At 37.7% G+C, this 129,280-nt stretch overlaps 6 protein-coding genes and 4 pseudogenes across 15 annotated transcripts; 5 read left to right on the forward strand and 5 right to left on the reverse strand.

Moving 5' to 3' along the window:
• The first annotated feature begins 22,055 nt into the window (after positions 1–22,055).
• On the forward strand, positions 22,056–22,974 carry LOC148689979 (uncharacterized; annotated as a pseudogene).
• An 8,872-nt stretch (positions 22,975–31,846) lies between these two features.
• LOC148689980 (uncharacterized) lies at positions 31,847–35,169 on the reverse strand (annotated as a pseudogene). The gene has a single exon (XR_015957621.1). The product of XR_015957621.1 is annotated as an uncharacterized LOC148689980 (transcript).
• An 11,138-nt stretch (positions 35,170–46,307) lies between these two features.
• Positions 46,308–52,414, reverse strand: LOC137731591 (ARM REPEAT PROTEIN INTERACTING WITH ABF2). Of its 2 annotated transcripts, none has more exons than XM_068470747.2 (19): positions 51,803–52,414; positions 51,521–51,672; positions 50,651–50,823; positions 50,444–50,564; positions 50,282–50,356; positions 50,072–50,166; positions 49,889–49,964; positions 49,515–49,622; positions 48,999–49,127; positions 48,831–48,899; positions 48,561–48,620; positions 48,325–48,448; positions 48,075–48,214; positions 47,687–47,750; positions 47,464–47,543; positions 47,284–47,348; positions 47,083–47,200; positions 46,869–46,993; positions 46,308–46,688 (listed from the first exon to the last, which is right to left on the reverse strand). In XM_068470747.2, exons 1-19 carry the CDS (start codon positions 52,041–52,043, stop codon positions 46,595–46,597), a joined length of 2,109 nt encoding a protein of 702 aa, XP_068326848.2. In that variant the 5' UTR covers positions 52,044–52,414; the 3' UTR covers positions 46,308–46,594. The 2 variants fall into 2 exon arrangements, with proteins under 2 accessions (XP_068326848.2, XP_068326847.2); XM_068470746.2 differs by having other exon boundaries at positions 51,515–51,672.
• A 2,718-nt stretch (positions 52,415–55,132) lies between these two features.
• Positions 55,133–58,948, forward strand: LOC137732027 (putative leucine-rich repeat receptor-like serine/threonine-protein kinase At2g14440). The gene is made up of 9 exons (XM_068471312.2): positions 55,133–55,398; positions 55,510–56,041; positions 56,420–56,883; positions 57,032–57,167; positions 57,290–57,361; positions 57,445–57,513; positions 57,826–57,897; positions 58,387–58,458; positions 58,537–58,948. The coding sequence occupies exons 1-9, from the start codon at positions 55,320–55,322 to the stop codon at positions 58,574–58,576; spliced, it is 1,536 nt and encodes a 511-aa protein (XP_068327413.2). The 5' UTR covers positions 55,133–55,319; the 3' UTR covers positions 58,577–58,948.
• A 1,010-nt stretch (positions 58,949–59,958) lies between these two features.
• LOC137730574 (uncharacterized) lies at positions 59,959–61,206 on the reverse strand. The gene has a single exon (XM_068469557.2). It carries the CDS (start codon positions 60,969–60,971, stop codon positions 60,246–60,248), a length of 726 nt encoding a protein of 241 aa, XP_068325658.2. The 5' UTR covers positions 60,972–61,206; the 3' UTR covers positions 59,959–60,245.
• A 7,404-nt stretch (positions 61,207–68,610) lies between these two features.
• Positions 68,611–70,711, forward strand: LOC148689981 (uncharacterized; annotated as a pseudogene).
• A 4,738-nt stretch (positions 70,712–75,449) lies between these two features.
• Positions 75,450–76,854, reverse strand: LOC137730475 (putative membrane-associated kinase regulator 1). Its single transcript, XM_068469465.2, has one exon. The coding sequence runs from the start codon at positions 76,712–76,714 to the stop codon at positions 75,536–75,538; it is 1,179 nt and encodes a 392-aa protein (XP_068325566.2). The 5' UTR covers positions 76,715–76,854; the 3' UTR covers positions 75,450–75,535.
• Positions 76,855–90,715: 13,861 nt separating this feature from the next.
• Positions 90,716–91,904, reverse strand: LOC148689982 (uncharacterized; annotated as a pseudogene).
• A 4,580-nt stretch (positions 91,905–96,484) lies between these two features.
• LOC137731317 (cyclin-T1-4) lies at positions 96,485–102,857 on the forward strand. Of its 8 annotated transcripts, none has more exons than XR_015957903.1 (8): positions 96,584–96,831; positions 97,436–98,065; positions 98,263–98,344; positions 98,659–98,793; positions 99,131–99,306; positions 99,407–102,075; positions 102,335–102,480; positions 102,580–102,857. XR_015957903.1 is itself a non-coding variant. In XM_068470417.2 (7 exons), the coding sequence occupies exons 2-7, from the start codon at positions 97,440–97,442 to the stop codon at positions 102,609–102,611; spliced, it is 1,197 nt and encodes a 398-aa protein (XP_068326518.2). In that variant the 5' UTR covers positions 96,485–96,831; positions 97,436–97,439; the 3' UTR covers positions 102,612–102,857. The 8 variants fall into 8 exon arrangements, 3 of the variants coding, with proteins under 3 accessions (XP_068326518.2, XP_068326519.2, XP_068326520.2); XR_015957900.1 differs by having other exon boundaries at positions 99,665–102,075; XR_015957898.1 differs by having other exon boundaries at positions 96,598–96,769; positions 99,665–102,075.
• Positions 102,858–106,903: 4,046 nt separating this feature from the next.
• On the forward strand, positions 106,904–116,643 carry LOC137731859 (long chain acyl-CoA synthetase 6, peroxisomal). Its single transcript, XM_068471102.2, has 23 exons — positions 106,904–107,288; positions 108,979–109,039; positions 109,140–109,217; positions 109,369–109,440; positions 109,550–109,631; positions 109,795–109,900; positions 109,980–110,056; positions 110,724–110,768; positions 110,895–110,981; positions 111,412–111,501; positions 111,789–111,868; positions 111,962–112,055; positions 112,576–112,664; positions 112,758–112,846; positions 113,381–113,510; positions 113,636–113,754; positions 114,499–114,622; positions 114,707–114,793; positions 115,361–115,464; positions 115,553–115,638; positions 115,869–115,955; positions 116,065–116,151; positions 116,241–116,643. The coding sequence occupies exons 1-23, from the start codon at positions 107,093–107,095 to the stop codon at positions 116,328–116,330; spliced, it is 2,160 nt and encodes a 719-aa protein (XP_068327203.2). The 5' UTR covers positions 106,904–107,092; the 3' UTR covers positions 116,331–116,643.
• Positions 116,644–129,280: the final 12,637 nt, after the last annotated feature.

Here is a 129,280-nt window from a genome sequence, read left to right on the forward strand (position 1 = left end):
CTTATTTATTTAATTGTTTTTATTAAATCATTTTTATTATTTAAATTACAAAATCAATCTTTTATAAGCTTTGGTTTATACGGTCTAGTGATATTCTTCTTCACTTGTAAGTGAGAGATCTTAGGTTTGATTCTCGCCAAAGGTAAATTTGAACCACATTATTACTAGCCTATTGTGAGGCTAGCACACTCCTCCCCGTGTAGATAATATCGCTTATTCCAAAAAATAAAAATAAAAAAAATAAAGATTTGATTTTAACATAAATTATTTTAAATAATTTCTGTAGAGAATGATCTTACATGAGCCTTTATACTTGTCTGGACTCGATTTTACACCATCGGCCCAAGTGATCGAGGCCATTGAGTAAGCATGGTTCTTAATCATCGGATAAGAAAGTTAGGATAATTTGCTATTGTTAAGAGATAATATTATGGTTCTTAATCACAATAATTATCTTTTAATAAATTATCTTAATTTTCTTATGCAAAACAAATTGTACAGATTCTTGGACATTTCACGTGGCTTAACATAGATCTGCAAGCCAAAGATAATGGTGAATAGGAAACGTATTAAGGTTAGGTGATGGATGTAGCTTGATATCTAGTCAGTTGCACAGTTCCATATTTGAATTGATTTGCATGCAGAACCACGAGGAATAATGGGATAAAGGAAAATCATGGTCTTAGATAATGATGATGCAAGGAACCTAAGTAGGCTAGCCCTTTTTCTATGATGTTTTGATGATCAGATAAAGCATGGCTACTGATGGGTTTTTATGAGAAGCCTAGGTGGGCTACAAATGTGATGTGATAAGCCTAAATGGACTTTTATTAGGTTTGAAAAGCCTTGGAACAAATCCCACGACTCAGTTTGAAGGATATGCCCTGATTTCTGATGCGGATCAACTTCAGGAATTAGAGTTGCAATTAAACTCTGCAACATTATATGACCGTGCAAAGCAAGTACTTTAGCTTTATAAATACAGATGCAATGGCAACGGAAAAAGGACCTCAAATTCAACACACAACTGCCCTGCGCAAATCTCTCATACATCTTGAGATTTTTTATTTTTTTTTTCCGCCGACACATCTTCAGTTTGGATAAACAGCATTATGAAGGCAACCGGCAAACATCTTCAGTTTGGATAGACAACACTGTTGCCGTAGAACCATTCGACCGCAGAGCACCTTCAGTTTGGATAAACAGCACTGCGTCGAGGCTGATTGGTTATCTATTCAAGTCTCGATCGAGAAGGATTTTTGAATCTTTATTGGCAGAAGTCATCTCATTAGCCTTCTCGGCGAAGTGTTGATAGGAGCATATTCATGCGACTTAAATGGCTTGTTCTCGTGCATTTACGTTATGTTTCTCTAGTTATTTTAGTCCTTTATGCTTCTTTTGTGTGTTTTCAGGTTCTAAGGGCCTAGGGAGCAAGAAAGTGCATTTTGAGGCCATTTGGAGCATTTTTGGGCATGGATTGGATAGCTTATCCATGGAGCCAAAAGGATGGACGAATTTGAAGGCCTTGTATTCACTTTGGACATAAAACAAAGGGCCTAGCCCATTCTCTCTTATTCTCTCCCTTATAGCCATGCAAAGAACCATCCATTCCATCAAAAACAATCCATCAATTCACATGCAAAACCACCATTAACACACATGCACCCAAACAAAGCCAACCTAGCTAACCCTACATGCATTCTTTATTCACTCTTCATCATTGCATTCATTCTCCAAACACTTTCATTAATTAAAACACATTTGCACATCCATTCATTCTTTCCCCAAAGCCGTGCATTCCCAATCCCTTTCCAACATTTCACATGCATTTCCACCTTGGTCATGCTTTCCCATTTCATTAATCATTCACTTTGCATTCATTCAATCAACCCACATGCACTTTAATCATTCAAACATGTAGCCACATAATCATTCACCCTATCCATTCTTTGTCACAAAACAATGTCACATACACTCATCATCACACAACCTAGCTAACCCTACATGCATTATTTATTAACTCTTCATCATGCATCAACATTTTAAATCATCAAAAATCAACCCATTGCCGTGCATAATTCCTCAACCATTTCAGCCACATTCTTCCACTTTGCCTTTCATCATTGCACCACAAATCAATCAACACATGCATTCCCTTCACATTCACCCACATGCACATTTAATCATTCATTTCCCAACTCAATACCGTGGCCTTCAAACTCCCTTTGCATTTCCCTTTTCATTTCAGCTGCACCTTTGTCCTAACACTAGAGCACTAATCATTCACTTTTCATTATATAATTCATGCTCCAACATGCATATGTTCCCCCCCCCCTAGCTGTCTATCCCATGGATTAATCATCCAAGCCATATTCTATCCTTGAACACATGCAATCACATGCATTTCCAACACAAAAACACCTTCAATGCCGTGCCTTTCCCTTAGATTTTCAGCAACTTCTCTTCATCATTCAACCACCACTTGCATATATTCCCCCCCTAGCTGCCATTCACAACATTCACATGCAAACACATGTTTTTCCCAACAACCAAATCAGCCAACACATGCACCAAAACATCCATGCCGTGCATCCCTTCCACTTTCCAGCATTCCCCTTGTGCAATTCCAGCTTTCCTTCCACTTTCCTAGCTGATTTTCACATGCATTGCAGCCACATTCTCACCCATTCTCTCCCTATATAAACCACACACACTTCATTCATTTGGCATTCATTCACTCCCCACTCCATCTCCATTTCTCACACCACAACTAACACAAACACTTCCCCTTAGAATCCAAAACCGTGAGTCCCCCTTCCACTTCTCCTCCATTGCTTCCATTTCCACCACTCCTCTACCATTTCCATAATCCCCCAAACCTCACCTTAGACCTTGTGCTACAATAACGAGGAAGATAAGAGGGCCTAAACGTTCATACAATTCAAGTTTGAGTTGTTGGAATGTTTAGGTGTTTCTTTGATTTCAAAGTTTAAATTCAATTCTCTTTGTTTTGTACGTATGAGGAATGGAAGAGAAGAGTGCCTAAACGTTCATACAATTCAAGTTTGAGTTGTTGGAATGTTTAGGTGTTTCTTTGATTTCAAAGTTATGAGGAACTAAACCCCCTTTAGCTAGGGGGTGATTCGAAACTATGTTTATATTTGCAATATGAATTGATTACTTTTGGTTGGAATTTCATAAGTTGTGGATTCAATTCGTTTAACTGTTTGATTGATAACTTATTTATGTATGTTCATTGAGATTGCAAGCTTAATTTTCATGCATGAATATGACGCTAGAATATAAGTGAGTTTCACCTAATCGTTATGAACTTATATTCACAAGTAGTGGAGGTTGCTTATAAACAATCGCGTTAAACGAATTCTTGGCATAAGTTTCATGCGTATTCCATAGTAACGAATGCCTCGTCAACACTTCTAATTTTCATTGAACTTAATGATCTTTGTTGAATGTCTCTATCATGCGTATTCCATAGTTAGGGACTTTGATTAAGAATAATTTGGTTGTAATGCGTATTCCATTCAATCCAATGAATTTAGGGAAATCTGAAAGTTAATTTAAGCGGACCTAATTAACTTGGAGCATTGAGTTTCACAACTTATCGAAAGACCAACTGAGAATCAATCTTGTATGCAAGTGTAACATGTGTGAAGAAGAACCCCTTGGCTATTCCATCATCCATATTTTCATCACATTTATATTTACGTTTTGCCTTTAATTACAATTTGTGCAATTTAGCTAATTTCGTCAAATCAAACCCCCCCCCCCCCCTTTACTTTCTTGTTCTTTAGTGCTTAGAATCTGTTTAGTTTATGTTTTAAAAGTATTTTTTTTGTTTTTGGTTTGTCTTAGTGTTTTAAACTTTAATTTTGCATTCTTTGAGTCTAGTTTAGTGTTTTAAACTTTATTTTACGTTTTTGAGTCAGTTTCCAAGAGATTTGCAATCCCTCCTAATCCCCGGTCCAGAACGATCCCTACTTATACATATACTACAATTTGACGAAAAGAGGGTTTAATTTGTGTGCGTATATTTGATAGGAGCATATTCATGCGACTTAAATGGCTTGTTCTCGTGCATTTACGTTATGTTTCTCTAGTTATTTTAGTCCTTTATGCTTCTTTTGTGTGTTTTCAGGTTCTAAGGGCCTAGGGAGCAAGAAAGTGCATTTTGAGGCCATTTGGAGCATTTTTGGGCATGGATTGGATAGCTTATCCATGGAGCCAAAAGGATGGACGAATTTGAAGGCCTTGTATTCACTTTGGACATAAAACAAAGGGCCTAGCCCATTCTCTCTTAAAAAAAAAAAATAAAAAATAAAAAAAATGAAAGAATGAATGGATGTGCAAATGTGTTTTAATTAATGAAAGTGTTTGGAGAATGAATGCAATGATGAAGAGTGAATAAAGAATGCATGTAGGGTTAGCTAGGTTGGCTTTGTTTGGGTGCATGTGTGTTAATGGTGGTTTTGCATGTGAATTGATGGATTGTTTTTGATGGAATGGTTCTTTGCATGGCTATAAGGGAGAGAATAAGAGAGAATGGGCTAGGCCCTTTGTTTTATGTCCAAAGTGAATACAAGGCCTTCAAATTCGTCCATCCTTTTGGCTCCATGGATAAGCTATCCAATCCATGCCCAAAAATGCTCCAAATGGCCTCAAAATGCACTTTCTTGCTCCCTAGGCCCTTAGAACCTGAAAACACACAAAAGAAGCATAAAGGACTAAAATAACTAGAGAAACATAACGTAAATGCACGAGAACAAGCCATTTAAGTCGCATGAATATGCTCCTATCAAATATACGCACACAAATTAAACCCTCTTTTCGTCAAATTGTAGTATATGTATAAGTAGGGATCGTTCTGGACCGGGGATTAGGAGGGATTGCAAATCTCTTGGAAACTGACTCAAAAACGTAAAATAAAGTTTAAAACACTAAACTAGACTCAAAGAATGCAAAATTAAAGTTTAAAACACTAAGACAAACCAAAAACAAAAAAAATACTTTTAAAACATAAACTAAACAGATTCTAAGCACTAAAGAACAAGAAAGTAAAGGGGGGGGGGGGTTTGATTTGACGAAATTAGCTAAATTGCACAAATTGTAATTAAAGGCAAAACGTAAATATAAATGTGATGAAAATATGGATGATGGAATAGCCAAGGGGTTCTTCTTCACACATGTTACACTTGCATACAAGATTGATTCTCAGTTGGTCTTTCGATAAGTTGTGAAACTCAATGCTCCAAGTTAATTAGGTCCGCTTAAATTAACTTTCAGATTTCCCTAAATTCATTGGATTGAATGGAATACGCATTACAACCAAATTATTCTTAATCAAAGTCCCTAACTATGGAATACGCATGATAGAGACATTCAACAAAGATCATTAAGTTCAATGAAAATTAGAAGTGTTGACGAGGCATTCGTTACTATGGAATACGCATGAAACTTATGCCAAGAATTCGTTTAACGCGATTGTTTATAAGCAACCTCCACTACTTGTGAATATAAGTTCATAACGATTAGGTGAAACTCACTTATATTCTAGCGTCATATTCATGCATGAAAATTAAGCTTGCAATCTCAATGAACATACATAAATAAGTTATCAATCAAACAGTTAAACGAATTGAATCCACAACTTATGAAATTCCAACCAAAAGTAATCAATTCATATTACAAATATAAACATAGTTTCGAATCACCCCCTAGCTAAAGGGGGTTTAGTTCCTCATAACTTTGAAATCAAAGAAACACCTAAACATTCCAACAACTCAAACTTGAATTGTATGAACGTTTAGGCCCTCTTATCTTCCTCGTTATTGTAGCACAAGGTCTAAGGTGAGGTTTGGGGGATTATGGAAATGGTAGAGGAGTGGTGGAAATGGAAGCAATGGAGGAGAAGTGGAAGGGGGACTCACGGTTTTGGATTCTAAGGGGAAGTGTTTGTGTTAGTTGTGGTGTGAGAAATGGAGATGGAGTGGGGAGTGAATGAATGCCAAATGAATGAAGTGTGTGTGGTTTATATAGGGAGAGAATGGGTGAGAATGTGGCTGCAATGCATGTGAAAATCAGCTAGGAAAGTGGAAGGAAAGCTGGAATTGCACAAGGGGAATGCTGGAAAGTGGAAGGGATGCACGGCATGGATGTTTTGGTGCATGTGTTGGCTGATTTGGTTGTTGGGAAAAACATGTGTTTGCATGTGAATGTTGTGAATGGCAGCTAGGGGGGGGAATATATGCAAGTGGTGGTTGAATGATGAAGAGAAGTTGCTGAAAATCTAAGGGAAAGGCACGACATTGAAGGTGTTTTTGTGTTGGAAATGCATGTGATTGCATGTGTTCAAGGATAGAATATGGCTTGGATGATTAATCCATGGGATAGACAGCTAGGGGGGGGGGAACATATGCATGTTGGAGCATGAATTATATAATGAAAAGTGAATGATTAGTGCTCTAGTGTTAGGACAAAGGTGCAGCTGAAATGAAAAGGGAAATGCAAAGGGAGTTTGAAGGCCACGGTATTGAGTTGGGAAATGAATGATTAAATGTGCATGTGGGTGAATGTGAAGGGAATGCATGTGTTGATTGATTTGTGGTGCAATGATGAAAGGCAAAGTGGAAGAATGTGGCTGAAATGGTTGAGGAATTATGCACGGCAATGGGTTGATTTTTGATGATTTAAAATGTTGATGCATGATGAAGAGTTAATAAATAATGCATGTAGGGTTAGCTAGGTTGTGTGATGATGAGTGTATGTGACATTGTTTTGTGACAAAGAATGGATAGGGTGAATGATTATGTGGCTACATGTTTGAATGATTAAAGTGCATGTGGGTTGATTGAATGAATGCAAAGTGAATGATTAATGAAATGGGAAAGCATGACCAAGGTGGAAATGCATGTGAAATGTTGGAAAGGGATTGGGAATGCACGGCTTTGGGGAAAGAATGAATGGATGTGCAAATGTGTTTTAATTAATGAAAGTGTTTGGAGAATGAATGCAATGATGAAGAGTGAATAAAGAATGCATGTAGGGTTAGCTAGGTTGGCTTTGTTTGGGTGCATGTGTGTTAATGGTGGTTTTGCATGTGAATTGATGGATTGTTTTTGATGGAATGGATGGTTCTTTGCATGGCTATAAGGGAGAGAATAAGAGAGAATGGGCTAGGCCCTTTGTTTTATGTCCAAAGTGAATACAAGGCCTTCAAATTCGTCCATCCTTTTGGCTCCATGGATAAGCTATCCAATCCATGCCCAAAAATGCTCCAAATGGCCTCAAAATGCACTTTCTTGCTCCCTAGGCCCTTAGAACCTGAAAACACACAAAAGAAGCATAAAGGACTAAAATAACTAGAGAAACATAACGTAAATGCACGAGAACAAGCCATTTAAGTCGCATGAATATGCTCCTATCAAATACCCCCACACTTATCTTTTGCTAGTCCTCGAGCAAAACAGAAAGAAAAACAAAACAAAACCAAACGAAACAAAACAAGTAAAACACAACCTAAACCTTCCAACAACCGTCTTAGGGATTTCCAATGCACATGACACGTTAAAAATCATCATTCCCACAGATTTTAGTCATCTTCACACTTAAGTACATTCTTAATCATAGTCACCATATACTAGTTCACAATTAAGCATTTAAAACCATGTTTTGAATGTAGTAACATGCCTTAGAGAATTTGCTCAATTCCTTACAAGATATGCACTCGATTTTCACTCAGATTTTCTAACTACACACCCTAATCTAGTCATATGTGAGAAGATTGATGTAAACATGAAAACGAACACTCACATATATGTATCACAAAGAACGCAATTTCTGGAGTTAATAAGCATGTTTAGATATGATCTCATGAATGGAATACTACTACTTAGATGCGAGAACCAGTGACACCATAAGCTCATACCAAGTTCAAACTCCACAAATTGAAACACATAACACTCAAGATAGAAGTCAAGGGTTGTAACGGGGCTAGGGTATTGGCTAACAATGAAAGGTGAAGGATAAACAAACATTCTTAAAGCAATAGTGAGCAAAGTATTGAATCAGGCACTTAGAATTTCCTTAAGAACGCAGAAGTCAACTTTGAACACCCAAGGGAAAGTCACACAAAACTTAGGGCCATATTCACTTTTTGGACCCTTTCTTCAATCACTCATTCTTTCATTTTTTTATTTTTTTTTTTTTTTTTTTGCAAGCTCTCTTTTTTTTTTTTTTTTTTCTTTCTATCTTTCTTTTCTTTTGAATCTCAAACATACTTAAGAACAAGCATTCCTTCCCCCACACTCATTTTCTTGCATAATGTAACTCAAAAGGAATTCATTTAAGTCATGCTCACTATCATTTAAGAACAAGGGTGTGGATTGTCCTAAACTAGGCTAGGTAAGGGGTGATGTGGGTAACAAAGAAAATAGGCTTAAAAAGGCTCAAAGGGGTTAAAACTTACAACAAATACGAAATATGGGAAGTAAGGCTATTTGGCTATGGTGGTGGTCACTACACAACTTCTTCTTGAATATGTGTTATGCAAATCAATAACATGCTTTGAATGAAATGGGCATGAGTTCTAGCATTTGGAACTATATGATAAAACGCCTTCTAAGTAGTAACCAAGCAAAGAATAATGAGATCATGCAATGACTTTAGAAAACAAGAAATCACAGATTATACTCTCCAAAGAACGTTATAGGCTCAAGTCTCTCAGGGTTGTAGCGTTTGTTTGAGTTCCTTCCTTTAAGCATGTTACATAACTAATTTTTTTCTTTTATGATTGCATGTGAAGTCATACATTATAACTATAACCAAGCATATACCAAGAGTAAATCAAACTTTTCTCCATGTTAATAACTCTTTTTAACAGTCATGCAATTAGAAACCAAATCCTTATCATTGTGTTGGAAGGTGACCTACGACACAAAAACGACTCAAAACACTCTTTTTAGGCTTTTCAAAAACATGTTTTTCAAATTTTTATGTGATTTTCGAATTTTTAAGTCAAAACACACTAAACACGCTTAAAAACACCTTAAAACAGCAAGAAACAACATGTGAAGTAATGGGTGATAAAATCCCACGAATTTGCATTAACAACATTAGTTACCCCCCCCACACTTAAATCAAACATTGTCCTCAATGTTTTAAGCATAGATTCACACAAAGCATAAGTAAATACACAAAAAGCACTTAAACATACTAAACATGGCATAATGTAATTAACAAAGAGAAGAGTTTAGAGACGCAAATCTGGTTATAGAGTGTAAATTCCATCTTCTCCTTGGTAATTGCATTGAGGCTTTGATCTTTGTGATTCCACAGGCTTACTCTTGAACTGGTTTCTGCCCATCGTTGATTTTCCTTTGTGCTACTTTTTGAACTGGGCAGCAGGATGGTTCTTTTGGTCTCCTCCGAAGGTCTGAGCTTACTCCTTTGGTCTGTTTCTTTGTTCAATCTTTCCAATTCGTATTGAAAAGGGTTGGAGGATAACTCAGCCTAAGTTTGTCTCCACATGCTTCAATGTATCATTTTCACTTGCCTTACTCGCTCCCCTTTGCAGAAGTGGTCCCTTCTCTGGAAGTGTATCAACCGTTGAAGATGACTACTCGAGAGCAACGCTAGGTAAGCAATCAGGAATAGATCCCAGGCAGTTGGCTCCAGATCGGAAGACTGACTCCAAGTGCCGGCTGATTGCTTCTTTTACTTTGCCATGCGAGTAAGAACAAGGACAAAGAAAAAGACAGGGAAAGAGCATGATATGAGATACTTTTGCTTTTGACCTTGATGATATGAGATACCTTTGCTTTTGAAGAAGCGGTGAATGAATCAGCACATGTATTTGTTGTGCTGTTTCCTCCTGGGTCATATGTACTCCAAGCATCTGGTATCATCTTTGGGGAAGAAGAAAGAATTGAGTATTTCGAAAGGCTTTGCTGGGAGTGCGCCCTCAGAGGTGAGGGAGAGTTGGGCATTCTCTTCAGGTTTTGCCTTGCCATAAAAGACGAAGGTCGACATATATAGAGAAAATATCAAGTGGTGGTACTGTGTTTTTACCCTTGTCGACAAATGTCTCTTCGATATCTGAACGACGCCTCTTCGATTTCTGAGCAGGCGCCCCTTCGATTTCTGAACGACGCCCCTTTGCTTTCTGAACGACACGTAGTAGTGCGGATGCGGCTCCTTTTGACAAAGCTGCACGCGTTTTCTGAAAAGCAGAGAAAGCGTCGCCGAACTTTGCGCTTGTCGGCTAAAGAGGTGTAGTTGCGATGATGGCCTCCACGTGTTTTCAGCTTTGTCAGATATCTTTTGACAAAGTTGAACGCGTCTTCTGAAAAGCCGAGAAAGCGTCGCCTAAATTACGCCGGAAAATCTGGCTCTTTGAATCGGTGGACGCGTCGCCTTGGCTTTTTATAGAGCTATCAATCACCCCAACACACACACTCTGAAGAATTCCCATTCTTGAAAATCGACTCCGGCCCTTTGAAATTTAACTCCATCCCTTCTCTTTGAACACTTTTGAAAAAATGGCAAACTCATCGAACCTTAGCTTGGAATTGAGCCTTAGCAGTGATACGGGCGCGCCGCGTCAAGGTAACGTATGGCGCCCTTCTTTCTTTTCTTCTAACGGTCCTCTCACAGGTGAAGACTCCGTGATGCAGGATGCCACAACAGCTACAATAGTAGCTAGGAACCTCCTCACTCCAAAAGATAGTAGGCTGCTGTCAGGACGGTCCGATGAGTTGGCCGTTCAAGAGTCCCTCGCACTTAGTGTTCAGTGTGCGAGTTCTGTGTCCAACATGGGCCAACGCCTGCTTGCCCGCTCCCGTCAGGTGGAATCATTGATGGCAGAGGTGGAAAGTCTCAAGCAGGAGATCCAGCAGCTTAAGTACGAGAATAGAAGTTTGCATGTGCTTGCAAATAACTATTCGTCGGGGATGAAGAGGAAGCTTGATGAGCTGCAAGAATCTGAGGGTCGAATTCACAGTGACCGTCAAAGGCTTGCGTCTTATCTCCAGAGGCACCTTTTTCCTGGGTCATCCAGCGCTTGGCCAAGTATTGAGGCCTGGAATGCTCTAGCTCCGATGCCTCCCGCTCCGATGGCTTCCGCTCCGATGCCTCCCGCTTCTATGCCTCCCGCTTCTGCGCCTCGTAGTGGGGCTTCACGGAAACAACCTTTGTGAAGCTCCACCTTTCTCCATGTTTAGTATCTTTCTTTTTTTTTTTTTTTTTTTTTTTTTTTTACATAAATAAAATCAAACGGCATGGAATTTATCTTTGAATGGGCGGTGATACTTGAAATGATCCGGTAATAGTTTAAATTCCAGATTGGGTGCCTGAATCATTAACCACATGTTAGTATAAAAGAAAATTGAAATTCGGGGAGGCGGCTTACCTGCGTGCTCCAAAATGAACTCCAGAATAAACACCCCTTCGAAAGTTATGACTTGTCCCGTGTCATAAAATCCAACTTCCTTGGGAATTGTGGTTTCAAATATGTCCTCTTTGATGCCTTCTACATCTTCTCCAGCCACTACCTTCTCTTGAATCATTCTTCTTGGTGTACAAAGTCCTTTGAAGAATTCAACACCATCTAAAACTTGCTGTGTTGCACCAAGAATTTGAATAGCATTTTGCACCTTTGGGAAGGCTTCCACGATGTCCTTTTTACTCTCTTCTTGGTTGGGAATCAAAAACCTGCTAGGAAAAGGGACATTGGGTGGAATAACATCAGAATAACATGGAATTGGGACGTCCTTACTGGTGGTGGGTGGTTTAGAGGGCTTAGGGGGCTGCGGCAAGGGTTGTTCTACCCTTGCCGTGTGCATGTCTTCTTCCTCCTCCTCAATTAGCAGCTCTTCATCCACTTCTAGGCTATGTTTGGACATTTTTAGGTCAGCTCCAACCTCCATAGCACTTCCCAAAGTGATAGCATTATGGATTTCAAAATCTTCCTTCGAGTTTTCAATAGTTGAGTTGGAAAGTTCACTTTGCTCTTGAATTTGTTTCATGAACTCCATAATCTGCCCAAATTGCTCGTCCAATTTACCCAACTTCTTGTCTTGATTTTGTTCGTCCTGCGTCAAAGAGGTTAGTAATTGAAAATTTTTATCATTATCCATGGACATACTTGAACTTGATTGGAATTGTTGTGGGGGAGGTTGTGGTGGCTGCATAGGTGTTGTATTGAACTCCTCATATGGTTGCCAATATGCTTCTTGTTGAGCCTCCTTGGCTTGATTTTGTGACCCCTGCGCCAAAGAATTTATTTCATTAAGAATTTGAATATAATCTATTGGCGAACTTGAATTTAATTGAGCATATTGCATATGAAGTTGTGGTGGCTGCATAGGTCTTGAATAGAACTCCTCATATGGTTGCCAATATGCTTCACGTTGAACTTGTTGATCTTCCCACCATATAGAGTTTGAATGATCCCTCCAATCTCTTTGTGGACATTGATTGGCTTGAAATCCTTGCCTATATGAAGCACCAAATGTAGGGACACTCTGCATTGTGGTCCTTTCGGCATACGACGACAATTTAGAAGTAAGATTTGCCAATTGAGCTTGAATGCTAGCAAAATCCATATCTTACTTCTCTAGTACCTAAAATCAAAGAAAGAGAACCAAATCAAATATCAAAAGTAACAACAAACAAAGAAAACAACACTAAGTTAGAAACTAAAACGAAAACAACTAAACCAAAAAAAAAGAAAAGAACCAAGGGATTAGCAAAGTTGCTAATCCCCGGCAACGGCGCCAAAATTTGGCATACGACGACAATTTAGAAGTAAGATTTGCCAATTGAGCTTGAATGCTAGCAAACATAAATTAGTTACGAACAACCATAAAACAAAAGGAATTTTATTGAGATAGAAAAAAGATAGAAAACACCTAGAAAACAAACTTCAAAAACCCTCTAGAGTAATGCGTGCGTTCTCCTCCAATGTTGCTGATAGGAGCATATTCATGCGACTTAAATGGCTTGTTCTCGTGCATTTACGTTATGTTTCTCTAGTTATTTTAGTCCTTTATGCTTCTTTTGTGTGTTTTCAGGTTCTAAGGGCCTAGGGAGCAAGAAAGTGCATTTTGAGGCCATTTGGAGCATTTTTGGGCATGGATTGGATAGCTTATCCATGGAGCCAAAAGGATGGACGAATTTGAAGGCCTTGTATTCACTTTGGACATAAAACAAAGGGCCTAGCCCATTCTCTCTTATTCTCTCCCTTATAGCCATGCAAAGAACCATCCATTCCATCAAAAACAATCCATCAATTCACATGCAAAACCACCATTAACACACATGCACCCAAACAAAGCCAACCTAGCTAACCCTACATGCATTCTTTATTCACTCTTCATCATTGCATTCATTCTCCAAACACTTTCATTAATTAAAACACATTTGCACATCCATTCATTCTTTCCCCAAAGCCGTGCATTCCCAATCCCTTTCCAACATTTCACATGCATTTCCACCTTGGTCATGCTTTCCCATTTCATTAATCATTCACTTTGCATTCATTCAATCAACCCACATGCACTTTAATCATTCAAACATGTAGCCACATAATCATTCACCCTATCCATTCTTTGTCACAAAACAATGTCACATACACTCATCATCACACAACCTAGCTAACCCTACATGCATTATTTATTAACTCTTCATCATGCATCAACATTTTAAATCATCAAAAATCAACCCATTGCCGTGCATAATTCCTCAACCATTTCAGCCACATTCTTCCACTTTGCCTTTCATCATTGCACCACAAATCAATCAACACATGCATTCCCTTCACATTCACCCACATGCACATTTAATCATTCATTTCCCAACTCAATACCGTGGCCTTCAAACTCCCTTTGCATTTCCCTTTTCATTTCAGCTGCACCTTTGTCCTAACACTAGAGCACTAATCATTCACTTTTCATTATATAATTCATGCTCCAACATGCATATGTTCCCCCCCCCTAGCTGTCTATCCCATGGATTAATCATCCAAGCCATATTCTATCCTTGAACACATGCAATCACATGCATTTCCAACACAAAAACACCTTCAATGCCGTGCCTTTCCCTTAGATTTTCAGCAACTTCTCTTCATCATTCAACCACCACTTGCATATATTCCCCCCCCTAGCTGCCATTCACAACATTCACATGCAAACACATGTTTTTCCCAACAACCAAATCAGCCAACACATGCACCAAAACATCCATGCCGTGCATCCCTTCCACTTTCCAGCATTCCCCTTGTGCAATTCCAGCTTTCCTTCCACTTTCCTAGCTGATTTTCACATGCATTGCAGCCACATTCTCACCCATTCTCTCCCTATATAAACCACACACACTTCATTCATTTGGCATTCATTCACTCCCCACTCCATCTCCATTTCTCACACCACAACTAACACAAACACTTCCCCTTAGAATCCAAAACCGTGAGTCCCCCTTCCACTTCTCCTCCATTGCTTCCATTTCCACCACTCCTCTACCATTTCCATAATCCCCCAAACCTCACCTTAGACCTTGTGCTACAATAACGAGGAAGATAAGAGGGCCTAAACGTTCATACAATTCAAGTTTGAGTTGTTGGAATGTTTAGGTGTTTCTTTGATTTCAAAGTTTAAATTCAATTCTCTTTGTTTTGTACGTATGAGGAATGGAAGAGAAGAGTGCCTAAACGTTCATACAATTCAAGTTTGAGTTGTTGGAATGTTTAGGTGTTTCTTTGATTTCAAAGTTATGAGGAACTAAACCCCCTTTAGCTAGGGGGTGATTCGAAACTATGTTTATATTTGCAATATGAATTGATTACTTTTGGTTGGAATTTCATAAGTTGTGGATTCAATTCGTTTAACTGTTTGATTGATAACTTATTTATGTATGTTCATTGAGATTGCAAGCTTAATTTTCATGCATGAATATGACGCTAGAATATAAGTGAGTTTCACCTAATCGTTATGAACTTATATTCACAAGTAGTGGAGGTTGCTTATAAACAATCGCGTTAAACGAATTCTTGGCATAAGTTTCATGCGTATTCCATAGTAACGAATGCCTCGTCAACACTTCTAATTTTCATTGAACTTAATGATCTTTGTTGAATGTCTCTATCATGCGTATTCCATAGTTAGGGACTTTGATTAAGAATAATTTGGTTGTAATGCGTATTCCATTCAATCCAATGAATTTAGGGAAATCTGAAAGTTAATTTAAGCGGACCTAATTAACTTGGAGCATTGAGTTTCACAACTTATCGAAAGACCAACTGAGAATCAATCTTGTATGCAAGTGTAACATGTGTGAAGAAGAACCCCTTGGCTATTCCATCATCCATATTTTCATCACATTTATATTTACGTTTTGCCTTTAATTACAATTTGTGCAATTTAGCTAATTTCGTCAAATCAAACCCCCCCCCCTTTACTTTCTTGTTCTTTAGTGCTTAGAATCTGTTTAGTTTATGTTTTAAAAGTATTTTTTTTGTTTTTGGTTTGTCTTAGTGTTTTAAACTTTAATTTTGCATTCTTTGAGTCTAGTTTAGTGTTTTAAACTTTATTTTACGTTTTTGAGTCAGTTTCCAAGAGATTTGCAATCCCTCCTAATCCCCGGTCCAGAACGATCCCTACTTATACATATACTACAATTTGACGAAAAGAGGGTTTAATTTGTGTGCGTATAAATCTCGCATCAAGTGTGCTGTTACAAGTTACTACATTCGGCACATTGAAAGCCGAATTTGATATTGAACTTCGCAGAACTAGCAGCCTTGTCTTCAGGCTAGAGAATCCGAAGGCCGAGACGTGTTCCTTCCTCGGCCGCAGTCACAAGATCAAGAAGTCAGCAACGCGCTCAACGTAACATCAACAAATTTTACTCCTTGGCCGAGCTCGGCCGGCGAGTTGGCACGTCCCGCATCAACCAAATGACGTAGTTAACTCATTAATTACTCGGCCTGCATGCCATGTAGGCTTTGTAATTTTTAGGGTCAACATTTTGGCACGCTTGGTGGAACCCAGTGCTAAAACTACGAAGTTCACATGATATACCAAGATCACAATCAGGATGAGATTCGGTGCCTATTCAAGGAAATTGTCGAGCAACAAAAACTCCTTAGCCGGATCGTCAAAGCAAATAAAGAAAGGGAGAAATCTTTCTCTCAAATGATAAAGGTGAAGGTTCATCACAGCTTACAAGATCAATGGTTAAATGAAGATAAAGCTCGATATTATGAGTGGCTCGATAAGAAAACGCCTATTGAGTTCGAATCAATTCCATTTGAAGAATGGTTGGATCAAAAGGCCGGGGGGCATTTTTTAGCTCTGGCCACAACCAACATTCGGCCTAAAAAAATTGTTAATTTGACATAGAACAAAGGCCACCCATTTTTTCAGTTGAGACTGAAAATATGGTCGGCCAAGAAGAAAAACCTAGGCCACCTGTTGTTTCGGTTGAGACTGAAATTGTGGTAGGCCTAGAAGAAAATGTTCAAGTTTCTAAGCCAAAAATTGACTCAGCAAATGATTCGTCAGAGGAGTGTTCTAATGACGAACATGACTAATACACGAATTCAGACCATAAAACCACATCAATTGATATGGTAATTGGAGACATGGTTTTAGACGTCGAAACTACGCCAATTGATATGGTTGTTGGTGATACAGCCGATAAGGAGAAATCTCGATCAGCTAAGTGGTTCGAGTTGAAAGCCGAAATTGGCGAAGAAATTATGCCTGGGGGGCATAATAATTGTTCAACAAATTCGGCGACCGAAAATGAAAAATATTTCGCCAAGTCAAAAATATTTGGAGAAAATTCTTTATTCGGCCTACGGCGAAATCAATTTGAAAATTTTGTTATTACAAGATCTTGACTTGGAATAAAGCATCGTTGGCCTCTTCCTGACTATAGTTCGGCCACTTTTCTTTTCATTTGTTTAATATATATGATATTTTCTTCAATAAGCTCCTCCTTGGTGACATTTAAGCAATGAAGGCCTGATGCTATGCAGTGTGCAATTTGTTTGAAATTTAAAGCCAACATCATTATGGCCTGATGCCGTGTGTGTGTGTGTGTGTGTGTGTGTGTGTGTGTGTGTGTGTGTGTGTGTGTGTGTGTGTGTGTGTCCTAAATGGTGGTCTGATGTCGTGTGTGTATGTATAGATCCTAAATGGTAGGCCACTTTTTAGTGGTCATCCAGCGCCATGATTTCCACTGTTGCTGCATCCTTTCTTGGGGCAGGTAAGAGAGATTTAATGTGACTAAAATATGGTGATGTTATCGTGACCCATTCGGTGGAATAGTCTCGGCCTAAAAAAAAAAAAAAATTGGCATAGGCCTGCGCTCGACCAACCATTAGGCCGAAGTCGAAGAGACATGCATGGCAGACATCATCATTACAGCCAATAGGCCAAGATTTGAGTTTATGGCTTTGGTACTGTGTGTGTGTGTATATATATATATATGCCAACTGCATGGCTGGCAGATCACATCAGACAATTATGCTACTTTTATAGATATGTGTATATAGGTAGGCCGAGCTCCAGGAACGGTTTTTATTGACCTCGACCTCAATTCTTCTTGGCTTTACTTTACCCTCGACCCGTCGGCCGAGCTCGACCCCAGTTCTTTTCTGCCTTCTGCTCTACATTGCAGCTTTTCTGCCATCGTAAATGGGCTGCTGAAAATAATTGGTACCCATCAAATGTTAATGCATGCATGTGCATGGAAGAGACAAACGGTGAATTAGCAGAAGGAGATCACGAAATTGGCAGAACAGAGGTGACTTTAATGCCGAGGAACAAAATTTGCTTTGGCAATACGATGAAATGTCGTTGGCAACGAACGATTAATTTCCTTAAACATTCGTCTTACGAGCCGAAGTTCAAGAAAACTGGGGGGCAATGTTTTGACTCAATTTTACACCATCGGCCCAAGCGATCGAGGTCATTGAGTAAGCATGGTTCTTAATCGTCGGATAAGAAAGTTAGGATAATTTGCTATTGTTAAGAGATAATATTATGGTTCTTACTCATAATAATTATCTTTTAATAAATTATCTTAATTTTCTTATGCAAAATAAATTGTATAAATTCTTGGACACTTCACATGGCTTAACGTGGATCTGCAAGCTGAAGATAATGGTGAATAGGAAACCTAATAAGGTTAGGTGATGGATGCAGCTTGATATTTAGTCAGTTGCATAGTTCCATATTTGAATTGATTTGCATGCAGACCCATTAGGAATAATGGGATAAGGGAAAATCATGGTCTTAGATAATGATGACGCAAGGAACCTAAGTAGGCTAGCCCTTTTTCTATGATGTTTTGATGATCAGATAAAGCATGGCTACTGATGGGTTTTTATGAGAAGCCTAGGTGGGCTACAAATGTGATGTGATAAGCCTAGATGGACTTTTATTAGGTTTGAAAAGTCTTGGAACAAATCCCACGGCTCAGTTTGAAGGATATGCCCTAGTTTCTGATGCGGATCAACTTCAGGTATTAGAGTTGCAATTAAACTCTGCAACATTATATGACATTGCAAAGCAAGTACTTTAGCCTTATAAATACAGATGCAATGGCAATGGAAAAGGGACCTCCAATTCAACACACAACTGCCCTGCGCAAACCTCTCAAACATCTTGAGATTTTTTATTTTCTTTTTCCACCGACACATCTTCAGTTTGAATAAACAACACTGTGAAGGCAACCAGTGAACATCTTGAGTTTGGATAAACAACACTGTTGCCGTAAAACCATTCAACCGCGGAGCACCTTCAGTTTAGACAAACAGCACTGCGTCGAGGCTGATTGGTTATCTATCTAAGTCTCGGTCGAGAAGGATTTTTGAATCTTAATTGGTAAAGGTCATCTCATTAGCCTTCTCAGCGAAGTAAGGTGTTACAAGTTACTACATTCAGCACATTGAAAGCCGAATTTGATATTGAACTTCATAGAACTAGCAGCCTTATCTTCAGGCTCGAGATGTGTTCCTTCCTCGGTCGCAGTTGCAAGATCAAGAAGTCAGCAACACGCTCAACGCAACATCAACAAATTTACTCCTCGGCCGACGAGTTGGCACGCCCCGCATCAACCGAAAAACGTAGTTAGCTCATTAATTACTCGGCATGTGCGCCACGTAGGCTTTGTAATTTTTAGAGTCAACAATACTACAACTACCTTATTTTTTTACAAATATTTTTAAGTGTTTTTATCGATACTTTTAATGCAGTAAAAATGGCAAATAATGTTCCAATTCTCCCGATTCAAAGAAAATTCTCAAAGCCATCCATCTTCCACTATCATCCCTAAGCAAATCCCCTCCTGTGGCAATACCCACAATTCCCCTTACACTACCATCTATATTAAGTTTGACTCAACCCGAATTTAATCAGTTTCATGCAATGAAGTCTTGCGTTTTTGTGGGCTTCATGAATTCCACTTTGAGCTTTCTTCTCCAACTGGCTTTGATTTCAGGGTAAGTATTTTCTCTAGAATTTTGTTTGGGATTATCTCTTTTTCTCTTTGTTCTCCTCAATCTCTATGACCTCTGATTGAATCTGTTTTGTTAATCATCATCGAAAGATGACCTATGAGCTTTCTCGACCAAAGAATCATTGGTTTAGGGTTGTAGGGTTATTGATTTTTTTCCGTGCTCTTTCTTCTTCCTTGACCTTGCCGTCGTCGGCTATCTCTTTCAAGCCATCAGCCGCTACATGATCTTCAAACCCAGGAACGTCTCCTTCCCAACTTAATTTTATTTCCGAGTTTGAAAAAAGAAAAAGAAAAATCCAAGTCCCAAGATTATAATTAACAATAAAATACGTACATGCAACTTTCCCTTTTGTTTTATATATTCGTCTCCGGCGCTGGATGTCGTTTGATAAGGTGGATTCTCCCTTCTTTTTTATTTGTCCCACTTAACTCATTGTTTTCTTTCCTTCCTTCTTCTTCTTTTTTTTTTTTTTTTTTGGTGAGATTTGGCTTCCATTTTTTTTTTTAAATTACTAGATGCTAATGCATTTACTCGGTGTCAAAAAAATATATGGAGATTAGTGTGAGATCCACACTACATCGAATTTTAACAATCCAAACCATCTTTATGGATGCAAATTTCCGTCGTCTTCTCCTTTGACAAAAATGAACCTGCAAAATAATAACACCTAAGACTTAGGCTAAAAACCTCACGCACCCACGATGAATGAGGGGCTTTGACCAAAGAATCTCCGATGTTAATGTTAGAATTATGAGAAAAATGTGTTTAGGAGTTTGCGGGTAGCCAATGGCTTAGCTTTTTAGTTTGAGAATAAGAGTATTTATAAGGGAGTGGCCGACCCTATTTGGAGAATAGGGACCAACCATATATAGTGGAATTATGAGTATAATTGCAAGATGTTATGTGAAATAATATCTTACAATTAACTTGGCAATTAATCCTAAATTGAATAGGAAAATTGAGAGTTACATTTTGAGTGAGGATTTGATGAGGAGTGATGAGAGGGATTTGAATAAATACCATTTTGATCACCTTTGACTCTTCCTTGATTGAGTCGTTATTGTTTGTTGCATGCGCGTGAGAATCCCGATGTGCCTCAAGGGTAATTTTTCCCTTTTAACCCAAAAATACATGCGTCACCTCCATAATTTTCTTAATTTTTTTTTGCTCCATAAATGCCCCCACACCTGTTGGGCTGCTCATAGGAAAGGGCAGCAGGTGTAAATATTTTCCCTTGCTTTAGGAAACATAAGATTATTTCCTGTTATGATGTAGATTCCCACATTAATTGGAAATTAGATCCTTCTAGGAACGGAAAATAAATCACTTCCAAAGTCTATTTAAGTCTACCTTAGGTAGATGATTAAATCAACTTTAGAAATAAATTTATTGTTCCCCCTCCCCTTGCAATCATCTACACTTGCCTGTGCAAATGACCGTCTTTCATTCTTTTCTTCGTCTTCACACCGCACCAAGGTAAGAAAAAAATAATTTTTCCTTGTCTTCGTAATTTTTGGGAGCCTCGAGGCTTGAAATTTGGCTCGATAAGGGTCAAGGATGTGTCAAAAAAATGGTTTAGAAGGGCCACATCATTGTTGCCGTGGGTGGCTTGGTGTGGCAGCGGCTCAACATGGGCTGAGATTTGGGTGCTGCGGTGTGGGCCACATGGGCGAGCTGGGGCTCGACTCAGGTCAGGACTTATGTTAGGCTTGGGCTCGTGTGGGAAAGGTGAGAGAGAGGGAGGCATGGGGACGCCAGCCCCCTCCTTTTGGATTGGGCCGATAGAATAGCAACCTGGCATGTTGGGCCTCCTTATGCACTGGGCCGCTTGGCGTGTTAGGTCGAGAGGGAGAAATGGGAGCCAGTGCGTGCCGGGCTCCTTTAGCTGCTGTCCTTGGTCGTAGGGCCCGATGGTTTTTTTTTTTTTTTTTTTTTTTGCGCATCCGTCTAATGATTCTTCCATATTTCTTTGAGTATGTCTTCTTCAAGCTACAAGAGTGACGATGGTGTGCCGCCGTTGTATCACCAAGGCGGGTCTTTAAGTAAAGTGGGCTACATCATTGCTGCTCACTTCAAAATTAGCTCTAATGACTCATTCATAGATTTCCTTTAGGCATATAGGTATGCCATTCCATTGGGGGTGCGTATGAAACGTGTCAAGCAAGGTAGCAGCCGTGACCCATGTAGTGAGGCTCGAAAGGCCATCAACTTTCACCCCTACTACTTTGTGTTGGGATTTACTCTTCCCATGTCACGTTTCTTCCAAGAAGTGTTTTGTTACATGAAGTGTGCCCTCATTCAATGTTCACCTTTGGATAGGCTTGCTACTATGAAGAGCGATAAGGTGGACTCTGTTGCTAAAGTAGCGCTAAGGCTCATTCCCCTTGCTGCTGAGACTGATTCGCCTATTGAGAAAGAGAAGACTGCTCGCGTATGCAGTTGTGACAAATCCACCAAGCCTATTTTTGGGGAAGCTGCTGAGATTTGTGCGCTCTTGAAACCATATCTACTTAAAGACATGGACTCATGTGCCAAGCTTGTCAATGGCTTTAGAGGGGTTGTTTGCCCAAGTTCTTTTGCGAAGCATATGATCGAATATAGAAGAACTGCTCCACTTGCTATAATGCAGAAAACAGCGATTCTGGTAGCTGAGTCTATGCTCCTTGATCAAGAGGATACCAAGGCTGCCAAGGAAGTGGCAAAAACTGTGGCAGCTAAAGTTTATTCCTCTGCCGAGAAGATCAAGAGGTTGGAGTCTGAGCTTTTCACTTTTAAGGGGTCTAATATCTCTGCCCCCACTTCTCTGCAGGTTGAGGCCGTTTGCCAAAAGATTGTTGACTTAGAGATTAGGCTTGATACGATCCAAGTTAAGTATGAAAATGCAGATAATGAGATTGGATTTTACATACCTCAGATTTAAGATCGTGAGTGTACCGTTTTTGAGCTTCATTCCACTGCTTACGCAAAGGATGAAGAGTTGATTGTTGCTTATAATCAAGTGATCCACTTCAAGAAGATTGTCGATAGGCTTGAACCCCAAGCGTTAGAACTCCAAGGTGCACTGAAGATCAACGAAAGTCTGAAGAATGAAGTGGTTAAGTTACAGTGGCATCCGTGTTGGTCTACTCGAGGAGGATAAGCAGCTGAAGGGTGAGAAAGCTGGGCTCGAGGCTTTGCTTGTTTAGAGTAAAGACAATTTCTACAAGCTAGGTTATGTAGATCATCTCTTTGGTAGACCGTCTGACTTTAAGTTTGCTAGGAAAGACTTCAAGACCTTCTATATTTGTCCAGAAGACTTGCTTGCCTTTACTTTTGAGGCCTCTATTGGTGAAGTTATCGAAGAAGTTGGTGCCCAGGCTGAGGCAACTGGGGGTGAAGTGTTGGATGATAGTGGTGTTGAAAGCGTCACGGCTGCTGAAGGTGTAGTGACCGAGTAGTCGTGGGATGTCCAAGATGCTGAAGAGTGGTCTTCTAGGTAGCCTTTACGATTTTCTTTGTTTTCCTTGTTATTTTTTGCTTTGGTTGAACTCCTTCGGCCTTTGCTACTTGTTTATCAATTTGGCTAGAAAATTTAATAAACTTGCTTCCTTCGTTTTTCTTCATCTTCGTTTATTTTGTTTATGCCCAACCTTTGACCTTTAGACCAGCGGCAAACATGCTGCTTTTCTATAAATAGACAGGCCCACATAACCTATGCAGTAGTAGGTGTTGGTGTATAACTTTTGCAAAGTTGTTAGCCATAGGTCATGAAAACTTATAGACAGGCCCACATAGAACTTTTGAGTTGTGTGGCCTGCATCACAACATACTAAAGTTTTTTAGGTCATGAAATTCGCTAACCTTTCGTATCAAAAGTACATGGTTGTATGGAATTTTATAAGCAAAAGTCCGAGAGAACTCCTTGCTTTTTATGTAACCAATTTTCGTGGGTTGCGTAGCAAGTATACAACACTTTAGGAATTAGTGTAGATCTAAATGATCCCAACGTGCTTGGCAGAGGTGAAGCTTATCGACTGTGTAGCATGTCAGCAATGGATAAAGCTTCGTATATGCACGTTGACTTATTTAACCTTTCACAAAAACATGAGGTTATATAAATTTAGCACGGCTTACTGCTCAAAGGGCAAGTCGTAGGCAGTGTTCTGGAAATCGTAGGCTACATTAATGCATTCGTTAGCAGGTTTAGGGTTCCAGAGCAGCCGTCCATAAGGCGTATTGCGTAATGTGCCTCCTCCATCTTTAAGGCCTGATTCCCCACGGATTAGGCCAAGAGACCCAAAATCCTTCAGTTAGCTAAGCCTTGAAAAATACCATTATGGCAATTTCTAGGAATCCCAGCATAAGCCATCATGCACCTAGTTACACCAGGGCAGCCTGACTCATCCATGTCTGGATATTCAAAGTGTATAGTTTATTCTCTCACATTATAAAGCAAACCTATATAGGTGTCAGGGAACTAGTTTACCCCAGGGGTGAAATTCCTGCGATAAGTCCCTAAGAAGGGCGCGGTCTTCTATTAAAGTGCATAAGTGATAAGTTGTTGTAAGCATGCAGCCGAGCTAAGTTGTAAATTACTTCTAAATTCCTCATTGAAAAATAAGTGAAACGAACGAAAACTTAGCTATAAGGTAAGAACTGCATAACAACTGGATAGTCTTCGGCTTGCAAGGTAATGCCCATCGAGCTACTTGAGTCTTCAGGCTTTTATGTAGCGAGAGGCCACGCATGGTACTTTCTCTTATAGGCGTTCCACTGTTTTTTGATCTCTTTGTGGTTCATGGTGGCAAGGGTGTAACTACCATTACCGCCTACTCTACTAATCTTGTACGGACCTTCCCAGATGAGATCCATCTTGTTGGAACCTTCTTTGGGGGCAATGATGAAGGCTTTTCTTAGAACTCGATCTTAGGGCTGGAACTGCCGGATCTTGGCCCTTTTGTTGTAGCTGGAGATGAGCTGTTATTGGTAGGCTGCAATGCAGGTGATGACCTTCTCACGTTTCTCCTCTGCCAAATCTAAGTTTGTGGCCATCTCATTTTTGTTCTGCTCGATGCTTGGCAGTAGAGTGCTGACAATTAGCACAATGACATTGGGAAGAATGATTACTTCTGAACCAAATGCCAAAGAGAAAGAAGTTTCACCGATTGTTCATCGTTTGGTTGTGCAATACGCCCATAGACATCTGGGAAGTCCATTTGGCCATTTTCCCTTCTTGTCGAAGAGGGATTTCTTGAGGCAATCGTGAATCGTCTTGTTGGATGCTTTGGCCTACGCATCGCCTTGAGGATACCTTAGCATGGACATATGTTGTTTGATACCATATATTTGGAAGAACTTCACCAAATCTTTGCCTACAAATTGCGGGCCATTTTCTATGAAGATAGATTGAAGATGCCAAATCGGCAAATGATGTTCCTCTATATAAAGCGCTTTATGTCCGTCTGAGTTGTGGTTGTCATGGGCGCCGCTTCCAACCATTTAGTGAAGTGGTCAATTGCCACGATCATCATGTCTCTGGCCCTAGTAACGGGCGACATTGGCCCTACCAAGTCGATTGCCCACTACATGAACGGCCAAGGACTCGTTTACAGGTGTAGTTCGCTGGCAGGCAATGCTAGTACCGGCTTGTAAAGTTGGTAACGGTCGTACTTTTGTACTAACTTCTTAGCGTCTTAATGCATAGTAGGCCAGTAGTAGCTTGAGTTAAGAGCTTTTTATGCTAAGGATTGGTCACTGAAGATTGAACTTAGAACATTTAGGTCGTTGGAAGGCGCTAGGCAGCGGAGATGTGGTCCATTATAGGATCTTCGAACGAGAATGTCGTTCCACATATAGTAACGTGCTACCTTTGTTTGGAGCTTTCTAGACTCCAATCTTTCTATGAGGAGTGTGCCATTGACCAGGTAGTCTATAATGGAATCTTGCCAATTTGGAGTTGTACTAACCTGTGACACCTCGACTGCTAACTCCACCTCTATGCTCGGCTTGTCTAGATATTCCACCAGAATAGAGTGTTTGAATTAATGGTCGAGAGCGGAGACTAGGCTGGCTAGCACGTCCGTGTAGGCGTTGTCTGCCCACGGAACTTGAGTAAAGGTGTAAGTCTGCAATGCCTCAAGTTGCTTTCATACCTTCTTTAGTTATTGCGCCATCTTCGGATGTTTTACCGTGTATTCCCCAATAGTCTAGCTGGTGATTAGCTAGGAATCAGAATGAATTGCAAACTTTCCGCTGCTAAGTCTTTTGCTATTCAAAGGCTTACTAGTAAGGCTTCGTACTCTGCTTCGTTGTTGGATGCTTTGAAGCCTAGAATAATTGCCTGCTCGAGCATCGAATCATCTAAGGTGACAAGGACCACGCCTGCACCTGAGCCTTTGTAGTTGGAAGCGTCGTCGACATGCAAATGCCAGAAGTATCCATCTGGTGAAGCAGGCGTGGCTAGGGGCGTGCTCGGTTACCTCCGAGGCGTCGTTGGGTAGCTTTGTTGTGTCGACTAGGCTAGGCATGAATTCTGCTATGAAGTCTACCAAGGCTTGGGCCTTTATCGCTGTGCAGCGTCGGAAAACTAAGTCATATTAGCCAAGTTCCAATGCTCATTTCATTACTCATTAAAAAACATATGGACCATGTAGGATTGATCGTAGAGGATACTGAATCATGATGATGACTGTATTAGCTTGACAATTTGGTCTGAGATTCCGAGCCACAACAACTAGCACCAAAATTAATTTCTTGATCTTCAGATATCTGGTTTCCGCATCGAGAAGAGCTTTAGAATTGTAGAATAGCAGTAGTTAGGCCCCTACCTCTTCTCGTATGAGGGTAGAGCTTACTAGGGGTGGGCACAGGCCCGGCCCAGCCCAAATTCGTAAGAACAGGACTCGACCCGTTTTAAAATGCAACGAACAGGGATGGGCCGGGTATATGAATTTTGAGATTTGGAACCGAACTTAACCCGGCCTATTTAAATCGGGCCAATTCAGGTTGAGTCCACAGGTCCAAATTACTTTTCTTTTTTTTTCCTTTTTTAAGAACAGGTTAGTTGGATTATGTATAAATAAAAAAAATAAAAAAATAAAAAATCTGTATCATCTACTTTGTAAATATTTGCCAAGTACAGACTATTGCATCAAAAAAGAAATTACAGGCTAAATTAGCAACTATATAAATCATTTGAACATATAGAATAGCAGCCTTCTCCCAGTTCTCATCCAGTTCTAAACAATGAGAAAGGCTCTACTGTCAGTACAAGATGTTCGCAGCCTTCTCCCAGTTCTCATAAGGGTGAAATACATCTTTCTCTACCAATAGTTACAAATAAAAGCTTATAAAGAGGAGTTTACATTCAAATCCAATTTGCATGAAATGATCATAGTTAAAACTTAAAATGGGATTTTGAATACCTCTTCCTGATCATATTTGGTGTCAACTTGTTGGGCTTGCATACGTGATAGTCTACAGATTGCAAACATATATTGCATCTCAACGTCAAATTGGGGATTTTGAATCGATTAAATTTCAGAACTTAAATCAAGTGGACTTGCATATTATCAAAGATTGTTGGTCCACAACGAAACTAAATGCAACTGCGTAACTTATTTGACTGGAATTACAAAATTCTCCACCAAATTTTCTCATCAACCAACAGTTATCTATTTACATTACTTGGATTTACAGAAATGTTCCACCAATCAACCAAACATAATCTAATTAAAAATACCAAAATATGAAATAGAAGATTCAAATATATACAAATCTGAAACTATCACAGGACACACATATAAATTCAAATTCAATTTAATTCAACAGAAGATTCAAATTCAATTCACCAAAAGATTTGAAATTGGAACATAACAGAGGTCAAGATTCAAGAACCCAAATAAATCCCTAAATCTAGTGCACCATCAATCTCTCATTCAAGCACAACAATTTTGGTTATGTTAATCAAAGCATCAGCATGTGCAGCTTTCATTTTGTAATCCTATGAAGGAAAATTTATGAACCCTCCAATTCATATAAGTTAAATTTATAGATTGGGTTTGGGGTTTTCTTGAAATCCCATAAGATTACCGAGTGCAGAGACTCAAAGATTGCAGAGTCAAAAAGGGCATATATCTAGAAAACCTTAAATCCTTAAATCTAAAAAATTAATCAGAGAGAATCAGAGATTGCAGAATGCAGAGACTCCAGAGAGTTAAGATTTAAGAAATTATACTACATTAATTTGGGAGGACATAAGATTTCGATTTCGATTTGCAGGATGATGGTGGTGTTCTAGATGGCGATGATGGGGTAGTCGTGATTGCAAGATGATGGTGGTGTTCTAGATGACGATGATGGAGTAGTCGCGATTGGGAGGAGAATGTGGTAATGTGGTTGGTGATTGTGGTCGTACTCGCAAGTCGCGAGAGAGAGAAAGAGACAGAGATGGAGAATTGGTGATAGCTACTGTCGAGGAGAAGAAGAAGACCGATTTTTCCGTCTGAGATGAGACTGGGTGAGGAAAAATATGCAATCAAATGGTGGAGAGTGAAGGTGTGAATAATCCCACGCTAGAAATGGTTTGGGCCGAGGGCCCGTTCCTCTTAATATTTGGATCTGCCCCGCCCCATTTCTTCTTCAAAATATTTAGACCCGCCCGAACCTGTCCCAAACCGCGAGGACCCACCCCAACCCGCATGTCCAGGGCTCGTTTGCCCACCCCTAGAGCTCAAAGCTACTTCTCAGACTGCCAAGTAGATGTTCAAGCTTAGACGCGAGTCAATTCTAGTAGTCTTCTCTAGCTGTTGGGGATCAATAATGATGTGCTCGGCATTCTCTTTAGGTTTCCATCCTGTCTCGTCTGTTGGCGTTGATTTGAACACCATCTTCTTGATCTGGTTGTTGTAGTTTTTATTTGGTAGCTTTGTCATCCTTTTAGACCTCAGTAGCCTATACGGGGATAAAGGTCTCTGGGTTGTGGAATCAGATTTTTTGATACTTGACGGAGGTTACGGCGCCCAACTTTATCAGCCAAGGTCACCCTAGAATCCCATTGTAGGGAGACAAATCGCTTACTATCGTGAACATCTACTTTGAGACAACTGGCGGTGTTCTCACGTCAAGTGTAATGTTGTCGATGGCAGTCGAGGTCTGTCCGTTGAATCCGATGAGTACCTCTGCTTGGCGTATGATTGTGCTTTCCAGGCCCATCTTATGAATTACTGAGAGCTAAAGTAGGTTGATTGCACTTCCGTTATCAACCATAACTCTGTCGACTATAGCATGGGCTAGTTGGATAGATAGCACTAGTGCGTCGTCATGTGGGAAGTCGACGTCTTCAACATCCTACTTGGTGAACCAACGATGGGTTCTGCCCGATAAGTCAACGATAGGTCCAGGTTTGGTGTTGACTGCCTGGACCTGTGAGACTAGTAGAGCCTACTAGATCTTCCTCTTCTTTGAGTTGTTGGTAGCACCTAAATGTTCGGATTCGGCAAAGATGTCATTGATCCGAATCATCTTGGTTGGCAGCTCTTCATCGACGTCTGCACTCCTTCTAGGCTGCGCAACTGGCTTGTCTAAGTATATGTCGACCTTGCTCTCTTTCACCAGCTTCTCTAGGTAGTTTCTCCAAGTGTAGCAATCGTCAGTTGTGTGACTAGGACCTTGATGGAATGCACAGTTGTAATACCCTGAAAAAAAAAAAATATATATATATATATGATTATGTGGAATTTTTTTTTTTTAAGAAAGTGGAATTACTAAAATGTCCTTCATTGACTAAACGTAATAATACGAGGATGTATTTTAACCTCATATATTTTATCATATTTCTTGGCATACTTGGATAGAGCTCGATCTCACGAATGTGTAGGCGCAAACCGTTTATGAAATGGAGTTATAACAAATGAGATACGAACTAGCAAAGTTAGGGGTGAAATGGTCATTTGACCATAATTTGGATTTCTCCAGAAATTGTGAGGTGCCATGTGTATGGAAGTGGCCGGGAGAGAAATGGGCACTGCCCAATGAGAAAATGGGGGATGAAGGAAAGAAGAGAACAAGGAAATGAGGGGGAAAGAACCATGTCACCCTCAACCCATATGAACAAAACTCCGACGTCGATTCTGGCATTTTCCAGATGAGTTAGGCGGCGCCACCACTACCAATCCACTCCTCGTCGTCCCAACTTCCATTTCCACCTAATTTGGATTGCTGTGATCGAGGTTTAGCGACGAACACTCGTCGTCTTCTCCAGCGAGTTTGAAGACACCCACGGCGGCGATCCGCCCTATTCTAAAGCTACCTGGTATGATCTTTTCAAGAAAATTAAGCTAAAAGTAAATGCAATCAGGAACTCAAAGATAAAAGTGCTGTCATATTTCTCATAGCTATCAAAGAGGCGCAACCTTACAGATATATAGTGGAATGAAATGGAAACCCTATTGATTTGGTGCTCTGCACCCTACTGTAACTATTGGGAAAAGGTTTACAATATGCCAGCTATATAATAGATATATCATATAAGGGTCTAAATGTAATTGTACGCATCAAATCCACCCCGCTGAGAACAGGCCTGCTCTCAGGACTGAAACTGAGGAAAACGAGCAATGATGTCGTCAGCATTTTCCCAAGTTGCATCTTCTTCAGGAAGTCCTTGCCACTAAATCAGCCAACGAATCATAGCTTTGTTCTTGACTTTAAACATTCCTCTTTGCAAAACTTTTGCAAGTGTCCATTGCATTGTTCCAGTAGTGCAATCCAGAGGTGGGAGGGTGGGTGAGAAAGGGATAGAATCACTTATTCTTTTCTTGAGCAGTGACACATGAAACACATTATGAATTCTGGAATTGTGATGAAGCTGCAAATGATATGCCACTTTTCAACTCTTGCTAAAATCTTGTAAGGGCCATAATACCTTGGAGATAACTTGTGATTTTGGTGAGAAGCTTGACAGTAAGTCTGTAGCTTTAGAAATACCAAATCACCTACTTCAAATTCACGCTGTCTCCTGTGTTTGTCAACTTTCTGTTTCATTCTATTTTGAGCCAAGAGCATATTGTGGCGAAGACGAGATAGCAAGTCATCACGTGATTGTAAAGCAATGTCTACCTGATTAACTGCAGGGGAGCCAGGGATATAAGTTTGAACTGTGGGGGGTTGTTTTCCGCAAAGTGCTTCAAATGGAGTCATCTGAATACTGGAATGGAAAGACGTATTGTACCACCATTCTGCCCAAAGTAAATATGTGGTCTAAGATGATGGTTTGTCACCCACAAAGCATCTCAAATAATGTTCAAGCGTCCTATTCAATACTTCCGTTTGCCCATCAGATTGAGGATGGTAAGCAAAGCTTCGACAAAATGATGAACCTTGTGATTTGAAGAATGCATTCCAAAATTGATTGAGAAATGTGGGATCACGGTCACTTGCTATGGATCTCGGCATTCCATGGAGACGAAATATGTTTTGGATGAAGAGATTAACCACACTGACTACTGTGTAGGGATGTGAGAGTGCTATGAAGTGCCCGTACTTAGTAAGTCTATCCACCACAACGAGAATCGCATTTTTGTGTTGTGATGTAGGCAAACGTTCAATAAAATCCAAAGATATGTCTTGCCAAGCATCAGTGGGGATTGGTAAAGGCTACAAGAGAACTGGTGGTCTAATAGCTTCATAATTTTGCCTTTGAAACGTATCCCATGCTGCCACAAATGCCTTGATATCCTTTCTCATTCCTGGCCACATAAAATTTTGACACAATCATTTTTAAGTTGCCAAATATCCTGAGTGCCCTGCAGTGACAGAAGAATGAAATTCTTGGAGCAACGTGTGGTGCCACTGCGAAGTTTGAGGAAAAAAAAGTCGATGCTTATAATACATCGTGCCATTTTGAATGGAGTAATTTTTTGGGTGCGGTTGGTTGTTCTGAATGTTGCTGAAAATAACTAAAGCTTCATGATCATTTGTGCAAGCCTTTTGTATCTCTTCAATACCCTCAAAAATTGGTTGTGACAATCCCATCAACATGTGAATTTCCTCTTTCCTTGAAAGTGCATCAAGAACAATCTTTTGAGCATATGCCTTGTATTCAACCACATAGTTATAGCCAAGTAACTTAGAGAGCCACTTTTGTTGATTTGGTGTAGTTATTCGTTGATCCAAAAAATGTCGAATTGTCTGGTGATCGGTAACAATTTTGAATTGTTGTCCTAACAAATAAGGTCTCTATTTCTGGACCGCTTACACAATCGCGAGAATCTCCTTGTCATATACCGACATATTCAAGTTGGATCCGGACAGTGGTTTGCTCAAAAATGCAACGGGATATTTGTCCTGTGAGAGGACTGCTCCAATTCCAATGCCCGAAGCGTCACATTCCATCGTAAACTGCTTGTTAAAATCTGGTAAAGCTAGCACTGGAGTGGAACAAAGGGCAAGCTTAAGCTGTTCAAACACTACTTCAGAGGCTGGAGTCCATTTGAAGTTGTCAAGTTTCAACATATCAGTAAGTGGGCGAGCAATTTTACCAAAATCTCACACGAACTTGCGATAATATCCAGCCAAACCTAAAAAACCTCTCAGGCCCTTCACATTCTGGGGTTTACTCCAATTACGAATAGTTTGTATTTTTTTGTGGATCAACTGCAACTCTACTTGTAGAGATGATGTGACCCAAATATTCCACACTACTCTGCCCAAGGGAACACTTCAACATTTTCAGTTTCAATGAATGAGTGCGCAGCAAAGAGAAAACCTAAGAAATATGTCGAAGATGATCTGACATATTGGCACTATAAATTAGGATATCGTCAAAGAAAACCAGAACAGATGTGCGCAACAGAGGACGAAATATATCATTCTTCAGTGACTGAAAAGTTGATGGGGCGTTGGTAAGCCCAAACGGCATCACGAGAAACTCGTAATGCCTTTCATGAGTACGAAAGGCAGTCTTCAAAATGTCCTCCGCATTCATTCTGATTTGGTGGTAACCAGATCGTAAATCCAGTTTTGAGAAGATAGTTGAACCGTGCAACTCATCCAACAATTCATCTATTACCGGAATTGGATATCTATCATTCACGGTTGCAGCATTCAATGCTCGAAAATCAATGCAAAGACGCCAAAAGCCATCTTTCTTCTCAACCAAAAAATTGGGGAAGAGTACGGACTATTGCTAGCTTGAATTATACCTGCATCCTCTGAAAGTGCAGATACTTGTATGGGCGCACATTTATCAGGGAAGTGGCAGGGATCAAGGGAATCCAATGGTCGAACGTCCATTCTGGAGGGAGGTGTGTTGGCGCTTCAAACAAGTCTTTGAACTGATCAATGAGTTCTCTAATCTCAGGTGAGACTGAAAGTGTAGGTGGCTCAACATCTGGGACTAATACCAACTGAGCAATGACCCCCATTTTCTCTTGGTTGAGGAATTTCATCATCACAGATGACTTAACTACAGAGGCATCAAAGGAAGTTTGTCCCTGTAGACGATAATGTACTCCATCAACATTAAAATCCATGGTCTTATTCAGGAAATGCCAACCTATCATGCCAAGAGATTCTAGCCACTCTGCTCCTGGAACCAAGTCACAGCCCGACACTGCTAACAACAGAAAATCTCTTTTTAAAGTATAGCCTTGCACTTCCACCATTACAGCATGTGCCAGGCCCTCAGTTGTAAGAGTTGCATCATTGGCGACAATAATGCTCTTGTTAATGGCAGAATTGAATCTCAGTCCCGCTTTCTTTGCAACAACCGGATTTAAAACATTATGAGTTGCCCCACAATCAATGAACACTTGAATGACCTGATTCCCAATCTTACCCTCAAGTTTCATCATTCGTGGTCACATGGATCCGGTGAGGGCATACATCGAAACTAGTTCTTCCGTATTTGTTAAATCACAAGTATCATCATCGTCTTTTAATTCTTCTTGTGCGACTTCAATTTCACCACTATCCGGAGTAGCCACAATCAACAGTATTTGGGATTGAGACCTTGCACACTTATGATCAGGAACATAAGTTTCTGGATTAAAAAAAAAAAACACTCATTCTTTCTCCTTTTTTTCTTGGTATTCTGCTTGAGTAAGTTTCATGGTGGGGAGATGTGAATTCTGTGAAAAATTGTTGGGTTTGTAAGAGGAACTTGTGAAGCTTGTGGAAGGGCTAAATTTACAGTTCTGGAAGTTCTGGGGATAAGATGAAGCTGGCTTAATGGAACGATTAAAGGTTCGAATATTTTGGGTCTTTACATTGTAAATTTGAGCTAATTTCATGGCCCCAGATAGTGAATGGGGAAATTAAGCCAACACATCATGTTTCAGTTCCTCCTTCAGCCCACCAATGAACACACCCTTAAGTTGGTCATATGTCCAATCAGGTACCTGGCAAGGCAAGCGAGTAAACTCTGTCATATAATCTTCGAGAGACCTATTTTGTTGAATGTGAGATAACCAAGCCGTGAAACTCGCATGATTGCCTAAGCCAAATCGCTTAATCAATTCCTCTCCAAATTTTCCCCAATTGTTGCTTTGGAACCGTGATTCAAAAGAGCTCATCCACAAGGCGGCGTCTCCGGTTAGGTGCATTGCTACCACTACCACCTTCATATGCCCTGGAACCTCATGATAGGTCAACTATCTCCCAGCTATGGCAAGCCAACTCAACGGATCATCACCAGAAAATTTAGGCAAATCCAACTTCATAGGTTTCATCCCACTGTGCAATCCTTGGGGTGTTGGTTCTAATTGGAACATATGGTTACCATATGGGCTAGCATGGGAGTGAAGTTGGTAGTTTGGTAATGTTGATGATGGTATTTCAGCTGTAGGGTATGGAGGAAGGGTGGCGTTTAAATATGGTGAGGGGTAGGGTATGGAATTTGGAATCGACGTGTGATTAGGGCTATATCTAGTGGTCGACGGAGATGCTCTGCAGGTCAGAGTCGGTCCCGCTGTTGTTAAGTGGGGGTACAACGGCAATTGACGGGAAGAATGTGAAAAAGTTGTGGCGTAACCCAAGATGGGATTTGTAGAAATAGGGCTCGGTGGTGGGATAACTGTCACTCCCAACACTGTGAACGAAGGTGGCAAAGAAATTGATCCAAAAATCGGGACCGATGATGTTCTCTCAGTCGACGGCGGCCTCGTTTCAACTCGAATCTGGCGAATCTCCTCCAACATCGTTCGTCAGATGTTAAATTGTTGGTTTTGCAAAGTCGCCTGAAACTGGGCTTGCTGATTTGTCAACATCATGATAGATCGTTGCAACTCCACCATGCCGGTCTGAAACTCATCCCGGTGTGTGGACAGCGTCGCTACTGTCTCTTGCATCGCATAAAGTTAGGTGGTGAGATGTTCTGTTTGGGTGTCCATGGCTACCACCCGCAAAACTCGATTTCATCGGTGGAGCTTGGTTTTTTCTTGCCATAAACCTGGCTCTGATACCAAATTGGTATGATCTTTTCAAGAAAATTAAGCTAGAAGTAAATGCAATGAGGAAATCAAAGATAAAAGTGCTATCATGTTTCTCATAGCTATCAAAGAGGCGCAACCTTACAGATATATGGTAGTATGAAATGGAAGCCCTAATGATTTGGTGCTCTGCACCCTATTGTAACTATTGGGAAAAGGTTTACAATATGCCAGCTAGATAATAGATATATCATATAAATGTCTAAATGTAATTGTGCGCATAACTACCACCATCGACCACCACCATGGGTCGACTCCTCATGAACCCAAGAACATGTTCCAAGCCTTGGTTGGGGCGGTGGAGCATCGAAGGTGATGGATCGAAGCCACCAAATTTCTAGGGTTTACCGAGGCAAATTGGAGTTTTCCCCGACCAAATTGGACTTGGCCACATGTATAAAGTTTGTTCTACACTTCGAGATCTTCATTTCAATAATTTTTGAGAATTTTTAGAAATAGTTGAAATTTTCCTGTAAGTCGGGGCAGCCAACTGCCATCCACGGCGGTGCGTGCAACGGCGCATGGCCAGAGGGCCGTCAATGCTATTTTTATGCTAAATTAGTGTCTTCAATTTAGTTGTGATATCCGGATGACGTAGGTGGATTGTTTGAACCTAAATTCACCACGATACGTTACTAGGTCATTATATGAACAGACGATCCGACCGTTGGATTGTCACCAAACTTTGAGACCTTATTGTACGTAATATTTGAGGACCTTAGGAACTTATGGATCAAGAATCGGACATGCGGATCTTCCCGAATTGGATTTGCAAGTTTATAAAATAAAACATTGACTGCCATTTGATTTCGTAATTGGCGGAGATCCGACCGTTGGATCGGAATGAAATTTTAGTATGTTGTTCTAGAATCATAAGGTGAACTACAAATGACTTGATCCTTTCATTTAGGGTACGTAGGCAGTCTAACCAGGATGTTAGATGCAGCCATAAATTAAACAAAATGATTTTTTTTTTTTGTATGGTTAGTTAGAATTATAATTAACATTATTTTATTATGGCCTACCTGTGTGTTTGGCTTCCAAATTAGAAATTATAACAATTAACCATTATTTTATTGTGGCCTACCCGTGTGTTTGGCTTCCGAATTAGAAATTTTGGGTCGTTACAACAGTACTTGGTGTGGTCCAACTTGGAGGTACCTCCCTTTGATTACTTCGGCAGCTTGAACCTTTGTTCACTCTTGATGTCGCGGAGGATTTGGTAGATCAAGATCGAGAACTTAAAGTATTTCTTGGGTATCAGGCCTCCTTTAATCGGGGATCAGTCCCTCGGTTTGGCCTCCTACCTGCTTTTGTTGTTGTATTGCTTCCCGTCTTCTTTCTTTTGAGCTACTGCCGATTCTTTTCGAGGTTACTCGAGTGCCTTATCTACTCGTTGAGCCTCGTCCCAAAGTGCATGTTTCTCTACTAGAGTGAAAGAGTCTGCCAAAGTTAAATCTTCTTTCATGATTAATTATCCGAACAACAGGTTGTCAGCTAGAAGTCCATTTTGGAAGGTTGCATTAGTTATCGAGTCGTTGTATCTGACTATCTTTGTTTTCTCTGCTTTGAATCTCTTCACATAGTCGCAAAGCGACTCCTTTGGGTTCTTTTTGACAGTGAACAAATGGTAGGATTTCTTTTTTATCGAGCGATAGGATGAATATTCTTTGGTGAAAACCAAAGAAAGTTCGTCGAAACTCCGGATGGATTGTAGCTGTAGGGTGTGGAACCAATCTTATGCCTCTCCTTGTAGAGTGGTGGCGAATATCTTTCACATAAGAGTATCATTGTTCTAATAGAGGTTCATTGCATTTCAGTAGTGCTTTAGGTGTCTATCCAGGTCTTCATCCCCTTTAAAGGATGTGAAATGCGGCATACTGGACTTGGTGGAGGCTCTGCCTGCTCGATCTCATCTGTGAAGGGTGACCTACTTAGTTTGGTCATGTCCCATTATAATGCATTGTTAATAACCTCGTTACGTTGGAAATCGCACAATTGTTCAGTCAGAAGCCTCTCTCTTCTTCCTAATTTTTCCTTTGTTGGGGTAGCGGAGCTCTCAGCTGCCCTCAGTTGTGTCCTGTTGGTCTACGCTACTTTTTTATGTGCTCGGCTCGTTTATGCCACAGCTGCGATGCACATGGTATGTTCTTAATAAGTGAGCGAGTTCCTCATAGGCTGTCGATTGAACTTAAGCCGGATTGAGTGACTGTTTCTCTCAATCTGTCATGCTACCTACTCTAATGTGAGGTGAAGGATGTTCATTGCAGACCTAGTCGCGAATGAACACTTCGCCTGGAAGGTTGCTCATGTTTATTATCAGAGTATGACCCTAACGGTAAATGTATGATTATTCGTAGGCTTAACCGATAGTGCACACTCCTACGCATGCTAAGTATGCGCTATCTCAGGGGCCCAATCAGGAGTATACATTATCCAAACGCTCAGTTTGTGACTGGTCGAATGATTGCTTACCAAGACGTTGTTAGAAAGGTTCGTCGTCTGCCCTTGTCCTATTCGGGACACCTCCTTTAGGCCATGCTGGATCTTGGTACACTGCAAAAGCTGATTCACCAAGGTCGTCTATTGCGCGAGGGCGCTTGTCAACTTTATGACTTGTCAAGACGAGTGTTGTTTACCATTTGGGGTGGAAGAGCTTGGACGATATAGTCTCATTGAGTGGTGGAAGTGTAATGGACTCCAGGCACGAGATTTGAGTTGGGATATATCAAATCTACGGAGAAATAGGATGAAAATATCCCTGGTTCAATCATCGATCTAGAAATCTGAAGCCATGACGGTTGAATTGGTCTTGGGCCGATTGGGATTACTTAGAGGGCCACGAGAATAGGATGGACCTCGAATTGGACCGCAGGAACGAGTCAGATCGCCAGAGTAAGTCGGGAGGCTGGCATAGATTACTCTGGTTGCAGTGCACGTATGCGCTGGGCCTAGGCTCGGCTTAGGAGCTTACTGGGCTCACGATGGACTTGGGCCATCGAGTGCTAGGCTTCTTCTCCTACCGCAACTGCTTAGGCTTGCACTGTAAAATGGCGTGAGGCTGGGCTTATGACTGCCTCGCTGCTCCCTGCTTACAGTGGGCTGGCAGCCACGGAGTTGGCACACTCCCTACTGCCATGGTGGTCCCCATGGCTGCCATGGTAGTGGTGCTCCTTGGTGTCAAAGTTGCTCCTTTTGCCATCGTATTGAGCCTCGTGGATCGTCGTGGTGGGGTTACATCTTGTCCTCCATCATTTGATTCGAATCTTTCAACGTACAAAGTTTCGTTCGTCGTGGTTTCTGAATTTCCCGTCATTGTATTTTATTTTCCTCACCTCTATTCAAAGAATTAAAAAATTATAGGAATAAGAAAGTACGAAAATTTTACAAATGAATGAGAAACGAGAAACTTTGAATGCGAGAGTCTTCTTTGAGCATGTTAATCAAACTCTCAATAAAAGCACCACTTTGTGGATGCAAAATTCTGCCATCTCCTCATTTGATGAAAATGCACCTGCAAAATAATAACACTCAAGATTAAGGCCAAAAGCCTCACGCGCCCACGATGAATGGGAGAGGCTTTGGCGGAAGTATCTCCAATGCCAAAGTTAGAATTCTAAGAAGAATGTGTTTAGGAGTTTATGGGTAAGCAATGGCTTAACTTTTTAGTGGGAGAATAGGGTTATTTATAAGGGAGTGGCCCACCCTATTTGGAGAATAAGGATTGGCCATATATGGTGGAATTATGAGTATATTGCAAGATATTATGTGAAATAATATCTAAGATTAAGGTCATTTTGATGAGGAGTGATGAGAGGGATTTGAATAAATACCATTTTGATCACATTTGACTCTTCCTTGATTGAGCCGTTATTTTCCGTTGCATGAGCGTGGGAATCCTGGTGTGCCTCGAGGGTAAGTTTGTCCTTTTTACCCAAAAGTACACATGTCACCTCCATAATTTTCTTGATTATTTTTTGCTCCACAATCTATTTTTCAAGTTGTACCTCGTAGATCATCCTTACAAAATATTAGCTAAATTGGAAATATTTAAGACATCTAATTGGGTTCAAAAAAATTAACGAATATTTTGTTATATAACAAATAATGAAATTTTATCTTGATAATTAAATGGGCAAATGGTTTCGGATTGAATTGAATTTTTGTAAGGATGATCTATGAATCGAGACTTACAAAATAGATGGTTCGGATCCTTGAAGTTCGACATTAATTGGGCCCCACACATAATTCCCATATATATATATATTAGTTATATGTTTTGAAGGAATGAGGATATTTTGTGATTGTAAAATTTGGAACATTTGGTGGGTTATGACCAAATCTGAAATTATTAAATTTTCCCTTTTTGCAATCCGAATAGTTGATTAAGGAAAAGGTCAAATACCTCCATGTAATAAAATTTACTTAGGGTGAAGTACCGATTTAGTTTTTGAACTATCACATCAATGAAAATTAGTTCTCTGAATTATTATTTTGGTGAAATAAGTTCCTAAATTCATTAAAAATTGTTAATTTCATCCCTACTATTATATTCAAAGCTATTTTATCAAATTTTTCGTCAACTTAAGTCACTTGACACACTTTAAAGTGCAATACCATCATTTTCTTGCCTATAAGCCTTAACATTTCATAAAGGTTGTGAATCTAACGTCTCATTTTCCCTCCAAAGTTAACTTACTCTATTTCTTATGAAAAAATACCAATTTACCCTCCAAATTTTACTTCATACACAAAATCTGAAGAGCCAGAGAATGAGAGTCGAGAAGGGGAAAAGGGGGAAATTTCTAGGGTTAGGGTTAGGGTTAGGGTTCACCCTGTTACAATTATTCCACTTGATTAATCGTGTGTGTTCTGCAAATTCTAGCTAGAGTGTAATCATTTGGATAAGGGAGGTGAGAAAAATTGCAAACAGGGCAATTGACCAAAGGAAGTTAGAGTGCAATTCCAATCAAGCTATTAAAGTTACTTGCTTAAATGAATCTGTGTCTCGAGGTGGTAACTATAATCATTATGATAAGGAAGGTGTGCAAGATGAGTGTATACTCAATGAGAAGATCAAGAGGTTGGGGATGTATCCAAGGTGGGTAATTGGAGTGGTGATGCAAGACGGCATAAGCTGCTACATTATCGAGAACCGCCTAATCGGAGCGTGCAAGGTATGGTTTATTTATCATTGGTTATTATTGGGCAGGGATAATCATAACACCTCCAGGAAGCTTTACAGTCACTTTGATTTGATGGAGGGTTTAATGTATAAGCTTAATTACATTTGTTTAAATCCTATCTTTTGGTTTGGAGTGTTTTAGCGCTTAATTAATTTGTTGTTTTGGTTCTCAGTTAGTTCAGTTTTTGAGTTTTTGATTGTCATTTGCGCCATCTAGGCTAGTCTTAAGACTTTTAGGGTGTTAATTATTGCTAAGGGCTATTGTGTGTCTTTTAAGCTTCTAGGTTTGCCCGTTTCATCTTACTAGAATTGTGTCAAAAGCTTGACACTTAGTATTTATAGGTATGGGTTGGTGAGGCTTAGTGTTTCATCCTAAAGCTTGTATACCTTAACCATGACTGTCATCTCTCAACTTGAGGCCTCCTCTTCGAGATATGCTAGGATTCCCACCAGCCCTATAATTCCTGATTAGGGGAACAAGTTTGTTGAGCCACTTCCTGGTTAGCCCCATGTTGTGGTTGAGGGTGCCCGTGGCACCTTCACCATAGAGAATGGTGTTACTAGAGTGTCGACTAGTCTCTACTCAAACCTAAATGTTGAATACATGAAGAGTAGGGTCCTTGTGGGTAAGTTAGTGGGAAAACAATTGGATGCTAGGATTATTAAATAGAAGTTGGGGTTAACTTGGGGTTCTAGAGTTAAGAATCCATTCTACTTGGACCACTTTAGGCATAGGTGGTATGCCATTGAGTTTACTGTATCATCCCACATCGACCAACGGAGAGGGGGTAATGTGCCTTATATGTACATGCCACCTTCATATAGCACGAGGCCTTTTGGGAACTCACTAGCTTCGGGTTCCATCGGAACTCTGAATTTAAGCGAGTTTGGGCTAGAGCAATCCTAAGATGGGTGACCTATTGGGAAGTTGCTTGTGAGTTTCCAGAAACAAAACTGTGAGGGCGTGGCCGGGGCCCAAAACGGACAATATCGTCCTATGGTGGAGTCGAGTCTGGGATATGACAGAATGGTATCAGAGCCACTCTGTCGTTTGGTGCGAGTGTGCCGACGAAGACGTCGGGCCCCTAAGGGGGGTGGATTGTAACATCCCACATCGACCAACGGAGAGAGGGTGATGTGCCTTATATGTACATGCTTACCTTCATATAGCACGAGGCCTTTTGAGACCTCACTGGCTTCAAATTCCATCGGAACTCCAAAGTTAAGCGAGTTCACACCAGTGCAATCCCAGGATGGGTGACCCACTAGGAAGTTCTCTTGTGAGTTCCCAGAAACAAAACCGTGAGGGAGTGGCTGGGGCCCAAAGCGGACAACATCGTGCTATGAAGGAGTCGAGCCCAAGATGTGGTGCAGCCCAGGTCAGGATATGACATTTACTGATGAAGAATAAATAGAGTTTACTCTAAATAACAAGCCTTGGTATGTGAGGGATCAGATTTTCCATATGGAGAGGTGAAATGTTCATTTCAGGGACACGGATTTCATTTCTAATATGAAGATGTGGATTAGGATTTCTAGAGTCCCAGTTAAATATCGAGATGCGGAGATCTTGGAGGTTATCACATAACTTGTGGGGAATTTTATCCATGCTGATAAAACCAATATCTTGGGTCTCAATGGATTGTTTGTTAGGGTCCTTCTAGAAGTTAACTTGAGGCTGCTCTTAAAGAGAATCCTAATGGTGAATGATGATGAAGATTGCCTTTTGTTGCTCAGCTACGAGAAACTTTTTGAGATTTGCTTTTATTGTGGGAGGAAAATGAGTGACAAGCACTCGTGCCCTACTGATTTTGACAACAACGAGTGTCTTCTTGTGGACAGAATTTTCGAGGATAAACCATTGGTGTACCCTGCAACTTTTCTAGTAAGTGATGAAACTAAGAGTGAGCTTCATGAAGGGCTAATGTTTTTATTTCCCCAACCTACTCTTGTTGATGAGGTTAGCCCTGGTGAGGGAGAAACTAAAATGAGGGATGAGATGGTCCAGGAGCAAATGGAGGATGAGGATGGTTGGAACATTGTGCCAGTTAAAATGAGTAAGAGTGCTAGCAGAGGTAGAAGTTCTGAATGTATGGATGGCAAAAGCTATGAAAATGTGGTTTGTGGTAATAGAACACGGGTGTCTAAGGCTGACCTTGTTTCTAGGTAGGGTCATCATTTAAAGGAGGGTCAGGTTCTGGAACTGCTGGAGGCAAGTGTGTGATGTCTGAGAAGTCTACGGACAGCAAGCTTAAGGGAAAGGGAGTGAAGGAATTTATTGATCTAGAAACCGATGAGTATTTATGGAAATAGAGGATGAAGAGTTTGAGCAGGTGCAAGCTGGGGGTAATAGAAAGAGAGTTAGGAGTGAAGGTAAGAGTGGTAAGGGTCTGAATTATAACTTAGAAGATGACGACTGATGAAGTTGCTACTGTGGAACTGTAGGGGTTGGAGCATGCCTGATTTTGCCTCGTAGTTCAATTTCCCTTGTTGTTTATGTTATCTAGATTTTTTTTTTTTTTTTGCATTGTTGAACCTAGATCTAGCCTTGATAGAAAGCTTGAAGCTTTATTGCCTAAAAGGTTCTCTACTATTGTTTTTGCTAGTGGAGATGGTAAGGCTGGAGGCTTCTGCCTCTGTTGGAATGATCGGAATATCATTCTGAATGTGAATGTTATGAATTCTTATTTTATCCATTGTGATATCTTAGATAAGCAAACAAATACTAACTTCATGTGCACCTTTGTTTATGCATATCCACAAAAACACCTACAGCCCCACCTTTGGAAAGATTTTCTTGATCTAACACCTGATATCCCTAGATTTAGACCTTGGCTTCTAGTTGGGGATTTCAACAATATAACTAATCTTGCTGAGAAAATTGGTGGCAATAAGACTATTAGTAATTACATGATTGAGTTCAATAGGTTCCTTAGTGAAGGAAATTTAATCTCAATCCCTGCTTCAGGTGTGCTTTTCACATGGTGTAATGGGCACAAAGATAACACAGTTATTTATGAAAGATTAGACAGGGCTATTGCTAATTCCGATTGGATTAACTTGTACCCCAAGGCATCTCTGCACAAGTATCCCATATTTGGTTCAGATCATAGCCCCATTTTACTGGATACCAATAGTATGTACAATACTAATGGTGCAGGTAGTACTAATTTTAAATTTGAGGCTATGTGGTTAACGCATCCTGATTTCATAAATGTGGTGAGTAGAGTTTGGAGTGAAGGTATGCTTGGAAACTCCTATGATAAGGTTAGGGGCTACTTAGGTAGATTCAAATTTCTTGTCCATAAATGAAACAAATGATACCTTTGGCAACCCTTTTGATAAGAAAAAGGCTATCATGAGTGAGTTAAATAAAATACAACAAGATAACATGAGCTTACCGGTGTCTAACTATTTGTTAAATAAGGAGTGTGATATCAAGAGGCAACTTTATCATGTCCTTGGAGATGAGGAGATTTTCTGGGCGTAAAAAGCTAGAGTTAATTGGCTCCAACTTGGAGATAAAAACACTAGATATTTCCAAACTGTAACCAATATTTGAAAGAAAAAGAATGAGATTTCCAGTATTTGTGACCACCTTGGTAATTGGTGGGAGAAAGGTGATGGCTTGGAAAATGCTTTCGTTAAAGATTTTAAACAACGGTTCACTGCTTCTCTCACCCCTTCTAACTCATATATCAATGATTTTTTGAATATTATTGATCCTTGTTTAAATGAGATTCACAATGCCTCCTTAAACCAACCTATTCTTGACGATGATGTCCTGAGAGCGGTTAAAAGTATCCGTGCCCTTGAGAGCCCAAGACCTGATGGTATACATGCAATTTTCTATCAAAACTGTTGGGATCTGGTTGGCCATTTGATTACGAATATGGTTAAAGATTTCTTTAGCACAGGGTCCAGTTTAAGGTTGATAAACCATACGCATATTGCCCTAATTCCTAAGGTGGTGTCCAATTTTAGGTAAATTAGCTTATGTAATGTTACTTATAAAATTATCACTAAAATTATGGTTAATTGGATTAAACCTTTGCTAACTTATTGCATTCGGAAGAGTGCTCACTTCAACAACGCTTGCTTGGCAAAGTTAGGGTGGAAAGTCCTGACTGAGGAGCAAAATTGGTGGGTCCAAATAGTTAAGAATAAGTATATGAAGAAGGAAGATTTTCTAAGTAATAAAATTAGACAGAGGGAGGTTATTATGATGGGTTTGAGGTGGGTGGTGGGAAATGGAGAGAATATTTTTTTCTGGACCCATAATTGGGTTTTTCCTTTCCCACTTACTAATCTCTTATCTAGCAACCAGATTATCCATGTTGATCTTGATATGAAAGTAAGAAAGGTTATTGTTAATGGGCAATAGGATAAGACAATTACTATATCGTATGGTTCATGTTGAAGTGGCTAACTAGATTTGTAGTACTCCCCTTCCTTCTAGCCCTCAAGGCAATTAGTGTTGTTGGGGTCCTAATGCAAATGGTAAATTCTCTGTCAAATCAGCGACTTGGATACAAAATTCTACTACCAATAATGTGCATTCTAGCAAGATTATGAAAAAAAATAAATGTGGAACCATATCGTACCTCACGAAGTTAAAATTTTTAGTTGGCTTTTTATTGTGGGAAAACTACATACTAGAGACTAGTTGGCGAGATTTATAAATAGTATGGCTACTTCATGCCCTATGTGTAATGTAGAAACTGAAAGTATTAGACATTTTTTCATTGATTGCAGTTTTGCTAAGCAAGTGTGGAATAGTCCTGCTTTTCCTAATTCTGTTAAAATGAATCAAAGTCTTAATTTCAATGATTGGTTAAACTCCTTGGACACCAGAAATAGTGAAGGATTGTGTGAGCTGAGTATGGTACTCATAGTGTGTTGGTAGATTTGGAAAGAGAGAAACCAAGTTGTTTTCCAAAATAAGAATCCGAATTATACTTGAATTGCCTGCTCTGCTTTTAGTTTGGGCAGGGAGTATTGGGCAGCTAATAGTCAGGGAAGCAATGGGCTATCTAATGACAGAGTGGTCAAGGTTGGCACTATTCGGTGGTCTCCTCCGGAGGTTGGTTTTGTCAAACTCAATTTCGATGGTTCGGTGGTTAACCAGCAGGCTGCTTCGAGATTTGTAATTAGAAATGAGATGGGATCTCCTTTCATCGATGGGGCTCGAAGGGTTGGTCAAACTACCATTAATGTGGCGGAATGCTTGGCTCTCAATGATGGTCTCTGGTTGGCAAAAGCGAAGGGTCTTAAGCACATCATTGTTGAAGGGGACTCGAAGCTGGTTATTGAGGCTATTCGTGGTTCTTATCATGCCCCCTGGCGTTTGAAGACCATTCTTGCAGACATTCGTCGGCTGTCAAACTCCTTTGAGGTTATTTGCTGGAAGCATGTTTTTAGGAAAGCCAATTTTTAGCATATGCGATCACTAGTGTAGGTTTTTCTGTTGATGACTTTCATGTTTGCAATGGTACCATCCCCTTGGCTGCTCACCCAGCTTATCTATTTGATTGTACTCAAACGGGTTGCCCAAGGGGCTTCTCTCTTTAATGCATTTCCTTTTCTATCGAAAAAAAAAAAGGTTTTATTTCGTACACTATTTCATTATGGAAAACTACCAAACTACCCTCAAATGTGTCACAAGCAAGTAACATCACTTAAATTGACGAAAATTTGAATATAATAGCTTCAAATATAATATTAGAGGTGTAATTAGCAGATTTTGATAATTTAATGACTGATTTTTCTAAAGAAAAAGAATGGTTTAAGGACTTATTTTTTACTGAGGTAATAATTCAAAGACTAAATTGACAATTCACCTTACTTACTAATACCCCCTACATCATCAAAGGAACATCAATTGTGTATGTTTTCCTTCTTATGGTGATACATGTTGCAATGTACTGATATTTGTTTTCTCACATTATGTTGTAATTTAGAGCAAGTTCATCGAACTCTTCAGGTTAAACCCACAAGAATCTAGGAACTTCGCCCCAGAGACCAATGACCGTTATATGAACACTTGGACACCTATATGTTAGTTATTGAAAATATAGTTGTAAATGGACCTCCACATGTAAACAGTGCTGCATATTGTAGGTACTCAAAAATTTCTGCTTGTTTTATACAGTTTTAAAACCAGTTGCACCGCACGGGCACCGGTGCTGGTCTCTTACTAAATACGATTTCACTAAAAAAGAGCAAAGCCAAGACAATGGGCGAAGGTAATGACGGGGCATCGTTTTTACAAGTAATTGAATCAGAACGGATCGTAAGCAAACTACAATCAAAGAATTAGAAAATTCTCATGGCTCGACAACAGCAAGAGCATCTACTAGCGGTTTCTGTACATCGGGGTGTTAGGACTCAAGAATTTAAGGCAGCAATTTATAGCCGCAAGCTATGTGGGTTAGGCTTAGTAAGCGCTTTGGTAAAGTAAGTGCAGATCTCGGGTAATATAAGCATGATCAGATGAGAGTTCCTGCAGTGTTGCAGCATCGAGACAAGTTCAGTAGATGAAAACAAAAAACGAAACTTCGGACAAAATAAGCAAATGAGGAGGTACCCTTGCTAAGCAAAAGAAGACTAAATCTAGGGACTCATTTGGCCTATACATAAATAATCTTCTGAATCAGAACGAAAGGTTGGAGGGAGCACGTACCCTGGTCTGGCACTCAATTTATCGAACTGCTCCAAAATAAACAAAATGCATGTGTGCCTCAATGACATCGCATGGAAGGCTTCTGAAAGTTCATACATGTTTGAAACGTTGTCCAACGATATGTCCTGTTCAAAAAAGAGTAGAATAGTAATTAGGTGGCTGCCTTTTTCAACTCAGAGCGGGACATGAGCAGAGAGAGAGAGAATCAGGTCACCTGTGCTATTGTATACTCACAAAGCCGCTTGAGTCCCTCCAAAAGATACTGATCAGCAGCTCTGAGGAGATCTTGAGCAATATCAATAGTAATGTCGACTGATCCAGTGTATATAAATCTGTGCAAAGTTGGAAGTCTCTGAGTTATCAAAGCTCACAAGACGACTTTTGTGAAAGAGGAAAAATACAATCTTCAATTTACCTCATCATCAACTCGAAAACCTCCCATCTAATATTTGGTATCTCAATGTCCCTCGCATCCTTCTCCTGTCATAGGTTAAATGGAAATTATAAAGATATTGCACGCTATTGAACATGAAGACATACTTTTTACCATGTTCCGTGCACTTCAGTATTTATTTGTAAGAAAATAGATACCCACCCGGTAACCACCATCAAACATTGCACGGAAGGCATCTGAAGAAGCTAGCAGGCAAATTCTGTGAGCATAGAACCGTCTACCTGCAATTGGTCAGCAAACAATCAAACATTTAAAGAGGTCCCTTATGTTAACAATACAATGACCAATGGTAATTGAATATTCTGTAATGTCAACTAATCTAGCATAAGTAGGACGAGCTTAAATAAAGATAAAAGATTTAAACCTTCAACTAAGAAAATAACATCGGACAGCGTAGGATTGTTTACATACTGCTCCCCCAGATAGACCTGCATGAAGATTTATCCACCATCACAAGCAATTTATACCAAAAAAAATACTTTATTGCCTAAGATGACAGTAATTTTAAATGCAAGAAAGCAGCCATACAATAGGCATATCGGATTCGATTTCTTTCCAGAAAAACTGTACCGAATTACAATGAGTGGTGTGGCTGTAACTTTCACTTATGTTTTAGAGGTTCAAAATGGCCAACAATAATTTGAATAAGTTGGAAAACAAAACATATATAATGCTTCCACATTGACTTTATATTATGTCCACAAACACAAGAATTCACCACAAGCAACCAACTGTTTGAAAAACACCCCAACCTGTGGTGTTGGAGATGGGGGAGCTGCATCCACAGGAGAAAGAGTCATGGCTTTGTTGGCTAGCTTATACAAAGCTGTAGCACCATCAAGTTGCTGTTTATGGGCACTGGAACCAAGAAGCCCAAGAAGTAACTCCAAACCTGCTTAATAATATCAATATCAACAAGCACAAAACCAGCAGAAATATAATACAAGTTCATATGCAAAAGAAACCATGAACAACATGATATAAACACGGGAAGTGACATGCCATTGTTGTCGATGAATATTGTTCTTAGATCATCTGGCGAACAAAGATGAGCAAAAGCCAAAGCAACTCGTCTTTGGACAGCCCTCTCTGCTACACGCATCAAATATAACAAATGGGACAAAACCTACATTGAAACAATAAGAAGTTACAATCTCATATATTTAATAAATTAAACATACCAAATGCTAGAAATTACAAAATAAAATTAAAATTAGATATAGGCATGACACGCTCACTCGTCCATGAATCTTCTCCTCTAATCTTTTCAATGTTTTGGTCACACAATCCTTTGTTGCCTGATAATACGACTCGTCAATTCTTGGAGGTTACAATTTATAATATGTAGCAAAGAGCGAAGGAAAATGGAAGAACTGAAAACATCCATTATAGTTAGTACTAAGATACTTAAGGAATGATTTAAGAATTATAACATTTAGAAACATGCAGTATTTAGAGGAACTACAAATATAAATAAAATCTTTAGAGAGAGAGTGAGAGAAAGATACTTGAAAAATAAATTCTCCCTCTTGCAGCTTCTGAACACCTCCAACCCTGATATAATCGGAAACATTATCCTAGAGGAGAAAACGAACCAACAAAATAACATCAATTAAAATGGTGTTAAATGTCTACCTCGACATAATTTTCATGAAAATTTATTAATTATACCATACCTCATTATCTGCAAGGCCATAAAGAGTAAATGCGGCATTATGTTGTAGAGAACCATTTTTCGAATCAAGAAGCTTCAGCAATGGCACTAAACCACCATTGTGAGCAATACCAGCTTGGTTGTTTGTGTCCTGAATTAGCAAATACTTGAATCATTATTACAAAAGAGCATCTCGCATAGCACCAAAAGACAAAGAAAAAGCATTACTTGAATAGTAAATCAAAATTAATTCATTGGATCACTATGAGGAAACCTGAGAACTAGTGATGATATTAGTGACTAGAAGAAACTCAAGTTTAAATCTAAAACTTCTGCTCAACAGTGAAAACATATGACCCATAAATTCATCTTCATTTCTAGCGGAACATGAAATAAGTCCATCTATGGTTAAGTATATTCTCAGCGCAAAATCAAAATCCATCCTTGAAAGGTAGAATACATCCACTGGGATGAAGACTATATGGCCAAAGAATTGTAATTTACACAAAAGAAACAACATATGTGAAGAAATAATAACCTGTGCCAGTCTACCCAATGCAAAAGCTGACATCTCCTTTAGTTGTACGTCAGGGGACTGAAGCATCTCAATCAGAGGCCGAACAGCACCCCTCTGTACAATGTGAACCTACAAAAATCCTGACTATTTCAGTGGAAGGGCAAGGTCAATGTAAGGAGTAAGGACCCAAAAGCAAAGAAACAACAGGGAAAGAACAAAGATCTATCTACAAGGATAAAGCAAAGCCTGCAAGTCATAGGATCATTATTCGACCAGAGAGAAGATTAATGATGTTTTCATTCCTAACATCTTTGTGGTGCCAAACGCAAAACAGGGGTGAGAATTTGACTCAAATCATGGAAAAGAATTGAATGAAAGAAATATATCTAACCCACCTTGCAATCTGAATCAGTTGCAGCAAATTGTCCAAGTAATAAAGCTGCTTCTCTTTGGCTCTCAGAGCAGCAGGAACTGTAACCCAATACAAGACTTGAGAAACTTCTTCACGTTACGAAATAATGGACACTAAACAATAATAGTATAGTTTCATCACGTGACATGGCACTACTGGGACACACCTAAGCAGTCCAATAACAGGTTGTAAAGCTCCCGCAAGAAGAACTTCTTTCTTTATGATTGGAGACGAATGTACCAGATTTCCAATAACACCAACCTGCATCACATTATAAATGGTCTGATGTTGCAAAAACATGAAGTGCGAAAACCTAATTCTGAACAATATAAGTCCCATTGTGCATAGTATAAATTCAAGTAAAATAAGATCCTACTGCTTCGTAATGTATTGCAGCATCCTCAGACCGAAGCATTAGAATGAGAGTAGGAAGCGCATTGCACTCAACAATCTGCAAAGCCATAAATTGACACCATCAGGTTCTTGTTCAAACCAACCTTTTATCATAAGTAACTTTAAAAAAAAAAAGACCTATCACCTGATTCTTATTCTCGTCATTTTTAAATGCCAGGGTTCGTAATGCTCCAGCAGCTGCTCTTTGCACCTTGGTATCAGCAAATTCAAGCAACTCAACTAGAGGTGGAATTCCACCTTCTATTCTGTATATGCATTCCTGATGATCATTAGAATCATGTTGCTACTGTCATTTTTATTGAGAAAGAAGGTACTTGAGACATAAGCAAACCTGACACGGGTTTTAATGTTGCTATTCTCATGAGCAAGGTTGGTGATGGCATCAGCAGCTCTACGAATGACGCTATACAAAGCTCGAGATACAGGACCATCCTTGTGCCTCTTTAACAAATCCACAAGATGAGCTAATGCGCCAGTGTCAACAATGAGTTGTTGGTGCTCCGGCTGTTGACACATATGACAGCAAGAATGAACAAGTTTAGCAATTATACGTAGAGTAAGCGTGACGGTGAATTAGATCCTATCCAAGAGTGTCCCACATAAATATCCATGCAACATAAAGAAGGTCAAGAGTAATACTGGATACACCAAGAATCAAAAGCAACCCAGACATATCGGCAACCATACCACACCAACTTACTATAGCAAACCGGCAACTACAATACCATCAAACAACCCGACGAAAAATAATCACACTACACCTCCTTACATGTATACCACAGCCAAAAAAAATACTTTTGCCTCACTATTGTGAAATTTTAGCTTCATAGTTCATACTAATTGTCGGTGCATTCTAATATCAATTAAATTAATAATAGGCCTAATTGTCTGTGTGCTTCTGGGAAGAGAATATATTATTTTCGTATATTTTCGAATTATAATTTCCCCAACTCTAACTGTAATTTTATAAAAATTTTGAATTTTAGCAACTTCAGTTAGTATCCAAAATTCCAAATCCAACTAACATAAATTCCAATTCTTGAACCTCTGTGAGTAAATTACAAGCTCAATTGTACCATCACTGAAAAAATTAAAACGAGAAATCTATTCATACAGAAAAGGAAATTTCCAAGTCCACAGAAAATTTTGACCAAAAGTGGACTGAAAATTTGAAAAACAGTAAGAGTAAAGTGACCTTAACTGCGAGAAGGCCCAGGGCAAAGGCACTTCCCTTCTCAACCTCGTGTTCAAACGGCTTCGAACTCCGGTCGCCGTCGCTTAACGGCGGCGCTTGAAGATGCTTCACCAGAGCCGGAACCGCGCCGCCTTCGACGATCACACTCACTACCTCCTCTGCTCACACACAAACGCATAAAATCGTTAAATCCGAGCTATTCAAGAACCTCGAAAGCTTCACAACCGATAAGAAATGAGGGGAAAAAGCGAGATCGGAGGGTGATTTGGGGATTTCGTTTCAACCAACCGTTCTTGCCGAGCTCGGCGAGGACGTGCGTGGCGCGCTTGGCAGAAGCTCGATCGGCTTCGCTCCAAGAGAAGGTGGAGTTGAGGACCTTCACCTGCTCGCTGACCTCGCTCAGCAGCGCCTTTCTGGCTTCGCCGGACTTCACCGAGATCTCCCGCTCGCCGCCGGTTTCCTCCTCTAGCTTCCGCTTCTGCCCCTTCCTCTCTGGACGTCTCTGGTCCTGGCGCCTCTGCAACTCCATCAACGACGACGGAAGCGACGAAGAAGAGAAACTGATCCGAATTGGAAAAACAAACTTCGGACTTGAAGAGGTTCGACTGAGAGACAGGGACAAGTGAGAGAGAGATCGATCCAAGGGTATTTTCGGAAATTAGAATTTTAAAAAAAAAAAGTGAAAGTTTTTTCTTTTTTGTTTTGTTGCTTTCTCCTTTCTTTTCCTTTCCGGTGGATGTGTTGGGTCAAAATCCGCCACACGATTTCCGGTATATCTACCTATCCATTTATTTATTTATTTATTTTTTCACTAAATTATTTTTTTGAGAATAACTAAATTATTAATATATGGATTAACGTGCGCTCCCGCTCGGAGAAGGCACAGAGTGGGACGGCGATATCAGCTAACGTGCGGACGGTGCGTTCTGGATAGGCCTGCTAGAATCCAGAGGACCCCGCCAACTGCCATGCTAGTTCCGTCGTGCTTGCAGGTAGTTGCCGTGTGAGACTTTCGTTCAAGTTGTTGGGTCGGGTCGACCGGGATGGGTCGGGTGTGTGAATAAATGAACCCGGGAAGTTAGCCAACTGAAAGTGATGTCTTGGGAGAAAGCACAAGACCGCGTGAATTTGGCACCCACCCAAACCAACCAAAACTACAAGGAACGGTTTCATTAAACAAACACCACTGTCTTAACGTCTCTAGCTACTGGTACAAAGTTATTTACTAAATCAAAATGAAGAGTTTAAAGTTATTGTTATGTAACATTTTAAGCCGTTAATACAAATTCAAATCTTGAACTACGATGACAGTAAACTCATTCTCTAATTATCGTTAAGAGAATGTGATTTTTCACACACGAGGGGTTGATTATGATTGTTTCAAACATTCAAGTGGGATCACATGCCTAACATTTCATGAATTGATTGGAGAGTTTTGCATGTGAGTCAAAAATTGAGGTCCACCCAATTTTTATATTTGGAGAAAAATAATAGCTGCAGAATCGAGCCTAGAGAAATGGAGAGAATCCAATGGTGATTACACAACAAAATATAGGGCGTGGGTGGACCAGCACAATCAAGTTTTGGGCCCATTTTCAGAAGTGTCACTCTTTTCTTTGGACTTACTCTATCACTAGACCCATTTGTCGTCCCGATACCATTTTTTCAGCTTTTAAAAGTAAGGTTATTTGCCATTCAGGATCTGATGATATTTTTCTTCATTTGAAAGTAAGAGATCGTAAGTTCAAATTTCGTAGATGACGAATTTGTTACCAAATTAGGCTGCTCATTATGTGGCTTTACCGAACCCCCTCTCCCCTTAGTGTAAAAATATTGATGGACTAAAAAAAAAATGAGGTTATTTGACCCCAAAAAAAAAAGTTCCTTGTAATTGAGATGTTTGTCTAATAGTATTGTTCTTTCCTCGTAATTGAGATGTTTTAGATTTGAATTTCGTTAAAAGCGAATTTGAATCTCATTATTGTTAATCCATTATAAGATTTAGTCTGATCTCCTACTTCTTTAGTGCAAATAACTTCATTTGCTCAAGAAAAAAAAATGGAAATTCTTTATGCACCCTATTTTTTATTTTAAGCACTCCATTTTTTTTTTCTTTCTAGTTATTGATGAAACTGATCAAAAGAAAATTAAAATATTGAATTAACTAGGGAGTAATTGTGAAAGTGAGTATGTGAAAAATCATTGTTGTTTTAAATTAATCATGTTTCCGAACAAAATAGGGGTGTGTTATCTACACACCCCTTTTTACTTCTCACACATCTCTTGTTCATTTCTGTCCGTTGATCTTCTTTAATTCATCCGATCTGACGGCCGAAAACCAAAAAGACGTGGGATAAGTAAAAAATGATGTGTGGGTATCACACCCCACAAAATATATTCTAGATCAATTGGTTAGGATGTAATTTTTTTTTTTTTTTAAATGTGTTGGTGTTTTTGACATAAAATATCACACATGGAGGTCCAAGAGAATGGGGCTCAACCATGTATTCGACTTAGGATTTAAGTTCTGAACAAAACTAATGCAACTTGTGCAATTAGTGACGAGCTAAGATTGCAAGGGTACAAAACATGGTATTAGAGCCAGGTTTGGCTTGGGACACATGACAAATCATCATGGAGCACATGTAATCAATTGCCTAATAGACGGAGGATGGATGAATTATGATTTGATTCAAGGTCGAGATTGTTAAGAATGGTGGATCAAATACAATTGTGGAGTCACCGATATTCATTTTCAATTAAAAGTGAGAGGTCTTAGGTTTGAATTTTATGGATGGCGAATTCAATACAAAATTTGGTTGCCAAATATATTGCTTAGCTGAACTCTCCCCTCTTAGTGCAAAAATATATCGATGTACTCAAACATACAATTGTGCAAAATCGAAGGATTGATTGCTCATAAAAGAATATTAATCTAAGAGCTGTTGGTCTAGCCGTCAAGTCCTTGGTTTGCTCTTAAATTGTCTGAGGTTCGACTTTCTTCCACGGTACCCACCTAGCAAATGCTATAGTTTCTCACTCCCCAAATGTTGTGGGGTCAAGTGAGTAGTCGAGTCTAAAACTTGGATACACTAGTCAAAAAGAAAAAGAAAGAAAATATTAAGCGTACGGCATTTTGAGATAAAATATCACTTACGTCACACTTGAAGTTACATAAAGTTCGAGCCCTACCATTTTTTCCTTGGATCTAGTGGTTAAGAAAACATATACAACTTTATTTTGGTATAATGATGAATAACTATAGACAAAGCCAGTATTTGTTCGAATTGATATAAAGTATAGAGCAGAAAACAGTCCCTTGAACTTTCATAAACTTAATTTTGCTTAAGCCGATTTAAAATATTTATTAATCTTCTTCTGGTGGTTTGGTTTGGTTTGGTTTGGAGCTTCTGTTTGTCTTCGCTTCTACAGTTAGCTGTTGGGCTGTCGTTTGAGTTGGTCTAGTCCTGCTGGCTTCACTTGTTTACAGTTTATCCGTTTACTTTTTCTGGTGGGCCGGGTCTTCATTTCGTCTAAGTGGTACCCCCACACACCCACCTACCCCACCAAATCATAATTACATTAGTTAATTTAGCAATTAAACTACCGACTCTTGACCAAGCCCTTGTTTTCCCGCGTTTACCCAACCGAAATACCTTTCCTCTTCCCCAACTCCACCTTCGCGGCTCCTTCTCTCTCTCTCTCTCTCTCTCTCTGCCTATTCCTTCCTTGTTTATCTCACTCACCCAACCAAAGCCCTTCCATTCTCTCTCTACACCTCCTCTCTCTCTCCTCACCCTCCACCATGTTTATCTCCCTCCTCCATCTCCTCCTCCCCCTCCTCCTCCTCTCCCTCATCCCCCTCTCTCTCTCCCTCCCCAAAGGTATGCCCTTTAATATGGAAATGTCAAGTCCTTTATTGTAAAATTCATTTTCCGTCTTCCAATTGACTTTGGGTTGAATGCTCACATTCTAATTTGAAAATTTTGAACCAGGTACTCTTATTAACTGCGGCGCCGCCGTCAAATCCGAAATCGACGGCCGCGAATGGCTCCCGGACACCAGCTTCGTATCCGCTGGGACCCCGAGGAACTTAACGACCCCGGTCCTCGTCCCCATCCTCTCCACCGCCCGATCGTTCCCGAACAATCCCCACCGCAAGTTCTGCTACACCGTCCAGGTCTACCGCAAAGCTAAGTACATGGTCCGGACCACGTACTACTACTACGGCAACGGCTCGCCGCCGGTGTTCGACCAGATTGTTGACGGCACTTTCTGGGCCGTCGTTAACACCACCGAAGACTACGCCAAGGGCTTGTCGTCTTACTACGAGGGGGTCTTTCTCGCTCAGGGCAAGACCATGAGCGTCTGTCTCGGGTCGAACAATTACACCAAATCCGACCCGTTTATCTCCGCCCTGGAGTTTGTGATACTCGAAGACTCGCTCTACAACTCCACGGACTTCAAGTCGTACGGCCTCAGTTTGGTCTCCCGAAACAGCTTTGGGTACACCGGATCCATCATTCGGTATGCGCCTCTCTCTTTTGCTGTAGCTTGTAAAAATCTGTAAATTCAGTGACTTTTGAAGTCAAAGTTTGAGTGAGTTTAGAATCTAAAATTTGGGTTATCATCAGATACACAGATGACCAATTCGATCGATTTTGGGTGCCATTTGGAGGGCACATCCCATCTATGTTTTTGCATCACCGTATTGATTGCCGTTAGATGAGTTTAAATTTTAATTTTTGTGTAGTTTATAGATTAATTTGCATTCTTTTAATGACAATCAATGTGATGGTGAGCAAAAATGCACTGTTATCATTTGTTTAAGTTCTATATTTGTGTATTCAGTGACTTTGAAGTTAAATTTGTGAGATTTTAGTATCTGAAATTGGGTATTTTCAGATACCCAGATGACCAATTCGATCGATTTTGGGCGCCATTTGAAGAACACAATCCAATGATTCCGATCAATGTGAGCAACTCAAATGCGTCTGTTTCTGGCATGTGGAATATGCCCCCTTTGAAAGTTTTTGAAAGCGAATTGACGACAGGAAAAACTGAGGCCATGGAGTTGAATTGGCCTCCTCGGTCAGTTCCTGAATCGAATTACTACATAGCTTTGTACTTTGCCTCAGGGCAGTCCACAGGGTCAAGAGTGTTGAACATTAGCATCAATGGTATTCCGTATTACAAGGATTTGGATGTGAAGCCAGAAGGGCTTGTTGTTTATGCGGCAAGGTGGCCTCTTTCTGGTTCTACTAGGATTACTTTGACCCCATCTGCCGGATCAAGCAGTGGTGCTTTGATTAATGCAGGCGAGGTGTTTGATGTGTTGCCCCTTGGAGGAACAACTCTTACTCGAGATGGTATGCTTATCCTTGATGGTTTTGGGTGATATTTTAGTTTTGAACTAACTGATGTTAGAAATTTGTAAACAGGCTTATTCAAATTGCAACATTAGATTGTTCCTAGGCTTGATGTAATATTTCATGGAGTTCCCTTTTCATATCGCAGTTATTGCTTTGCAAAGAGTAAAGCAAAGTCTTCTGAACCCTCCACCTGACTGGAATGGTGATCCTTGTTTTCCCCATCAGTACTCGTGGACAGGCATTACATGCTCTCCAGGCCCTCGAGTTCGTGTGGTCACTTTGTGAGTTGAAACCTGTCATAATCATTTTTCATGCTCGATTTTTGTATTGCTTATAGTGTGCTTCCCTTTCTTTTTCCATCTCAACATGGCCAAAACTTACTTCTATTTCCTCATGCTTACAGAAATCTGACAAATATGGGCCTTTCAGGATCGCTATCACCTAGCATTGCCAACATGACCGCATTGTCTAATATGTAGGTTCCTGAGAATTTAACCGTATTTAGTTTGTTCACAAGTATTGTTGAATGCCTGATTGACGATTTAGTACTTCTGACAGCTTGCTTGGGAAGAATAACTTTACAGGGCATATTCCCGATCTAAGTTCGTTGAAGTTACTGGAGAAACTGTAAGTTGTGACAATTTACTTCCCACCGTTTGCCCTTGCCTCTTCATCATTTTATTTTTGAACTTGCAATGAAACGCATTATGGCATATGGAAACATTGGCCACCATAAATGGTATTCTGGAAGTCAGTGGCCTGAAAGTTGAAACTATACTGCTTGTGGTGTGATTAAGTGATTAATAATCTATTTTAGCGGTTTTGTGCTACTTTGTCATTGCATTGGTTGTCTCATCTGATTCCTGAATATTCTGAGTCTCCTTATTTTTGCCTGAAATGGCTTTCTCTGATCCAATTTTTCTTTTTCCCTCATTTAAGGCACTTGGAAAACAATCATTTCAGTGGAAATATCCCCTCATCGCTCGGGAGCATTGATAGGTTGCATGAACTGTAAGTGATGTCAAACAGTCAAAGTCGCTTCTTCTTTCTTGGTATTAATTTGAGTTTTTTAATTGCATTTTCTAAAATGTCTATTTGTATTGAAAAATGGATGAGAAGAATTTGGTTTCGTTATGTTATTATTGGTTCAAGCTCAAATATATGTATATTTTATACTGTTTAATTGTAGAATTGTCAGCGCTGTAATTTATTGGAGGCAAAAGTTAACTGTGACTGATTTGAAAACTTTATGGTGTAAAGTCAACTTGTGGTATAACCCCACAAGTATATAAGAATCTGGAATGGCTGCAACAAAAATTTGCATGTTCGGCGTGCTGTATATTACAGACGAATACATTAGGGCAAACTGTTAGATGACAGCACAGCTGGGCAAACTGCTTTTTTTTTTTTTTTTTACTTTCTTTCATCTTGCACATGCGGTGATTCTGTGGTGATACTTGATGTTTCTGATTTCCTAACTTGCTTCCATGTCTCTTTCAGTTTCTTACAAAACAATAATTTGACTGGTGAAGTTCCAGATAGCCTTATTCGAAAATCGGGACTGGACCTAAGGTAGTTGAATTCCATTAGTCTTACCACTCAAACCTTAAGAATTGCACCTTAAGCTGGTTGTTTTAATTTGCATTTCAGGACGTTTGGAAATTCTTTTTCAGCACAGCCACCTTCTTGAACAGCTAGTATTGTGCATTCAAAGGTAAATATCTTTTCCAAGAAACTTGATCCCAACATTCAACATTAAGAGCTCTACAAAATTTGGACTGCAAATTTTCACTTTGCCTGCTCTTTGGTCCTGCAGTCGAAAGTTCTTGCGCTTATCTTTAGTTTTGATGGGGTTTGAGACCTTCATTGAAATTTTACCCTACATTTTTATACCCGATTGTTCATATACGGTCACGTTGATCCGTAGTTGATGCTCTTAAGTTGTCCATGTTGATTTTTCTTATTCTTTAATACACATTTTTTTTTCCTTTCAAATGTACACCATTGTATTGTTTGTAAAAGTTATATTGTTGTGAAGTGATTGATGTTGACCCTTTATTTACTTCCGTTAGGTGTATGGTTCCCTATTAAATTCACAGATGTACTTTAGGCCAATTCGCAGAGTGCCAGTCTCCTTGCACCTAAGTTTGAATCTCCATCCCTGTAAATTAGAGTCGGGAATTCGACTCCCTGTTACATTCAAACCATGCATCAAAGAGAACCCTACGAATGTGGTCCTCTTCCCTTTCTTCATATGCTAAAAATAATTCAAACATTCAATGGTGGTTAAGGCCAAAAATCAGATTCCAAAAGCTGCAATGGCTCACATGTTGGACCCACCGAGTCACAGATGTGCATCTGCATTTTGCATGATTTTCTCACTTTCCTCCTCGCTTATTTGGGAGAGCAGGTTGGCGGATCACTGTATGTACTTTTTGGACAATACAAGCCTAAAGTCATTAGTACTGCACTTTAATAGTATTTCTCTTCGTTTGTAAATGAGAAGTTTTAGGTTTGATTTTCATCAAATGCGAGATTTGAATCACATTATTACTTGCCTTGTAAGGTTTAACTCACTCCCCCATCCCTTAACGTAGATAATATCGTTTATTCAAAAAAAAAAAAATTCCAAAAGAAAGAAAAAAAGACAAAATTATCAAACAAATTTCTGTTAATTTTGTGACAAAAAAATACTACAAAAGTTAGCATTTACATTATGATTCTTCAAATTCACCATTGGGTGTATTCAATTGGGATTTTAAGGGATTTTAATTCCTTTAATGAATTTAGGGGTATTCAATCAGGATTTTAAGTGTTTCTCTGAAATTAAAGGTGTATTCAATTAAAATTGAAGATAGTTTATTAAAATGCTTAGAAATCCGGGTGTATTCAATTAGGATTTTAAAGAAGTTTATAACATTCCAGATGTATTCAATTAGAAATTGATTTTAAAGAATTTGAGAAAGTTGAGGAATTAGAGGGAATTTGAGAGATTTCGTAGTGTATTTTAAGCATCCACAAAATATTTCAAGGGAATTGAATCAAAATTTTATATGGAATCTTACAAATCAATTAAACTCCACAAAAATCCATAGATTTATAAATCCATTAAGGTCTCGAATTCTCAATTGAATACACCATTCTAAACATGAGATAGAATTTTCAAATGAAAGAAAAAAAAAATATGGAGAAATTTGAGAAAACAATGAAAATCTTGATTTTCCAATATGCACGGGGATCCTTGGATGTTGGATCTTTGGCCGCACTCTTACGCCGGAGCATAGTAGGGTTTTCGTCTTACGGCGGAGCATGGTAGAGTTTGTATGAGACAATTAATCTTGCAGATCGGACCAACTTCTCTACCTCTCTAGTACTCTTCCTTTCCTGAGAGGAAACAAAGGTGGCAAGGCACTGCTCTTCACCTGTTTGCAAATTGGCACATTTACCATCGGCCTTATTCTTATGCTTGCGGATCTTGTTCGTTCCAACCCTTTCTTTATCCTCTTCATATACTTCTCTTTGTTCCCTTCCTTCTCTTGATCAGTCGTTGTAGCTATATCCGCCAACGAGTTCGAGGAAGAAGAGGAAGACGAGGACGAGGAAGATGGGGACAATGTCGAAGCGCGTTGCTTCTTCAGTCTCAGTAGCTCCTTCCACAAAATCGTGCACTTAGGCGGCCTCGGAGATGGATCGTCGTCCACAAACCGACTCCCCCGGCTCTCCTCCTTGTTCACCCCCTCCTCATTCTCGTCTCCCTCGACGTCCTTGGTGTTGAGGTTGAGCTTCGTGAGCCGTTCGGCGTGCTGCTTTTGCCAAAAGGGAAGGAGCTTCCCTTCGAAAAATAGCTCATCTGCAGACAACATGGCATGGCTACTCACATTGCTCGAGAGAAACTCAAAATCCGGGTTACGCACCTTTTGGTGATCACCACCCTCCATTTTTTTGTCTTGTACTTCGCCGCGCGAATTCGGGGTGATGGAGGTGAAGTTGTTCTCGTCGAGGAACTCAGCGGAGAACGAAATCCGCGGACTCGAAGGCGTGCCGACGGATCTAGGGGTTGCCTGAACAATTTCTAGGGATCCCATTTTTGTGGTAGTGAAAGAGTGGTTTTGAGCAAATGCATGAGGGTATGTGGTATATATAAAGGGAAGGAAGAGATGGTTTATTGATGTTAATTTTTGAGTCAAGTGTTAATCTGTGTGTTATGTGATTGCTAATTGGGCAGTAATTATCGTTTGGATTATAAAAGTTAGGTGGTCTGGTGGAGGCGAAACAAGAGAGCTCAGGTGGTGTTTAGAATATAGAAGCAGGCACATGGACAACTTCACCTTATTGGGAACTCAATAAAGACAACAAATTTATATATTACCATAGCTTCTCATGCAATTCTAACTAGTGTTTTCTTTCTTGTTCTTCCAAAACCCCAAATTTGATTAGAAAAAGTGCAAAGTAACTTCCTGGAAAAGGATTTAACCTGTGCTCTTTTGAAGAATGGAAACTTTTTCTTTTGTTTGAACCCTTAGTGCTCATATGATTTATTCAATTCAACCACTAGAGAAAAAGAGGGAGTGCTAGAGGAGAAAAAGTGAGCGTAAAAATCATTTTCCTATAAATTATACAAAAGGAGAAGACATTTTCTTTTGGTAGACAGTTTGACATATTATACTATTAGATTTGTTGATTTGAACAATGCATCACGTTACATATAATTTAGATTCATGTATCATAATGAGAGAAATTAGAAAAATTTTGTTACTTAAATAGAATATGAGAAGTGATTATCATACATCTTTTTTTTATTTCTAATCATCGAATTGAATAAACCAAACTGAATCAACTGATTAAAAAGAAGTGTATAAAAGATTAAAAAAGGTATTACGTGTTTATCATTTTCGAATAAAAGATAATCTTAAAGCTTTTCATGCTTTGTCTTTTTATTGTTTTGTAGGTATTAGATTAGGGTAAATCCTATCAACCTTGCAAGATACATGTGATTATGTTGGAGAGGGGGATCTTTTGCTTTTTCAAATTTAAAACAGCACATAGGAGCAGGAAACTTTAAATTAGGATTATCTCATGGATTAGTGGTAATTAATCTAAATGAGTTTGGATTAGTCAAAGAGAGATTTGACTCCCCTGCTTACAGGGGCAGTATAAGTTATAACATGTTAGTTAGGGGTCCCAAGCATGTGGCCACATGTGCCATTCTGAATCATAGATACATTTTTATGACCAAACTACCCTTCTATAGGGTTTGCCTCTTTCTGGTATTTCATGTGAATTCCCCTCTCTTGGGTTGGTTTTCTTGTCATTTTGAAAGGTTTTTGAAGTGGTAGATATCATGCCAACAGCTTAAAAAGCTTCCATTAAGATTTGGGGAGTTATAATTATAATTAAATCAGGACAGCTAATGAATATTTTTAGGGTAAATCACTAAATCTAATTATTATTAAGTATTGGGGTTGTTGTGTGGTCCTTCAGTGTCCTGTATTATATGTCTTTGTTGTAAGACTGAGGGAGACAATAATGTCTCAAAGTGTTTACTCATCTAATAAACAACATTAACCACCATGTGATACCCAAATTATTTCTTGGTTTTAACAGTCATCAATTAATGCCAGCATTTGCATCACAAGTCATAAGACTCGTTCGAAAGTGTTTTTATAATTCCTAAAAATGCTTTTGGATAAGAAAAATTTTGGGTTTCAAAAGTAGAAGCACTTCAAGTGTTTTTTTTAGGATTTACTCGTATTTTTACTAAGAATTGGTTTCAAATAAATTTTTCATCAAAAAACTATTAGTCAGTTTAAAAGCAATTCCAAATGATAGTTGGTGAAACCAAAGAGAATTAGGTGTATAGATTAAAATTAATATTAAAAAATGTATGATTATGTTAAGAAAATATAGCACAACCATTACAATTTTTTGGAAAAAAAAATCTGTCGAATAAACTTATTTGAGAGATTCCTCGATTATAAATATGTGATATGTTGATTGTCACTACACATAAGTTTGACCTTACTCAAGACTTTCCTTGTAACTAGGTGGTTAATATGGTAAAGGTCTGTTTGAGACTGCTTTTGGAGAGGTTAATAACACTTCCTAACTTATAAGTGTTTTTGGTTGATACAGAAGTGTTTTTTGAGAAGTATCTGCCAAGTATTAGAAACACTTCCTAAATGCTTTTCCTTAAAATACTTTGGAATTCTAATAAAAAGTTACCAGTTTTTCAACCATGTTTCCTACTTAAGTAGTTTCAGACGATTGATAAATTGTAAATAACTTCTGATGTTATGTACCTCATACATAATGTTCACGTGCTAGGTGATTGAGACATGAGTCTATAACTTTCTACATCTAAACATAAGGCTTGTGTCTAGCTAGACCATATGATTAACATAATTTTTTAACGGTTCCAACATTGTTCGTATATATATCATTTTGTGCAATCGAAGGCTAGTACGTACTTGTTACTATTTATGTATAGTGTTGTGACAGACAATAGTAAAGGATTAAGACACAAGAACATAGTACCCTTCCTATTTGTCACAAACGTGACTCGTTGGATTGTGTAAGTTTGTAACGTTGGAGAAAGGGAACCACAAATTTTGATATGTTTTAGACGTACTTACTTTTGCAAGAAGGATTAAATGCACCCAAAAGATAAAAGAGGTTATTCGTTGGAGGTCATGAAATATTTTCAATCCTAGTTATGGCATCCTTTTTAAATCTTGCACGCTCTCTTTCGTTTTAATTTATTCAATTGGACGATTAGAAAAGAAAAATAGTGTATAAGATAAAAAAAAGTGCGTATAAATCACCGCTCGAAATAAAAACTCGGAGGCAAAGCAATGTGGGTGGCTAACTGTTGTGGGGGACCATTAAATATTAGCATACAGATGATAGACCACTGTATTAATTAAAGATTAAGAGGAGGTTTACTCTGGTTTCATGCAAATCCCAGCTGTTAAATACTCCATCATGGAGCTCTAGTTAGAGAGAGAGAGAGAGATTTAAGTTCTTGGACTATGTGTTTGTTTAATTACTTTCAGTTGGATACTTAACACTGTAATTTGAAAGACTCAGGCCACACAGTATAATATATAGGTTAGGTGGATTGAAAAGTTTTTCTGAGTGTAAAGATACTTTTAGTGGTTCATGAACAGAGTATTGTTATAATTCTAACAACAACAAAAACTCCGTGACAAATGTAAAGAATGCTCCACAACTGAAGTTTATTGTCACTTACTTAAAAACTGCTTATAATTAGAAGTGAATCCTATAAAAGCGCTCTCTAACCCAGTCTATTTGTTAACGTTATAATAGAAATATTTAAGAGCGGAGAAAATTTAAGCAAAAACGGATGGATGGATTTGAATGTGGTTGCGGTTAGCAAGGCCCAAAAACCTCACTAGAGTATCTCCCATGCAGTATAGCATGAGCATTTTCATCGGGCCGTGATCATAGGATTACTTAAAGGAGGAGTGTTAATTAATCTCTGCCTCCGACAAAAAAAATTAAAAAAAAAAAAAATCTCTGCATGCAGTCTTTCAAGTTTCAACTAGATCTTCTGCTATGAATCATTTTGGAAGCTGCACTCTGACACCTTCAAATAATTCCACGGATTTGTATCCTCTCCGGATCCCCTTCTTGGGGATCCCGGTGATCAAGGTATAAAGACCATTCATCAAAGATCGTGCGACCACAATTATATGCTTTTTATATTTTTAAAAGTAAAGTAATCTTGTTTTGCGTAAAAAACATTTAATTATGGTCGCACGATCTTTGATGAACGGTCCTTGTGTCTTGATCATTGGGATCCCCAAGAAGGGGATCCGGAGAGGATCCAAATCCTAATTCCACTACTTGAGGGAGCCACTTCTTTTGTTCTTTAGATGGAGATAATCGAACACTGGACATAATCCAATCCACATCCACATTTACCAATGAGGAAAGATTGGCTCTTTAAATTAAGGAAGGAGTTCTTCCTCAAGACTCTTTGTAATCAATTTATAAAATTTTGTATTTATAACTAGAATCGTTCATATTATAAATCATTCTGTAAGATTATCTCTACAAAAAAAAAAAAAAAATTAAAATAAGGTTGTTTAGTCATTCAATTACAACAAATAGATAACGGTTCATAAAGCTTTTACGATATCCGACTATTTGTTTTTATATAGTTCGATAACTAAACGATCTCTTATTTTATTGATTTTCTGCAGAGATGGATCATTACAGAATGATTTATAATATGAACGAATCTGATCACAAACACAAAGCTTGTGAATCGGTAACATCTTGAGGAGGAACTCCTTCTCATCCATTGAGGAGTCAAGTTAATTCTTGTTTTGCCACCTAAGCTATCTCCACTCTCATTTTTAGTAACTTCTGAGTATGGTTTTACCAATTGTAAGGGGCTTCTAGTTCAAGTAATTAAGAGCATTTATTTTCGGTTTTTTGGACTTGAAATTCAATATTTGATTCCCCTCCCCCAACTATTGATTGTTATAAGGAAAACAAAATAGGCTTATTAGTCGAAATGCTTCCTGAACCTGCTATTGAGTCTCAGTTTACCTCTTGAAACTGGTTTTGTCTCACTTTACCCCTTGAAACTAACATTTTCAACTCTTTTGTCTCACTTTACCCACTTCCGTAATGAATTGTTAAATTTAAGCATATTTTAGACATTTTAGTTTTTACACATTTATTTACCTCTAGCCTAATTTTTGACAACTCTAATTCAAACGCATAAATTTTGAGCATTTTTAAAAATAAATTATTCAATCAATAGAAAATTTCCGAGCAACAAAATCATTGTATCAATCAGAATAACGGTTACATTTGTTCGTAGAGTCATTTCACTTGCAAAACATCTATGTATTGGCTCGAAACTTCGCAATTGAAAAATATTCATTACAATAAAATCAGTATACCATTAAGCTATCCAAAATATTTCCCAAACCAAAAAAAATCATTTAAAGTAAATGTGCACAGTTTGAACAAGCTCATGCCTAGTGGAATCAGTGCTCAAATTTTTTTTGTTTCAAAGTGTGCACATTTGCTTAAATGATTTTTTTTGGTTGCAAGTGCAATTACTCTACAAACAAATATAACTCTTATTTTGGTTGATACAATGATTTGTTGCTCGAAATTTTTCTATTGATTGAATAATTTATTTTTAAAATGCCCAAAATATATGTGTTTGAATTAGAGTTGTCAAAAATAAAATTGAGACTTGTTTAGTGTGAAATAAATGTGTAAAAACTAAATTGTCTAAAATACCCTTATGACACATCCCAACCCGGAATGTCAACTAGGACTCCGAATTGAGCTGTGCTGGCCGACACCAAGAAGGTGACGAAGCCATAAAGTGTAGTGATGTGGAAAATATGAGTAAATTTAAACCTAAAAGTGTCTAAATACAAGAGTGCGCCGTGAGCAGGAATGAACCCAATTCACATGTGATGATAGAGCATAAGTACAGTACAGTAAAATAGGGTGAGAATTATATCATCGATGATAATCACCTACACCAAGATTTGCCAATAATCCTCGTCGGTACAAAAACTCTGTTACTAACACCTAGAGGGGCAAAAAACAAGGGTGAGTGGGCCTAAAAATAAAGTTTTAATAAAAATCTTTTGAAAGTGTTATAACCCCTCGCCGTAATACCCGTATAGTTTCCAGAAAATAATATTACTACATAGGTATAAAAACCAATGCCCAAGAGCAGCGAAAACTAAAGTATGCCATGTCATAATATCTCAACATTAATAAATGTAAACCAGGTGTGAAACCAATATAAAATAGTATGACAGTCGGAGTCACCTAACGTGACCTGTACGACTAGACCTGTAGTTCATCAATCTAGGCTAGCACATGAGTTGGAGTCACCTAGTGTGACCTGTACAATAGGTTGGGTATAAATATGTACGCTCAAGTGCTACGGTCACATGAAAGATGTGCGATAAATCGCGGGTCACCTACGAGTCGGAACCACCTATTGTGGTCTGTACGACAGGTTGGCACAAGACTTGGATTCAAGGTAAGCGTGCGATGCGAGAGGTGAATAATCACGTGAAGGCTGGCCCTAGCCCCAGGCGGGAACATTAATACCCATGCAATACAACCCATTCAATCACATAATACTTACCTGAACCTTACTTGAGTCTTCGCAGCATCACACAATACAATTCACAAGTGTAACAATGCAATATTTAAATGTAGCTTATTTATGACATGGCAAGCAAAGCATGGTTCCATATAAAAAAATGTTTCTGGAAACCGTAAAGTTTATATATATATATAGGAAAAAGACCTACTCACCTAAGGTCCGCGTTACAACTCCCTAGTACGAATATTGAGGCGTCATGAACGATCAGTGCCTAGAACAATTATCAAATCACATCTCAGAATCCTTATTGATAGGACACGTACCTTACATAAAACACATCCCAAAGGACGTTCTAAAATGATTTGAAACCCATTGACCAAAAGTTAACCGTCGGTCAAAGATCGACGGTAGGGTCCACAACCCTATGTAACTGCATCCGGAAGATTCGCATCACATATTTCCAATCCGTAACTTCCAAAGATCCACATTATGCTTCTAAAACATCATACTAAAGTTTCATTACGATCCAACGGTTGGATATCCGCCAATTGCAAATTCAAGTGGCGGTTAACGTTTTATTTTATGAACTAACAAATCCAATTCGGGAAGATTTGTACGTCGGATTCCAAATCTGTAAGTTTCTAATATCCTCAAATATTACATACTATAATGTATTAAAGTTTGGTGACGATCCAACGGTCGGATCGTCAATTCATATAAGGATCAAGTAGCGGTCTCTATCAAAACTATGTTCAAACGATGAGATTTCATCAATTGGACTTCACCTATGGAATTGGGTTACCAAACTTAGCTTATGAAGGTCAGGAGGTGCCTCGCCCCACACGCCGCCGCACACAACGGTCCGCCGCCCCGACTTGTCGGAAAAATCAACTATTTCTAAAATTCTCAAATTTTATAGGAATGAAGATCTCAACAAGTAAAGCAAGTTTCATACATGTGGCCAAGTTCAATTTGGCCGGGAAAAGCTTCAAATCGTCAAGAACCCGCCGAAACCCTAGAATTATGTGTTCTTCAATTCGATCAATCTACCACACCACCACCCATAAAACTGTTTGGGCTTTGTTCCTGACCTCCAGATAAGTGTTTTGGTGGTGGTGACTGAAGGTAAGTGTTTCAGAAATGGGTGGATCGCCACCTAGTACCCACCAAGCCGTGCGTCGGCCTTCACGAAATTGGAACCAAAACTCTCTGTTTTTAGGCTGAGATGGTGGATAGGACTCTACTGAGTAATTTTTAGGTGATTGAGGGTGGTGATTCAACGAGAAAAATAGCATGATTTGCCCGAAATCAAACCGGGTCACAAACTGGTTGGTCGTGGGTGTGCACAGGTTGACGGGAAAGAGACCCCTCTTTCTCCTTTCCCGATTTGTTGCTTCTCTCTCATCTGATTGGTCTTTACCCTTTAGGTATGGTTTGGGGTTGAGGTGATTTTAAAAAAAGCTGGTATGAAAAAAAGCTGGGAAAGTTTTTGGTGTTTGGTAAACACCCCAAATCAATTTTTTTTTCAAAGTTTCAGATGAAAAAAAGCTAAAAAGTGGAAGTTGCAAAAGGCAGCTTCAAAAAATGGCTTATTGTGGAAGCTGCCAATGTTGCCCTCCTTTCTCCTTTCTCATTTCTCCCAACTCGGCAGCTCCACGCTGAGCCACCACATCGTCTCGCTAATTTCCTCTACCTACGGCCTCTTCACTTCCTCTATTTTCCCGAGTCCCTTGTCCTAGCCGAAGTCTTTCGAGTTCGAACCCAAGTCGCTATTGTCCGACCCGAGACCGCTGCTTTCCGACCCGGAAGTCATTAACTCATGGGAGCTTATAGACGGGCTTAATGCCGACAGTTTCAGATTATCGTCCTTTCGCCGCCCAAACCCTTCGTTTTCTTAGAAAACTCCAACCCGAATCGCGCAATTCTTAAATCTCCGTACGAAAGCGTCTTCCGGGTGAACAACAAGAAGGATCCACTTTACCGGTTCGAGAAAATATGCCCGCCGGGCGATGAAAACAGAGTCGTTGTCTAGGCAGAGATAAAAGACCTCTGGGTGATGATTGTCAAGCGTGACGTGTCAATGGATTGCGAGTTCAGAGAAGAGTTGAGCGACTTGATGAAGGGGAAAGGGAAGGAGGCGGCGGTGCCGCCATGGGTGTTTGTGAAAAGGATATATATAGGCGACTTTGAGGAGGTGCTGAAGATTTTGGAGGAGGGTTTGCTGGGTGAGATTCTTGTTAGGTGTCCAAAGAGAAAAGCTGGGTCTGTGTGTGAAGGGTGTGGGAAGGCAAGGAACACTATCATATTGCTTTTTCTTTTTTTTTTCTTTTTTTCCAAATGCACTTTTACAAAAAAAAGTTTACCAAACACTATACTGCTTTATTTCACAGCTGCTTATTCTCAACAACACAGCAGAAGCAGCTTTTTTTCAAAGCACATCAATACCAAACTAGCCCTTAATCTGATTGGTCAATCTTCCCGCAAGGTGGGAGTTCAATTTATTTAACTGAACTTTAAATAACTAATTTCAAACGTCCGTAACTATATCATTATAATCCGAACTCGCAAACGGTTTTCGCCTATGCGTTCATAGTGATGAGTACTACGAGGATACACTAAAAGAATAAGTCATACGCCTCTCTAACCGATGGTCAACGAAAGTCAAAATCTTTACCTCAAGGGCATTTTCGCAAAATCACTAATTAAAATTTTATAAAGCTTAGAATTAGGGACGGGTTGTCACACTTAAATTTAATAGTCCATTAACGGAAGTTGGTAAAACGAGACAAAAGAGTTGAAAATATCAGTTTCAGGGGGCAAAGTGAGACAAAACCAGTTCCAGGGGGTAAAGTGACAGTTTCAGAGGGTATTTCGACTAATAAGCCAAAAAAATATGGTATTGATTCACTTATATTATAACATATTATTAACGGATGTTATAGCCTAAAGTATAAACTCGTCACTAGCATATAATATAATTTGAGAAAATTAGTAACACAATGTTGGCATGCCATGTGATGCTATGTGCGGTGTTAACCGTTAATTGTCAATTAATACAAAGTTTTGTTGTGACTATCAATCCTATATCAAGGGAAATGATGGACCTTGCATATATGCTAATAATAAAAGTGTAGATGTAACAAGAGAGTATGAATATCGCTTCCCTTACTAATCTAGATTGCCTCACTCATCTCTTTCTTGTAATTAAGTATTTTACAAATGCAGTCGCACGCAAGATAGGGATATGGTTAACTCAAATGGTGGTGATATATATATATATATATATATATATATATATATATGATCTATTAATTTGTGCATGTCGATTGCAATGTGATTATGTGGTAAACTAATTTAGGCGGTTGTTTAATTTTTATTGTTGTTTTTCTTTTCTACTGGTGAATTAGATCGATTGGTGAATGACAATATTTTTCTTAAATCATAAAGTACAGGAGAACGATATTGATATATCGATCTAACTGCATGTGCATGTGCATGCAGCAAGCAACCCCCACAGAACTAGTTATCGTCGTCCTTGGGGGGCTGGTAGCACAACCACTCAAATGCGAGAGCAATGCTGAGGAGCATAATCATGCCAAATTAAGCTGTCCCTCGTGCTTAGCTTTACTGTTCAAGACTACTAGAGTTGTTCTGACATGGCGTTTTCCAATTAGTTCAAGTATCCTATCATTGCATGTAACAAAGTGAAACAACTAGGATACATAAACTATTTATCCTTTTAAACACAAATCCTGTTTGCATGGCATTCTCGTCCTCTACCGTAACTAGGATATATAAACTATTTGTCCTTCCAAACATAAACCCTATTGCAATCAAAATAGGTGCATATCAGTATTTTTTTCGCCTTCATAAAGCTCACCATTTTTACTCGATTTTTTTTAACACTCGTCAAATATAAACTCTATATAGTCGAGTGAAATGGTGTGAGTGGCCTTGAAAAAGGAATTGTTTTTGTCTGTACCATTATTTGACGGAAAGGTGAATGGAAGCGAACATATTTGCCAAATTGTAAGATAAATTGAACTCTGGGTTGTTAATGGTGAAGTTGTTTAGTTTGGATTAAGTACTGGTTTGGTACTAAGGTGTTTTTATAAAAAATGGATATAAAAAAAAGCTGAGCTAAAAAAGGTGTTTGGTAAACACTTAAAAACAACTTATTTAAATTGGAAAACTTCATATGTCATTTGTTGAAAATTTCCTTTCAAAGTTAATGTAAACCACATGTAATTACCCCTCTCTCTATATACATACATATACTTTAGGGTCTCTTAAAATATGGTTCTCCGCTTGCCCTGCCAATGAGGCAATCGCACTTTAAGTTCACTGTGCAGTATGCACTGTAAACTCTCTCATGTTACAACGTGTGATTAATTTAAAATACCGATACAATGACTTCCCGTAGAAAAACTTCTGCAATGGTTGATAGATACTATTCAAACTTTACATATATGGCCTCAACCCCCAAATACTGTACTAGTAGTAGTACGTGGTGTGAAAGGGGTGGCTATTGTTCATTGAGGGGGCCATTGTATTATTTGCTTAAGGTCCGCATGAAACAAGTTAGATTCAGAAGAGTGTCATCGATCTGGCAAATGACAATCTACCAGGTCCGAATTAATGTGATTTTGTCCACCTCCATAATTTTGTTTCTGAAATATTTGCCATAATAATCTATAAACTTGATTTAACTGTAAATGTGTGACATATACAAGCATAGTAATGACTTAAAATGTTGTTCTTGTTCCATATTCGTTTTGAAGAACCTCACCACACAACGAATTAATAAAAAAAACAAACAAATTTTTTTTTCTTGTGCTGTTATCGTTTGGTATGCAGACGAGACGGGACGGGACGGAACGGAATGAGACGGGACGGGACGGGACAGGACGGAACGGAATGGAGCGGGAGCAAAGATGCCCTCGGATGGAAACAAGGAGGAAGAAGAAGGAGACAGAGAGGTTATAATTTTGTGTTCCACGGATGTGGAACGAGTCGTTCCAGGGGGGTGAGGTGGAACGAAAATTCACCCAAAACTCGTCCCGTGGAACAACTCGTTCCATCCGTTTTAGGCGCACCAAACGTGGGACGGAACGCCTTGTCCCACTCTGTTCCGTCCCGTCCCACGTACCAAACGGTACCATAACGAGTTAAGATTTTGATAGGTTCAAATCTTTCATCCTACAGCCAAACAAATTCGTGGAATATCAAAAACGCCGGAAAACAACCACAACTTAATGGAAATGGTAACCTTACTCATCCAATTCCAACCAACATCTAGGGGTCTACTCTGTTATCTGAATTTTTTGTACTTAGGGAACTTAGATTTGAAAAAATGTCCATAAAATTGGAGGCTTGGCAGCTGCTTCCCGTATTAAAATATCCACCGTCTTTATCCAATCACGACCTCTGAAGCTTTACGCAAAACTCCCATTTAATTTAATTTTCTAATTTTTCTTTTAATTGTTTTAAAGCCAGAACTTGAAAAATATTTTATGTGTACCCAAACACAAAGTATTACGTAACGTAATATAATATAAGTAAGCGACATAATTGATATGTCTTATTTTAGAATATGCTTTCTATGTTACTGTAGTTATATTATGACATATATTGTATCGACTTATATAAACTTGATTCTTTTCAAAGGATTTTTAGCTAAAAATGGTTCATAAGATTTAAAATCGATAGAATTGGTCCCTGAGTTTGTTCACCATTAATCATTTTGGTCATTCCGTGAAAAATTTCCGTTAAAATAAGAATAAAAAAAACAAAAGGTTTAAACTCTGTTTACTATCTTGAAATTTTGTGGTTTTCAACATTTCTTTCGTCCCAAAGTCATACCTAAAGTGTAAATTTTGGGACAGTCTTATACATCCGTTAGTCAAACTGTTAAATCTCCCGTTAACTGTGACATGGCGTCCATGTGGACAGTGACTGGGTGCCACATGTCATCCACGTGGAAATTAAAAATAAATTATTTTATAAAATAAAATAAAATTTTTATATAATAAAAAAAAATTTAAAAATAGGAAAAAAAAAAGAAAAAAAAAACCTTCATCTTCCCCAAATCCCACCCGTGCCCACCCTCCCATCACCCACTCGTCTTCTACCTCCCCCAACCCCCTCCCTTCCTTCTTCCCTTTGCAACCCGCACCCTCTCCCCCAAAACCTCCCCCAACCTCACTCCAACCACCAAAACCAGTCTCCCCCAACCTTCCTTCTTCCCTCTGCAACACGCACCTTCTCCCCCAACCCGCACCCTCCTTTCCTTCTTCCCTCAGATCCAAGCTCACTCCCAAAACGATAACACACGACCAAAACGACAACCCACGGCTAAAAGATTTGTCCGGTGCTCCTCTCCACTACTGATTTTCGACTTTCCCGACACATCTCCCCCCTCTGATCTCTCTGTACCAGACCTACTCCATCTTCTTCACCTCCCCTCCCTTCTCCTAATCCCCAAAAAAAATTCAATTTTCAGAAAAATTGAGCAAACCTAGCATAAAAAACCCATAACCCAAAATATTTTTGACCCATTTGACTTCAACTTCGATTTCTTGCCGTTGCGGCTGAACTCCAAACCAAATGGTGACGGCAAATTTTGACGATGTGGGGGTGCTCGGAGAGGTGGCGGCGTCATTATACTGGGCGTGCGACCTGTTTGGTCGAAAACTTGAAGAATTTGGTGCGTTTTAATTTGAGGATAAGCTGGGATTGAATCTGCGTGTTGGATTCAAAATTTGGTCGTTTTTTGGGTGTTTGATGGTTTCGAAAATCCAAAAGCCAAAAAGCATAGTAGAGCACTACATGCAAGGATAAAAACGACCACGGGTTGGGGGGTCGGGTTCTGACGATAGGTGGAGAAGTATGGGTCGGTGGAAGTTCCAAAAGCACATTGAAGAAGCTAGTGCGAAGAAGCAGCGGCGTTGTGGGTCGAGGTCGATTTTTGGCAGGAGTAGTGAGCGGAGTAGGACCCGGAGGTGTTGCTCTATTGGGGCTTTAGCGGGGAGGTAGGTGCAGGGAAGCGGTTTCTAGCAAGAATAGTGAGCGGAGTAAGACTTGAAGGTGCTGCTCTGTTAGGGCTTCGGTGGTGTTGCTCTGTTGGGGCTTCAGTGGGGAAATAGGTGCAAGGAAGAGAATGAGGGAGGGAGAAGAAGGGAGGGGGTCGGGGAAGGAAGGGGTCGGGAAGGGAGGGTGGCGGGGAGGGTGCATGAAGTCTTTAGTTGCAAATTGGACATTTTGGGGGGTTTGATTAAGGCTAGCTAAGTGCGAATGAGGGTGGGATTTGGGGAAGACGAAGAGGTGGGTGATGGGAGGGTGGGCACGGGTGGGATTTGGGAAAGATGAAGGTTTTTTTTATTTATTAGATAAATTTTTTATTTTATTTTATAAAATAATTTATTTTTAATTTTCACATGGATGACACGTGGCACCCAGTCATTGTCTACATGTGTGCCATCTCACAGTTAACGGGAGACTTAACAATTTGACGAACGGATGTATGAGACTGTCCCAAAATTTACGCTTTAGATATGATTCTGGGACGAAAAAACTTAATGTACTAAATGTTGAAAACCACGAAACATAAGGGTAGTAAACAGTCTTTTGCCCAAAACAAAAATACCTCAATTTTTGTCTAAACATTTATTAAATTGAAAATATTTTGTCGTTTTATTCCTTATTTAACAAAGACTTCTCATGGAAGAGTCAAAATAATTAACGGGGAATAAATTCAAAATACCTATTATGAAAGAGTTAAAATGATTAACGGAAAATAAATTCAAAGTATATATTAATTGATGGTGAACAAATTTAAAATTAAAATATAAAATATTATTTTGAGTAAAAAGTCAATGTCCATAGAAGTCAGAAACAGTCGTACACATTTCCAGAAAAAAGCTGATGCATAAAAGTTTATGACAACTGAAATAATCATCCCAAACAAACACGGAAAAAGCAAAAGCCAAAAGCATAACTTCATTCCGGAGAAAAAAAAAAAAAAAAAGCATAACTTCATGCTATAATAATTTACGTTTAAGTACAGTTTTAGTTTTTTGCGGTCAAATAATCGAAAAACCAAAAGCTAACAAACCAAACACAGCCCTAGAAAAACAAGATTCAAGTTCCAAGGGGCTAACATAACCAATTTTGATCGATTCCTTAATATTTGAGACCAAATCCAAATGAGTGTTTCCAAAGTACCACCCATCACATGCATCATCTGAAAGCAACTTGCATGTAAAAATTTACCATTATATGGCGTTTTGATTAAATAATGTAATGATACATGAAGATTAAATTATATATGTTATTATATTATTAAATCAGAACGTTACGGTATATAAATTTGTTCCTGTAAGTTTTTCTGAAACCGTCATGTATGCAGCTAGTTAGATAACCTAACTCTCTCTTGGTAACAAACACAGAGATAAAAATACTTATAATTAACTTGGGATCTAATTAGTCATACAAATTAATTAATTATTTTACATTTAATAATTAATTTGGATCTCAAATCTCATGACTGACCATGGTTGTTGTGCTCTTGCCATGAACCAAGGAGTTCTTGCAATGAGCAATTGCGCCTTGAATTGCACTCTGAAGCTCCTCCATCGACGATCTGTCCCCGTACGATGACGTGCTACTACTAGGGCCACCACCACCCGAGCCCGTTAGACCCCCAGTGCGGGAAAGAATCCCCGAGTGGCTCGGGGATCCCCGCATTGAAGAAGGGCAGCTAGAAACGCACCCTCTCTTTCTAGGGTACCTCAGGTTACCGGAGAAGGAATGGGAAAATAGTCCATGATTATTAGAGCCATAATCTTTATTAATATTCCTTGCCGCCGTCGCCGTGCATTTGTCGGGTGTTTTCGTTGATGTGGTCGTGACCCCCACTCCTCCTCCTCCTCCCCCCATTTTTTGTTGTTGTTTTTGGGAGAGTTTTTCATACAAGGGCTTCACCTTCTTCAAGTACTTACTAATAACCTCCTTGGCAGTAGTGCTCATGCGTTTAGGTTTCACTGCATTGTTAGATCCGAGCCCCGCCGCGGCGGCGTTGTTGTGAGGATCTAGAGTGTTGTCCTTCTGCACTTTCGGTTCCTTCTTGAACACGGAGGAGAATCTCGATAACGAGAAGTACTTCTTCTTCGAAACGCCGTCGTTGGAGTGGACGCTCACGTACTTATTGTTGTTGTTATAGTTGAAGGCGCGCTTGAACAACGACTCTTCGTTGTTTTCCTCCGTGACGGAGCTGGGGCGGCGGGAGGAGTCACATGATTGGTCGGCCAAGAGCACGAGGTCGCTGGCAAAAGAGGAGGTAGAATCTCGTGACTCGTTGGAGGAGCTGCCGGTGGAGTCACGCGACGTGGTGGTGTCGGAGGAGGAAGAGTAGGACGCGGAGGAGGGGAGGAGGAGGGTCCGGACCATGGAGAGGCGAGGGGAGAGGTGGAGAGGGAGGATCTGTCCTTTGTAGAAGAGCTCGTCGGCGGGGCAGACGGCGTTGGAGGATTTGCGAGGGGAGAGAGAGATGGTGAACTCGAAGTCGGAGGAGGAGGAGGAGGAGGAATGGAAGGAGTGGGTGGGTGAGGGCGGTAGGGTTTGAGATTTTTGGTGGAGGTGACGGCGGTGAGGGTGAGGATTGGGTTTGGTCATATTATTGGTCGGATCTTTTGCCGTGCTCAACGTCTCCATTTTTGGTGTGTTGAGCAAATGAAGTTACATGTAATGATTTTTGTGAGTTTGATGAGGGTTTTTGTGGTCCGTCAATTTTTGGAGAGGTGGTGGGTCGTGTTTTGTACGTTAAAATTTGCGTGGATCTGGGTTTTTGAAGCTCACATGGGATGATGGGTCTCCAAGTTTGAATTCTTATTTTTCTCTTCATCTCTTTATGCTTATGAGTAACACAAGTAACATGTTTTTTTTTTTCACCCCATAATTGAATCATATTTTATAGATTGCATGATAAAACGATTGATGATTGAATTTTTTATTTAAATAATTAAATAAAGAATTTAACCATCAACAACTACATCATAAGATTACAAATACGAGTTAAAAACATAATCTCCCCACTATTTTCCTAATAAGAAGTAACAACTTGATTAAAGCGTCCCACTTACATCAATAAAAACCAAATATATATATATATATATATATATATATATATATATATATTTATTAATTTAAGAAAAATAATAAGATGATACAACGGTGTCATGAATGAATGAGGATCCTCTACGTATCGTCTTTGTCTCAAAGATTCTTCAATTATATTTGTTCATTGTAAATTATGTAGTCAATTTTTATCTCGTACTATTTATATTCAATTTAAAATAAAATAATTTCTAATCGTACAATATACAATGAATTAATATGATTGAATGATTTCTGAAATTCTCACAAAAAAAATCGATAGAAGATCTCATCGTCCTAAATAAACCGAAAAAATTACTGCCCTCTCTTTTGGCTGACTGCTGTGTATGACGATAGCAGTGGCCAGTGGGTACTGATTAGATTGTAGAGATTCACGTGTCTGAAGCGTGAAAGGTGGGGTTTACTTCATGTATTTATGTAAGGTATCTTGGAGCTAATTGGTGCATTAATCGAAGAAGCTAGGGTGCTGAAATAAGGCGAGCACGACCCACTTAAATAAGGCACGATATGTTTTAAGTTTATTTAAATGAGAAATAGTACAGTCATTTAGTATTACGATCTAGTAATATTATTTTTTTACCTGTAAATAAGACGTCTTAGTTTCGTCTTAGTTTCGAATATCGTAGATGACAAATTCGATACTAAATTAGGTTGTTCATTATGTGACTTAACGAAACTTTTTTTTTCCCTTAATGTAAAATATATCGTTGTACTAAAAAAAAAACTCGATACGACGTGCCAGGATTTGTAAAATGTGGACAGACCTAGCCTAAGGTATAGACGTAATGGACTAACCAGTTCACGGCCCATTGGCCCGTCATTGGTCGAGCACAGCCCGCGGCCCTAACTCATTATGGAAAATCTCATTTATTCATTATGTTTTCAATTACAAACATACATTTTAAAATTAGTAAAACTTAATATTAGTTATATTTAGCTTAGTAACATGTCCAGATAATTTTTTTTGTAATTTTAAAATAATTAAAAATTAAGTTTTTCTGAAGTCGGGCTGTTTAATGACTCAAACAACACGATATAGGTCCTAAAAGGCCAGGATCCGAGGGCTAGGCAGGGCTAAATATTTTATTAATTGAGTAGGCCCAAGTACAAATTTTTTATTAAATGAGCCTACTCAAACGCGACCTAAGTCCACGTGAGACGACCTTAAATGGGTCGAACCGCGTTTGCACTTCTAGCCCGTATTAGTGAGAGCATTGCCACTATATGCTGGACATATGGCTTGTATGATCACCAGAATCACTACAATAATACAGTTAATGTGGTTATGTGTGTGCGTGTGTGATTTTAAAAGGATTAAAAATGCCAAGTAGGTCGTGTTTGATCCAACAGGATCTTCTCCGGATCTTTTTGGTAAAGATTCTGGGGATCTGTAAATCATGTTCGTTCATCGTATATCGTGCGGACAGTTTTTGTCATGTACTACTTGTATTTAATTTTATATGAAAATATTTAAAATAATTTTTTACTGCACGATGTACGATAAACGGACACAGTTCACGAATTCCTGGGATCCTCACAAAGAGGATCCAGATTCGTGTTTGATAATAACGGGTTTAAAATGATCAATGCGTTTTCAAATAACCAAAAGGGTTTATAGCAGCTTTTGACGTGAAAAATTGAAAGTGATTTGATCACAAATGCACTTTGGGAAATTTTATTTGAATCCATGCAATCTCTTTATACAACCAGCTTACTCTTTACACCCATATTATTTTTAACTAAACTATCAATATATTCTTTAAACCCAAATTTACCACCTAAATTACCCTCATCACAAACCCAATTTGATAAGTAAATCTATCTTTACACCTATTTTCAAAAGGTAAAACATCTAAATCAAAGCATATGTTTTCTTCAGGCCTAAGCAATCTTGTAATTCTTCAGGCCCTTTATAAGCAAAACGTTATTGAGGGATTGAAAGAATTGTTCAAGGAATGGGATCCATTTGCTTTAGTTTTGATATGAGGTAGGCAAATGTTGCTATATGTGAAGGAAAATTTGTGAAAAACAAGTTCATTTGAGCAACATCAACAACATGCAATTAACAATTAAAAGGCGGAATCATGTTTATATGCACTCAAAAACAAAACTTAACCCATGAACTTCAAAGCCTAGTAGATAGGTGAACCAAGACTCAACTCAAAACAAAGTGAGTTGAGAAATCAATACCTTTGTAGATTCCTCTTTGCATAAGCAAAGGCTAATCACCCAAAGAGAGGGCCTTCATTCCTTGCATCTTAGATCCATGGATTTGGATGGATGAAAAGGTTTCTCCAAGTTCCCAAAATTGAGAACCTCTAAGTCTCCACACCAAGGCAAGATTGAAGAAGAAATGAGTGATCTAGAGGAAGTAAGATTGCTAGATGTTCCCCTCTAGATTGGCCGGCCATTTTGGAGAGAAAAGAGAGTTTGTTCTCATCTTTTCTCCTTAGAAAAACCCTAAGGATGAAATGGCTATAAAGATGTCTTTATACCACCTCACAATGGAGTGGCAAACTTGCAATTAAGCCAAGTTTACTACCCTCCTCTAAATGGCCGAATTTAAGGGGATTTATTGGGCTATTTGGGCCTTTGTGAATCATTATTCATTAAGTTGTCATACAACTTAAGTCAATGGACTTGACGTTCGAAGCCCATTGGGCCTTAAGGTCCAAAACTATCCCGAGGTCTTTAACGAACTTATTCGTTTGATTAATTAACATATTAATTAATCCTTGCCATAAATAATTAAACCATTTAATTATTCTTACTCATCTCCGTTGAATCTTCAATCTTTACCTTACACGGTGTACGATCCATTAGGTTCCTTTTAGCGAGGCAGTGGGCGATTCAAACTCTTTCAAATCGATTGTGAATTGGAACTTACTTTCAATTCTCCCGTTAGTGATAATACACTTTTAGGGCTTCCACAAACCATGGTTGACGCCTAGCAGCATGTCATGGTTACCCAAGCTAATCAGAAGAGGTGGAGAACCTATTCAGTTTTAGGATTACAAATGCAATACGGTCTTTCTCTAATACAATACTCTTGACCACATTGTTTGGTTTGATAGTTTATTCATGTCTACTATCCAATGTGAGTCTTGTGCTTATATGGTTACCTTGAATGTGATTTGGAACGCATTCCAACATCTCATTCATACTCTGGCCAGAGATTCTAAATCATATCATAGAGTATTCTCCCTCAAACAGTTTGAAGGTTAGAGATCCCTTGTTGCGCATTCACTTGCCTCCATGGCTAAGTGGCTTAACCCCAACGATGCCGTGGACACCCTCCTGATGGAGTGACTTTGACATAATCAAAGATTAAGGACCTAACCACAAGACAACTGTGATGCCTCAGGTCAAAAGACTAATTTGCATTATCCCAACCATGAGTTCTCATGTGACATGAATATGAGAACTCTTCGTTGATCGTGTTCAGTGAACTCATTCTCTATTGAGCACCTACGTACTTGTCTTGATGTCACACACACCAATGACTCGAGACTAGTCACTCTCCCTGAGAGAAGACATAGCACGTACTGATCTTAACGGACTGTCAATGCCCAATTGACAATCCTATGATCAGGAACGTTTAGGATGTGTCAACGAAAGAATGGTCTCATGAATCTAACTTCTTTAGATTGCATTCTTCCAATCACATATTCCTTGGACTTATCGTTTAAGCATATAACATTTATATGAGACGGCTCAAACAATAATCTTTGCCCTTTACATTTAAACTACATTAGTTTGAAATGTCCATAAAGTATCATCATATGATTGGTTTTAGGGCACATTTCCAACAATCTCCCACTTGCACTAGAGCCAATCAGCTTAGTCATCAGTGATGATACCTCTTCTGTAATTCATTTCATAAATGGCTGAGTAGTAGGCCTAAACAATGGATATCTATATGTTATTCATAGAAGCAACCTTGAGAATAACGACGTCACCATTATACATGATTCTCAATCATGTGGTTCAGTCTCTCATTTGAGTTCGGACCTTGATGAGACCTTGATTCCCTGGCTTGAGCTATCGCCCCATTAGTGTCATACACTTTCTGGTTGGAACCGAATGGAGAGTTCATAAATGAACTTTCCCATCCAAACAACAATGTTGTAAGCTTCTATATGGCAATATATTTTGCATACATGATGGAACACATTAAAGTCATTACTTTTAACGTTTCCACCCAAATATCTCTTTAGTCATAATAAAGAGATATCTCATTATCACTTCATTCATAATGAAGAGATATTCTATGATGGATTAGATTCATAATCTAATACATTTACGCTTCCATTACGTTACTCTAATTCTTCCTCATTCTTGAGGAATCCATCCTTAGTATTTCTTAAATACCTAAGGATTCACTTGACAGTTGCCATGGTTTTGATCCTGGGCTTGCACTGATATCATCTTGTACCGTTCTAGGTACAACTTATATCAATGTTTTCATACAATATGAGATACATAAATCACCTTTCTGCGTATGCATAAAGGATTCTATTTACGCATTATTTCTTTGGGAGTCAAAGGGTACATTCCCTTTGAGAAGAACAACTTCCTAGTCTCACTAGAATTGTCATTCTAATTGAAGTTTATCATCATATGAGAAACTTCCTAGCATCTCTTGTCTATTTTAGGGATTGATATAATCCAATTATATCTTGAAATCTATCATTATAGATTTCCATCCCATGTATATAGACTATGTCTCCCATATACATTCTATTATAGAATGTTTAAAGTCATAACTTTAACGATGAAGAATTCCTTTCATTTTCAAAATTAATATATATCATGTATATATATTCAAATTTAGGAATATGATTAACTCCCACTAATCTTTTGTAAACCTAGTAAACAAAAGATTCATTTACATCTTTATGAGAAATCAAACGATTTGATCCTTTTTCTCATAAGATGCTTATAGCTCCCACTAACTTGCTGAGATTCATGATGGATGGATCTCTACAACTTATATGTCTTGAGACGATTTATAAATCCTTCTCGACTACCTTGGAGCTTGTGGTGTAGGAACTAGGTTGTTATATTTGTTGATCATATCAAACAAATATTGCTTATTAGCACATAACCCCAAATCTTAACATGTTTAAGATTTGTCTTTCTTTCCAACTACATCTTATGGAGTTATGAAAATTTTGGAAGATCTTCTAATTGACAATCATATTGTTTTAGAAGTATATATATCCTATATATGGGTAATAGATAACATCCAACGAACTAAATTTTATTCAAGTTCGTTCTTCTCCTAATGGAGAAATTCATTATCTTATGATGCCATTTTCCTTGATATCTTTCAAGGAAACTCATCTAAAGTGTTATCTTTCCTTGGATCAAATCCAAGGAGGTAAATACTTTAGACGTCTTACTCATCAACTTACATTTCTTGAATTCTTTGAAATCTTTTACAAAGTATTCGGACTTGTGTTTATTCAAAATAAACTATAGTCCAACCGAGAGTGATCTTCGGTGAATGTCATACAACATGAGTAATATTATGTTGTGGACAAGTGCCACTAACATCTAAGTGAATTATCCTTAACAACTTTGTGATTCTTTCTTCTTTCCAAAAGAATAAAGATTCGAACATTTCGCCTCTATACAATATAACAAGAAGGTATTGGATCCGGATCTAACGATCCAAAGCATCCATCTATGACCAACTCGTAACTTATGTTTTAGAGGTATCACAACTCAGTTGGGATTAGTCACTACCTTGCAACCTTTTGGGTTTTAAGCATCATCGTATTCTAAACAGTTAAACTACCACATCATCTCTACTATAGAGACAATTAATTTCCTTAAAATTGGAACATAAAGACAATCTTTGGTTTTTCCAATTTCTTTGGTAGTTCATATGAGGAAGTAAGTACAATAAGCTCTCGCAGAGATCTATATTCGATTCACGTTTGGAATGTGAAGTACTTTCTCTTCTCTCATTAATCTTCTACTTCTTATTAGCACATTTTACAACAATTGTAAAACATAGTTACTAATACAGAATCATGCATTCAAGTAGAAGATACAACTGTTATGAACTTTTCAAGAACATTTTACAACACCTTCGAAAGGTGTGTTCTTGACACTTGCAAGACATTTCTTGCAAATACCCCTTCCAATGTCCATCCTTTCATAAAGAAAGTTTGTTCCCTTGGAGTTATTTTGCCTTCTTCATTTGACTTCCCTTTTGACTACAATAGTCATGGTCCCTAAACTCCCACTATCTCTCTTGAAACTTATTTCAAATGTGTTATACACATCAAACGATTTGGAGAGCGTGCAGTTATTGTTCACTATATAGTTTACAATAAACTTAGTGAACCATTAGGATAGGGACACAAAGGTGAAGTCCTTGCCTAGTTTCTGTCTCGTTAAGTGTTTTAACACTTCAACACACAATGATTCAAAATCATCATAAGTCCATATAAATGGACTATTTTTGTCAACCAACCATTATGTTTCAAACATAATAACAAACTTTCAAGAGTTGTTCAAGGCAACTCTCATTTCTTCATACAACAATTTGTAAGTGAAGAATCATGGCACATAAAGTGTCCATGCCCTTGTGCTTACTTCTCAAGTTCCTTGTTCGTGTAACAAAGAGACAAGCACTAGAGTTTGCATTGTCCTCTTCATGGTAGACTTATCTAACATGTTCTTCCTTTGATACATTATCAATAGGAAGATTGTGAGGATGAGACTACTTAGGCACTTTTACAATCCATTCAAGACAATCTATGGGATTGTGGTACCAAGTTCGGAAACTAAAGCGTTCGGTTTTTCTTTGTCAAGTTTTGGATAGCGTTTGCAAATATATTGGTAAACAAATACATAACGAATATAAATTGATTGATTTTAAGCTATTTGATCCGGGTCTTTAAATCAAAATAGCACCACCCACTATTTTTGGCAAATTCCATATCCCTCATCAGAATTCGAGAGTTTTGTTGAACTCTTAGCGGGGTATGGGAGACTCACCATTACCAAGCCCACCTCAGAATTATATCATGTTGGTTAGCAAAAATAATGATGAGAGAATAACACTTTAGTCATTTACAACTCTTGTAATTACCCATCTAGTTTGGCCTCTAGAGAATGAATGCCTCAGAATTATATCATGTTGGCACCATTGCACTTAGTTAAGTTATTCCCACCATGCTTAGTTTATGTAGAGGTTCAAGCACAACCTCAGAATTATATCATGTTGGTCATACTCGTTGTCTACACTCACCTCATCATATGTTTATGGACTCGTCCTGGATGTAAGCACATACTTTGTACTTCCCCATTATAGGGTGAAGCCGGTGTACAAGTCACAAACGATTGGAGCCCACCACGGTGGAAGGCCACGAAGAGATATTCAAAGCATCTCTCGCTTATCAACTTAATATTGATTTGGTTGAGGGTTTTTAGGTCTCATCACATATAAACATACATTTTAATCCAATTAAAACATTTTGGTCCTATTACAACTATTGGTCCATATGATTGATTTAGTAGTATATAATACTCCCACTATGCTTTTAAAACGGTTTTTAAAGCAAGACTATATGGTACTACTAACATAAGATTTGCATTCATTGATGGACTATATAGTTGCCTTAGGGCCTTAGGATGACTATGAACCTTTGATTCGATTCAACACGAGCCTAGTGTTGAATCTCGGTCTAGGGATGGTGATTGATTTTAGTTACGCGTTTAATCACATTAAGGCGTGTTGTCTTATTGGGCGTTGGACCCAACTACTCCAATTTCATGCATATCGAATAAAACAAGAAAGGAGTACTTCAAAGTAAATAAGAGCTTATGCTCTTTTACAACAATTGATCAAATCAAATTACTTTAAAGTAAAGAAGAGCTTATGCTCTTTTACAACAATTGATCATATCAAATTACTTTAAAGTAAAGAAGAGCTTATGCTCTTTTACAACAATTGATCATATCAAATTACAACCAAAATTTAATCTACACATTCCCATGGTTCAAACAAATTTGAAACGGCCTTTCACATAGCTCAATTATCGTAGGCTTAGGTTCATAATCACCCTTTCTTTAATTAATTAACGCTTTAACTAATTAAACTTGAATGCAACATTTTCATTTGGTTTTTGTATCCATAGAATTGATTTAAATGGAGCTAAATGAAATGAAAATCCAATTCTCATTTAAAGAGACAAAACAATTTTGTTCTCTACCTAATTTGGGCCAAAATGTTATGACCTCAACTTTTGGGCCATTTTGCAAAACTTAAACTTTTGGGGTCACTTTGAAAAAACACAAAAGTCCACTACTTCATGTAATTACAACTAGAAACCAAAAATTTCCACAAAAGCTAAAACTTCATTAAAGGAGCAAAACAATTTGTCCTTTTAGTGATTTTGGACCTTTACGTAAAAACGTAAACTTTTGGGTCAAACTACAAATACACAAAAGTATCAAAACTTTATGTAATTGCATAAAAGCCCCACAAGGACCCTAATTGAGTAGGGTGGCCAGCCATTGAAGCAAAGTAATAAAAAAAATTTCAAAGTTTTTGTAAGTGGGGTGGGTGAAATGGAATAAATCATTCCACACCTACCCACTAAAATTTCTTTAATTTTTCAAAACAAATATCTAAGATATTTAAACATAAGAAATATTTCAAAACAAAAACTTTATGAAATAAATCAAAACTTTGAATCAAAACACCAAACCTTTTGTTCTTGGCAAGAACATATCAAGAACAATGAAGAACATCCATGAAAACCCATAAGAGCTCCATGAACATTCTTCACCAAAAAACATACCAAAATCACTCAAACTTTAGGGAAATAACATACAACCATACTAGGGTACATAGGGGTTCCAAAAGTCACTTTAAAACACTTTTAACAAGTCAAACAAGAACCCAAAAATCCACCCTTTGGATTTGGCGAATTTCCCCAAAAACATGGCACCAAATTTTAGCTCCAAAATTCATGCTCATATGAACTACATCTACAACATTTGAGATGGCAAATTTTCTAACAAAATTTACATTCAAAGAAGCAAGAATAAAGCTTGTAACAATTACAACATTCAAATCACAAACTATGAACTACAAAACCCAAAAGGATTCACCAACTACTAGACCTAGGCTCTGATACCACTTGAAGGAAAATTTGTGAAAAACAAGTTCATTTGAGCAACATCAACAACATGCAATTAACAATTAAAAGGCGGAATCATGTTTATATGCACTCAAAAACAAAACTTAACCCATGAACTTCAAAGCCTAGTAGATAGGTGAACCAAGACTCAACTCAAAACAAAGTGAGTTGAGAAATCAATACCTTTGTAGATTCCTCTTTGCATAAGCAAAGGCTAATCACCCAAAGAGAGGGCCTTCATTCCTTGCATCTTAGATCCATGGATTTGGATGGATGAAAAGGTTTCTCCAAGTTCCCAAAATTGAGAACCTCTAAGTCTCCACACCAAGGCAAGATTGAAGAAGAAATGAGTGATCTAGAGGAAGTAAGATTGCTAGATGTTCCCCTCTAGATTGGCCGGCCATTTTGGAGAGAAAAGAGAGTTTGTTCTCATCTTTTCTCCTTAGAAAAACCCTAAGGATGAAATGGCTATAAAGATGTCTTTATACCACCTCACAATGGAGTGGCAAACTTGCAATTAAGCCAAGTTTACTACCCTCCTCTAAATGGCCGAATTTAAGGGGATTTATTGGGCTATTTGGGCCTTTGTGAATCATTATTCATTAAGTTGTCATACAACTTAAGTCAATGGACTTGACGTTCGAAGCCCATTGGGCCTTAAGGTCCAAAACTATCCCGAGGTCTTTAACGAACTTATTCGTTTGATTAATTAACATATTAATTAATCCTTGCCATAAATAATTAAACCATTTAATTATTCTTACTCATCTCCGTTGAATCTTCAATCTTTACCTTACACGGTGTACGATCCATTAGGTTCCTTTTAGCGAGGCAGTGGGCGATTCAAACTCTTTCAAATCGATTGTGAATTGGAACTTACTTTCAATTCTCCCGTTAGTGATAATACACTTTTAGGGCTTCCACAAACCATGGTTGACGCCTAGCAGCATGTCATGGTTACCCAAGCTAATCAGAAGAGGTGGAGAACCTATTCAGTTTTAGGATTACAAATGCAATACGGTCTTTCTCTAATACAATACTCTTGACCACATTGTTTGGTTTGATAGTTTATTCATGTCTACTATCCAATGTGAGTCTTGTGCTTATATGGTTACCTTGAATGTGATTTGGAACGCATTCCAACATCTCATTCATACTCTGGCCAGAGATTCTAAATCATATCATAGAGTATTCTCCCTCAAACAGTTTGAAGGTTAGAGATCCCTTGTTGTGCATTCACTTGCCTCCATGGCTAAGTGGCTTAACCCCAACGATGCCGTGGACACCCTCCTGATGGAGTGACTTTGACATAATCAAAGATTAAGGACCTAACCACAAGACAACTGTGATGCCTCAGGTCAAAAGACTAATTTGCATTATCCCAACCATGAGTTCTCATGTGACATGAATATGAGAACTCTTCGTTGATCGTGTTCAGTGAACTCATTCTCTATTGAGCACCTACGTACTTGTCTTGATGTCACACACACCAATGACTCGAGACTAGTCACTCTCCCTGAGAGAAGACATAGCACGTACTGATCTTAACGGACTGTCAATGCCCAATTGACAATCCTATGATCAGGAACGTTTAGGATGTGTCAACGAAAGAATGGTCTCATGAATCTAACTTCTTTAGATTGCATTCTTCCAATCACATATTCCTTGGACTTATCGTTTAAGCATATAACATTTATATGAGACGGCTCAAACAATAATCTTTGCCCTTTACATTTAAACTACATTAGTTTGAAATGTCCATAAAGTATCATCATATGATTGGTTTTAGGGCACATTTCCAACAATATGTGGGTAACTCAGTCAGGGCATGTATGAAGAACCAGAATTGGTCTTTGCAAGTGCCTGTAAGAAGACTAAAGGGTCTTTCATGAAGGCTCGGGAAATGCTTATGGCTCACGCCTTGAACACCCATAAGGTGGATTTGGCTGTTTAGCGAATTGTGAGCTGCTATTTCGGAAAGCAAGAATGAGGAATTGCATCCATCCCCAGATACCAAAATTGCATTTCTCAAGTATTTTGAGGATGATAAAGATGTTGATGATGCTGAGAAATTTTGTGAGATTCTGAAGCGTCTAGGTTGTCTCAATTGCAGTGAGTATTATTTGCTGCTTAAGACTTACATAGCTGCAAGAAAATCAGATCCTGAGATGCACCAAGGATGGGACATCAGGTGAATTTTTTCTTTGAGTTCATAAAATAATTAAAATAAAATAAAAACTCATAAATCAATTCATACTTTAGTTGGAAGATCAAAAACTTTAAAATCACTATCTATTTATCAAAAAGAGCTTATTTTCTCTATAAGAGCATATTAGGATTTTAGCCAGAATAGGACACAAGAGAAAGATTGCATAATAGTAAGGTTTGATTATTGAATGTGGGTTTATTGATACATTTTAGTTTTCTTGTTAATTTTATCTTATACTTTATGATAATTGTGCAATAGGATAAAAAAGACACTTCACATTTAAAATTTCAGTTGAGTGTAGAAAGAGGTTATATGAGTTCAAATAAAATTTCTCATGCACTTTTCAGGAAGCTTCTTCAAATGATTTAAAAAAAAAAAAAATTTGAATGAGTACTGCGACATCATATATACTAAAACTGAGTTTCCCCCGGCACTGTTTATCATCAGTGTCCGAACAGATTTGCCCTTGGTTTTTCTGAGAGTGTTCTTTTGGCTTTTCTACAGTAGAAAGTCTGTTTCGCCCTTTTTGGCCACACGTCTTTCATCTCTAGTCTCTCTATTTCGTCCGTTTCTTCTTTTCCGCTTTACTTTTGCTTCACCTCTGTTTTTGCCATCTTGCTTTCGCTCTTTGTCTTTCTCGAATTCTCTCTTGATCTCAAATCTTCAGTCCTTATTTCACAAAATATTGATCGAAGAGATCCTGATATTTGTTTTTGGGAGTTTTTTTAGCGAAGTTGTGTTTCTTTGTGAAGTTAGCTATAAAGCTAGGGTTCTGGGAGTTTTTCTGAGAAACATAAAATTCGTTTATAGGGTTCTTAAATTTACAATTGGCAAGCCAAAACCTCATAGTGTTTGTTTATTATGCCGTTTGGGGTTTTGCCGTTGTCGTTTGATTACTACCCAATTTGTGGGTCTGTGTGGGAGCGGCCTGTCTTCAAATCGTGGTGAAACAAATTTTATCGAACTTAGGTAGATTTTATAATAGTTGTATTTGAGTTTTTATTTTCGATTTTTGTTACTTTAGACCAAACCCTAACCGTTTGGTTTTGGGATCAGTTGGATTTTTTGTTATCTCAGTTCATAAATCTCTAATTTGGCGAGGCTTGGAACATTGCTGATAATTTTTTGGGTGTGTTATCTTTGCTTCTGTTTATCCCAATTTTAATATGTAATTTTTTTGGGTGTGTTATCTTTGCTTATGTTGATCCCAATTTTAATATGTATTTGGAATTATTGGATTAAAAGGGGTTTGTGATTTGTGAAAACAGATGAGTCAAATGACTTCAATTTTGTAAAGTTTTCTGGTTTTGGTTTCTATCGAAAACAGGAAAACTAACACTATGTTTGGATGGAGAATTTATAAATTTTCATAGAATTGTAAATGACGGGAATTACAATTCCCAGTAATTGAAATCCTCTTAATTGAAATTTCATTGTTTGGATGTTGGATACGTGGAAATTGCAAAATGAAGGGAATTACAAATTTCATTGTTTGGATATTCCTTAGAATTTGTATTCCATAGAAGAATACAAATTTGAAAAAAGAAAAATGTTAAACTGGTAACAAAGTCATCAATGATAAAGGTCATCAAACCCCTAAGATTGGGGCTGCCAAACCCGCACTAAAGGGAAAACTGTCTAACTTTTCTAGCAATTAAGAACTCATCAAAGGTTTGCAATAATATTTCATTGGAAAAAATGTCTGCAATAATATGATAAGAGTTAATTAGCAGGGAATACATTAGCCTTAGCCACGAAAATATTTCTATTCTACAACCATCCGCTGCATTGCTACATGCTATATTTACAAATGCTATTCAAAGACATACTACTCTTCTAAGTAAATACTTATCCTGGCACCCTAGACAAGCTTTAGAACATAAAATTCTTCAGACATTACTGTTATATGCAGAATAGAAGAAAACCTTGACACTGTGGTGCACTGACTAGACATCACAACATTTTTATTTTCCTCAAGAGTTACCATTATACAAACTTCCACACACACACACACACACACACACACAAAGTATTCTATTAAAAATAGAAGTTCAACTTTCTACCTTGAGATATATTGTAATCAAGTGACCAGGAAGTAGGACTTCATGATTTGGTAAGGAATCTAAAGACGCACAAGGTGTGAGAAATGATCCAAACATCAAACAGCTATGGATGAGAGTTGATTGAAGTAGGAAAACCCCTGTAAAGCACACTTGCAATTGTTAACCAACATTCGTGACATGCAGGACTTTTATTCTTGCAATTGTCAACCAACATTCGTGACATGCATGACTTATATTCTAACTAATGTTTTACTGAAAAACACTAAAATGAGAAACATAATGAAAACAATCTTATGCGTCTCGTGAAGTAAGCAATAATACCATATTATTTTCTTCTCAATTAGGAGTGTTTTCAACATGAGAAATTGCTTGTCATTTTTTATCAACAAAGCACATGCTTTGATTTGTTCTTCTTCGCTAAGATCTGGTATTGCATTTACTTCATCATATACCTCTGTTGGATCAAGTTTCTTTGTGTATGTAGAAATATAGTCTTGAAAGGATGAAGCCATCTTGGCAAGTGAATCTGCAATCACACCTTTAGGGGTGGTTGATTTTCTTTTTGTATGAGGCACATCAACAAAACTTGCTGCCTTTCTCTTGCTTTGAGTCTTTTGACCATTGACTGAACTAGGTGAAATCTCGTTAATAATTTCAATATCTTCTAAACCGTGTGCATCACCAACCAAATCTATATGATCAGGTTCATTATGTGGATGAGTCATAATCTTAACGGCTTCTACACCTGTTTTAGCACCCTCACCCGTGGCTTTATCTTTGCCACATAAATCCACTATATCATCCCAGTTTGGAATGACCTTCCAACGAAAACTTTTAGCACCAGCATGTGACTACCAATCAAAACATAAAAGATCAAAAAGCAAAACATAAGTATAAGAACAATTAAAATAATTTCACACACAAAAGAAAAATAATGAATTTGTTACCTTCACGTACTCTTGCTAGGCTGGGTCTTCATCTACACTAATCATCTTTTTGGTTGCATCCCAATTAAATCCACTTTGACTTAGTATATCGCTCACTATTGCATAAAACTTTTTGCAAGACTTCACACGATTTCGAATATTATCAGCAGTTATATGAATATCAAATTGAGCAGATAATATGGCTGCAGCAAAATTATAAGCAGTTGTCTTCCAACCACCATCTCCTTTGTTTCCCAATCTTCATTCTTCGCGAAGAATGTCAGCCAACGCACGTTCCATATCTACATTCCATCTAAAATAATTATTTTCCTCACCTTCATTTTCAATTTATTGGTTCTCTTTCTTTCTCCTTGGTTTTTGTTTGCATACTGGTTTTCTATCGGATCCTTCCATTGCTCCTAACATAAAAAATATATTATTGAGACATTAAGTCACTCATAGACACATTCATAGTAACAATCCGAGTATCAACTCATATTTATACATTCATAATTATATGGAACTAAGCTACAAAAACTTGTGTATAGTTGGTTGAAATAGACATACACTAAATGATAACATAATGGACATAGTTGCACGCACATTATCTTTTAAAAAAAATAGCATTATAAATCAAACAAACATGTTCAAGAAACACATAAAGCCATAGTATTCATATGAAATCCAAATTCACTAGATACACCTATAAGGGCGGAGTAGTATATCGAACCTTTTTCACTAGATACATGTTCAAGAAACACATAAAGCCATACAATATACATCACTAAATACACCTATAAGGGCGGAGTAGTATATCGAACCTTCACTTGCAGAGAGGGAAAATTATGTGTTTCTGATAGGGTACTAAGAATTGGGATTTACATATAAAATGTAGAAACATATCTCAGTATTTTCTGAATAACAGAGAATTATCCTGCGTTCTTATAAGTCACATAAAGCAAGCTAAATCTACACCCGAAAATCAACTCTTTCTAATAACTTGCAGTTCAGATTTCACAAAGAAATAGAATTGGCAATTTGGCAAGACTCCACACGCAACTTAACCAGAAACATAAAAATTTCATTTTTTTTCTTGACGAACATGAGTTAAAAACACAGATTCTAAAAAAGCCATTAGGCAGAAGAACAAACAGAAGAATTCGAACCTTTTTTACTAGAACATGTTCAAGAAACACATAAAGGCATACAATATACATCACTAGATACACCTATAAGGGTGGAGTAGTATATCGAACCTTTTTCAGTAGAACATGTTCAGGAAACACATAAAGCCGTAGTATTCATAATTATATGGAACTAAGCCATAGTATTCATAATTATATGGAACTAAGCTATAAAAACTTGAGTATAGTTGGTTGAAATAGACATACACTAAATCATAACATAATGGACATAGCTGCACGCACATTATCTTTTTAAAAAATAGCATTATAAATCAAACAAAGCATGTTCAAGAAACACATAAAGCCATAGTATTCATATGAAATCCAAATGCACTATGACAATACAAACTAAAAGCAACTATTTTTCCATTAGGAATTATTGGCAGCTCTTTGAGCTTGATGATCGTGGAATATCTACAATGCCAATGTATCACGAAATGCTGTCAATTCAATTGTAGCTTGAATAGATGTAATCCCATCAGAGTTATTTTCATTTTCCTCTCTTGTTGAACGATTTAACAACTCTGAGTTGATAGATGCTAAAAATTATAAATCTTGAGCTTCTAAAACTGGATCAGTAGCTTGCTCGGTTTTAATAAAATTATGTAAGACACAACACGCATTTATAATCCTAACTTGTGTTTTAATGTCGAAAAATGATGGTGCGCGTAATATGCTCCATCTATTTTTTAACAATCCAAATGCCCTCTCAATAACATTCCTTGCCGTTGAATGACGCAAATTATGTAGTTCTTTGTAGTTCTCAAGTTGACGGTTTCCAACCCATCTTTCAAGTGATATCTAGTTCCACGGTAAGGTGCTAAAAACCCCTGGTCCATTAGTATAGCCAACGTCCACAAGATAATACTTATCTACAATAAAAAATTTAGAGAACAAATTTAGATATATTTTAAAGTTTTTTCTTTCTAATATAGAGCCAATTGGTATCATACATTACCATTTGGAACATGAAACCGGTTACTCCTATGTAAAGCATCACGCAAAACACGAGCATAAGATGCAGAGCCTTCCCATCCAAGTAACACATAAAAATATCTTAAATCTGGACCACAAACTCCTAACATATTAGTGGATATATCACCCTTTCCATCTCGATATCTTGGTCTTTCCTCAACCGTTATTGTTACTGGTATGAGAGTTCCATCAAGTGCTCCAAGACAATTCTAAATAAAAATGTCATTCAAATGAAGAAAAAAAAAAGATAAGTCTAAAAAGCTAATGAAGATATCAAACGAAGACATATTTTTTTGGTATAGTTGTTGATTGATTACCTCAAACCACTACCACTTCTCTCTTTCAGAATTGCCAATAACACATGGCTGATATTTCACTTATTCTTGACTTATTTTCATCATTGCATGCAACATATTGTGAAATTGCCAACTAATTGTTTCCTTGGAACGATAATAATGAAAACCGATGACTCTAAACTTTAAGTTGTGTGTCACATCCCGCCCTAGACCCCCACCACATCCCGGGCTCGACTCCACCATAGCACGATATTGTTTGCTTTGGGCCCCGACCACGACTTCACGGTTTTCTCACGGTTTTGTTTCTGGGAACTCACACGAGAACTTCCCAGTGGGTCACCCATCCTGGGATTGATTTCGCGCGAACTCGCTTAACTTCGGAGTTCCTACGAAACCCAAAGCCAGTGAGCTCCCAAAAGGCCTCGTGCTAAGTAGAGATGGGAATATACATATAAGGCTTACATGATCCACTCTCCTAGGCGATGTAGGATGTTACAATCCACCCCCCTTAGGGGCCCGACGTCCTCGTCGGTACACCACGGACAAGGTTAGACTTTGATACCAAATTGTCACATCTCGGCCCTGACCCCTACCACTTCTCGGCCCCGACTCCACCGTAACACGATATTGTCCGCTTTGGGCCCTAACCATGCCTTTACGGTTTTGTTTCTGGGAACTCACACGAAACTTTCCAGTGGGTCACCCATCCTAGGATTGCTCTCGCGCGAACTCGCTTAACTTTAGAGTTCCTACGTAACCCGAAGCCAGTGAGCTCCCGAAAGGCCTCGTGCTAGGTAGAGATAGGAATATACATGTAAGGCTTACATGATCCACTCCCCTGGGTGATGTGGGATATTACATTATGGGCAAGTATATTAAAAAAAATTGCAACAGATTCTTCAATGGACACATTTCTCGTGCGAACTAATCCACCAATCCTTTGTAAAGTTTCACATAACTGCTTAAATGCACTCTTGCTCACTCGTAATTGTTCAATACACGTTGAATCCTTTCCATCGAACAATTGGCCAAGGAAAGATTGCCTTTCTTGATCCCAATCATTTGAATTCGAGAAGAACACTCGTACTATACCAATGCATGACCATGACAATAATATATATAATTGTACTAACAATAATTTTCCTTTTTTCCCTATTTTCCTCTTCATTTATAGCATGCTTTCGCTTTAACCTCATTAGCATGTCTACAATATGAGTATTTTCCATATTTGTTTGAATGTATGAACAAAGATATATTGTGATATACAACAAATATTTATGAGATATGAGTATTTTCCATTGAAGTGAAGTAAACAATTCAGGGGAAGAACCACCTCCCCCCCCCCCCCCCCCCCACAAAAAAAAAAAAAAACAAAAAAAACCACCACCACCATCACCAAAAACCTTCCACCTTTCCCAGGTAAGGTTAATTACAGACCAAATAGACAATTCAATCAAAGAAAAAAAAACATAATAAGCACACCAAACATAAAACTATCAACAAAATTCACAATTCTATAATGAGTGCCATATTCAGTCTGCATAATTTGAAGAGTGAGGAATATTTCGATAATGTTCAATCTTGATCCTTGATTTGCTTAACGATTCCTTATGCATATAGTTAGATATCTTGTATTATGAGGTACCTTTTGCATTAAAACGTAGTGGGAGAAAACAGAAATGAAAAAGGACAAGTATATATCTAGACGATAGATATATGAATATGTTTGATTAGAGAAGCAAAATGCTGGCCTATGGAATGTTTATGCTTGGGGATCAATACTAATGCATTTTCTGTGTGAAAATGCATGTAACAGGAAAGACTACTCGAAATGATGGAATGAAACCAGAAATACATAATGCTTACAGTAAGATCGCACCCAAAAACTAAAAATAATTCAAGAAAGAAGAGAGCAGAGACGCTGACCTAGAACAAAGGAAGAAGAAGATTGCACGAGCGAAAATCCCTTCAAAGATTGGAGAGTTAACAGAGTGAAGATCATGCAGCCCTTTTATTGTGAAATTTGGCGGTATACATCCCAGTTTAGCGCCCTAATCCTGAAATTTGGCACGCACAAAATCTCCCCGCAAATGAATTTGGGATTCTCATTGTTGTTAGAATTGTGAAATATTACCTCTTTAGGAGGAAATTAAACTCAGAAATCTTCAACCCCAATTTCCACCTTTTTTCCTCGTAGAAATTGCCGTTTCTCGTGCTGCAAGGTTCCCAAACGAGGGAAAATTGCTTTCCCATCCTGAATTCCCTAATTTAAGTGAAATTCTATTTTATTTTACCATATCTAAACGGAGTGTTATTTGTTATTTTTTTCATTAAAAATAAAGTTTTTTTGGACTTTTCGTTAGTTTTCCTTAAAATTAAATATGATCACTTAGTACTAGATCTAGTAATATTTCTCTTCACTTGTAAGAGATATGTCTTAAGTTCGATTCTCGCAAAAGACAAATTTGAACTACATTATTGCTAACCTATTAGTATAGATAATATTGTTTGTAATTTAAAAAAAAAAAAAATTAAATCTAGAGAGAGATTTTTACTCCAAAGAAGTACAAGATTCCAAGGTGCGTTAAACGGCGGATTGGATTGTTTGTTTCTGGCCTTGCATTACATCGCCAAATTACAAAATATAAAAAGTTCCTCGCTTTCGGTTTGGGGTTAAACTTGGCATGCTCCTTACGCTTTCTTCCTCCCAAACCCTAATCACTTCGCGTACGATCGCATCCAACCGTGTGATCAGATCGCCATCGCTGCCGATCAGGTCATCGCTCTTATATTTCACGATTGCGATTGTTCTCGACGTCGTCGTTTTGTAGTTGTAAGGTTTTCATCGTTTCAATCTGCCAATTTCTGTGCATTCGGACATCCATAGACTATAGTTGGTTAATTATTCGGTTTGAGGTTCAAATTACTTTACTTTCTGCTTTGATCTGCTTTCATTTATCGTTTTTTTAATTGAATTTGTTTAATTTTAAGGGCAGAGCCATAGGAGGATCTGAAATTTATAGGTTATTCAATTTTGTATTTATTTCACGTATCTATGGTTACATGCATGTTGAGAGATAATTTGGAAGTAGGTGAATCGTAAATTCTGTTTGCTGGGTGTCAGGGATTTAATTGAGGTTTCAAAATTGGAAATTGGTTGAATTTAGAAGCAGGTTGGTTCTTGTGATAATTTAGAGGTTCTTATGTTTTTGAGTTGTTGATTATATGAATTTAGATAGGCTTCGATCGAGTAGAACCATCAAAAATGCATTACGATAACATACTTTTTCTTGTGATTTTGTTAAAGCAATGTTTAACCAGTGTATATTTTTCGTAATCTTCCATGCGTTGTTTGGTTTTTGTTAAATTTAGTTTTGCAGTTTCTCAGGACTTTTCTCTGTTGGTTTGTTCACTTTTTTATTTGTTGTTTTTAACTTGGCAGGAGTATGTCTTTTGCACGTAACTATCGCTCACATGTGGGCACCACTGGTGAAGAGTATTGGCCCACCTTTGGTAGAAATGACTTCAAAAACTTCCACAACTTCAACCACCGGAACAACAACAACTGGAACAGGAGCAGGACCAGTAGCTTTGCTAAGAATTATAACAATTTCCCCAATTTCCAGAATTACGTGGGTGGTTATAAGGAGTACGCTGATAATTCTAATTATTTCAATCCTGACAGTGCACCATCGTTTAAGAGGAGAAAATTTTCAGATTCTACTTGGGGTGATGGTGGGAGACATTATCTGCCACCCAACACATATGAGTTTGTCTCGTCTACCTGCAATAATTATCTTCCTTATGCAAGATCACCCAACACATATGAGTTTGTCTCGTCTGCCTGCAATAATTATCTTCCTTATGCAAGATCCAACGGTGATGCCTCTGCATCTACTACTGGTAAACGTGACCGCTCAAAATTAGATGAGGATGAACTGCCCTTTATGTCAAGGGATGAGATAGAGAGATGCTCCCCGTCTAGAAAAGATGGTATAGATTCAGTGCGTGAAGCGCACTTGCGCTACTCATATTGTTCTTACCTTCAGAATCTTGGATTGCGGCTTGACTTGTAAGCTTCTTTCTTTTCTAGGTGTATCTTTGTTATGTTTTCATTTTACATTCGTTTCCTTGCATTGTTGAACTGGTTTTGTCCAGAACTAGTTGTTATGGTATTTTTAACACTTTGCTAGTTGACTTTCAGTTTCAATGTTTTCTTCTCTTTTTTAAGAATTATGTAATTTACGAACTGAATCATGTCTCTTCCAGGCCCCAGACTACTATCGCTACAGCAATGGTTCTCTGCCATCGGTTTTTCGCCCGGCGATCACACGCTTGCCATGATAGATTTGTGAGTATTGAACTTATTTTTAAATTCATAGCATCTTTTGATGTTATTAAGGTTTCTTTTATGTTAGATACCATAAATTTAATTTCTCATATGATCAGTATTTTAGCATTTAAGATAATCAATCATTTGTTTTGTTCAAAGTCTTTTCCCTTTTATTTTTATGTTTTCTTAATATAACTCATTAACGTATGTTTCTTTTCTCCATAACGTGCTGTTTTTAAATTTCCTACAGCTTTATGTATTATGTGTGTTGTTGGTTTACTCTGTCACTCAATCTGGTAATAATATTTATGACTATTTCGTTTCTTTTCCAGTTGATTGCTACTGCCACTCTTTTCCTAGCTGCAAAGTCCGAGGAGACACCACGCCCTTTGAATACTGTGTTGAGAATGTCTTCTGAGATTTTCCATAAGCAGGATATCAGTTTCTTGTCCTATATGCTCCCCATTGTGAGTGTCTTTACTGTTCTTCTGACCCTCTATGATATGATCTGTTCTCTTCAAAACATTCAGAATTAATACAATCTTCATACACTTTAACTGTCAATATAAACATTATTACATAATCAAATGCCATAACGTTTTTCTTTTCGTTTACGTGAAAAAAACCATTGCATAGCCTTTTTTTTTTTTAATTTTTAAATTCAGATGACTTTTCCTGCGTCCGATATTTTTTTTCTATTTCATGCTATTCAGTACGTCATGTAGAGCATGAAACAAACCTTTTAAGATTTTTCCTTTCACTGGACACTTTCTAGCATTCTGACATATGTTGGTTGTTAAACAGGACTGGTTTGAGCAGTATCGGGAACGGGTGACTGAGGCTGAGCAAATGATACTGACCACTCTAAATTTTGAACTTGGTGTGCAGCATCCATATGCACCACTTACGTCTATTCTTAACAAATTAGGTCTCTCACAAACTGTTCTGGTGAATCTGTCCTTAAGCTTGGTCAGTGAAGGGTAAGCTCATCAATCTGAGATTTCAGCATTTTGCCTACATTTCACTGAATCTTTGTACTTGATCATTATCGACATGTTTGTCTTGCTTTTTTCTACTCAGTTTACCTTGCATGCCTTCCTGAAAATTGTGTTATTAGTAAGATTCACTGTGGCTGTTAAAGGGGGGGTATCATCAGAATTTCAGATTTTGTTGATGTTTGGGTGTGGCTATGGCTGCGGCAGAGGATAAACACTGGTTTTCTTCCTGTTCTCCAAAACTCTGATGCTTGATGCCTGTCTTTGTAATTTTCTTGTTTACAGTATCTACCCTAGTTAGTATTTTGAAATATTAATTCTTTTGGCATGCATATAATTGCAGGATCTACACAAGATTAGAGTTGATCGCCTGTATGATATTCTTAGCTGGCGGATTGATTTGCTGTTCATGGAACTTTTGTTTTACTTCTGAAGTTGAACTGCCGATATTTTGTGGATGAATTTACCATAATAGTCCTCCATCTTGGTCATTGGCTGTTGAATATAGCCAATTAGCCTCATTAGCCATTTTCACATCTTCAACTTACTGGTGGAGTTTATTAAGAAAGTGTCCTGTCCTGCTTGCAAAAATACAGTTTGTAAGACAGGCCTTTTGTGTGCTTGGTTTTGGAGGAAAACCATTGACTAGGCTAGGATTTTCATATTGTGATTGGTAGTCCTTCCTGTCCCCATTGCCGTTTTATGAATCCTCCAATGACTTTTTCTAGTGCCTGCTAACAACGAGGGGTTGACCAGATATCTAGGGGTTGCTTTAGGTTTAAAAGTATGATATATCAGTTTTGAGTATCAGGGCTTGCAGTCTGATTTCAGTTTTGACCAAACTCTTTCTGATGGAAGTTTAAACCCTGGCCCAAAATGTTGCAAATTGTCGTAGAACTGTGGTCACTGACGCTTGAGTCTCAGGAGCTTGTGTAGGTATTTGCCTGACATAGATGTCTTGAAAGTTTTCGGTGTTGTATCTGTTTTTCCATTACAGAATGGAATGGGAGACATTAGCATTTTGTATAGTACCTGCCATTCATCCACCCCGTCTCCCTAAAGAAAAAAAGGAGAGAGATTTAATGCAACACGTCTGAAATGAAAATGACGGAAATTGGCACTGACAGTCCTCATTAATTGGCATTGAGATGCAACTTATTTTCCAAGATGGGGGAATAGGAGCTCAGGAAATATAACAAAATTTTGAAAGTCATTTGAATGCTCTATCATTTTACATGATTTTCGTATCATAATCTTTTTGGTTTAACATCTATTTCTCAGGTAATGATTTGTCTGGATCTAGAACCTGCCCAGATATTTATCTGGGTCAAAACCTTGACTCAGAACTATTTGCTTCCATATACTTGGTATCAGATAATGTCAATTTTCTAGTCCCAACTCCCGTGTAAGTGTTTTTACAGTTTTTAATAAATTTGAGGCCACTTCACAGTTAGTGTGTGCTATTTTTGCTTTAAAAATGTATTTTATCTTCTTTGAGTTTTCTCAATTTTAAACTTTATTTGAACATTTGTTCAAGCGATGGATTTTGCTAGTTATTTGTTCTGAAAAAACAGAAGGAAAAAAAGGTTTTCTTGAATATTCTTTGTCAAAATTTGTTATTTTTGTGAAATATGTTTTATATATTGTAACCGTATCTTCATTTATTTGTAATGATCAGTTTGATCTTAATGCCACTATTGTTGTTATTTGTGATGAATAATTTATTATTTTTATTACTGGCACTATGGACTCCTAGTCCTTCTGTTAGACGACTTTGCTTTACACAGAAGTACACAGCGGAATATTGCCTCACCAGCTAAATAAATAAATAAATCATACATGAGTGAAGGAGATATTGGCATAGACTTTTTATATCCTTCTTGGTTACATCCAGGGATGTTTTTGGTGTGGGGGAAAGGCTACCCAAATCATGGTACAAGTGTTGTAATATTATGTTGCTAACTACAACCCGGAAATCTTTTGAAAAGAGTAAAGGAGTCCTAATAATTTAAGATACATGTACTTATGTTTTGAACGCTAGTGCTTTTCTGTTCTCCGTCTCATTATTTATTTATTCTGAAACCTTGCTGTTGATATAACTTCTGGCTAGGTGATTAAAAAGGTAAAATCACAGTGAGACTAGACTCCGGAGGAAACATGTTTTTCTCTATAAAGTACCCCAGAAGAATTGATGGCATCCATCCCTGTAGTTGCTTGAAAATTCCTACCATTGTTAGATTCCCGGGTTGTTGTAGGGGGCATTCGCCATTTTTTGTATTCCAAGGTCTCACCGAAGTTTTGCTTCAGTAGTTGTTGATATGAGAAAAAGTATACGTATTATAACTCAGATGTGCATATGTATACTATCTGGAACAGACTATAGATGGCCATTCAGCTTCATATCATGCCTGCAACATGGGTGTGGTCGATGATTCTCGTCGGGAACTTAGTAGTTGGGTTATTGTGCATGCTCAATGAGCATCAATGCATGTGTTGGCAAATCTGTCCAGATCCAGCCATTGATCAGAAGATTGTGGATTTTCTTTCAGAAGTTTAATTGTTTGCAATGTCCTGCTTTTGCTTTCTAAAATGAATCATGTATTCGAGTAAAATAGCCGTGCAGCAGATTGGGGACTGGGAATTTTGGTGTCTCTAGATGGGGTGTATCATATTTGCTATAGTTTTGGTACTCTTATCAGCCATCCTGCAGAGATTGTGGAAAATATTCTACCTGACTTGCTGCTTTTGTAGTTGGTAAGAAATTGACTTGTTATTTCATGCCTGATTTGATGTCGTTTTGCTACCAATTTTTTTATGCTATATGTTGCTGACGTACGTTCTATCAATGTGATGTGAAAAATATGCTACTTTGCACTGAGAATTGCCTGGTCTTTCTACTGTTGCCCCAGATGGTTTGGTTTGATGATGTGCCTTTCTGCCTCTCCTATCCCATGGTGGTGGTTCGGTCTCATACTTTCAGAAACTGATTTTGTTTTTTCATTTTATTTTTCAGGCTTCGGAGTTCTCTGTGGCTCCAGTTCAAACCGCATCATATTGCGGCAGGAGCTACCTACCTTGCCGCAAAGTTTCTAAATTTGGATCTTGATTCTTATAAAAATATATGGCAGGAATTCCAAGCTACACCAGATATTCTTCAAGGTATGCATACATGCTTTTTTGTTATCACTGCTGAGGCCTAGCGAGCTGCATTTTCAATTGCGTATATCTAGTTTTAATTTGTGTTAATGGTTGATGCAGCCGTTGCTCAGCAGTTGATGGAACTCTTCTAGATGGATGGAGCATGTTGTTACGCTAGTTTCTGTGTATAAAATTCGGATCGGGGAAAACATACTCGACTTTTGCAGAGGTATGGTGTGAGGAGACGAGGAGAAACGCCAAGATATGATATCGTTTCTCGCGACTGCTTTCCTCTTGAACCTCTTGAAGGCTTAAAAAGTGTAGTTTTTAAATGTTTTGTAACTTTTCGGAGTGGTAACGTACATATTAATGACAAAATCACTACAACGTTTTTCTGATATCTTGTGCTCTATGTTCTTATTTTATCTTTGTCGATTGTCGAAGGAGGTTTTAGACAACATAATGATATAGCGGTTTGGGGCTCCAAATCCATCGGCCTCGGGTGAACGGAGAGATGCTCTCTTGTCACAAATTCAGTACGTGACAAACGTTTATTGTGAGAGGCTGCTGGACACGAGAATATTTCCAAGCATGACAGGAGTTACCTACCGACTACATGTTGCGAAAACATGAATGTTGGTAGGTTAGGGGATGGTAGAATGTTGCTTTCAAGCACTCTCCATATTCAAGAGTTGGAGATTACCTACCCTTCTTTTCATTTATTATGCTCCAGCGTTTGACATGTACCGAATGAATAAAACGCAAAATATGCAACGAAGAGTTTGGCTGCCAAAAATTTCAACGCACACCAAACACTGATGCATACCATATCATTTTGTATCGGTCTCTCTTTTAAAATACATGCTACAAAAGAATTCATATAGTATAGTTGAAGCATACTAAAATTCAGAAGGAATCCAACTTTAAATTTTAACGCTATCATGAAGCCATCCGGCAACGTAGAAGGCATAAAAAATCAGAACGGCCGACGGCCGGCACAAAATAAAAATACATTTCAAAATTCATATTTTTTTAACACAAAATTCAACATCTTATTTAGACTTGGCATTCATGTCGTGTTTTTTGTGTTCGTGTCGTTTTCATGACATACTCGATATCTTAACAGATCGTGTCATGTAACACCCGTTAAAGTCAACAGGTAATATGACCCGATTCGAAATTGACCCGTTAATATTATCAGGTAATATGACCCGACGGGTTACCTGTTGTGACAGCCCATCTCGAAATTTTTGTATCGATGGCATGGGAATGACGTTTTTGCCCTTACTCGTTAATGATTGCGTTTGTGTGTGAATGGGCTACGTTTTGGATCAATTGGGTTTCTTCCCACATATTTGGACCCAATGAGAGATTGGGTTTGGCTTTGGTGATTGGTAAAGCATACACACACACACACACACACACACGTGCACCATTTTATTCCTTTTCTGGTTCTGTCTCTCTCATTCTTCTCGACACTTCTTCCATTTTCACCATATTTGTATGGACAACATCACACCTCACAATTTTGGCACGGATCGAGGTTCCAAATACCCTCTTCGTGTTCCTTGTGACCTAACCAACACACTCATACCCTTGGTTTGGTTGGGAACCCTCGAAAACCCTTTGAATCCGTGGACTTCATTGATGGTACTGTTCACATGCTCGTGATCATGGAAGTTTTATCGAGTTTTATGATCACAGGGAGTCTTAAAACTTTCTCACCAAGCTCGGAGAGCAAGTTTGAAGGATTTCGGACGTCGGGATAGCAAGTTCTAAAGTTGGCTGGATTTTATGAGATTTCTCCGGCGAGATTCCGGCATTTTTGGTGCTTCAAAGTGGTATAAACTTCTTTCCCTTGTCCTAAGCTTCATTTTAACATAAATTTTGTGAAGTCTGGTTGAGAAATGAGTGAGAAAAGTGAGTTTGAAGATTTTCCAGAATTCGACGCCGGATTCTGGTGACTTGAGGTAGGAGACGACGGAATATTCCGTCAAAGTTGACGGAATATTCCTAATGGAGACTATAGGTGTCAGGTTAAAGTTAACGGAATATTCTAGTTTTGACGGAATATTCCCTAACGGCGTTAGGGCCGTCTGTGCGCCAGGCACGTGCCTGCGCGTGAGGCTTCAGAAATTTTTTCTAAAAATATGGGGGTGTTCGTGGGATTGAGTAGGCCATGTTGGTATATTCAAACACTTCATTTTGGCAATGTATGAGAAGTTATTACCTAGTTTTGGTTATGTGCATTAAATTGACGTTTATATAGTTGTTTCGCATATAGGTGAGACCTATCTTGAGGACGAGCACAGTCACTCGAGGCTCGGGGGCTACGACCCTTCCACATACCAGTGAGTGGGCTATTAGTTTTCAGTAAATATCTATATACTTGATTTTTCCCAGAAATTCATTTTAAATGAAAGTATGTTTTGAAGTACCATGCCAAGTATTCATATGTTTTATACATGCATTAATAGTTGCATATATTTATGGTTGACGTTGTGGACGCTCAGGTAAGTAATAGGTGAGTTATCGAATGTTTATGTAAATTGAGGATTATGTGAGATGTTTAGAGAGCTCATTAACCTGCATCCCGATGTTAGTGCTCCGCCAGAGTTGAAGGCCTAGCCTTCACATGATCGTTCACCTCTCGCACCACACACGCTTAACTTGGATCCAAGGCAGGTGCCAGCCTGTTGTACAGACCACTTTAGGTGATTCCGACTTGTAGGTGACTTGCGATACTTCACACAACCTTCACGTGATTGTAGCACTAAAGCGTATTTATTCACACCCAGCTTGTCGTACAGACCACTTTAGGTGGTTCCGACTCGTGTGCAGGCATATTGTTGATGAGATAGATGTATAGTTGCCGAGATGTGGATTTGAGCTCTAGATTCAGCCGTACAGGTCACATTAGGTGACTCCGACTGATATATCATTTGCATTGATTTATATCACCTGGATTACATATTTCATATTGAGATATTTGGCATGGCATATTCATGATTAAAGCTTGTTGAGCATGGTTTTGAGATACGAATATATTCTATTTTCTGGGAAATTATACAAGTTTTACAGGGAGGGGTTACTAGCTTTGATAATTGAAATGGTTTTGAAAAGCTTTGTTTTTGCCCACTCACACTTTCTGTTTTGCGCTCCTCCAGGTTTTAGGTAGAAGTGCTTTGGTGGCTCACGAGGATCTTGACAGTGGTTCTGACAGAACAACACAAATGTAGGATCACCTTTGGGTGTTGTTTAATTAGTACTTGTCCAGTCGGATTGCACTTAGGCTATTTATGCTCTGATTGTGTATTTCACACTTAATCTCGCATTAGCATGTTATCCTAGCTAGTACTGCTAGTAGTTTGGTTTTCATTCACTCGTATTTCTTATATCTTTATTGTTTCCGCATTGTGCACATGGTTACGTCACCCTCACGTGACGGCCAGCATACCTTGATTTCGGTCGGGGTGTGTCACCTGTTAAGGAAAATATATTTTAAATCAATAAATATTGAAAATGAAAAATATAATTTGACCCAAAAAAATTGAAAAACATAATACTAAATTTGTATATGTATATGACATTATCACATGAATATTACTTCAAAAGACAAAAACAACATTTGTCTTTTAAGTATTACATACCCCAAAATAAGAGTCTAATGCGCAAACATTGGTATATTACTAAACAAATGTTAAAGGATATGCAAAATGAAAGGAGTTGCGTTTCAAGGTTGAGGAAACCTTGCATGTTTTTTACGGTAAAACCCTTCAATTTTCATCAATCACAAAAAGAAATGATATTGGTTTATTTTGAATTCTCTTAAAAAGACTATTCATGAGGGTTTGTATGGTTCTAAAAATTCAAACGAAGATGTACCCATCCTCAAAGCGTACACGATGTGATCACGAGTGCTTGCATAATTTTTTTCACATTTTTTGCACTTGTAAGTTAATTATTATATTTTTAATGTGTTTGGTATTTTTAAATTACTTGATATTTTTATTTTAATGTGTTTTATAATTTTTTTAATCTCACTCCTTGCCTATAGTATACTATAAAAATAAATAAAACTTAAATTTTTAAATTTTATATAGAATAATAATAAGATAATACATATTTTAATACACAATATATGCATATACTATATGGTTATTATATTTTATAGTATGTTTTTTTAAGTAGTTTAAAAAAAATTAAAATCATCAAAATCATATTTTTCTTAACATGTTGAAACAGGTTATTCGTATGTCATTCTCGTGTAAATTTGTTAAGGACCCAATATTAATGGGTTATTATTGTGTGATCTGATAACGATCCGATTAGTTATCGGATCGATCCTAAACCTGTTATTTTTATATCGTTTTCGTGTCGTGTAAGAAATTGTTAGGTTTAATATTATTACTACATATTTATTATTAATCATTTTCTTTGCATTATTTCTAATTTCGTCCGTACTCATGTCATTGTCACACACCTTGATCTCTTCCTGATCGCTATCGTTGGGAGCCGCGCCCTTGTTGTTTCGAATCCCGGGGTAATATTCTCGAGAAACAAACAGAAAGTTAAGTGCTCACGAAAAGCTGACCTCACTGGATAAAAACACAAGAAGCGGCTAAAAGATTTAATGGCTCACGACGCCAATCCAGTTTCTTCTGCTGTGATCTGCTCATTGGAAGCTAAGACGAACGTCCCAACGCTACTTCGGATGGATTCAGCGGCAGCTCAGCGTCGCCTTAAAACAATCAACCGCCACCTCGCCACCGGCGTCGACTCCGAGTCCCCTCTCCGGCCCAATCCCACCGTCGGCGAGTTCTTTTCCGGTGCGCCGTCCCTCTGTGCTTATTATTTTTCCAGCTCAATTTTGGTTTTGAATTTTGATCGCGTAGGTGCCATTAATGCCCCCAGATTTTGTGGTGTCTTGATTTTGGGGGACTTTTGAGCTTCCAAGAGCTCGATACAGATTACATATTTCGGGCATTGAGAATCAGAAAAGAGTTTTCATACCTCTGGTTTTAGATTGTTTGATCATACGTTTCGACTTCAGTTGAGGATCATACAGTTTTGAATTGTTTTTTCAGTAAAGGGTGATTCTTTGTATCATTTCAGCAGTTCCAATTCATTGATTTAGAAACCCGTTAGACAGTTAATGTTGCGTCTCGATTTATAAGAGATTTGGATTTGAATTCTTTTTTGTTAATGGGTTTCTTTGTTTTTAAAAGTACTAGTTTTTGTGCTCTTAAGGTTTTATATTTCTTTTCCTTTTTGTCGAAATTTGCATGTGAAATTGATCATTTTGAAACGGGGTGCAATTCAAATGCTCAAGAATATTTCCCCACTTATACACAAATTATGTGTTTTTATAACATATTATGCAAACAAAACTTGAACTGAATAGCCAAAATCTAATCCCTCTTTCAAATCAGAAATGTCAAATGCAAGTGTGCTGCTGGATTGCAATTCATGTTTTTTGTTCGCGAATCACTTTTGGACTTTGTTGAAAGTTACTTTTGTTTTTCTTTTGTCCTTTTCAGTTAGACATTAATAGTTGTTCGCGGAATTTGTTACTGATGAAACTTTGAAGGCTACTTTTGTTTTTCTTTTGTCCATTTCAGTTAGACATTAATACTTGTTCAGATGTCGTCATGTTTTGTTTTTGTGGGGATTTTGGTCCATGGGATCCAAGAGACCATTTTGAGTGGACTTTTGATTCGAGGGAGGTATGGCAGTGCTTTATGGGAAATATGGAAAGACCGTTGGGTTTAGGGTTTAGAAAAATATACTTGGGAGTTCATCATTTTGTCCTTCCATTGGTCTGAATTCTGTGAAACTTCACCTTCTATCTCCCACATCCAAGCACATATAAGCATTTGACAATGATATTTGTTCCCTCTCTGATGGGAAAAATGGACTGATCTAGCTGATGAAGAGCACTGAAGATTTGGATACAAACTTATATAAAAACTTGGATCAGTAAAATGAAGAGGACTACCATGACAAAGAAGATGGACTATATGAAAAATCGGAGTTTGACTTAGTACTTACAGGGCAAATCCTTTCTACAATTGGTAGCATTGTTTTCTCTTCGATTGATTAAATATTGTCTGTTTTTTGTTTGCCTTATGTTTTGTTTTGTATCTGTCGCTTTTTTTTTTCCTGGTTGTCTTGTTTAGTTCTTTTGCATTATGTGTTTCATAATGAAAAACTTTGGCCGTTTACATTATGTATGGGATATGTCACTGCATGAATCCTGCTTTGTGGGATATTGTGAAAGTGATAATGGATAAGTTTGTTGCTCAAAAGATAAATTTCTGAGGGGTATTGAGGGCTTTCAAGTGGGATAGGAAATGAAAATTAGATTCTTTAAGGTTTGGTTTCTTTGTTTTGTGGTGGACTATAGAATAAGTGGGAACAAGTTGGTAAAGGTGGTTAGCAATTTGTTCTGGAAACGTGTCTAGGATGTTTAACTTATTGGCTCTAATACATATATTAATATCATTAAATTCTTAACAGAGCATGGGTACAGTGTGGTGCTTCCAGAGAAATTAGACACAGGAAAGTGGAATGTATACAGGTGGGTATATTCCCTTTTTTCGTTTGTGCTGCCCCAACAAGATCCTTGGCTATTCATGTCATGTGAGAACAATATTTTTGTTTTGTTGTTGTGGTGACAGATCTGCACGCTCCCCAATGAAGCTTGTTAGTAGATTCCCTGATCATCCTGAAATTGGTACACTGCATGATAATTTTGTGTGAGTCAGCTACTTTTTGCCAAATTACACAAGTACATTTAAGCTCAATAATTTCCTACAATTATCTGCCCTACATTTATATGTCTAACCACTGTTGTTTAGTTCCCTTGGAATTTGCTAACTGACTTCATCTAACTTTTGTCAATATTAGGCATTCAGTTGAAACTTTCCGAGATTACAAATACTTGGGCACACGAATTCGTGTTGATGGAACAGTTGGAGAGTGAGTGCCTTTTATATAATTAACATCTCAGTTCCTGTGAATTACAATTGTTTGGGCTCATGCATCCAGTGAATCCTCACCCATTTTCATTTGTTTTTCTGCCTTCAAGTTACAAGTGGATGACATACGGAGAAGCAGGTACTGCTCGGTCAGGAATAGGTTCTGGCCTAATTTATCATGGAATACCAAAGGTGTAATTTCATTAATAATTCCATGGTTCCAATATACTTCCGTTTATTGGTCATTGAACTTTATCTCTGTAATTAGTTCCTTGAAACCTGAAACTACTGAGTGGATTTCCCTGATGTTACTTGACATCAAATCCTCTTTAAACTTTTATGTCTTTAACTACAGGGATCTTCAATTGGATTGTATTTTATTAACAGACCTGAGTGGCTCATTGTTGATCATGCCTGCTCTGCGTATTCGTACATATCAGTTCCTTTGTATGACACTCTAGGTTTGTGCTACTTTTCTTGTATTTTTCCAATCTTGGTCTATGGTTCAGATGTTACAATTGAATATGATATTCTTTGCAGGTCCAGATGCTGTCAAGTATATTGTAAATCATGCTGTTATACAAGTTATCTTTTGTGTGCCTCAAACATTGAATAGTGTGAGTTTAAGTTATTATCACCCTCTATAACTTCACAATATTTTCATGAGTTGTAAAAACTTTATCTTGTAACCTTCTTTCTTCCTCAGTTTTATATATTTAGGTATTAAATGACAACTAAATGTTTGTTTTTATATTTTTGGAAGTGCTCATATGATAACATATACATCTTTGTGTAAATGCCATCACAAAATGTTTTGAGCAAGTGTTTATCAGGTTGAATTGCTGTATGGAATATAGACCAGATGCTAATTTAGATGTCATCTTAAATATCCAAAAAAGAAAAAGAATAGATAACAAGAGCAGGAAAAGCTCAACAAAAGGCGAAAATCCTTAACAGTCACACTATAAACCTAGCTTGGAAACTGTTTCTTCTGAACTATGTGGTGTCGACTTCTTTCACCTTGGCATTTAACTCATGTTTGGCCAAAATTACTGTCAAAGTATGGTTTGGTGTGTCATTTCTCACTGTTTCAATTTTATCTTAAGGTGTATTTTTCCTTGCAGTGTATATAATCTATATAACTTGTAGACTGAAATTGTTCATGTTGTTAGTAATAAATCATAAATGAGTGCATAATTATAGGAAAATTGAGGATTAGATTCCATATTGTTATATTACATGGCTCTGAATTTCTCAATTGATTCTCGTCATTTGGAACTGCAGTTGTTGAGCTTCTTGGCGGATATTCCAACTGTACGCCTGATTGTGGTATGAGAATACAACTCATAGTATTAAATTAATCTTTGTATTAGTGAAAGTTGAATGTGATGTTGACTTTGCACAGTTTATATATCTTTTAAAATAATGTCTTCATTTGCCCTCGATATTATTCAGGTTGTTGGGGGGATGGATGATCAAATGCCATCTCTTCCATCATCGGCTGGAGTGAAGGTTGTAACATACTCAAAATTGCTGTCTCAGGTAATTCCTTTATTCCCTATGAATCCACCAAATCATTGAAACGTCTGTGGATATCTGTCAAAGATCTTCTCATGGATGCATAAATGATATACATCCAAGCATTAGATGCATTTTTCTGTGTAAACATTAGCATAAAGAATGCGTTGAGCAGTGCTAAAATCAACTCACAGACATAAACCCGTAGCATAAACACTCCTGAAATAGCCATTTCGTCATAGCTGCATATTGGATATTTTCTGCGTCCTAAACCACACATTGTCTTCTTCTTACATATTTTAATGCAGTCTGTTCACACACTTAATGAACATTAAATGTTTTTTATCTGCTCATGTTGCCACTTGGATATTATGACTCTTATCATAGTTAAACTCCTTAGTATCTGATGATATAACTTTGAGTGATGTGCTTCTTATCCATTGTATTATTTCAGGGCTCTAGTAGTCTTCAGCCTTTTTGCCCACCAAAACCAGAGGATGTTGCAACAATATGCTACACAAGTGGTACAACAGGCACCCCAAAGGTACGATTTAAAGAACTATTAACTTTTAGCTTTTTTCGATCACAAATGTATATTACAACTTGTAGCTTTCTGATGAAGTTAGTGTGTTCCGCAAGAAATGGTTTAGCTTCTATATTTTCATATATTGTTCTGAGTTCTCCTTTTATAACTGTTGGATATTGTGGAAGAAACAAGAATTCTAGGGCTGCCTCCTCCTCAAATATGACTATGTTAAATACTTTCCATATCTTATTTATACCCCATGTATTGTAAGAATTGCACTATAACCAACAATAACATTTGGCCAGGGAGCTGTATTGACTCATGGAAACTTGATTGCAAATGTTGCTGGGACCACGATTGCTATCAAATTCTACCCATCCGACGTGTGAGTATCTGTAGTTTTGTGTGCTTCTTAGAAAACAGTAGTGTATTTTTAATCAGAATTTTTATTTCATACACATTACCTTGTACTTTCCAGCTACATATCATATCTTCCTTTGGCACACATTTATGAGCGGGTTAACCAGGTCATGACAGCACACTTTGGAGTTGCTGTTGGATTCTACCAAGGGGTATGAAACTTGTTTAAACATTTCCCTTTTTAACAGTTTCCCATCATATCTTGAATCTGTGGTATTGTCTCCCCACTGAAACAAAAACCTGTCCATTTGTTATAGAGGTTTACTTCTTCGTAAAGGCTTTTTCTATATCTGTTTTCTTGAAATGCAATAAAAACTGTGCCAGAATCAATCTGCCGTTAAAAATTAGTCTGCATTTTACTGAAGGGTAGATGCATGTTGCCGTATTAAATTTTTCTCAATTATACTGGATTCAAGCATGTAAGACTTTACTAGAAGTGATGAATTTCCTAAAGGAATCTGATGCAATTGTAATATTGATTTATAAACATCAACATCGATCTAAACCTTTTGGAACCTATTGACAAACTGCTGACCAACACGTTGTAATATGTGCTATATGTTAGAGTCGTTAGGCTAGCTGGTTTATTTATAATTTTGTATTTTTTATTTTGGTTTAATTACGTATCTTTAGAGACAAGCCTTACAGCGTTCATTTAACTGTCCTATGCAGGATAATTTAAAATTAATGGATGATATGGCAGCTCTAAGACCTACCATCTTCAGCAGTGTTCCTAGGCTGTATAACAGAATATATGCGGGGTAAAAAAAAATTTCAATTGCTTATGTGATTGTTCACCAATAAGAAACTAATACAGTTAAACAGACATTAACTCGGCTATTCTAGTTTTTCAGTATTACAAATGCGGTCCAGACATCTGGTGTACTGAGGGAGAGGCTATTTAATGCTGCTTACAATGCCAAGAAGCAGGCACTATTAAGTGGTAAAGCATATTGCCACTAAATTCTTTTTGCACTATAACATGAGAATCTACGTCTCACACAATTGTTTATGCTTAAACTTTTAAACTTCTTTTTGCGGACGTAACAAAATGTATGATCTTATGGAAATGGTTTAAGGTGTAAAATCTAGGTGCCAACGTTCAAGTAGAAAATATATCATGTTTAACTTTGAAATAATAGAAAACTACAATTGTGGAAATATAGAAACAAAACTACAAGTGAATCGGGTGATATTCTTTTCTTAAAGTAGAAATGTAGCAGCTTTAAGGAACTAGTTGTGGAAAATTAGAAACAAAACTACAAGTCAATCAGGTGATATTCTATAAATGTAGAAATATAGCAGCTTGAAAATGAGATTGACAAAAAATGTTTTCTTGACCCTGCCTCGTGGTTTCCTTGAACATTCTGTTAGCCACAGCTGACAAGGGATGAGTCTAAACTGTTTTGATGCTAATTATTTCCTTGTATTGTGTACTTTTCACTATTTCTTATTGTATCACGATGTCATATTATAGGAAAAAATCCACCCCCCATGTGGGATAGATTGGTATTCAATAAGATAAAGGCTAAGCTAGGAGGACGAGTTCGTTTTATGACGTCAGGTGCTTCACCTTTGTCACCTGATGTAATGCAATTTTTGAAGATGTAAGTCTTTTACATTTCTAGGCATATTGAATGCCAAAAGGAGTCACATGTGGTTGGTTTTTATTTCATAGTTTTTATTCTTTTGCATCTACCGGGCTTATAAACTAATGATGATTTATTCCCAGATGCTTTGGTGGTGAAGTGGCCCAAGGGTATGGAATGACTGAGACTTCTTGTATTATTAGTGTTATGGATGGGGATGACAACATATGTGGGCATGTTGGCTCTCCTAATCCAGCTTGTGGTGAGTTATTGTCCATTGACTCTGAATTTAACGCAGCTAATTAATGGCATCATTTAGGTTCTTTTCGAATAATGCGGACCAAAAATTTGAGCTTTTTATTCTTTGACACTTCTACTGTCCCGAGAGTCGGACTTAAGTTAGCTGGCACAAATGTGATTGTGGAAACTTGTGCTATTCAAGTGTCAATTTCTTCTCCTCAATGATTGTTAAGCACTCGCATGACCTCATACTTCTCGATAGCATATATCTTCACAGATGGAGGGATTATGCCCGAACCAGTTCAATGATTGCATTTGTCACGCAAACGAGATTCACCTGGTCATCATTATCTGACTATTATGATGCCTTAGAATCATATAATTTTCGTCACAGTTATTCAGATGTGATAAGCTGGTTGTGCAGAACTATTGGAATGACTGGTTCCATTATATGTTCGCATGTAGGGCTGTTGACAAAACAAACTAGTGCAGTCCAACCTAAGTTGGCTTAGTCAGGTTATTGTAACATTAATCTGGCAAAGCGGACCTGATCTGACCTTTTAATAATGCATTAATAATCATATTTCCCCTAATGGTATGTTGAACATGTAGTTTCAATTGCTTGCATTCCTATCCACATGTTTGATTCAATATGAATGCATGCAATAAATGAGCTATACATCTGAAGATGGTGCTTGAATTCATGGTGAAATTTGTGTCAGATTAATAATGCCTTAAAAATTTATTTTCATATTTTTGATTCCAGAAATAAAGCTTGTTGATGTTCCAGAAATGAACTATACATCTAATGATCAACCGTATCCTCGTGGTGAAATCTGTGTGAGGGGTCCTATTATATTCCAAGGATATCACAAAGATGAAGTGCAGACGTATTCAACTTACCTGTTAATCACTTGTTTTAAATGTTGTTCATTCAGTCAGATATTAAATTAGTCTGATATTGTACCGGATAGGAGGGAAGTGGTCGACGAAGATGGATGGCTTCATACTGGAGACATTGGGTTGTGGTTACCTGGAGGTCGTCTGAAAATTATTGATAGGTGAGATCATGCCATCCTAAATGATAGCTTCTAATATATTTACACCGATTTTGCTCAAATCAGGACAGTATCATGCTTTATATTTTGAAACTGTGATGCGCATATGGTAACCTTGTCAAATTCAAATTGGTAATAGTGTGAAGTTATAAATATATATATATATATATATATATATATATATATATATATGCGCTAGGGCTCATAAGATTTCCCAGGCAATTGCTGACAATCATATAAAGCAAAAGACGCACGGCATACTTTGCACAATTAGAATCGGACATGCCCTAGCATGGGTTTATAATGCATGGTCCCCCAATGATATTCACTGAGCATTTGCAATTAAAATGCCTACAGGTTGGATGCTAAGGGTTAAACGAACTGTGATGGTTCTACTTTCCCCATCCCCCGCCCCCAAATCCTGCCTATTTTTCTTGAGAAAGTTAATTTGACCGACACCACGTATGGAGAGAATGTATTGAAATGACAGGATTTATCGTGCTTAGAGCATATTAGTCCTCTTTTATCATGTGGACAGCTTATAACTGGAGGTTTTGTGTACCCTTGTAGGAAGAAGAACATTTTCAAGTTGGCACAGGGAGAGTATATAGCTCCAGAGAAAATCGAGAATGTCTATGCCAAGTGCAAGTTTATTGCCCAGTGCTTTGTTTATGGTATGAATTTAGAATCTGTTAAGTCTCTCTCTCTCTCTCTCTCTTTCATATGATGGGTTGCTGACTGCTTATTTGCTGCTATTCGTAGGCGACAGCTTTAATTCTTCTTTAGTAGCGATTGTCGCAGTCGACCCGGATGCATTGAAAGCATGGGCTGATTCTGAAGGCATTAAGGTGAAAGTATCACAATTCAGTTGTACAACAAAATGAAGATAATAAGTATCATGCTTGAGGAGCTAGTAACGTTTGGTTGACCATTTTGCTCGTGCACATAAATAAGTGTTTGGCCTTTCAATATTTCCTACAACTAATTGATAATCTTCGTTCAGTTACTTCTCAAAAAGTCGGAACAATTGGAAACAGTTTAACTTCTGAATAACTTCTCTGGTGATGTTTGGGTGCAGTTTGAAGATGTAGGGAAACTATGCAATGACCCAAGAGCAAGAGCAGCTGTATTGGCCGATATGGATGCTGTTGGCAGGGAAGCTCAGGCAAGTTATTTAATAAAATTACTCAAATGCTATCTGTTTCTTGCAATGCACGCTGTTCAAATTAAACGTTGGATGTTTTCATAAATAATTCAATAATATTTCTCTTCAGTTGAGAGGTTTCGAATTTGTAAAAGCCGTGACACTGGTGCTTGAACCGTTCACATTGGAGAATGGACTGCTCACTCCAACATTTAAGGTAAGTATTCAGTTTCAAAAAATTGATAGCAAATGGATGGACGGATTAACGTGACTCACATTCTCTCATTGCATACTTGACCTCTTCAGATCAAGAGACCTCAAGCAAAGGAGTACTATGCAAAAGCAATATCGGCCATGTATTCAGAGCTCGCCGTTTCTGAATCCTCCACTCGATAGCTTTAAGTGATGCAATGAGGAGCAGCCAAATTGATGCTCTCAACCAGCCACGGAAAAACCGAAAAAAAAGGAAAAAGAGAGACAAGTATAGGATGGAGAAGAAATAAGAGAAGCAGCTAAGCAGACAGAGAGAATGGAGGCCAAGCATTCTTGCAAGTAGATTCCATGCTCTGTGGAGGTGACACAATGAAAGACATGGTTTTCAAAGCGTCTCTCGTGCTTTTCTTATGTCCTTTTATTTGTTTCTAAAAGTGAATTAACAAATTAGAGTATCATCATAATCTAATAAATACAAATTAGAACTTTCAGGTCATGATTTTGATTGGTGATTTAGACATTAGCTTGAAATTATGCCCGCGGTTTGTTGCTGGATTAGAAATTGTATAGATAATTATGTTTGAAAAACTAACAAAGCTAAATCTAGTGTAATGAGTAGATGTCTAACCTTACAACAGTGTTTAAAATTGAACCAATAAATGCACCCGTAACTTTGTAGAAGTGCTTAAATTGTAGGTAATAGATTTAATATTTAGGTTTGATACACTACTACAATATTAGCTTTAGGTGGCGGATGATGGTGTCGGATATTAGAAAAATCTTGTCGGATAAAATATATCAGACACATCATTTAATTAGTGGCGGATATTTAATGTTGGATATCATAAAAATACTGTCGGTTATAAACGACAATATTTTTGAATCCTGTTTTTTATAATATTTTTGAAGTTTCTGGCGGTTTTTAAGTTAATTGTGGCGGTTATAACCTTCAGAAATTGACTATTTTATTATTTTACTTTCTAGCGGTTATTATTTTAGAATTCTGTCGGTTATAACCAACATAAATGAAAATTTTATTATTTTAATATGTTATATTGATTAAAAATAAATAAATACACACATATTTTAAATATTTTTTTTTTCACTCATGACCCTAAAGTCTAATGAACCCAATTCCCACAAGCCATAAATTTTCTGAGAGAATAATAACAATAGACTACAATCTGAAGCTCTATCATTTTTGTAATAAGCATTATGCTCCCTCACAGGCAAGCAACAAGATACAAAGAAATTCAAACAATTTTTTTCAATGCGTCACAAAGCACATTGTCTGGCACATAAACACACATGAACATCTGGTGTACTCTATAATGTCTGATTTTATTATTTTAAAATGTTATATTGATTAAAAATAAATAAATAAACACATGTTTTTATTTTTATTTTTTTTCACTCATGGCCCTGTCGGATATAATTGACACGAACAAAGCAAAATTTTGGATGGCCGCCAAAATAATCTATGAAAGGTTTTTTTTTTTTGCGATTTTTTACACATGCTATCTCGGAGTATATACAAACATATCTGATGGTTGGATCGTTGAAACTAGTTTCATAGAATGCATATCCTATCAAATTGATAGATTTAACAAACACTTAAAGAGTTAATGTTATACTTCCATTAAGTATAAAATAAGATTTATCCACTAGTGTAAATATTTTAAATTGAAGATCAAATTCATTCATTGCATTCTTATAGGGTTGAGGAGTGTAGCTGTAAAAAATCATCAAAATCAGAGCTAAAATAACCGTTAAATTGTGATTTTTCGTTTATAACCGTCGAAATTTTTTGTTTTGTTACCTAATCTCTGAATGTTTGTTTTTTGTGATTTTTTACGTATACGATCTCGAAGTGTGTACAAACAAGTTTGACGGTTAGATCATTGAAAAAAGTTTCGTAGAATGTGTATTGCGTCAAAACAGTAGATTAAATAAACACTTAAGAGTTAATGTTATACTTATTGAGTATAAAATCTTAGTGTAAATATTTTAAATTGAAGATCAAATTTATTCATTGCATTCTTATAGTGTCGAGGAGTGTATCTGTAAAAAATCATTAAAATCGGAGCTAAAATAACTGTTAAATTGTGATTTTTCGTTTATAACCGTCAAAAACTTTTGTTCCGTTACGTAATCTTTGAATATTTTTTTTTTTTACAATTTTTTACGTATGAAACTCGGAGTGTGTACAAATAAGTTTTATGGTTGGATCGTTGAAATTTTTTTCGTAGAATGCATATCACGTCAAAAGGGTAGATTAAACAAACACGTTAATATTACACTTCCATCAAGTATAAAGTAAGATTTGTGGTATCCACTAGTGTAAATATTTTTAATTGAAGATCAAATTTATTCATTGTATTCTTATAGGGTCGAGGAGTGTAGTTGTAAAAAATCATTAAAATCGGAACTAAAATAACCGTTAAATTGTGATTTTTCGTTTATAACCGTCGAAAGCTTTTGTTCCATTACGTAATCTTTGAATGCTTTTTTTTTGTGATTTTTCACGTATGCGATCTCGGAGTGTGTACAAACAAGTTTGACGGTTAGATCATTGAAAAAAGTTTCGTAGAATGTGTATCGCGTCAAAACAGTGATAAATGTGAAAAATGGTAGAACAGGAAGCAGACAAATTTGCAACCAATTGGTTGTGTATGAGTATCGGACAAAGTTAAAAGTCGACAGAAAGAAACCAAATGGTAGAAATTGAAAAAATATATGGTCTTGAATTGAGCACTTCATCAAACTAACAGCAATAAAATCTCATATAATCTGTCAAAAACCTAAACAGAGAATGAAAAAGATAATTTCAAGACCTTGTAACGTTGAGGCCACATACAATTGTAGTATGGTTGATGCACCTGATATTCAATGAAAGACGGTTAATGGAGACAGTAATGTTAGCAATGGAGGAATTGAATTGATAATTAAAACTACAAGATCAAATGAAGGCCAGTCTAATAAGCCAAAATATGTAGGGCACTAAAGAAATTATTGACCAGTGATAGATAAGTACATGTGAAACTAAACAAATTTTTCATTACTATCAACTCGAAAAAATAACATATGCAATCCAAAAAATGTTGATATAGAGTTGAACCATCGATGCCTGAAATTGGTATTTCAACCATTAACTCACTTCATGAATATGTTTGTTTGCTGAATGGTTTTAGTTGAAGTTGTGAAAGAAAATGTAATTTCTTAAAAGAAGGGAAAAACACAGACACGAATAAGTGTAAGTATTCTTACCTGAATCAAATTTGTGAAGTAATTTTCTTGCTGAAAATCTTCACCTACAAAACCAAATTACATTTTTCAACAAAAAAGAATCCTCAATTATTAGCCCAAGTATTGATTTGCAAATACAATGCAGAAAAAGAGTAGTTCAATAGTTGATTTTGAATTACAGGAATTCTACTCAAAGAACCGAAAAAGCATAAATGAAAATATTGAAGAACCTTTTTCGGAAACCATTGGTTCTAGTCTTGTGTTATTTGATTCATTTAGCGGGAACCAAAGTTAGTGATCACATTGCTTTCCTACACACGTGTAATATACGGTTGAGTAAGACACCTTGATGCCCTGTGGATCATTAACTGCTCCCTAGAGCCACATTTTTCTTTGAGTTAATATAAACTAGATAAAACAAAATCCATGTCTTTATATCCACTTCTCAAATATAAAAAAAAAAAAAAATTTACATAAAAATTACAGACACAAAGTCAGCAATCACATTGCTTTGTATATCAACACAAATGTATGAAAAATAACGACAAAAGAAAAGGAAAAAAAGTAGACACACATCATATTCTCATTGTATATGCCATAAGTAAGATAAAGATCAATTCCAATTAAAGATAAATACTCATTGGTTAAAATTGTCTACACTACACATATGCAAATAAATTCTTGATAAATTAAGAGAAAAAATAAAGGCATGTAATATGTCAATATATGGTTGGAATCACCTTGAAAATCAATGGACACAGGTTGAGCGAAAGAATTGAAAGATGGTGACAGCGGGATACATGGAAGAGAAAGAAGTGATCTGTGAGATGAGAAAGTGAGAGACACTCAAAGTTAAATACTTATTGCTACCCTCATACTTTCTGAGTATTCAAACAGAACACAGCAAGAATATGAAATGTAGAGTAGGATAAATTGGTTACCTATTGGTGGTGTGGCACTATTGATCAGATTTGGGTAAACTGGTGGTGGCAGTCGTCTGATTAAACCGGTGGAGAAGTACTTGATAAGAACTGCAAAATACCCTTTGAAAGAATGTTATATGTGATGTTGTTATTCCAATGGTTTGGTCTGTGATAAGAAGGATAACTATTTAGACAATGGCATCATTTGAAAAGCCTCACCTGTTGAGACTTATCCACAGTAAACATGTTGGTTTGTTTAATTTTGTATTTTGCTTAGTCGATCTCATCATGTAAGTCAAAAAATAAAGTGCTTGATGGACCTTGCTCAATATATAATCTACAAAGCATGATATCATTAAATTATCAGAACAAACTAATAATGCTCAGTGACTTTTATTACAAAAAATTAATTTGTAAAATCTTAAAATTCACCATCCAAAGCTTACATTTCAATGAGACTAATGAGTTCGTCTTCTCCATAAAAGCTTGTATTCATTTTATCCAAAAGATTTCCAACAATATCAAATAGCTACAATATTACTCAAAGTAAAAAATAGTCAGAAGTAATCAATCATCAGGATCCATTTGATTGTTATTAAATGAACATAGTTTGTGTTTGGTTGGCCATAAAATTCAGGAACAAAAAAATTCAATCTGTTGGTAACTAATGCACAAAACAAATTAAGGGTCAACCAAATCAGCAAAATTATATCCATTTTGGTTAGAAATTTTGAAAATTTTGTAGTCTTGACAAACAAAAGATAAAACAAAAGAGAATGAATTGCTTAGTGGGTTTGAGTTCAATATAACCTCGCTCTTTTTCATACATCAACAATCACTGCAATTGCTACCGTTGTTGTAGTTCCTGCATTAAAGATAAAAAATTTCAAAAAAATTTGTATACGAATTGTTCAAGTGTAATATTGCAGGAGGGAAAACAGTGATACCTTGACATTGGTCTAATTGCTAGAAATAGAGTTTGGGAATTAAGTATTTAAGGAGCTATATAATATATCTAAATCGTTGTAAGTATATACATTGATAAATATTTTTGTAATGAAGACGAAGTTGAAACCGAATCTGTGATTAGAATTATTAAAATCAACAAGCATCTTTTTATTTTATTTTTTATTTTTTGAACCAACAATATTATCTTAAAGTTGTAGTTGAATACTAAGAAAATCATATTTAAGAAATAAGGAGAAAGATATAATATTTGACTTCATTATATAGCACTTTGTATGAGTATAGTATTTATCCAAACTTAATTAATTCAATCTTGTAAGATAATTGTGTATACAAAAGTATACCGTTAATTTCACCTGGTGTAAAAAAATTATCCAATTAGAGTGGAGGTTACGGAGTTTTATTTGAACTAAACAAAGAAATGAATTGTGATGATACTAACCTTTCTTTTCTACATGAACTAAATGATATATCATGTTTTCCATCCATGAGTAGCATGCTGCTCACTGTGTATATAGAATTAAAAATGTAGTCAATATTGTTACCAGTATTACCCAAATTCTATATATAGAATTTTATATAAGGAAAACTAATGAAAATAGTTTGAAAACTTTGAGTTTTAACGATAAGGACAAAATAAAGGGTAAAGTGAATAGTATCAGGATTGACCTTTAGTGTAAAAATGTGGTTTTTCGTTAAAGTGAACAGTACCGGGAACTTTTCGTTAAAGTTCACTTTTATATATGTATTTGTAAGTAAGGTATAAACATTGACAAATAAAATAAAATTCAGATTTTGTAAAAGAAGTGATCATACTAATTGAAATTAACCGTAATGTTTAACAACAACAAATTGGAAAATTTTATAGAATGATGAGTTGGGAAATATTTTGTAACATCCCACATCGTCCAGGGGAGTGTATCTCATAAACCTTATACGTACATATCCCCTCCCTATAGTAACGAGGCATTTTGGGAGCTCATTGGCTTCGGGTTCCGTTGAAACTCCGAAGTTAAGTGAGTAGCGCGCGAGAGCAATCCTCTGATGAGTGGGCCAGTGGAAAGTTTTCGTGTGAGTTCCCAAAAATAAAACCGTGAGGGCTTGGTCGGGACCCAAAGCGAACAATATTGTGCTACGGTGGAATCGAGACAAGAAAGTGGTCCCGCTTGGGTCAAGATGTGACATTTTGTACAAAATAATATAATGAAAGAATTAGATGACTGTATAATTTAAATTTATATGTACATGCGAAGAAAAATGTTGAACAATTCAATATACTTTCTTGTTCAAAAATAACCAATTTAGCAAAGTTTGTTTTCAATTGTATGTAATGAATGTAAAAATTCACAAAAGCAGAAATAGACAATTTCATTTGTATTGGGAATTGTTATTAGCACTTCAAAAATCTTATTCTACACTCTAAGTTTTCTATATTTAGAAGAAAAAAAAATACACTTGTGAGGAGTATAGAATGAGATTTTTGGAGTGCTAATAACACTTCCCTTTGTATTTCATAAATGCATAATGCATTGATAAAGCTTAGCACTTGATTTTAAATTTTGTAGCACATCTTTGAATACTATGTTTGTAGTATAGTTATTTAAATTCTTTTCTCCGTTTCCTAGCAAAATTTTTAGACCTTGTCTTGATGTGACACACCCCGACCCAGAAAGTCCACTCGGACCCTGAATCTAGCTGTGCTGGCTGACACCTGGACGGTGACGAAGCCATAAAATGTGATAGAGTGTAGAAAAAGTGAATAAATTTGAATCTAAAAGTGTCTAAATACAAGAGTGCGCTACGAGTGGGAGCGAACCCATTTCACACGCAATGTCAGAGCATAAGTAAGGTACAGTAGTGTGGGTAAGAATCATACCCTCAGAAATATCCATCAATACTAAGATTCGCCACAGATTCTTGTCGATACAAACTCAGCAGCTAAAACCTGGAGGGCACCAAACAGAAGGTGTGAGTAAGCAATAAAACCAAGCCTCCCAAAATTATTACCTCTCTAAAAGTAATGCCCCTAAATGTAAAACCCATATCGTTTTCCATAAGACAGTACAACATATATACATATATCCAAACCATACTCAGAAATGACCAAAACCACTGTTTGCCATCAACTCCACCATACATTAATAAGTAGGCCAAATGAACTAAATCAATACAAAGTGATATATCAGTTAGAGTCATCTAAAATGACATGTACAACTTATCCATATCTCATCAATCATGGCTAGCATATAAGTCGGAGTCACCTATAGTGACCTGTACGACTTATCCATATCTCATCAATCCTGGCTAGCATATAAGTCGGAGTCACCTATAGTGACCTGTACGACTTATCCATATCTCATCAATCATGGCTAGCATATAAGTCGGAGTCACCTATAGTGACCTGTACGACTTATCCATATCTCATCAATCGGAGTCACCTATAGTGACCTGTACGACTTATCCATATCTCATCAATCCTGGCTAGCCAATAGCTCAATAAGTATACCTGCACACGGGTTGGAACCACCTAAAGTGGTCTGTACGACAGGACTGTGTGTAAATAAATACGCTCAAGTGCTACAATCACGTGAAGACTGGGCGAATAATCGCGGGTCACCTACGAGTCGGAACCACCTAAAGTGGTCTGTACGACAGGACTGTGCACCTACCTTGAATCCAAGGTAAGTGTAAGGTGCGGGAGGTGAACATCACGTGAAGGACTGTGCCCTGGCCACGGGCGGGAGCACTAACACCTGGGTGCAGGTTTATGAGCTATACTATATCTCAACACAATCGTACTCACTACCATCACTAACATCAACATGTACTCACCTGAAGCTTACCTGGGTGTCCTGCGTCCACCTTTGCACTTGAAAACATTCCCAATAATTATATGCAAGTAGTATACATATGGATATACCATGATGCAATCTAATACTCAACCATGTTGTAGCATTTTCAATTATAAACAATACGGTGTGAAATGTACAATCAATAACGCTCTACTCCCGAACTACTTATTTTCAGGAATAATTATCCATGATAACCCAATTAACACTAATTAACTAACTAATTCACAAAACTAAAACTTGCCTTTACCAATTTCCTTCGCATTACTCAATTTCCCAAATAAGGCTTTTGTCCCAAATATTTTATGGCTGCATCTAACGTCTCGTTAGACTGCATACGTACCCTAGGGATCAAGCCATTCGTAGTTCATATAGGTACTTCAAGCATTCACAATAATTATACGAAGGTAATATACCTAATCAATTTAAAAGTGTCGATAGAACTCTCAACAATATGTACGATAAAAAGGAAAAGATCCACTTACCTGGAGTCCACGCTATGATTCTCTAGCGCACACATCGAGGCATCCTGAATGATTGGTCCCTGTGACCAATTATCAAATCACATCTCAGAACTCTTATCCGAAGAATACGTAATTCACATAAAACACAACCTCAACGACATTCTAAAATAGTTTGAGACCCATTGACCACAAGTCAACCGTCGATCAAAGATCGACGGTAGGGTTTACAACCCTGTATAACTTGACCCGGAAGATCCGCATATCAGATTTCCAATCCGCAACTCCCAACGATCCACAATATGTTTCTAGAATAACATATTAAAATTTCATTACAATCCAACGGTTGGATCTCCACCATTTACCCAAAACCAAGTGGACGTGAACATTTATTTTACTAACTTACAAATTCAATTCGGGAAGATCCGTACATCGATTCCCGATCCATAAATTCCTATGATCTTTAAATATTACATATTATAATGGATCCAAGTTTGGTGACGATCCAACGGTCGGATCGTCGATTCACATTTTCATCAAGCAACGTATCGTAACGAATTTAGGTTCCAACGATCAACCTATGTCATTCAAATAACAAAACTGAATTCAAGACATTCGACATAGCCTAAAAATAGCATTGGCGGCCCACTGGCCATGTGCCGCCGCACGCGCCGCCGCGACTCGCCGGAAAATCCAACTATTTCAAAAAATTCTCAAACTTCACAGAAATGAAGATCTCAGTGAGTGGAGCAACTTTCATACCTGCCACGAAGTCCAAAAGTGGACGGAAGATGATCAATTTTGCCCACAAAGCCGGCGGGTGCCTAAAACTTCCCGACGTCAATTCGTCGTCTACGGTGGTCCAACGGGGTCAAGGTTGGTTGGGTTTTGCTCCTGGGATGATAGGCTACAAAGTCCAAGTGGTGGCATCGGCCATCGCTTTGCCGATTTGCCGGAAAATCGAAAAGGGTGGCCGGAGCACCATTGATTTTCGTCAACTTTCGTGGCCTCAAACTGCCACATCCCATGGTTAATCAAGGTGATTCTTGGGTGGGTTTTGTAGAGGGGAATGAGAGCTTCAAGATGGTGGTGGTGGCATCGAAAAACTCCACCGAAGTTGGCCGGAATAGGCCTCGAAAAATGGGTGGTCGTGCATGTCGGGTCATGGTTTTGGGGAAGCTACCAGCTTCTCTCTCTCTGCTCCTCAATTTCTGATTGGTCCTCCCTTTCTTTTTGCTGATTGGTCCCTTATTTTCTTGCTTAAAGGCTGATTGGTTAGTCTTCCCACAAGGTGGGAGTTCAAATAATTTAACTACCTTAAAATAACCAATTTCAAACGTCCGTAACTATACCGTTATAATCCGGACTCGCAAACGGCTTTCTCCTATACGTTCGTACCAACGAGTACTACGAGGATATGCTAAAAGAATAAGTCCCACATCTCTCAAGTTGATGGTAAATGGAAGTCAAAGTCCTTGCCTCTAGGGCAATTTCGTAAATTCACGCTTTTAAAATAAAATAAAAACGTAAAATTTGGAACGGGTTGTCACATGATGTGACTCTAGATAACGCAACATACAATCGACCATGAGTAAAAACTAGTTCAGGAAGATATAACCCAACTTGCTTCAAAGATTGTCTTTGGCTTTTATTAATTGCCATTACGTAACATGGTTTCACTGGAAATTGACATATTTTAAAAATAAAAGGCCATTTATTTTCAGTTGCTGCAAGAGTGATTGAAAACTTTTTGACCAATATTGGTTCCAGCAAGTATTTTAACTTCAATAATTCTTTTGAATAATTGTGTAACAACTAATCTAATTCCATTACACAAACCAAAAGATTGATTCAAATTTCGTAATAACATAATTGGCATTCCTATTTTTAAAATGAGGTTCTATGTAGGCAAACCATTGAGGTCAAGTTTATTTAAAAACTCTGTATGATACATTGTTTTAAGATTTTCAATATTTCCATTTGAAGAACACAAAGAATCATAACTTAAAAACAAATGTTGTTCTCCAAGTAGCAAATTAATTATATAATTATTCACATTTGTTAGTTGTGTTTCAAGGTGTGACAATAGCTCGTTCTCTCAAATATACAAAATTGTCAAAAGAATTTTCAAAAGCAGGGTAAGTTGCAAGAAAAATTGAAGCAATTGGATTTCTAGAAGAATGAATTATTAAATCTTCAGGTATTTGAATTAAAGATGTGTCTATATCATTTTAATCATTTAGATCATCCCTATCATGAATTTATCCATCACCAACTTGTAAAATCCAATCTGCAAAATCTTTGATTTTCTTTTTTTCATCAATGCTCAAATCATTTCTTGATAACCTCATATTTTCGCTTAAATGAAATTTTTTAAAACGTGACCATAAATAAGAGCTATTTAAAGTAGCATTTATTATATCTTCTTTGGTTGCTTTAGGAATAACAGGTAATATTTGTCAAAAGTCATCACCTAATAAAAGAGGTTTACCGTCAAATGGAACTTTATTACTTGGAGTATGTAAATGAGACAAAATGTCACAAAGTGATTTGTCCAATGCTCAAAACAATATTTATGATTCATAGGTGCCTCATCCCATATAATTAAATCAGTTTTTTCAATTAATCCAGCAAGATGAGTTTTCTTTTTTATCGGACAAATTGAGGTATCAGTAATAACCAATGAAATTTTAAATCTCGAATGAACTATTTGACCACTTCGTAATAACAATGATGCTATTCCTGATGATGCTACAGCCAAAACAATTTTGCCTTCATATCTAAGTTTACTAATAATTGTATCTCATAAAAAAAAGTTTTTCTAGTTTCTCCATGACCATAGACAAAAAATAATCCTTTTATTTATTTATAGTATCTATAACACAATCATACACATTTTTTTTATCTTTATTAAGTTGTGATTTTAAGATTTCATGTTTTTTGGACAATTCTTCACAATTGTAATTTAACTCTTCTCTCAAGAGTTTGTTTTTTATTTCTAACATTTTTCTTTCATCAGGCATTAACAAATAATATTTCTCTAAAGAGGTAGATGCATTATTCAAAAGTAACTCTAAGCTTAAATAGGACATAATTTTTTAGTTCATCTTCTGGCACAATCATATCAGGAATTCCTTTGTTGTCTGCAATTTGTATAAAATATCATCATACATGTTTTTCTAATGAGTATCAAAAAGAATTTGAGGACTTGCTATATCATAAAATAAAAGTATTGTAACAAACAATTGCCTTAACTGACCATAAGATGCTATATGTACAGAACTTGACAAAGCTTCTAACCATTCTTTATCATCGCCTAATAACCCTAATGATTTACGTGCAACTTGATAGAAAGAATGGAGAGCACCATTAACAATTTTGATATCATCAAAATTTAATGCACCTTTTGTCAAATTTAAAAGCATTCTTAAATCATATAACTCACCTGATGCAAGATGTACATATGTTATTCTGCCGATTGATCCTTTTTGTTGCCTTGGTTTCCAAATTTTAGGCATCTCTGCATAAGTTAGCAAATGCGCTTCATTATAAATTTTATTTGTTTCAAACCAACTTGTTAACATTGTATGTTCAAAAGCTTTTTGACTAATAATTGATTTAAGTGGTTGGTCATTACTAAAAACAATATTTTGTTGTAATGGTAAATGCACTAGTAACCGTTCTACAAAAGGTTCTCTATGATGTATTGAATATTGAAACAATCTCCAAACCGCTTCATAAGGTGGTATGTATCTACAATTGAGATATTGGTAAGCTCGTATTTATATATATTTTATATCAAATTCACTTGTCTTTTCTTAGTTAGTTCCTTATATTTTTGAGTTATTTACTTTGTTTTTGTGTTTTGTAGGATTTGTCAAGTAAAGAAAAGAAAAATAACACAAGTGGAATTTTAAGTAACAAATTCGTCAAAACAGCCTGTGCAGGTCAGCTGACTTTGGAAGCAAGTTGCGGACAGCTCAGAATGAATTAGAGAATGAGCCTTATATGCTTGGAAAGCTACGGATGTCTATTTTCTGGAGCATTTCGCGGATTGTTAATATCATCTTTCTAGAAAAAGTTATGGTTGTTCTAACACTGAAAGGTTCCCAAGATGCTGAGCAGTTTGTAACTGACAAGAAAGCATTGAAAACAATAAATCCCATAAAACCAACAACCAAAACTGATGCAGCCAAGAACAAGCCAGCTAACACCTATTCAAATATCAGAGGAAATGAAAAATTAAGTGAGAGTAATGGGCATAAAGGCTGCCCAAAGAGTTACAATTGTTTTAGCATTTCCTCCCACTTATTGTCATCACTAAATGGCTGTTAGTGGGGTGAGTTATGGAGAAAAAACTGTGGCAGCAGAAAAGAAGAAAAGACCTACAGGTTGCAGCAACAAAAAAGGAGAAAAGTGTGGAAAAAAGATAGAGAAAAAAAAGAAGCAAAGCAAGGGAAAAAGGCAAGGCTGCTGCGTTGGGGAAGGAAGGAAAGGAAGGAGGAAATCTTGACATTCTCTTCTCTCGGTTTTATCTTCTCAAATTCATGTCTTTCTTTTGGTTTAATTTGAGAATTATGTGTAACTAATTTTTAGTAGTTGGGGCTGTTTTGAAGCCCCTAATATGATTGCAAGTTTGTTATGACATTTCGTTTGAATTACTTTTACGAATGGATGAAAATTGGTTC

The sequence above is a fragment of the Pyrus communis genome, chromosome 16, assembly GCF_041283825.1.
Source record: "Pyrus communis isolate YQ-2024b chromosome 16, ASM4128382v1, whole genome shotgun sequence".
In the NCBI taxonomy this organism is placed as follows: domain Eukaryota; kingdom Viridiplantae; phylum Streptophyta; class Magnoliopsida; order Rosales; family Rosaceae; genus Pyrus; species Pyrus communis.

Coding starts and splice junctions, on each gene's coding strand:
- LOC137730475 (XM_068469465.2), bottom strand. CDS start 76,714: ATGGAGACGTTGAGCACGGCAAAAGATCCGACCAATAATATGACCAAA.
- LOC137731591 (XM_068470746.2), bottom strand. CDS start 52,043: ATGGAGTTGCAGAGGCGCCAGGACCAGAGACGTCCAGAGAGGAAGGGG. Junction 50,357..50,443: donor ATGACGAGAATAAGAATCAG/GTGATAGGTCTT, acceptor ATGGCTTTGCAG/ATTGTTGAGTGCAATGCGCT. Junction 46,994..47,082: donor GTGAGTATACAATAGCACAG/GTGACCTGATTC, acceptor TTTTTTGAACAG/GACATATCGTTGGACAACGT.
- LOC137730574 (XM_068469557.2), bottom strand. CDS start 60,971: ATGGGATCCCTAGAAATTGTTCAGGCAACCCCTAGATCCGTCGGCACG.
- LOC137731859 (XM_068471102.2), top strand. CDS start 107,093: ATGGCTCACGACGCCAATCCAGTTTCTTCTGCTGTGATCTGCTCATTG. Junction 112,665..112,757: donor TATAACAGAATATATGCGGG/GTAAAAAAAAAT, acceptor CTAGTTTTTCAG/TATTACAAATGCGGTCCAGA. Junction 114,794..115,360: donor CGTCTGAAAATTATTGATAG/GTGAGATCATGC, acceptor GTACCCTTGTAG/GAAGAAGAACATTTTCAAGT.
- LOC137731317 (XM_068470419.2), top strand. CDS start 96,678: ATGCTCCTTACGCTTTCTTCCTCCCAAACCCTAATCACTTCGCGTACG. Junction 99,307..102,334: donor TTAAGCTTGGTCAGTGAAGG/GTAAGCTCATCA, acceptor TTTATTTTTCAG/GCTTCGGAGTTCTCTGTGGC. Junction 102,481..102,579: donor TACACCAGATATTCTTCAAG/GTATGCATACAT, acceptor TGGTTGATGCAG/CCGTTGCTCAGCAGTTGATG.
- LOC137732027 (XM_068471312.2), top strand. CDS start 55,320: ATGTTTATCTCCCTCCTCCATCTCCTCCTCCCCCTCCTCCTCCTCTCC. Junction 56,042..56,419: donor TACACCGGATCCATCATTCG/GTATGCGCCTCT, acceptor GGGTATTTTCAG/ATACCCAGATGACCAATTCG. Junction 57,514..57,825: donor TTGAAGTTACTGGAGAAACT/GTAAGTTGTGAC, acceptor CCCTCATTTAAG/GCACTTGGAAAACAATCATT.